The sequence below is a fragment of the Melitaea cinxia genome, chromosome 3 (assembly GCF_905220565.1).
Source record: "Melitaea cinxia chromosome 3, ilMelCinx1.1, whole genome shotgun sequence".
NCBI classification, from domain to species: domain Eukaryota; kingdom Metazoa; phylum Arthropoda; class Insecta; order Lepidoptera; family Nymphalidae; genus Melitaea; species Melitaea cinxia.
Window position 1 is genome coordinate 19,021,086 of NC_059396.1, and position 141,401 is coordinate 19,162,486.

Sequence of the window (141,401 nt, forward strand, 5' to 3'; positions counted from 1 at the left end):
GTAAGTATTTAAAAGACTAATATGATCGATAATTTTCTGATGATTTTTCGACGATAAAACGGATGAACGTACATTTTCTTAATAGCACCATACATTAGAACGATTTCACGTTTATAGCTTTACCGTACTCACTGTGAATTGGTTTCTCGTTGGTGATATGTCTAATGGACTCTCGAGACTGCACCGACCCCATCTCTGACGAGTATACGAATATATCGTTCCGCGAGATATGTTCGATGTTTAAAGGCTACGTTCGTTGCTCTTAAATGTGAATCAATTTCGTTCGTTAGTTAATTCGCTTCGAAGCCTTTTTAAATATATACTATATACAATGACGTTGATGGAATTGTAAAAATCCTATTTTAATATAAATAATTAAGGCAGTAAAACGTTTTAATTTTTTTTTTAAAGAATCAAAAATGTAATCTGCGATAAATAATTAAGACACACCTTTACAAATCCACGAATCCTAGAGACTAGTTTGTTTCGATCCCTTGTTTATCTTACGCTCTTCGAGTGTTTTACTTGCGCAACTTTCAAAGACAAGATATAAAGAGTTTGTATGGAAGTATTCTTTAGTCTTTGCGTGGGAGTGTGCTGGTTAGGATAGGTGGAGCCACTGGCGAAGTAAGCTCGCGTAAAATGCAGGGCTTGGTAATGATACCAGTAACCTTACCTCTGACGTCACTAAATAAAAACGTTTTTACCGACACCTCTTAGACGTTGCCGCTCCGTGCAAAAATTATTCAACTCGACGCGCGGGAATCCCCGCACCGCTTCAAGGCACGGATTTATTCGAGCGGCGTTATAATTTAAGAGCCATTTCACAAAAATCGGTAACAATCCGCGAAATTGTAATATTTTGACGTCGTTAATCTCAGTGTTGGATGAAATAATGTAATTTATATTCTTGAAATATAATAGAGCAACCTTTGTTGTAGTCCATAGTCAGATCAGAATTTTGATTTATATTATGTGTATAAAATTATTAACCTTTTCATCAGCCTCCTCCCTGGGTAAACGGTCGCAATGTATACTTTGAAGTCCTACTTTTCAATAACCTCTACGTTGAAACCATTTTAAAAAAATATCATAATATGTGGAATATAATTTTGTTGTCCACTATCATAGATTTTTATTCCATTTGTATCTCTATTAAACGATAAAAAAAATTTAAAGTTACGAATATTTTCCAAATAAGTACAATTTTAAAAGCGATATTTCTCTTAGAAAACTAAGAAATTTTAACGAACTATCTTCATCAAAGTAAACTTACATCATTAAGGAATACAAAAAAAAATAATTAAAAGATGTAATTATTTTTAATACATTTTATATTAAATAATAAAAAGATAGTATATATTGCCACGCATCAAGCCCGGTAAATCAGTCGAGCGCTAGCGCTCTTAGAGGTAAGGTCCACGCCAAATTCTGCGCAGCCGTCTCTTTCGCTCACACGCGCCAAGCGCCTGTTGTTATAGCGGATAAAACGCATTTGATACTTTCATAATAAAATATAAATAAAATAAACATATTACGAAAATGACTGTAAAATAATATAATGATAATTTCTGTAAACAAATGTATAATTTAATTTTCTTTTCTCACACTATCAATACAAATAGGCATTTCAATCTGTTTGTCTTGTTATTTGTTAATTAATATGTTTGTCGGTGTCGATGTCATTAAATGCTTTTTTATTCATATCGTAAATATTAGATTCATTCGTAAACTGCAAAAACTAAATCAATTTAAAAAAATTGTTTCATAAAATTGATTTTTTTAATTTTATTTTAAATTTATTGACTGTTGTTATATAACATACTTGAAATTTTTAACAAATTAATTATGTAAAAAACATTTTATACCATAGTTATAATTTTTATTATACATCAGAAAATGATCACGATGGTCTTTTGGTTGTCACACTATACGTACTAGCACAAAGATCGCGCGGCTCGTACGACTCGCGCGATGCGACCAAATTTACCTAAACTTGCAGAGCGTAAAATTGTGAAATGGCTCTTAATGTCACGCCCTAACGTCTACGATGTGTCGGTAATTGTCGGTTGTTTAGTGACGCCAGAGGTAACGTTATCGCTATCGTTACCAAGTCCTGGTGAAATGTATAAATTTTAAATATTGATAATTCTAGTGCCGTTAGATATTATCTGTTCCCATTTTTTGAACATACATTCTCTTGTAATTATAATGCATCGTCTGTATTTCATTGTTGCAATCATTTGTAAATAAAATACTTTATATCGACTTAGCTTTTTACTCCTATGTCCTAAATATACTAATTAATATTACTCAATATATAATGGCTCAATACATATATACTCATTGGGATAGGGGTATTATTTTTCTTTTGGCGACTTCGTATACTTATTTAGTGATTAATTTTACGAAATAATACGTAATATAAAAGTTTCAATTTATTTATTTTTATTTTTTTGAATGATATACAAATTGAAAATTGTAACATTTTCTTGTTTTTCTTTTTAATTCAAAAAGAGAGAAAATCTTTTCATCAAATGCAATACTAGATGCAATACAAGCGAGTTGCAATCAGGAATTTAATTATTAATTATATTCATTACATAATTCTAAAACATTATTATTTTTTTAAACAAATTTTAGCGCATCAAACACAATCGTCAATTTTTGCTAAATTACTTATTGTTGTTACTTAAATTTTCATCGACCGACACACTTATAGCTGCATCATTAATTGGTGTCATTAAAATTGCAGATGGTTTTTTCTCATAGCAATAACTACAGACCTTTAAAAATCTATAGAGAAGTAACTTACAGCAGTACAGAATGAAAATAAAACAAATAATAGAAGAAAACATAATATATTTCATTACAGGTGACAGATAATTCAACATCGATTGGCGGGCGTCGCTCGCCCTCATAAATAAATTAAACATCACGATATTAACACATAAATAAATCTAATTTCATATATCTCGCGTGCCTCTTTGGTGTCTACTAGCTAAATTACAATTAATTTTATTTACAATTCAACGTACTTGACGCGGTATTTCCACAGATAAAAACACACAATTACCATCAAAATACAAGTCTAAAATATATCGCATTTTTATATGCGGTTACAATTTCGTTTCCAAAGCGAGGTGCCACTAAGACTAGATTTACAAAAAAAAATACATAAAAAAAATCAGTTTTATTTCATAACCATAGAGTCGATTGCTTATAAAAATAAAGAATTAAATATTTATATAATAAAATCCAGATTTCACGATACCGCATCATCTAAATATCAACCTTATTAAGGCCACATTCTATAATAAAACCTCTTTGGTTTGCCACAACACCCTGTCCGGTCCTATTTACACTTCAAACAATATTGGTCCTTATTTACACTGCACAAGAGTCTTTTTCTCGTCCGCGGCTTGCGGGTCAGGTACCGCTTCAGGCCGGTGAGCTGAAGCGCTAGTCAGATATAAAGGTAGTCGTTTTTCGTCTCCCTGCAGTAGCTTATACTGGGAAACTTGTAAACCGGACTGTACCTTTTATCGCCCTCTGATTCGAGGGATAGGGCTGACAGGGCTCTCGAGGGTTCGTCGTCGTCGTCTTGGGTGGACTCGGAGGAGGAGGGCGAGGGGGGAGGCAAGGTGCGTGGGGGGAGTGGGGGTGCTCGGGGGTTGCGACGGACGCGGAAATGGCAGTCACTGTCTTGAGGCCACGCGCGTTGCACCATCAACGGTAAATCGTCCGGATGTAGCTTGCGTTCGTACTCCTGAGACGGACAGACCTGGAAACAGAAAATGGAAGTGTAAGCAAATGTATTTCAAACTTATACTATTGCCTCAAATGAGCTAATAGATTGTTAAATATAGCCTTTTATACAACATTATGTTGGGTAGACATAGATAAACGTATTATTAATTTCAAAAGAAACCACTTAGACGGAGATTATCATTGCTGCGAGCCCTTCCAAGCACGGCACTTACTAACTACCCAGTAACAGGCAAACTACCCAGAATTATCCAATTTGTACTTCACAAGAATGTCGTAAGCGTTTTCACACCTACAACATTTTACAATCATATTTTTTAACCTATGAAGCTAAACGTACGACAGTGATATACTAAAGCCAGGTTACTATATTTAAAAAAAAAACGAATGTGCTTTAGACCACACGACTGAAGTGAAACTTACAAAGCGTAACTCTCTCTCTTTCTATCTTCACTAACTTATATCTCCCTCTCAACTTTCGTTCGCCTCGCCCGATCACACTTTTCGTAACGCTCTCGTTACGCCATTCTGGTGCTTACTCGACTCTCACTCGGCACTCGAGCATCAAATTCATTTCTGAGCGGCAACCTACCTCATACAGAGAGAATCTTTCAACGCCCTCGGTAGAATCGTAGCAGTGCAGGAGTATCGCCAGCAGCTCGTCAGCCGTGGTCCTCTCGCTCGTCAGCAGGCACTTGTACTTCGAGGACGACATGAGTGCCGAGTCGTAGATCTTGACCAGTCCACCTGGACGCATCTGTAGCGAAAATCTGGAAAGAATAAAAAACAACTATCAGTACATAAAGTAATTGATTGATTTTTATATAAAACGCACCGATTTTAATCAAATTAATAAAAAATCGGAATTAAATATTTATTTAAGAGAAGCTTGACATTTATACTATACAAAGTGTACAAATAATATAATTATGTATAATAACTACATAATTAATTAACTGTTGTTATTGAAATGATATACGACCCATACTTTATACCAAACATTTTTAATTTTATAAGTCTTCTGACTAACGACTCTAACATCTATACATATAATAAAATGGTAGCAAAGTCAAAACTGTACATTGAATATTTTTTTAAAAGAATACTTGGGGTGTGATATACATTCGATACCGAAGCCAAAAATATAGTTTTTAGAATTTTTGTCTGTTTGTCTGTATGTATGTCCGGGATAAACTCAAAAAGTACCGCATGGATTTACTTCAAATTTAGCACGAATATTATTAAGAAGTCGGGTCAACATATAGGCTACATATTATCATGCTATCGCCTACCGGGAACGAGCAGTGAAACTTTATTTCCTCAACGCATTCTGTAACAACGTGTAATCTAACGACGCATATTTGAATGTTGTTGTTATTATGTTAATAACCATGCTATATAAGCTAGCTTCACACTATAAAAATCACGCAATATAAGTAACTAATCTGATAAACATAATTAAATGAATATAAGTAGACAAGACAATTTTAATGCAGCGCCATCTATGAGATTTTTCTGTAGATATGAAATGTAAAGAAGAAACGGGTAAATGAATGTTATTTTAAAAGGTATAATCGTAGGTATTTTTGGTGCTGTATAGCATTCACGCAGACGACGTCGCGGGCAGCAGCTAGTATTCTATAAAAATCTGAAACTATATAGAAACTAAATGACAAAAAGATTACAATATAAAAGAAAAAAATCTTTGGCTGTTCGTCATAAACAATTTTCCACAATTCTTGAAATTTAATTATGGAAAATTACGCAAAATTTACGACAAAAGCGTAAGGAAATTACTATTATTATGATAATTAATCTTGAACGACAGTCAACGCTGCAACAGAATGTTTGTTTGTCAGTCGGGGTCAGTAGGAATCATCGTAAACCACTCGACTGCGTTCCTGTGATTATTTACGGACAACGATGTTATTTATAACGTGAAAAAATTATTATTGTTATCGGTTTCTCAGAATCGGACTTTTGAAGAGTTTGAAATTTACTTTTATTGAGGACTGATGAACTTGTTATTTACCTGCGATTACGATAATGTTTACTGTTTGTTTTGTATTTGTATGCGTCATAGCGCTACGATTTACCGTACAATACAAAATACTCCTATAAACTAAAAATAAATTAAGCTAGATCATATTCAGTATAAAAACGAATCAGAATATTAAAACTAGCATTTTAGTTATAACCTTGAGCTTATGAATATCTAATAAATAAATACAAATAATAGTAACGGGATATACAAATAACTCTAACGAGTTTTAAATCCGCTGTCGTAGGTTCTGTCGGTTCATTATAAGTTGCAGAATTCTCAACACAACCAGTTCAATTGTGAGTAGTATCCTAATTAAATGTTAATGATATACAAAAATACATTACACATTAATCCTGTTAAGTTTTTATACTAATTAATGCGTTGTAATTGAAACGAAATACCTAATGCATGATCCAGGAAACCGACTATAAAAAGCCCGTTTGCCTTGCATATATTACGAGCAAAAAGTAAGATGATTTCATTTTAAATACCTCGCAGTCGCAATATCAAGCACATTGCTAACAACGAGTTCACTACGTTGTATTATTATTAATTATAATTATATTTAAATAACGTGAGAAGTTTTATTTATATTAGTGATGGAGGTGAGTACATCGATTTGTTTTTATCGACAACTACATACTGTTAATATTTTTATTGTTAATTGAACACTAAAATAAGTCCTGAAATATATTTTAACATGTTTATATAAAAAAAAGAAAAATCAATTATATCGAAAGAAAGACATCGATATAAAACAATGACTCGTCGAAAAAAATCAAACAATTTTATCTTCGCTCGATGAAAGTTTTACTTCGACTTACTCATATTTCGAAACATCGATAATGTCACGTCATAATATTATTACAACACTAAAAACATTACAGAACCTAGCACGTAACACGATACATTTGGTCGATAAAGTGTTCAGGAGTTTTTAAAACTTTTTATTGCGTCTATGTTTACGAGACGGGAATAAACGCCGGAAGGGAAGAGGTACAAGAGAGATTCTTTTTTGAGAACGCTGGCCGGTGTCGGTGGTCCGGCTACGGTGACGGAGTTTCGTGTTTGTTTGTGTAATTCTTTAACATTTATTGTCATTATAATACCAAGATCATACAGTCGCAGTAAGATGGAAATTATAGATACCCGCAGTAAAATCTTTATAATAAACGTTATGTACTTCTTTCACAAATCAATTCAAAAAAATATATTAGAAAATATCTACCTATAAATACTCTTAAATGAATTATACGAGTATATGAACTATTTACAAATTCCTTATTTTATAACTCATAACAAATTCACATGTTATTTTGATTTGAGACCTACTCTTACAAATAATTATTTAAGCGACTATACATATTTACTTATATACTGTATTTATGTCATACGCTTCAGCCTGTAATATCCCACTGCTGAGCATAGGGCTCTTTCCACATGTAGGAGAAGGATCAGAGCTTAATCTACCACTCTGCTCCAATGCGGGTTGGCGGATATATTTCATACTATGAGTAACGATCGCTATAAGGTGTACATAATAAAAACCGGGACCGACGGCGTAACGTGCTCTTCGAGACTGCACAATCACCCAAATTACGGCAAACATCTATATGGCCAATACAAATGTTTGTCATATGCGGGGATCGAACCGGAAACCGCCAGCGCAACAGCCACAAACCAGTGCTGTGACCATTGCGTCAACGCGTCGTAAATATGAGGTCATATAATACATCAATTTACTCATTTTTATACAAAGAGTTATATACTTTTTGATGATTCACAACTGTGTCAAATCTGTATAAACTTATTTACTGTTCAAAGTAAATAAGACACGCAATCATGCAAGTCTCGACCTCACACAATTATCAATCATTATTTTAATTACTGAGACATAATTAATTCCTTGCGATTATAACACAAACCGTCTGACCGGAATCTAGATAAAATAATTAATTGTATTGTAAATGCCCTGACTTTGTTTCTGTGTATTAAAATTTGAGCAATCTCTTATCTAAACAATTATGTTAAACGAAAACGAATCTACATGAAATTTGTGGTCATCTAGAGTCTGTATTAAATTAAATTGATCCTGTCCCTATATTCAAAACGAATCGTTTTGTCCACGAACCGTTTTTGATTGATTTGTCGTTTTACACAACAATAAAAAAGTTCACGAACAAACGAGTTTTGGATTTTTTTTTATATTTATAAATAAGATATTAAAAATACATAAAATTACTTCTCATTCTTTTAGTAACACAATAAAAGTACCAGGATAACATAAATAACAAAGAACTCACTTTGAATAGCCCTTGGGATGGCAAGCCTGCAACGCCGCTGGTCTCGCGTCGTCATCCAACACCAAAGTCGTCCTCAGTCCAGCAGCCCGGACGCGTACTTCCATGCTCAAGTAGAACAGCCTCGGGTCCCGATGACGCATCCTGAACTTGCTGAGAAGCGTCGCCACGACCTCCTTGGCGCGGGTCCCCCAGGTGACAGACAGGGTCTTGTATTCAATATCGGGTCTGAGACACCGTGCGTACACTTTTATTGTCGTCTGTAATATAAAACAAAGCTTGATATAAACATTTCAATCAAAATATTTCTTTTTCTCGTATAATTAAAAAGATAAATATTACTTTCGGATAATTTCTTACGAGTATATTTAAAATTTCAAAAGTTCACGTTTACATTCCACTATGGGTTTACTATGTGATGGTACCACATGCCATGACCGAGTCACCGACCACCGTGACCATCAATAACCGCAGAGTAACCAACACTACCTGTTCTGTCTGACTTGATGGATAAAAAGTTTTGTTTTACACGTCGTTTATAGGTATGTAGTGATTTCTTTACTACATTACTATTGAAAGGTCTATCATCTTTAGTAGGTATTTAAGAAAATAATAAAAATAAGCGCTTCACCCTCGACGGCGGCCAGTATGGTTTTTTCCTGTGGGGGATCGGAAACACACAATACACAGACGCCCAGACCACGACAAATATATGACCATAAAAATGTATGTCGTAAGCGGTGATAGAACCGCTGCGCCAAGGCACCGTCAAGGAAATGAAGCCTTATTTACTGTTAAGTTTAACTATATCATAAACTGATCAACAAAATAATATGAAACATACATACGTCCTAGAATTTTAGCATTATAAAGATATATGTAATACGTATTCAGTCTAATTACGTCAATTAGTCCCACGTCATAATTTTCTGTAAGCAGTATACAAATGTAGGTACAACATTTTATCACGATCATTTTAGAAGTATTTTGACAATTTTTCCGCTATGAATATTAGAAGGAAAATTGTTCAAATCACACCGCTTTTTCAATGTTAATTTTACAGCACACGTGGTAAAAATTTGTATAGAAAAAGAAACAAAATAACTTACAATCCACATAAATATTGATGAATAATTCTCAGTAATAAGAAAGTTTTAAAAAAGTCTTTGAAAGGAAACGGGAGGCTGCGAAAACGGAAAGGCGACAGCTGTGAGGTGTGTGAAGGGAATCTCGGTATGTCCTCATTCGAAGCTTAATTGGGAGAATAATAACAATTTAACCGAACGGTACTTTCATGAGGAACACTAATGGCATATAAGAAATAATCAATAGCAGTGTACATGACACCAATTACATGTACCACTGATCCGATACCGATCCTTACATTCTCATTAACCTAGGTACCAACTATATCTGATTTTATTTTTATTTTATACTTTAAATTACACCACAAATATATTACAATTAAGCATAAAGATAGTTACAGACAGTGAAATACAGTGAACGGACTTATGGCTAATTAGCCAAATTATATTAATCCTTTTAGTGCCTGTATATAAATAATAACTTTCTATTTTTAACCGACTTCCAAAAAAGGAGGAGGTTCTCAATTCGACTGTATTTTTTTTTTTTTTTTTTTTTTTTTTTTTTTTTTTTTTTTTTTTTTTTTTATGTATGTTACATCAGAACTTTTGACCGGGTGGACCGATTTCGACAAATTTTGTTTTAATCGAAAGGTGGTGTGTGCCAATTGGTCCCATTTAAATTTATTTGAGATCTAACAACTACTTTTCGAGCTATATCTAATAATGCGTTTTTACTTGACGCTTTTTTCGTCGACCTACGTTGTATTATACCGCATAACTTTCTACTGGATGTACCGATTCTGATAATTCTTTTTTTGTTAGAAAGGGGATATCTTTAGTTTGGTACCGTGATAAGGAAACCAGGATCTGATGATGGGATCCCAGAGAAATTGAGGGAAACTCTGGAAAATCCGTAATAACTTTTTACTGGGTGTACCGATTTTGATAATTTTTAATTTTATCGAAAGCTGATGTTTATCATGTGGTCACATATACATTTTATCGAGATCTGATAACTACTTTTTGAGTAATCTTTGATAACGCGTAGTTGCTTGACTATGTTTTCGTCGATCTACGTTGTATTACTCGTCGATGTAATTGAAGTCGGTTTTTTTTTCGTTTGCGAGCAAACACAATTATTTCGCTAAAGCTTTAGATTTTTCTTATTTTCGTTTTTCCTTATCAATAATGAATAAAAAGGATTGAAGTGGATAAAATATTTATTAAGTTCAGTCAGAGGCCTTTGTCCGACAATTGCACATTTATAAGTAATGTTTATAACATTATGTCAAAAACAAGCTATAATCAATCTCTTTAAGACAACCTAAGATAGTCAAACTTTTTTGACTTTTACAGCATGTACTAAAATACACTAATTGATCAATGCATTATAACTTGAACTACTTTTGACATCCCTATTATTTATTGACTGCATATTAAATTGCGGATAATATCACTAATATAAACATAATGTTATTAAACTAATATCAATTAACCTACATAGAGATATAATTGAAAATACATAATTAAGTGTATTTCGGTAACATCGGTTAAATGGCGAATACATGGCATATTAAATGTTAGTCAAGTATCCGCTATGGTTTCCTGTGGAGCAATGGGGCGACAAACCGCAAGGCGATGGCATTAAACCCAAGAGCCTTCAGAATACAGACATTACTACATACCTACATACATATTAAACAATTAAATATTAGTAAATCTGCGATTTAATAAAGGATTTAATGTAGAGATTATGTAGTAGTATTCCTTATTAATCACTCTAACTATGCAATGATGTTTTACGGCCTCATCAAATAGGCTTTCAGACGAAAAAATATCACACCAATATGATGACACATTTAGCTATTTAAAACATGGATTTTACGACTTCATTTCATTTATTTTTTAAATTTTTAATGTTATATAGAGTCTCTATGTAGAGATCCTTACACAGGGTTTAAAACATTACAAGATGCGCAAAGGTGTTAGCGCTTAACAACTTAACATAATTTGTAACTTTTAGATAAAATTTCATAATAATTTGCTATCCTCATTACGCTACGAAAAAAGTACTTATAACATCAAAGTCAAATAAAAATTAAGTACACTATATAACTTTTAATTTAAAAACCATAAAATAAAGTGGTAACAAAATATTCATGACGCGGTGTCCGGCTATTTATTAAATTATTACTCAACTAATATAAGAATGCAAAGACTGCAGAATATCAGGTTCCCACGCGCCTGCGAACTTGAAACTGCATACTTTGTAGACGTTGATAAATTAACACAATATAAACTAATAACAAAAATTAACATTTCGAATCCAGACATAATACAATCAAGCTCAACTTACGTGTATATTATGGGGGTGAAAAGCTAATCGCATTCGCGGTGCCGGCACTGGTGCTAGCGCCGCCATGACGCGTGCGCACGTGGTACTGCGCGATCGAAACTGAACTACTCGAGCTACGGAACTACGCTCTGGGCGCGGAAGTGAGCACCGTCCAGAGGGGTAAATCGATACACCTGTCGCACAATGACAGGATATCTGTGTACCTACTGATTGGGAATCGATGGCGAAATATCGAATTATATTATTTCACATGGGAACATTTGGAGATATCCTGAAGTATGTATTAATCCGACAATGATTTTTTCCAAGTATCTGGAAAATAGAAGAACGCGTTTGGCATCGCTATTATGTGTTCTTGTAGAACACATAAAGCTATGTAATGTTTAGGTCTTGGTTAAGTGCTTAAAGCGAAGCGAAAGACATATTTTCTTTAAAGGCTGGCAACGCACCGCAACTCGTCTGATGTTGCAAATGTCCATGGACGACGACACTGAACCGAATATTTTAGCTCTAGCAACTAACTGTTAAACATTTTATTGCTTGAACCTTGAACTAATTCTTTTTCACACGGTAATCTGTTCCTATGGTAAGCAACTTAATGATTATAATTATAAGTAACAGTCGACTGACATAACAAATTATTTGGACCAAACCAATTCTTATTATATTGATATACAGAAAAATAATCTATAAATCTATCTTTTGAGACATCATTCTCCTATAACAACTCTGCACCAAGATCGATGCGAGATCAATAATTTCAAAATTTTAAGTTTTGATAGATTTGATACATTATGAATGATTCAACGAAATGTATGTGTAACTTTAGGTCGAAGACGGGCAGCAGCGTCTTCGGTGCGATAAAGCCAGCCCTGCGGTCACCAACCCACGTGCTCAGCGTTGTGACTATGGGCAACACACATGAGTTCACGCCATTTTTGACGCGAACTGGCCTATGTCCAGCAGTGGACTGCGATAGGCTGAAATGATGATGATGATGATGTGTAACTTAACTTGAATACTTAGAATTTATAACGAACTTGCGTAACAAACTATATATGTACCACTGAAACACGATTGAACAACTGAATCAGCAAAATCGTATTCCAGGACATATTTCAATAAAATTAAGTACAACCTTTAAAAACAATCGACTTTCTTTCATCCGTCTTCCGTACAGGAGTACTCTCGTCGCAGCTAGTGGTGCATAAAATCGATAAAAGAAAGTGTAGGTAAAAGTAGCCATCGTTGCGTCCGCGACTCGTCTTGAGGGAAACAGAAAAAGTGTCAACGGATGGTCTCGGAATGCATCTCGAACAATTTTATTCAGTTTAAAAACGTTTTGGAATTAGTTTAGTAAACAAACAGTTTGTATATGAGATAGTAACAATTATTATGTGTATTATTTATGTATGAAATATTCAATTATATGCGGTACTACGTCAGCAAAAAATTAATTAATCTAGGGTATTATAATAACCAAAAAACATTAAGTAAAACTGTGTGACCTTTAGTCCTTAATATACCTTGCCATAATGGCATCAGTCTCATATAAAATTACTAAAGTATGATTCTATTACTAGCCTAGTTGTGGTTTCGATTCCCACCCCGAGTTTGGGTGTAATTTATATATTTATTTCTATATTTATATGTGTATTATTTATAAGTATGTATATCGAAAAAGAAAAATGTATGTAGCTATACCAGTCGGCTGTTACCTATAACACAAGCATTACATTACTTTAGGAACAAAAGACCGTGTGTGTATTGTGTAGATATTAATTTATTTAGTTATTGAATCTATTACAACTAAACTTGTCTTAAACTAAACCTTTCTCACATATTTATTACATACCTTACTATTACTCTATGAAATATATAGTATAACATTCTTACTATTTCCTGACAAATTTCTCATTAGTAACAAAAAACCATTAATCATGGTATTATATAACAATTTTTAAGCTTAATTAAAACTTAATATAATTCGACGAGAGCGCACTCTAATGACGCTACGGCCTACGCGGTGTACCGTAACCAACTTATTTTATGCACGTGCGCGCTTCTGACATTGTTAACATAGTACAGTACTTGCTTGGTAGATGGCGTTACGGGTAGTACTCGTAAATTCCTACTAATATTATAAATGTGAATTTAGCTTTGTTTGTTACACTTTCATGCTAAAACTACTTAACCGATTATTATGAAACCTTGTACACACATTCTGGGAAGTATTAGAAGTAACATAGGATACTTTTTATTAAAAAAAATCAATGCGAGCGAAGGCGCGGGTAAAAGTTAGTGCTGTATATTTTATAACAAAAATATTTATTACTTTTTAACTATTAAAAAGACTAACTCGTCTATGGTTCCTATAAAAGCAGCCTTCACCTACTTATTCCTCTCACGTAAGGCAAGAATTTCCTTTGACAAAGTGCTCTAATGAAGAATCTTTTAATGCGATAAGTAAATTAATAATATTATTTAGCATTTAACGTTACATATAATTTGTACAAAATTATAAGGACAAACGTCCATATATTGCAAAGATAATAAGTGTTATACAGACTTTTTTTTTAAATTACAGCAACGCAACGCTTTACAAAACAAATAATTAAGTGTAGATTCAATATTAATCAATAGATGCAATTCGTTTATTCGACGAATTGCATCTATTGATTAATATTTCGATGTTGATATTTAGGGTCAAACGTCTCGGGTCAAAACAGAGCATATTATATCGATTATCATTGTAATCACAACTGCGCTTATGCCCCGGCGCATTACGACAGCTGTGGATGCGGTAAGGCGGCCTTATTACTAGGCAATAAGGCTCAGAATAATAGTTAATTGAATTGGACACGAGGTTAAATGTTAGATGACACGCTCTGTTACATTTAAGAACTGTGCCGTTATTAGATAACTACATTTTTCTAAGAAGTTTTAGATGGAAAGAGGATTTATTTTATTATTTTAGTTGCTAAGAAAATATTAAATTATTTTTTTGTAGTAAAATTCGAGAAGACATAAATTATAGTAATGAATGGAAAAAATACAATTCTTTTTTCGTATTTTTTTATTTACTTTTTGGGTAATTAATCTATAACTAGCATTATATATTTAATTAAATTACTATTTATTGCTCATTTTAATTAATTGAGTAATTAGCCTTTATCATATCTTTAACTTATGAATCATTTAATTATAATCTGGAAAATACTAATTTAATTTATAAAACATAAAATATAGCAGCTCAACTTATTACTAAAAAATGAAATAAATTATTTCGATATTCGTATGTATTTAATAATTTTAAAAGGGTTATTTTTAAAATAAAATCCCATACAAAACAACAGGACGCCCTAAATTGGGTGAATGAGGTGTGACGACGTAGTACGGAAATTAGGAAACATTAAAATTTAACGGGAAATTGAACTTTACGGTTTTAATAATAGAGGTGACAGTTTCAACATTAAAATATATACCAGAAAGAGTTGGTTTAATTTGTGCATCCGGCAGGATTCCGATCTGCGACCGATCATTCGTGATTAGTGAGGAAACAGCGAGGCGCTCGTGTTACTATCGTTTCATCTCGACTTGAAAGGAGTTGCTCGTGTTATAAAATCGATGTTACCCCAGGAAGCTGTGATGAGTTGCGTATTCCACGGTGTAGTGTAACGGTCAGATCAAACTGTATACTTTACGATTGTGCGTTCAGAACTTCAGATGTAAAAATGTTCAAAACAACGTAAAAAGCGATTTCGATCGTCATTTATAATACTTCGATGATTGATTGAAATAATGTGTTACAAAGAGATATCAAAACTATAGCAAAAGTACTTTTTAATTGAAAAAAAATAAAAAAAAAAGTTTTAATGTGCCTACTACATTTTTACAACACTAATTCTTACTAACTCGTTATTAAAATAAAGTTGAACTTTAGACCTTTATTGGAATCGAGGTGAAAACTATGTTCATGGTCATAAGACTAGTCTACATACCAATAGTAGTGTGTTGTTACATGTAATAATTAACAGAAAATTGAAATTCATAAAAGTAGAATAGATATACAAATGTAACAAAACAGACAGACAACGCAAATAAAACCGGTCATGTCACAAAGTCCAAGACCGGTCAACGTAGGTGAACACACCGTAGATGTTCGGCTAGAAGAAATATTTTTCTCAACAATTTTGTTTAAAGAACGAGGCTACATCTCACATTCTCGTAATTACTGCTAATATTGATTAAAACTCTAATGTTATGCGGCAACAGAGCTTAGGTACTATTTTTTTTTTATGTCATTAGGTCGGCAAACAAGCGTACGGCTCACCTGATGGTAAGAGATTACCGTAGCTTATAGACACCTGCAACACCAGAAGCATCGCAAGCGCGTTGCCGACCCAATCCCCAATCTCCCCAGGGGCTCTGATCACCTTAATCACCAACAGGAACACAATACTGCTTGAAAACAGTATTATTTTGCTGTGATCTTCTGTAAGGTCGAGGTACTACCCCAGTCGGGCTGCTCCATATTTTGAGCAGGAAATTCCTGCTGTGCCCTACCTCAGTTAATTTACTAGAAAAATGTAATACTTTTAATCCATTATATTTTACGTCAACCCGACATGGCCATAATCAATAAGTAACGTAGATTGGTTCATTATAGAATCTGGTAAGATTTCGCGGGAGATACTCCGTCTCAGTTAGTTTTGGAATTTGGCAAGACTAAATTATCTAACCTCTGCCCGCAAAATTGACACCATTATTACGCACAATATTTAAACATGTTTACAGGAAAAAAGAAAATTCAATTATTGTTGTACAAAAATAAGTGAAAACACGTAAAATTAACGAAATGACCGCAAACGAGGACGTTATTAAGGTTATTTAAATTAAATATAATTGCGGGAAATGGTCCCGGAAACACGCATTGTGATCAATTAGTATTATTCACTTATTAACGCACTTTCCATATTTAGTTACATATACGAAAACATGTTTTATCATTATTCATTATAACCTTCTGTACGGATGCCGATATTTTTAAGCAGATTTATCGGAGGACACAATCAGTATTTTGACAAGGCTAAAGAAACCTGGAGCAAAAGAAAAAGAGAGCGCTGTGCCAGTAGTATCCACAGACCCTAAAGATGGCGTTCGGAAATTAATACGCTATCTTTTTCTAAATAAAGACAATCAATGACAATATATAAATGAAACACCTACAATCAAACTGAAACGTATTTGACTTATTGTTCTTTACATGTATTTTTTTCTTATTATTTATTATCTAAACAAAAAAGTAAATTGTGTATAGGTATCCATTACTATTCACATATTATTCCAGTAGTCAAGTTTTGTTCACTAAAGATTTTATTTACCTATTATGTATACATCTTACAAAAGAGTTCTTACTTTGATATAAAAAGTACTAGTTATAAGAACTCTACGCATTAAAACCTCCTTAATTTATTTCTTCTACACATTTTTGAGCTTAAAAACAACAGAGTCGTTTGTTCTTTTAAACGCGATACGTTTTTACGATTGTCTTCCAAAAAGCCCACCGCGCTGGAATAACCTTAGTTTTAATTGTCCCACCAGTTGTACCCACTTGTCTGGTCATTAAACATTTAAAAATAGATCTTTCGAGAATTTTTAAGACGTATCACTTGAACGTCACTACAGATTATTTAATTTGTTTAATTTTTAACCGACTTCAAAAAAGCAGGAGGTTACCAAATTCGACCATATATATCGGTGTATACCTATGTATATTCGGTGATAACTTCGTCGTTTATGAACCGATTTTGATAATTCTTTTTTTGTTGGAAAGAAGATATCCCAGTTGTAGTACCATGATAAGTAAACCAAGATCTGATGATGGAATCCCAGAGAAATCGAGGGCAACCCTCGATAATCGTAGTGACGACTTTTTTTTCGTTTACTTGTTGTTAGACACGGGCTGTTTTCCGCAACTCGACGTCTTTATGCGCCTATTTTGCGTTTTTCATCTACTTACGTTGTATGTATTACTTGTCGATAGAATAATTGAAGTCGGTTTTTTCGTTTGTGAGCAAACACAATTATTATTTAAGTATTTTTTATTTTCGGTTTAAATAAGAAATATAACACGCCTAAGTATTAAGCGTATAAGATGTTATAGCTACGATCTTTATATACGAATTAAGTGCAATTTTCTTTTTTCTCTTATAATTTATTTATAATAAAATAAACGAAAATTTTAAAAACAAAACGTGATACGTAGTCCATATATTATTTCTGCTTCAAACCTGTGAGTCTTGCTAACATTTTATAGGTTATTGAATAACCATGCTTTTAGACAAACAAACAAAAATGCCTTAGTGTAGTATGGATGTTTTTATTATTCTGTAAATTTCTTTAAAAGAACTTTTCAAAATTCAAAAGCACTTCGTAACAGCTGTTAGTAATTCGCATGTGAATGATGTAAAAAATTAATGGTTAAGTCTCGATTTGAATGAACGATAGAATGTAAATAAAACAAGAGATCCATTCATCACCGTCTCACCCGGTGAAGGCGTTACGTCTCAATCAGACAGATGTCGACAACTTGACGTTATTACCATAAAATATTCGTTTAAAAATACAAATTATTTGAAATATAAAATGAATTGTGAATTACTTTTGATTAACTTATTTAATATAATAAATTTATATTGCAGCAATTAGATGGCTCAGTAATCGCATTACTATTACGGTGGTCGCGGGTATAATTCCTGCTCGGTAAAATAATTTGTACAGGTAATAAAAAAATGTTTTTTTGGAGATTTGTGTTTCCGAACATATATCACATTATTTTAACCTTACTGACCGTTAAGAAAAAAGCATTTATTAATTACATATATTGCATTTAGAAAAGCATTATTCATAGAAGTAAATTATAAGCTATTTAGTATAGTTAGCAAATAAGTGTAAATATAATAAAAATAATAACTATATAAATAAAAAAAGCAATATACAGGGTGTGGCGTAAATAGTGGTCCACCGTTAAGGATTCGATAAACCAGATAATTTACTATAACGTATTACAATTTTATCCATTTTTACCCAAAGGTTCCGGAATTATTTTTATTTTTTATATTTTTACGATATTTGTACCCCTTGCTACAAATTTGGTTGTAGTTTTAACAAATACCATTATTTTTTCATTTTGATTACTGGTAATTACTGCTGAATACTAGAGCTATCGTTAAATAACATGTTTTATTGTAAATTTAAAGCCTTTGAAGAAAAAAATTGGTTTTACTCTACTTTTAACCCAAAATTTTAACATATCATGCTAATTCAAGAGCGATTTTTGTAAAAAAAATGTACGAAGCTGTCAGTGCCCATTCATTTAAAAATATGCCTACTAAATACCAATTTCAAAATGGTATCACAATAGCAGATCCTTTTGTTTAACAGAAAGATATCCAATTTTAATTGAAGAAAGGAAGATTTTTATTAAAATAACTTTTAAAATTTAGTTGCGTTAATACTTATGATTTTTGTAAAAAAAGTAACTACACTGTCAGTGCCTATTCATTTTAAAATATTCCTACTAAACACAGATTTTAAAACGATTTGCCATCCCATTAATAAAAAATTATTGCAATTTTAATTGAAAAAGACTTAAAATAAATAAAAAATTACTACTGTTACAGAGTGATCTTGGCCTATCTTGTAAATTAGAACAAGGCATTAAAAAAAAAAACAAGTCATACTGTCATCGTTTATTATTACTCTTTGAAATGATTACAAACACTGTAAAAATTACACCAAATGCTCGAAATGGCCCCCATTCGCAGCTATACATGCTCTGTAACACAGCGTATCCAAATAGGTAGATAGGGCGCTTAGGTCCAATAATGTGGCCACCGCGCGCGGCCAGACCTAAGTCCCCTGGACTTTTTTTATTGGGGTTGCCTAAAAGAAAATGTCTACAAGGAACAAATTACCTCTATTGACCACTTCAGGGCTAGAATCCAGACAGTGGCTAGGAAAATCAGCGAGAGCGAGTTTGCTCGACGACTTAAACGGTCGTTTATTCGACGTTGCAGAGCATGTATAGCTGCGAATGGGGGCCATTTCGAGCATTTGGTGTAATTTTTACAGTGTTTGTAATCATTTCAAAGAGTAATAATAAACGATGACAGTATGACTTGTTTTTTTTTTTTAATGCCTTGTTCTAATTTACAAGATAGGCCAATATCACTCTGTAACAGTAGTAATTTTTTATTTAAGTCTTTTTCAATTAAAATTGCAATAATTTTTTATTAATGGGATGGCAAAACGTTTTAAAATCTGTGTTTAGTAGGAATATTTTAAAATGAATATGCACTGACAGTGTAGTTACTTTTTTTACAAAAATCATAAGTATTAACGCAACTAAATTTTAAAAGTTATTTTAATAAAAATCTTCCTTTCTTCAATTAAAATTGGATATCTTTCTGTTAAACAAAAGAATCTGCTATTGTGATACCATTTTGAAATTGGTATTTAGTAGGCATATTTTTAAATGAATGGGCACTGACAGCTTCGTACATTTTTTTTACAAAAATCGCTCTTGAATTAGCATGATATGTTAAAATTTTGGGTTAAAAGTAGAGTAAAACCAATTTTTTTCTTCAAAGGCTTTAAATTTACAATAAAACATGTTATTTAACGATAGCTCTAGTATTCAGCAGTAATTACCAGTAATCAAAATGAAAAAATAATGGTATTTGTTAAAACTACAACCAAATTTGTAGCAAGGGGTACAAATATCGTAAAAATATAAAAAATAAAAATAATTCCGGAACCTTTGGGTAAAAATGGATAAAATTGTAATACGTTATAGTAAATTATCTGGTTTATCGAATCCTTAACGGTGGACCACTATTTACGCCACATCCTGTATAGAATAGTCTTGATCAGTGGACTCGCGTCGACTTTTAGAAATTTTAAGACTAGTTATTAAGGTTTCTAGGATTCTAAAGTTGCAGTGAAGTACCGATGCATGTTTAAACAAAAAAAAAAAAATGCAATAACAGAAGCACGGGCATAATAAGCCTGTGGATATATCACTTAAATAAAAAAAAGCTATTTAGTATGACTTATAAGAAAGAAACAATTACCATAATCACACAAAAAACCGCAGAAGGACTTTTTGTAATAGGTATTACGAGTATATACGAGCTATGAATATTTATATCTTGATATAAAAAAGATTTAAAAAAAAAAACATTATCCTGCCAGCAACACATGTTCGTAAAAATAGAGTTGAAGTGAAGAGTTGCACAAAAAACGTAAAACAAAACAAGGGTAGCGCACGTGCTGTGCTACCAGGTGTACAGGATGCTCATCTCGAGCGACCCTAAATATGGGCTTTGAGATAATTATATATCTAAGTGTTCAGTACCTGTTTTTACACGTCCATATGATTCTATCATTGAGTCCTATTATTGAGTCCTCTACATCACCTGCTGTGATAGTAATGGCACGATTTTTAATTTACTGTATATTACTTGTGTAGATTACCGGACACATAAAGGTATCCAATAGATAAAGTTCTTTGATAAGTTTTTTCTGTTTACCCATTAATCTCTATCAGTCAGATACTAATGTTAGCAACTTGTAAAGCTAAAAATTTTACTACGTTACTTGAAATGAAACAACCGAGTACCTACACTTATTTAGCCTTAAGTCGATAATAATATATGTATACTAGCTGACTCGGCAAACGTTGTCTTGCCGCTAAACGCTATTTAAAAATAGAAGTTGGTGGTAGAAGGGTAAAAATTTAGGATTGTATGTATTTTTTAACGCCAAATCATAATAAAATAAAGAATAAATAATTTATCTAAAAATTAAAGAAAAAAAATAGGGGTGGACTACCCTTAACATTTAGGGGGATGAAAAATAGATGTTGTTCGATTCTCAGACCTACCCAATATGCACACAAAATTTCATGGGAATCGGTCAAGCCGTTTCGGAGGAGTTTAACTACAAACACCGCGACACGAGAATTTTATATATTAGATTACATACATACATAGCCTATCTATGTGTCAGTTAAATATTATCACATATCGGTAAAATTTAAGGGTGAATTTTTGCACTTCGTACTTCTAATCTTTACTATTAATATTATCTTTTGTAGTTACAGTAATAGTCGAACTATGGCGTCAGGATAGGTTGTTAATATCATCGGGGAAATGATATTTCAGTGGCCGAGTTCCTCGAGTGCCACCGTTCGTTATTTATTGACTTTTAACTGGATTTATAGCGCAGTCGATTTGTAGCGATTACGAAACGAGAGGCACTGATAAAAATATACAATTCAATATATTGTTCTTGTACAAAATATGAATCAAACCTCTTTGAACAGAAGTAACCGTTACAGGGTAGTGGTACGAATTTCCTTAACAGTCACGAAAGTGGTTCGATATCCGCTTAGGACACATTTGTATTTATACAAAATGTTTGTTTTTATAAACGTACACCCAAAATAGTCGTTGCAGGTCTTCTCATGATACCTCGCAGAGCGCGTTGAGCCTTCGATAGCTACTTATGTCATTGACATCTGATATCGTTACTCATGGTAGGGAATATCTCCAACCAACCCGCAGTGGAGTAGCCTATGTTCTATATGTATGTATCTAATAGGCACATCTCCATAGACAGAACGATAGGATGACATCACATGATCCCATTAAATAGTACAAAACTCTAAAAAAATATATTCTCTAAATTATTTCAAACACGCCAAAGAAGCAGTCAAATAAATAAATACAACACGCTACGTATATAACAGGTTGGTTAAGCAAATAGTCTTACAGCTAAACTAACTCGTGTAAAAGTTAGGTGGTAGTCGATAATTAAGCACGCGGCAGTTGGAGGTCTAATCGGTAAAGCTCATGTAAGCTCGGACGGGTCTTTACGGCCTGACCATGGGAGCTAATTGAATAAGCTCGGACGGGTCTCTATCAGAGCTTTGAATGTCACATTTCAATTTTAAAAATATTTACAGATTTAAACCTAATACGTTACAGTATATGAATGTTTTATAGAATTGAAAACTATCCATTTGATCATGTCATTATCTTCAGCAAAGTGTTGTGCATGAGCCCACAAAGGTTTCTGAGTTGGTACGACCAAAAAAAAAAGCGTAGCAAGGCCTGCAGGATACAGCTAGTTAATAATTAAAATATAACATTATTAGTTTATATTATTATTAGTTTATATTATTATTAGTTTATATTATTAGTACTTATTTAGTAATATTTTCTTTTTAATTATTTCGAGTTCACAATTAGAAATAAACAATTGAGTTGTATGTGCAATAAATGCAGTTACCTAATTAAGTGCTAGTATATGACATGTTTATTCTATATCATATTGACTATACAAAACAAAAACTGTAAGAAAACCATAAACAATGTCCATCTTTATGAGATAAAGGAAAAATGTTAAGTACTTGTAAATTAACACCACTTTTAAACTTTGGATATAAAGACGCCTTTGTATTCTTTATTTCTTCCGCACTTAAGATGATGAGAGGCGGCAAACTCAAGGTAAGATAGAGCCGATTGCATTCAAGTACATGAATCTTGGTAAAACACGATTTGAACCAACATTCGAATTACTGTACAATAGTACAGTAATTATTATTTATTAATAAGTTTGTTTTTTGTTAATAAATAGGTCGGCAAACAAGCGTACGGCTCACCTGATGGTAAGCGATTACCGTAGCTTATGACGTCTGCAGCACCAGAATTATCGCAAGCATGTTGCCGATCCAATCCCCAATCTCCCCCTCCCCCCAGGAGCTCTGGTCACCTTACTCACCAACAGAAACACGGTCAAACAAGGTCGAGGTACTACCCCAGTCGGGCTGCTCCATAATGATGAAGAATGATGAGCAGGAAATTTCCTACTGTGCCCTACCTCAGCGTAGGTAACTTTCCACTGCTCGACATAAATAGGTTAATAGTTACACTTATAAAAACTAATATAACTAAACAATAAACCCAGACTTGATATAGAAATCAAATTCATAACCATGGGGTAGTAAGCAGGGTCACTAGCTGCCACATACGCCGACTGGCCTGTCAATTAAATAATTATGTTTGCGAGGGCAAACGAATAAAAAAACCGACATCAATTTACATCGACAAGTAATACAACAAACGTAGTCGAAAAGAAATTCAATTAAATACGCGTTATTTGGAATAACTCAAGAAGTCATCGTCAGATCTTGCTCATTTAAAAATACAGTCGAATTGAGAACCTCCTCCTTTTTTTAAGTCGATTAAAAATAGTACAATATGGTTATGACGTCGTTATTGAATTTCATTAAGTACTATTACTGTCCTGTAATAATAAGTAACTCTATCTCACGGATTCTATCACCGATTTATGCTCTTTTAAGTAATTTTTATTCGGTATGTGCGTGGGAGCGTCACGACTCTGACGTACTGTATAGGTGAAACATAAAAGAGATTTGAATGAGTGAACTCGATTAAGAGTTAGCCATTGATTAGTAAAGGAGTTTGCAATACTCCCAGTGGCGGCTTTACTGCCATAGTGCAGTGGATAAGGTGCATCCGGGCGTGGGGAGTTAGGGAACGCCAAGAGTCTTGCACAGTCATAAATTATCGACATATAAATGTTTTCATTTCAAGTTGCTGGTTTGCGGCTGGTTGCGGCCATAGGATCCGGTAGCCGCTTACGATTTGGACAAATAAACATATTTGCCATAGTAAAGGTATAAAAAAGAACTAAACAAATAACGCCGAATGAGAATACTAGTGATTAATAAAATGTCTAAATTCTTAAAATTTTGATTTTTATCCCGTTTTTCGTGAATGTTATCAACGGATGTTCGATATCAAAGACCTCAGTGTCGGTTATTAAGCGCTCATACGGGCCTACCGGGAAATTCGGTGGCTATCGATGACATCGATAACAACGGGTGACATTGAGATTCGTACAAAGCTTGTTGTTTGTTTTTTAGTGCTGCTTTATATTCCTGAGGTGATATCGTTAGAGTACAAAAATACTTTTGCGAATATTTTAATGCTGTTTTAAAATTTTATAATATTTTTTTCTCATAAAATATTTTAAAAAATTCTTATTATTTTTTAAAGGTAAATTTTTGTAATTTAATATTAACAAATGAAAACGTACAAAAATATAATACATGAAAAAAAATTATAAATCTAAAAGGTAACATTAAAATGATTTACAATAAACAACCATTAAGCAAAGATTTTTTTCTAAGTCTAAAACGAAAAAGGCGCAAAATAAAACATCTTGGTTAAGATAAAGTCAATTAAGTCAAGGCGGCTTCCAAAAGGAATTTCTGCAATCTGACACCACGGACGATGTTTTTTTATACAACTCATGCATCAAAGGTTGGAGTTGAGAAATCCAAATTGGGATTAGCGATATTTTTTTAACTGCCAATTTATGGTTGGAACATATCACTTAAATAAGGACCGACTCGAGAATTTCAGCATCTTTAAGTTATATATTAACTACAATTATTAATTGATTGATTGGTATATAGGCTTTTATTTGCGCCAGTGAGAACACACGAAGGAGATCAGACGGTTGAGATAACAGTCTTAATATAATTTTGAAAATAGGCAAAATAGTCAAACTTTCATTGTTACATATTAACCTAAAACAACAAACTAAAATTATACAAAATATTGAACTGACTAAATGGCATGTAGATGTATGATTACATCCGTACATTTTTGTACGTACACGATTGGATTATTTTTCGTTCTATTCAAAAATGTATTATTCATAAAACAATAAATGAAATATAAAACAAGGCTGTAACAACAATAAGTATTTTCTACGATATAAATCAAATAAAGAACAATTATAAAACTTACGTAACGCATTTTGACACTCGTGTGTCAAAAATCTGAAAATCCTATAGAAATACAAAGACACCGATCTTAACCATAAATACAGAGGATGAGACAAACCAACTGACCTTTTTACATTCTCAGAAACCATTAAAACTTTTTTTGCGGACTTAATTTGGTCACCCGAGACGGAATTCAGGATAATGCGGGCTTAGTTTGTACTCAATATTAACAAATTTTCAAGCATTTTATTTATATATATTAATTAATCTTTATTTTTAATTTATTACTACATAATTTTTTTCGTTAGTTGTTGTGAATCAAAATGTGTGAATTTGAGAAGTTTATCAAACTACGTACTTCAAATCAATTTCAGTTAAAGACATGGCGTTTGTCCATCAGTTGAACAATACTTTCTGACTTGATACTTAGAATTACGAGTATACTGTAAGTTCAGATCATCACTTTAGCCTATAGCAGTCCATTGCTGGACATAAGCCTCCCCAAGTTCGCGCCAGACATCCCGGTTTTCCGCAATCCTCATCCAGCCTACACCGGCAATCTTACGTAGATCGTCGGTCCAACGGGCCGGAGGACGTCCCACACTGCGTTTGCCAAGACACGTTCTCCACTCCAGGACCCGTCTACTCCAACGGCCATCGGTCCTGCGACACGATGACCAGCCCACTGTCACTTCAACTTGCTAATTCTGTATGTTATTTTTAATAATTATCCTCAAGACTTCCTTAGAAGAATTTCAATACGTTTATTTATAAAATACATTTTATATTTATTTACTTTATATTTAATAACGAAGTTTAACGCTTAAAGTACGTTAACTAAGAGCACGTTCACGAAGTTAAGATAATAATCTGCGCATCGTCAGATGTAATAATGATGAACAAATGTGCATGTGTACATAATAATGTGATTAGGGACTGAAACTATTACTGAATAATATGGTTAAAAGAATTGTATTGTAAGCATATACAGGAAAATTTATAGTTTTATGCTTAACAGAACACATGATTAATGATAATTATTTTGAAGTCATGTTTGACTACAGATAAAAAAATGTACGATGTACTGGACTGCTATAACGTGTGCAAATAAACATTATTAAAAATCATTAACGAACAAAATAATAGCATCATTATCGAGCAAAGAAGACAAAATTGTGTGTGAAAATAATCTTTCCATTAGTAGTTATAAATAAGTAGTTATAAATAGTCTAAGATACCTAGTGATGATTAGTTTTTCATGTCATAAAATTAAAAAAAAAAAACTGTTCTGAATAATATGCTTATTACCCATATACAACGAAATATAAAAACTCGTCTCAAAAGATAGGAAGCTTATTGTTACTCGAAGGTATTTCTGCGGTCGACCGAGCAGGCGCCTCGGCGTTCCAGACGACTCGCCAGCCGTGACAAGCCTTGAAATCGAACCCGAATTACTTATTAGGTGAGATTCCCATCTGGCTTTAGTTTATAAACATTGTAAGCTTCTTTGTTGTTTAACAAAACTTCTAACTTCTATATCGCGTTTAAAAAACGCCTACTAAATGTGCTTACCGACCTCACCCGTTCATATCCCGTTTTGGGATAATTAGCTCAATAATAGTTTTTTTGCAGTGAAACTTATTTGAAACTCGATGAAACAAAAATTCGTCACAGAATCAGTCAGAGAATGAGCAACACGTTTTTCATGGCGCTTACGACCTATATCCCGAGACCGTGATCACCGTCGATCGAAATCGCAACGCCTACCTTACTATGACTTTTCATAAGTTTCACTTCAGCCTTGCGTGAATTGAACATACAAACTTTTTTTATCTTTTACGATTAAAATTAATGTACTTATGGATTTCAAAAGCGTTAACAAAAACATCATATACATTATTTAAAATAAAATGATTGAAAACATGCTTCACATTTATGAAATGATAGCTAACAAAACAAATGTAATGTACTGACAATTAGATGGTACCAAGTCGATAGTCACAGTAGGTTGATATCGTTACGAGATCAACGCAAGCGTCGATGCGTCGTGCATTCCGGGTGACCGGCCTACTGTGACCGTTTGATACTCCTGAGGAACATTCAAGAATCTCTTTCATATTTTCGTCATCTAAGCTCTTCAATTATTTCTATTGATGTAAATATACTTAATGTCTAATGTATTTCATAACATTCTTGTCTCGTTTTGAACTAGTTTTTGACGAAGCGCTGACGAGATGATTACTTGTTCTTATTTACTTATCACTACATAGTATAAAATAAAGTCGCTTCCCGCTGTCTCTATGCTTAGATCTTTAAAACTACGCTACGATTTTGTTGCGCTTATCTTAAGTAAATAGAGTAATTCCAGAGGAAGGTTTATATGTATAATAAATGCATAATATAGTAGAGGAACACTAATAGTTTTTGCACCCGTGCGAAAACGGCGGGTCGCTAGTATTACATAAATACATGTGATCATGAGACAATCAAAATACCAAATTATCAAAACAAATAACTATTGAGGTAGAAAACCTCATATATCATAATAATTATAATTGCCAAACACGATGATTGATGACGTGACTGACATTTCTGGGTAATAGAACATTTTAATGTAAAATGTCAGTTCCTTTGTAATTGAACGAAGTTTGTAATCTCGACCGCGCCGATCAATCCCTATCGTGTATTCTCAAACCCATGTGGCATTGGTTAAGTTATCTGTGCTCTTTTGGTGCCATTGGATTAAATAGAATGAATGAACGGATGAAAATGTCTCAGTCACGATTATATTGGCGATGTGTCAGTGACTTCGTTTTGAAATAAAAGTCTGCACTATATTTCCTTGATCGGAAATTAATTCGATATTGACTTCGATTTTTTTTTATTTGGACATTATTGATTTATTTTTGTTTTTTATATAGTATATATTCTAGAAGGTAATATGGTATTCTTTTTTTTTATCTTCTAAGACTGCTGTCTGGATTTGATTAGAAAACGTATGTATAACATATGTATCAAAAATCACTTTTTTTTTATTTTCTATTTTATGTGTAGTATGTTACGGTACGAGAAATAAACGATTTACTTATTTATTTAAAAAGTATTCATTTTTATGTGTGCAGGTGTTATGCTAATTAAGTGTATTTTTAGTATGTCAATTGAAAGCAGAAGTACATACTCCTGTATTTTTCTGGGAAATTCACAACGTAATGTTACATCAATACACGGAAATCCATTCATGTCACCTTAGTCATGGTAACGATTTTTCAACCGACGTAACTATAACTGAGCGAGGCTTCCGATTTCAAAAACTATTGATTATCTCCATATTACATTGGCTTTTTATTTTAAAAAAAGCGTGTGTATACTTATATACGCACGTAAGAAGTTACACTTCATTGGCTAGCTAACTTCATGTTGCTAACTTCTTCTTCGTTGACTAGCTAACTTCAGGGTGTCGGTTTTTTTTTTTCGTGACGGTGTGCGCGCATATCATTTTTCCCTAAAGAACCCAAAAGAAGTATAACTTCAAAAAAATAACAGTTACTCTTTATAACTTACTTCAAAAAAAAAGGAGTTAAGTTATCAATTCTATTGTATCTTTACGTGTGTTACCTCATAACTTTTTATTGGGTGTAGCGATTTTGATGATTTTTCTTTTATTAGAAACCTGGTGCTTTTCATTCCATTAAAATGTAATCGAGATCTGACAAATAATTATCGAGTTATCCCTAATAATTACTACGTAACTACGTTGTATTACCTGTTAATCAATATAAAGTTTTTTTTTTCGTTTACAAGTAATCACGTTTTTATGCATCGATTTAAGAATGCATCACCTCCTAGTATTTGCTCTATTACCGCATCTTTTTTTAATGACAAATCGTCCGGGAATTTAACCTCGATATGACATTTATACTGCTTGAATTTTTTAAATTGTCGTTTACGTTTTACTGCAAAGGTTTTAGCAGCTCACATAAAACGTAATAATGAATCATATTTGTCAAATTATGTGACTTAAGAGAATTATACAGAATAAACAATACACATTTTTTTTTAAACTAAATGCGGTTTTATTTAAGTAGAATTAATGCTTTTTAATATTAAAATATCTCTCACTCGATGAGCTCCAGTGCCAAGATCATGACAATACGGCCAATACAAATATCTACAATGGCCTAAAAACGCCCGCAAAACCAGGACAAAACTCAGCTGTATATACAGCATGCTTCCAGGAGCGTGCTATGTTTCTGTGATGAGTAAGGTGTAGCCAGCTACACCTTACTCATCTCAGAAACATGGCACTATTACTTGAAAGCAATATTATTTAGCAGTGATCTTCTGTAAGGTTAAGGTACTTCCCCGTTTCGGGCTATATCAAATTTTGAGCATGATGTTTCTTACTGTGACCTACCTTCGTTACAAAATACCTATACGTCACTAAGTGTATTTTTTTACGTTTTTCGTTTTCCGTTCGAGGAATCAATAATTTGGACTTGTATACTCTTATCCTTTCTAAGAATATGAATTCATATTGACAATTTATTCTAAATGGCTTAACATAACTTACGTTTAGCAATTTCAAACAAATCTGTATAAATAGATAAATTATTGTTTGTCTGTATGTTCTTTATAGAATCCTATAAACTATGTATTTGATCATGTCATGATCTTCAGCAAAGTGTTGTGCATGAGCCTACAAAGGTTTCTGAGTTGGTACGACCAAAAAAATAATAATAATAAAAGCGTAGCAAGGCGAGCAGGGTGTTATTTAATATTTTTAACATTCCTATTTTCCGAAAATGTAACATATTAATAAATTACATAGTATTTCAAATATAATTCATAAAAATGTCGTCATTGTACTCATCTTGATAAACAAGTAACAACTGACAAACACACCAATTATCTTTTAAAATTAGCTTATTTCCTTAAAGAGTACCTTATATACGTAAACGGCTACAAAAATATTCATACCCATACAAACGTCATTCTTATATACATAGATTATATAATACCTTATCGCTGTAAGCAACCGAAACAGTAGTTCAATTTCATAACATACTTTGTAATAAATTTAATGTGACAAAGTTGCAAACATCGCAGTTCATGTAACCATGTCGCAGTTATTTAATCAGGCAAATCTTTGAATCATGGTGGAATTTAATTAGATCGGTAGTATGACATGGTATCAGGTTTTACTCCGAATGAAAGCAAATAAAGGCGAAAGCAAGGTCGGCGACTGTAGTGAGATAAACATTGTTGGTGACAGAAATAACAATGTTTCTTTAAATGTTCTAACCGTTTGTCAATATACTCGTATACTTGGCTTAAATACCATTAATATTATTCGTTTTGATTTCAAGTTTTTCTTAAAACAGCCAGTAATAAAAAAATAACTTCTATTAAACATTGACTGACACGAGTAATAATGAGAATTTATTTTTATTTTATCCCAATTTCTTCGAAGTTACCAACTCTCGTAGATTTTTTTTTATTATTATTCTAAGCCCGGATTACATTGCAACACATTATTTATTACACATTTTCCGCTTAAAATTACACGTTACAATATAAATGTAAAAACGCACCCATTTTTAAATGTCAAAAGTTTTTTCCATTTAGTTACTTATTACTCATAAGTAATTCCTAGTATTACTTTTACTATAATCTCGTCGATATTCTGTGTCGCAGGTAAACCCTGGTTGTGCAATGTGACCGGTACTGGGCATTTCCTAGAACGGCGAGGTCACGAGCTGACGCGTGCCGGTTCACTGTGGCGTTTCGTGAATAGTAAAAATTTGTGACTTTTGTCTGTGCCAAACACGTAGCCTTACAATCAAATAAGCAAGATCATTGTTATTTAATTATGGTATTTTGCGCAATAATGAAATAACTATATATTTTTTTAATTCTCCTCAATGACAACTACAGAATTGCCCAGTCCAAACTTCGATATCTTGGAATGTGATGGTTGGACTCCAGTAGCACAGGGGCAGCGGTGTTGCGTTGGGTATCGGATACTTAAGGCATGTAGATAAGGATATTTGATCTCTCATAACACAACTGAAAAGTACCCAATCGTATGCGTAATCTATACTAAAATTATAAAGCTGTAGAGTTTGTATGTTTTTTTTTTTTTTGTTTGTTTATTTGAACGCGCTAATCTCAGGAACTACTGGTCCGATTTGAAAATTTCTTTTATAGGCTAAATATCATCACGCTAAGACTAATAGGAACGGAGCACCAATGAAGAATGTTTTAAAATCGAGGTTTTTTCCCTTTGAGAGCTTCCCCAGATAGCCCAAAGAAACTGTTCCACGCGGACGAAGTCGCGGGCCGAAGCTAGTACACAATATTAGGTATAAACTGTGTTTTGTATACACTTGATTAGTTAAAAAATTTCTAATGATGATAAATATCACCATACAGATTCTGGATATCCGGACACGGGTCCACAATGACAATGGGACATCCGGCGTAACCCGTGCTCTCGCCTCTCACAAATTGACCGCGAATTAAGGGCCCGCCACCCTACAGCTCTCATCCGGGTTAGTGATGGGAATTTAATTTGAAACTATCGGTAAAAGGGCTTAAAAAATCGGTATTCTTGACTTAGTACAATAAACTTTTAATGTTATCGATAAAAAATCAATTTAATCCTTACTTATAGTAATTGATATTTCTGTAACTAAAAATTTAGAATTGTGTATTTATGTTCTAAAGGTCTCTTCTACCTCGAGCAACTTAAGTAATTATAAAATTATTTATATATCAGCCATGTTTTATACTAACCATTTAAAACATTCGACATTCTAACTACATACTCCTTCAAACATTTAAAATAACTTGGATAAATCGTAAAACGTTTGTAATATCTTAAAGTATATAATAAAAATCGTCAACGTTATAAAATTTATCGTTCGATCGTTAAGACAAAATCAAAATGTGTGAACATTTCCTTATATCAGAGAAAGTATAACAAAGTGAAATGTAACAAAATCCTTATCCGCAAGCTTTAACGGGATTTGTCGAACATATTTCAAAACTGACAGGAAGTACCACAGCTTATATAACAGGAAATGTATTATATAGATACTAATAAAATTGTGATTACTATTCTTTGAGCACTTTCTTTATTAGAAGTACTTTCACTAGTGTGTCACAGTGACTTTTAGAAACAAAATTTAAGGTAACTTATTTTAGGCAACCTAATGCATGTCTCATTTATACCGTATTTTTTTTTTTAAGTAAATTTACGACATAATCGGGATGAAAATTGAACCTAAAACTTTGAAGCGGTAAATTAAGGTATTTAAATTATTATGATCCAAGTAATCTAGTTTACAAGCTAGAGCCTGAATGCTAAACTACATAAACAAAATTTAAAATGGAATTACTTATTAATTTCATCGTTTTTAAAAAAAGAATAATATCTTTGACGTCTAAATCTCTCTCTCTTTCCCTCCCTTAACTCGTCGCGATAAAAAACGCGATAAAAACCTGGTGCTTTTCGTCCCATTAAAATGTAATCGAGATCTGACAAATAATTTTCTAGTTATCCCCATTACTAGGTTTTCGTTTTTTTTTTCGTATACCAGCAATCACATTTTTATGTATCGATTTAAGAATGCAGTACCTCCTAGTATTTATTTGCTAAATCAGCGCCATTTTTTTAATGACAAATCGTCCAGGAATTTAACCTCGATATGACATTTATACCGCTTGAATTTTTTTAATTGTCGTTTACGTTTTACTGCAAAGGTTTTAGTAGCTCACATAACACGGAATAAGGAATCATATTTGTCAAATTATGTGCCATAAGAGAATTATACAGAATAAACAATATATATATTTTTTTAATTTATAAACTAAATGAGGTTTTATATAAGTAGAATTAATGCTTTTTAATATTCAAACATCTCTCACTCGACGAGCTCTAGTGCCAAGATCATGACAAACAATACGGCCAATACTACTCTACCGTGACCTTAAAACGCCTGCAAACCAAGACAAAACTCAGCTGTATATACAGCGTGCTTTCAGGAGCTCTGGCTACCTTACTCATCACAGAAACAAGCAATAGAGAGCAATATTATTTACCTGTGATCTTCTGTACGGTCGAGGTACTTCCCCGTTTCGGGCTATTTCAAATTTTGGGCATGATGTTTCCTGCTGTGACCTACCTTCGTTACAAAATACTTATACGTCACTAAGGGTATTTTTTTACGTTTTTCGTTTACCGTTCGAGGAATCAATAATTTGAATTTGTATACTCTTATCCTTTCTAAGAATATGAATTCAAATTGACAATTTATTCTAAATGGCTTAACATAACTTACGTTTAGCAATTTCAAAAAAATCTGTATATATAAATAAATTAATGTTTTCTTGTATGTTCTTTATATAATCGTATAAACTATGTATTTGATCATGTCATGATCTTCAGAAAACTGTTGTGCATGAGCCCACAAAGGTTTCTGAGTTGGTACGACCAAAATAATAATAATAATAAAAATGTAGCAAGGCGCGCAGGGTAGGATTTAATATATTTAAAATTCCTATTTTCCGAGAATGTAACATATTAATAAATTACATAGTATTTCAACTATAATTCATAAAAAAAAAACACCATCATTGTACTCAGCGTAATATACAAGTAACAACTGACAAACACATCAATTATCTTTTAACATTAGCTTATTTTCTTAAAGAGTGCCTTTTGTCAACGGCTACAAAAATGTTCATACCCATACAAAAGTCATTCTTATATAGATTATATAATACCTTATCGCTGTAAGCAACCGATACAGTAGTTCAATTTCATAACATACTTTGTAATAAATTTAATGTGACAAAGTTGCAAACATCGCAGTTCATGTAACCATGTCGCAGTTATTTAATCAGGCAAATCTTTGAATCATGGTGGAATTTAATTAGATCGGTAGTATGACATGGTATCAGGTTTTACTCCGAATGAAAGCAAATGAAGGCGAAAGCAAGGTCGTCGACTGTAGTGAGATAAACATGTTGGTGACAGAAATAACAATGTTTCTTTAAATGTTCTAACCGTTTGTCAATGTAATCTATACATAGCTTAAATACCATCAATATTATTCGTTTTTATTTCAAGTTTTTCTTAAAACAGCCAGTAATAAAAAAACAACTTCTATTAAACATTGACTGCCACGAGTAATAATGAGAATTTTTTTTTTATTTTATTCCAATTTCTTTGAAGTTACCAACTCTCGTAGATTTTTTTATTATTATTCTAAGCCCGGATTACATTGCAACACATTATTTATTACACATTTTCCGCTTAAAATTACATGTTACAATATAAATGTAAAAGAGCACCTATTTATAAATGTCAAAAGTTTTGTTCCATTTATTTACTTATTACTCATAAGTAATTCCTAGTATTACTTTTACTATAATCTCGTCGATATTCTGTGTCGCAGGTAAACCCTGGTTGTGCAATGTGACCGGTACTGGGCATTTCCTAGAACGGCGAGGTCGCGAGCTGACGCGTGCCGGTTCACTGTGGCGTTTCGTGAATAGTAAAAATTTGTGACTTTTGTCTGTGCCAAACACGTAGCCTTACAATCAAATAAGCAAGATCATTGTTATTTAATTATGGTATTTTGCGCAATAATGAAATAACTATATATTTTTTTAATTCTCCTCAATGACAACTACAGAATTGCCCAGTCCAAACTTCAATATCTTGGAAGGTGATGGTTGGACTCCAGTAGCACAGGGGCAGCGGTGTTGCGTTGGGTATCGGATGGTTAAGGCATGTAGATAAGGATGTTTGATCTCTCATAACAACTGAAAAGTACCCAATCGTATGCGTAATCTATACTAATATTATAAAGCTGAAGAGTTTGTTTGTTTGTTTTTTTGTTTGTTTGTTTGAACGCGCTAATCTCAGGAACTACTGGTCCGATTTGAAAATTTCTTTTATAGGCTATATATCATCACGCTAAGACTACTAGGAACGGAGCACCAATGAAGAATGTTTTAAAATCGAGGTTTTTTTCCCTTTGAGAGCTTCCCCAGAGAGCCCAAAGAAACTGTTCCACGTGGACGAAGTCGCAGGCCGAAGCTAGTACACAATATTAGGTATAAACTGTGTTTTGTATGCACTCGATTAGTTTAAAATTTCCTAATGATGATAAATATCACCATACAGATTCTGGATATCCGGACACGGGTCCACAATGACAATGGGACATCCGGCGTAACCCGTGCTCTCGCCTCTCACAAATTGACCGCGAATTAAGGGCCCGCCACCCTACAGCTCTCATCCGGGTTAGTGATGGGAATTTAATTTGAAACTATCGGTAAAAGGGCTTAAAAAATCGGTATCCTTGATCTTAATGTTATCGATAAAAAATCAATTAAGTCCTTACTTATAGTTATTGATATTTCTGTAACTAAAAATTTAGAATTATGTTTTTATGTCCTTAAAGTCTCTTCTACCTCGAGCAACTTAAGTAATTATAACATTATTATATATCAGCCATATGTATTATACAAACCATTTAAAACATTCGACATTCTAACAACTACATACTCCTTCAAACATTTAAAATAACTTGGATACATCGTAAAACGTTTATAATATCTTAAAGTATATAATAAAAATCGTCAACGTTAAAAATTTATCGCTCGATCGTTAAGACAAAATCAAAATGTGTGAACATTTCCTTATATCAGAGAAAGTATAACAAAGTGAAATGTAACAAAATCCTTATCCGCAAGCTTTAACGGGATTTGTCGAACATATTTCAAAACTGACAGGAAGTACCGCTTATATAACAGGAAATGTATTATATAGATACTAATAAAGTTGTGATTATTATTCTTTGAGCACTTTCTTTATTAGAAGTACTTTCACTAGTGTGTCACAGTGACTTTTTAGAAGAAAAAATTTTTAAGTTAACTTATTTTAGGCAACCTAATGCATGTTTCATTTATACCGTATTTTTTTTTTTTTAAGTAAATTTACGACATAATCGGGATGAAAATTGAACCTAAAACTTTGAAGCGGTAAATTAAGGTATTTAAATTATTATGATCCAAGTAATCTAGTTTACAAGCTAGAGCCTGAATGCTAAACTACATAAACAAAATTTAAAATGGAATTACTTATTAATTTCATCGTTTTTAAAAAAAGAAAAATCTTTCACGACCAATTCTTTCTCTCTCTCTCCTCGTCGCGATAAAAAATTATCGATCGAAAATATCGACGTAACATGACTATCTGCATTGAAGTTAATAGAACTGCAGTACAAAGGACTTCCGGTAGTTGCCGCAAACGCGCGCATGCGCTGCCAGAGGTTATCTCGACTGGACGACAACGGCGACCGTGAAACGTAATTACGCTCATTGTATAATTAATGTATAATTACGTTCATTTGACGACGCATTAGCGCTATGGTCACAGCGCTGTATTGTATCTGTTGCGCTAGCGATTGCGGGTTCGATCCCGCACACGGCAGACATTTGTATTGACCTCACAGATGTTTGCCGTGGTCTGTGCGTTTGTGCTTGTATATTGTGCGTGTTTCCGAAACCCCGGAACAACAAACACAGGAGTTAATCCTAGTGTAATAATAATTAGTAATTATAATTATTATTTGGCGAGTTAATTAATTATATGTCTGTATGGTTTGTCATAAATTCGTAAAATTAAAATTATAAAAGTCGTTTTAAAATGAACAAAGTTTAATTTCTGTGTTTGTTTTATTAAAGGTGTTACTTATTACCTTTCGGATTGAGTATTGAAGTTTTAATAAAGGTTTACAAACGTTATGAGTTATTTTTTTCAGTTTTAAGTTGAGTTTGTTTTGGAAGTGAAACTTGTTAAGGCGCATGAGGGTAAAATTTTGAAGGATGAAACGGCAACGATTTGATGAAACGGCAACGTTTTGATGAAACGGCAACGTTTTTGTCGATGGCGCTGGAACGGAAATCTAAAGCTTTAGATTTGTATTAACATAAACGAAACTTAAAAATTAGTTTGCCAAATTTCACTTCTGACGTGTGTACTTTGTACGGACGCACTTTTTTAAATTCTATTTTGTACTTTCTGCTTTTTATATTTCTTTTTATTTATCTTTTAAAATATAAATAAAATTAATAACACGAGACACATTTTTAAAATATTTATTACACAATAAATTAATAACAATAGTTGTATTATAATAAACTATAGTTAGATCCGGACGCGGCGTATATTTCTAAGAACAAGTACACATGCGCGTGATAACATATCTCATTCTCAGCCCTGTTACGAAATGCATATTAATACATTTATTGTTTCTATACCAGAAGTAATAAAAAAACAAACAAATCAATACTAAAATATTTTCTGTTTAACATTTACAACAAATTACAGGGATCGAAGTAAACAGTACCAAAAAAAAGTAACTGAGGTAGGGCACAGCAGGAATTTCCTGCTTAAAATATGCAGCCCGACTGGGGTAGTACCTCGACCTTACAGAAGACCACAGCTAAATAATACTGTTTTCAAGCAGTATTGCGTTCCTGTTGGTGAGTAAGGTGACCAGAGCTCCTGGGGGGGATTGGGGATTGGATCGGCAACGCGCTTTCGATGCTTCTGGTATTGTAGACGTCTATAAGCTACGGTAATCTCTTACCATCAGGTGAGCCGTACGCTTGTTTGCCGACCTATTGATATAAAAAAAATATACAGTTCAACAAAAAGAGCAATTTTATATGTCCTAACTTAAATACAATAATTTAGAAAATTCTAACCATATGCCAGTTATTAGGCAATGCACACACAACTTAATAATGACAGAAAATTGCATATTTTGCAAAGAAATCTTGAATTATAAACCCTATACTTCCTAAAATAAATCAACTTTAGCTCGGAGTTCACAAAAGGACTTGGTCACAATTTATTAATGAATATTACTTTAATTAACTTATTACTTGCTTATCAATTATAATAATAGTTGTTTAATACAATAAATAAACGATAAAGTGGGCCGCCATACGCACATGACATCACGTATCACACGTGACGCAACTCTGACGCATTACAGTTACTTATTTTTAACACTATTGTTACGGCCTATTGTTATTAATGGCTTCTACGAATGCCAATATTTTATTAAAAATATATCTTCAGTTCGATCACCTGTAACTGTGTATTTTATCTTTACAGATTTTAGACTTGAATAACGTTTAAAGTTACCTGCAAAGAACCTTAGGATGAGAAAACCCCCTTTTGCATAAATGGCAGCATATCTGTAGAACGCATTTACAACACAATCTGCTACGATATTTTGCGTTTAATACCTATTTGTAGTGTATAATAAAATAGATATTTGATAATATTTGTATGCACTTAGTGTCAAATTTTCATTTCTCGTAGCCAAAAGCACAGATAGACAACATGGCTAATTTCATTTTTCAGGGTTATATCAGAAATGTCTGGAGTTTTAGAATGGCGATTGCGATAAGCGGTATACGTAAACTTGGTAATGGCGATCGTGCAAGTTTAAACATCACTTAATTAATAGTATCTGTGTTTTATATTTAAACTCTTTTACTAGCAATCCGCAACCCGAAGTGGAGCAGCGTGGTGGGTTAAGCTTTATTCCTTCTCCTACTACTTTCTCCATGAAAGAGGTCTAAGCCCAGCACGGAATGTTACAGGCTAAATTACCACAAAACCAAAATTAAAAAAAAAAGCTGTACAAAGTCACCCATTGCGTCTGCGGCGTCGTCGAAATATCCCGATATTTCGGGATATTTTGGCCACTTCGAGAGTTTCAAAATGAAAATCGTGGTAAGTCCGAGAATCACACTTTTGATTACAAAACAAGTACAAAAATTTATCCGATTCTGCTTCTAACAATTAACGTTTTAAATCTTCACCATACATTTAACATTTCATACGTTATGGTTAACGAAAGTAACCGACATAACCCACAGACTTAGCAAGTTGCAGTGGCAGTGGGCTGGTCATCTGTGTCGTAGGACCGATGGCCGTTGGAGCAGACGGGTCAGGACGGATGAGGATTGCGGAAAACCGGGATGTCTGGCGTGAACTTGGGGAGGCCTATGTCCAGCAGTGGACTGCAATAGGCTGAACTGACTGACTGACTGACGCTATGGTTATGTTCTTCGAGTTTATGTGCGTATTGGGAAATCGAATTGGCAATTTAATTTTAATTAAAATTCTATCATAAAACTAGTGAGTGTCCAGTGTCCAGTGAACTAAATTTATGTTAATCAATTAACTAAAAACAAGTTTCATCGGTCGTATATAATGTTTATCTTCCATGTAAGCTCCAGATAGCATTTGCCAGTAAAGCATAAAACAAGATCTTTTCGATTTCAACTACTAAACTGCAAAGCTTTATATACCCGGGTTACGAATAGTATATCTGACAGGGGAAAAGGAATTTAATGAGGAAAAAGATAAAAACTCACAAAATGTTATCTATTGGATACAATTTGTCATTATATAATATACGTCACAATAACTTTTTCAGCAAGCGATTAAACGGCTTCAACACTTACGTATCCGTAATTTAAATCATTCATAAAATCAAAACTGGCAAACATCAATTTATCACCCACATATATTAGGAACAGTCCTAATTTTACTTTAATTGGAAAGTTCCAATTGTTTATCTCTTTTTTACAGCGTATTGATATAAAACTAATTGTAGTAAATATTATTTTAAAATACAGCACATTTCAATAACATCTTTGAACACAAAATAATTTCACCTCAGCTAAAACAAATCTTTACAATGCTCAATAGACCCCATAGCCGTCACAGGTATTACATATTCAATGGTGTATCGATGTTTAATAAGGCAATAAGGCAGCTGCCACATCCGTGAGCTGATGTATTCCGCGCATGTACACGGTAAGCCTTTGAAGGATGTTCGAAAGCAGTGTGAAGGACTTCTAATATACTTGTTTTAAATATCGAATGTATATTGAAAATTTTAACAAATATTGAATTTTTCTGTTTAAATTGGTTTATAAGTGATCGATAGGTTTTGTTGCGCAAATTGTACAGGCCCTGCTTTCTGCTCCGCGGGTCGCGAGATCGATTCCCGCCTGAGTCTGGGTTTTAATATTTGAATTTATATATCTATAAGTGTATTATTTCTATGCACATTTATCAAAAATAGGTTTTGTTGCGCAAATTGTACAGGCCCTGCTTTTTGCTCCGCGGGTCGCAAGATCGATTCCCGCCTGAGTCTGGGTTTTAATATTTGAATTTATATATCTATAAGTGTATTATTTCTATGCACATTTATCAAAATAATATTTAACTATAACAGTGAGCTGTTACCTATAACACAAGCATTAAGTTGCTTACTTTAGGAACAGACGACTGTGTGTGTCGATACTTTTGCTTTGTAATGATAATTTAACCATCATTATTAATGAATCGCCGACCGATGGTGGGATAACCATCCAGCTGCTGGCTTTAAAATACACAGGCCGAAGACAGGCAGCAGCGTCTTCGGTGCGACAAAGCCAGCCCTGCGGTCACCAACCCGCCCAGCGTGGTGACTATGAGCAAAACACATGAGTTCACGCCATTTTTGGCTTGAACTTGTAGAGGCCTATGTCCAACAGTGGAGTGTTATAGACTGAAATGATGATGATGAAATGATAATGATAATTAATAAATCGGTAGAACAGCGTAGCTCTTAATTAAAACTTTACCTAAAAATCTAATAAATTTACAAATATTTTGGATCAGTTTAGTTCGATAAACTCAAAAGATAAACTAAAATTAACAACTACATTTAGTAGAAGTTATTAAGATGACAATTACAAAAGAACAACTGTCACGACTCGCATAACTAAATCACTGAACGGACCTTCCTTCTAATTTGTCTTTAACTCATTTATTTATTTTATTTATTTATGTATTTATTTATTCATTTATTTTCTTACATCTAATATCTCATAAAAGATACGAGTGACACTTTTATATACTGTTTTTAAAGTTATCTAAAGAACGATAAATCAACGTTAAAAATTTCTACTTTTTACAGCGACTTCCCTTGTGAGTACGAGGGAAGTCGCTGTAAAAAGTATGTAACGCCTCTCCATTTGATTAAACACACACGCGAACACAATTGTATCATTAAACATGTCCTATGTAATTTCTCTGGTACGTCACGTGTGAGAGCGGAAGGTACGTCACTTCCGTACGTTACTGAAGAACGTTTCACACGAACCATGCAAAGAAATTGCTACCTTATATCTTTATATGATAAGATATAGAATAGTATATCAGTTGTTAGCATTCATAAAGAAATGTGCGTGAAGTTATGATGATCTATTATGAGGCTGGTATTGTCGATTTTTTTCATGCCGTTACGTAAAAACATGTAGTATAATATGAATTTGGATGTAAAAGATACATTTACTATCTTGAATTAATTTGAAACTCTTAAGGAGATTTAAACAATCTGTCACGCTGCGGTAAGTTAATAGACAATTCTAGTGCAGTTAAAAAAAAATTATACAAACAAATAATTTCTTGACTACACAGAGGTCACAAGATATACCAAGGCAAATTTAGGAGATTGAAAAAACTAAATGTTTTTTATTTATAATCATCCAAAGTTTCTAACCAAAAAAAAAAACAATTTAAACTTAACAGATTAATCTTTAAATTACCGCGACTAACTTTACAACGGTTAAGATTAACACACAGCTATATATAACACACTTAAATACATAAACAACAAAAACTCAAAGACAATTCAACACAGCAAAAGACGCTTCGCTTCAGCCTATAATATCCCACTGCTGGGCATAGATCTCTTTCCCCGTGTAGGAGAAAGATCAGAGCTTAATCCACCACGTTGCTCCAATGCGGGTTGGCGGATATATTCCCTACTATGAGTAAAGATCGCTATCAGGCGTACATGATAACAATTGGGACCGACGGCTTAACGTGCTCTCCGAGACTGCACAAACACCCAGACCACGGCAAACACCTGTATGGCCAATACAAATGTTTGTCGTGTGCGAGGATTGAACCCGCACCTGCCAGCGCAAAAGGTACAATCCATGGCTGTGACCGTCGCGCCAACGCGGCGTCAAAAAGACACCAAATAAAATTCACAACAACACTATTTAACCGACTTCCAAAAAAGGAGGAGGTTCTCAATTCGACTGTATTTTTTTTTATGTATGTTACATCAGAACTTTTGATCGGGTAGACCGATTTCGACAAATTTTGTTTTAATCGAAAGGTGGTGTGTGCCAATTGGTCCCATTTAAATTTATTTGAGATCTAACAACTACTTTTCGAGCTATATCTAATAATGTGTTTTTACTTGACGCTTTTTTCGTCGACCTACGTTGTATTATACCACATAACTTTCTACTGGATGTACCGATTTGGATAATTCTTTTTTTGTTGGAAAGGGGATATCCCTAGTTTGGTACCGTGATAAGGAAACCAGGATCTAATGATGGGATCCCAGAGAAATCGAGGGAAACTCTCGAAAATCCGTAATAACTTTTTACTGGGTGTACCGATTTTGATAATTTTTAATTTAATCGAAAGCTGATGTTTATCATGTGGTCACATATATATAAATTTTATCGAGATCTGATAACTACTTTTTGAGTAATCTTTGATAACGCGTAATTGCTTGACTATTTTTACGTCGATCTACGTTATATTACTTGTCGATGTAATTGAAGTCGGTTTTTTTTTCGTTTGCGAGCAAACACAATTATTTGCAGACGCAAACACTTCTAAGAAAGATCCCAGACAATCAAGAATGGCACTAAAACTTTTGAAGCTATTGGGTATAGGATTCAAAATGCTTCGACATGAAGATGTTAGTGTAAAACGAGAGTCATTAAAGTAATGAGTAAGAACAATGCATTATCTCAGTGATCTCTCGGGTGCAGATGTCACAGTGGCCGTGGGAACTCAATGCGAGGTGACCAAAGATCGGATGATTATATTGAAAAAAATCCAATGAAACTACTTTGATATATTACGAAATTTTCAAAAAATCTTTTATGTTTTACTACTATGTAACATAGTAGTAAATATATATATATATATATATATATATATATATATATTTGGGAATCTGATACTTATTTAAACATGTCCAGTACATTAACGAATGTATAATCATAAAAAAACGAGTGTGCTTTAGAATACACGACTGAACTACAAATCGTAACTGGCTATGAGAGGAAGAGAGAAAGGAATTGTGTGCTCGCACCTCTCTCTCTTACTCCGTTCGTCACGCCCGATCACACTTTTCGTAACGCTCTCATCACGCATTCACCAGCTTACTCCCCAATTCATGCGAGCGTAAGGAAGTTTTACATCAAAAACTCATAATATTGTAGATTGGAATGTCATCGAATAAATATATGATTAATAACTAAGGCTTTTGTATAATTATAATATATAGGCACTTGTACGTTCCTTCTCCCTTTTTTTAGCCGACTTCCCAAAAAGGAGGAAATTCTCAATTCGACTGTACTTTACTGAATACTCTACTTAATTGACTGTTTTTTTTTATATATGTATATCAGAACTTTTTACTGGGTGGATAGATTTTGATAACGCGTATTTATTTGCCAATTTTTTCGTCTATCTACGTTGTATTACTTGTCGATGTAATTGAGTCGGTTTTTTTTTTTGTTTGCGAGCAAATACATTTATATTTAATTCTTTCATCTTCACTTTAATACTTACCATTACTATTAATCCTTTCGTTGACAAAGTTTATTGCCTAGAGTCTAGCTAAGAGACCTAGGGTCTAGCCATTAAACTAAGAACAGCTTTAAAACAGGTGGTTCGACTGAAAGCAGTAGCTATAAACAAGGATTAACTGCGCTTATTACTTGTGACAGTATAAAAACTAATATCCCATCTTAATATTTAAATTGTTGTCAATCTACACCACATATGCTTTATAGACGATTTTATTAATCCTCGTAATGTAATAATTAATATGCAATAAAGTACTTATATGATTAAAAATAAATAACTTAACAGTAGCTATAAACAAGGATTAACTGCGCTTATTACTTGTGACAGTATAAAAACTAATATCCCATCTTAATATTTAAATTGTTGTCAATCTACACCACATATGCTTTATAGACGATTTTATTAATCCTCGTAATGTAATAATTAATATGCAATAAAGTACTTATATGATTAAAAATAAATAACTTATAATTTATTATGATTTTAACACTATTAATGAAAAGCGTCTTATTAACATCGTCTTATATACCTACTGGCGTAGAAATGAGTGCAAGCTGAGGTATGGCACAGCAGGAAAGATCCTGCTCAAAATCTGGATCAGCTCGACTGGGAAGTATCTCGACTTTACAGAAGATAGCAGCTAAATAATACTGCTTTCAAGCAGTATTGTATTCCTATGGTAAGTAAAGTGACCAGAGCTCCTGGGGTATTGGGGATAGGATCGGCAACACGTTTGCTATGCTTTTGGTGTTGCAAGCGTCTATAAGCTACGTAATCGCTTACTATCAGGTGTGCCATACGCTTGTTTGCCGAGTTATATAAAAAATAAGTGTTAGTTTAGCTATGGTAGAGACTGGTAACACATAATATCATCCAAAACAAATTTATAATAATTGACGATACTTTTAAATATCATTAATACTAATGGGGAAATTTCCAGAAACCAGGCTTACTAATTTAGAAATAAACACTACTGAGATTAGCTTGAATGAAATAAATGTAAATACTGATTAAAAATGAGAATAATATTACTACTTCACATTATGATATAATAATTGTTAACATTTATAATTATATATTGTATACGAAAATCAAGAACAAACACAAGCAATTTATACATAATAATAATGAGTATAAAAATTAGATTAAACAAACAACTTATCAACTAAACAAATTTCCTCCTTAAGTATAAATATTAATGACAATACCCAACAGTCTATACTTATTTCGTTTTGTCTAAACTGATTTCGTTCATTTAATTTGATGATTATTGTTTTTGGTTGTGTAATAACGGAATATATTCTTATTGTTTCTTAAAAGTGCACGCTCGCGTCTTTGTCTGCGTTTTGTTTATGATGTTAGTTTTGACTTTGAGGGTCATCGAACTCCTTCTTTAATCTCTCTTGAAAATCAATTATTAACAATAAATAACTGTTTTAATCGAACTAAAACTGTAAACTGTATAATGCGTGTTTTATAAAATTATTTCATTGTTTGCTGATTACGATTTTAAAGATTTAGCGTCGAAATAGGCAAATGACAGATAGCGGTTCTTATTTATAGAATTATATAAACCCCTTTAGGTCAGAATCTTAATGCACTAACAAAAAAGCAAATCTTGTTTTTACTGATCAAAACGCGTTTATAGGAACCACTTAGCAAGTATGTATTTACTGATTTTTTGTACATATGGTACTATACCAATCGACCTAGCCATATACAGACTAATACCCTACAAGACACTCTTCAACAATAAAATTTTCACATGAAGAAAATCGCGAAAATTAACTGTCACAGAAATCGCAATTTTTTTTTTTTTTTGAAATATACAATACCCTATAACTGTCAGCCTATAAAACTGTCAGACAGTAATCTCAAAACGCCGTTATTTTACATCTTCGATAGCATTTCATAATGAAGCCTTGGGAGCTTCTTTGTTAAGAATAATGTGAACTTAACTGTTTATTGAAAGTTAATTAAAATTGTTAGCAGCTTCAATGCGTTAAAAAGCTCTATAAAGCGTTAACTTTTATTTTGTGTCTATACTCGTATACATATAATTTCGTGTGAGAATTTTAACCATCAGTAAAAGAACGTATGATTTATATGGTATATATAAAGGTTAATAAATAATAATTAGGTACACAATATAGTAGGTAATTAAATTTATATAGTTTGGGAAAAGATGCTGGCGAATCATCGTCAGAAAGATCGCCGGTCTTATCGCTGAAAAACGATCTCTACCAAACAACCTTCGGGCTGAGGAAGTTGTCTTGTATTGTCTTTATATGTAAGATTAATTTTGTTAACGTCAAGCCGTTAATTATGAGGTTTTAAGCAAAAAGGTTTTATGTAGTAATCGTCCACGTTTAAAAATACAGCATAAAAAGTTACTTCAAATTTTTTTTTTTTTTTTGTTACACTAAATAGAACATGTTCAAATATGGAACCTTTTTCTCTGTATTCATGACGTCGTTAGGAACAACGGTAGTATTTATGAGAAAAAAAAACGTCATTACGACATATTCTTAATTATGATGCTCTAGCGACGTTTCCGCTGTTGGTCCTGAGATCATATTTGCAGTCTTAGAATATTTTACTGCGTAGCTTGTGGTCAGTATGGGTAAATATACTGAATACTAGTAATTACGTGGTAAGCCGCGTGTTAGAACACGGGTTTAAATCTTCAGAAATTCCTGTAATTTTTAAATGCATTCACGACATACATCATACTATCGAAATAAAAACGACTAGGTATAATTTATATTTAACATATCACTTTGACTAATTACATAAATAAAAAGTATTTATTTCTAGATTCGAAAAATATAAAAATTAAAATTATAATACTTGAACAAATATTATAATAATGACAACTGTTTTTTTTTTTTTTTTTTAATTAACTCGACATTACATTCCTTGAAGCAATGAGAACTGACGACAATGAGACGATTTCGGCATTGTTCGACGCCATATTACCCAAAGTGCCATATTAATTAAAGATGGCCGACTGAGATAACGGATGATTTCTCGATTGTTCTCCAGCTGGGAACCGTACCGGCTGGGATCATATTGTTTTTATGAAAGTCACTTTATTATAATTAAATTCATTGTATTTCTGAGTGCTCGCTCGCGTTAAATCTCTGTTTATAAAACTTTTATTATCGAAAAATTCTAAGTAGAACTATTTTAAGAATTTGTCCCTGAAGAGAACTAAACTTAGAAACTAAAGCTGTCTTACTACACTCTGTTACAAGTCTGTATATTTTAAAGTGTTTTAGGAAAATCGGCAAAAAAAATCAAATTTTTATACATTACTATGACCGTTATAACTACAAAAAAAACTAGTAGTTATATCCGAACGTTATCTAAAAGCTTCAATAAATATATGTAAAAAAAAAATGCAAAGTCAATTCAACGTCAAGGAGACCTGTTTGTGCAAATATTTTAACCTACATAGACCACGTTGTTAGACAAAATTGCAACCCATTACTGAAGTGATAAACATCAAAATCGGTTGCGGTATCGAGATTCAGTAATTCGGAACCCTATACTTTAATATCATTGATAAGAAAAATACACATATATACGTAAATAAGGGGTGATCAATTGCTTTAAATGCGATGAAAAAAATCAAATATTTTTATTAGTATTAAGCTTTAAAAGAACTTGAATCGTAATTATAAAGTTACAAGTAATTGAAGCTGCTTCTGGATACGTACCGTAAGTTCTGCTGAGAAGAACAATTAAAAATCTTATTTCTCCTACTTTCCACTCTCTGTTTTCTTTTCTTTTATTCGCATTTCAATCTCTACCACTAACAAATGTTTGTATCATAAAGATATTTGCTGTGGTAGGAATGTTTGTATTTGTTTTGTTTTTTTTTATATCAGAACTTTCAAATTTGAACTTTTTCCACGTATTTAAAGTTTTTATTAAAAAAAAATAATAGATAAAGCGTATTATTCGGTGCAGTATTACATAGTTGATAAAGATGTGTGGACTTAGTAACGCTGTATTTCATGCAAGATATTACTAATTTTGTACTAAAACTCAGTTTATGTATTTTCAAAAGAGTAACTGCGGAGTTTCTTGCCGATTCTTCTCTGAAGAATCTATATTCCGAATCGGCTTTACTTTTAAAAACTAATTAATCACTTTCAAATTTAATTTTTGTAAATTGCGTTTCGAAAGTGCTCTTGGGACCTATTTAAATAAAGTTGTTTTTGATTTTGATTTTGATTTTTACTTCATTCTACGGTTTATAGTGATGAAGTATGGTGCTTATTATATTTTTAAAAATGCCGTCGCCTGTCACTTGTACTGCTACTGATATTATATTTAGTCAAGTTCACTCTTTCTACAAATATGGAACCGTATCAGTACCGTTCTATCATTTCCTGACGCTGTGCCTTTATGTTCTCACGATGGTTCAAACATGGTAAAAACATAATAGCAAAGAATAAAGGAAATGCAGTCATTAGTAACAAGAAAGTGAAGTTAGTTTATAAAACTTTCGCTCTTAGCGAGAGGTAATTATGACTATATTTGATTGACATGTCTGGACTATTGTAATTTAAGATCTAAGTTGCGAGAAGCGATTACGATGATACTCTAACAAATAATTATACAATAGAAATTATTACTACGAGTTAGCGTTGCGGTCACAGCACTGGTTTGTTGCGGTTGCGGGTTCGAACCCCGCACATGGTGTGCATTTGTATTGCACAGATGCTTGTGGTTGTGTATTATGTGTGTTTTCGGAACCCCGATATAAGAGTGAATCCTAGTAGCCGTTGAATGTGAGGCGTTATAAATTTTTTATTTAATTATATAACATTTAATACCTCTACGTATCTTATTTGTCTCCTGAATATGAATAGTTAATTTATTTATAACACACGACATACTGAACTATGTACAATATAACAAACATACAAAAATAATAAATAAATTCTAAAGCCTTGTAGAGGCGGAGGAGTTAACAACGGTTTATCTACAAATTTCAAATCGACAACGCAGATAAAACCGCACCGGACATCTAGTATTCAGATAAGCTAAGTTATATAACTAAAGTAAACATACACATTATAAATAATCATTGCGAAGCGGAAATAATGATAAAAGGGACTCTTCGTATAACGGAAGCCGACGTAATAACGTCGCGCGTCACTTCTATACACGATCTAATATTTAAAAAAATAATTCTAACTATTTCTACCACATATTTTCATTTCCTATTTCTAATAACATCTGTATTATAAAGATACACGCAGTTTTGTTAGGGTCGACGTTAACACATGAGCAACAATACAAGCACAATGATAACACAAGCACAAACGAAGAGAAAAATTGTCGCCGTATACGATTATAGTTTTATTGTTAGTCTACTGGATTGAGAATCCTGTTGTATGGTGTTTATAAAGACACGCGACGCAAACAAACATTCAAATTGTGAAAAACGTCCGTATGGGACATATTTGACAATATTTGTCACGTGCGGGGATCGAAACCGCGACCACAAGTGCATCCGCCAATTGCTATGACCATTGTTCGTGTTTTGGACTAACGCCGAGTTGCACGAAACAAAATTAAAATTGAAGTAGAGATTAAACTAATTTAATCACGAGAATTTCATACAATTCTTGCGATTAAATTAGTTTAATCACTACTTAAATTTTAATTTCTTTTCGTGCAACTCGGCGTAAAACATTTAATAATATTTATGTAATTGTTCAATATTTTAATTTAATTTTTTTGACGTCTTGTAAAAATTTCATAATAACTTCATCCTTTAAAATTTGACCCTTTGACCCCAACAATAGCACATTAAAATTAAGAATAATACGAGAAACAAATGCAATGACTGTAAAATTAATAATGTACTTTCAAAAACTAAAACAGCTGTAATTTCGACCGCGGCCTCTGTATTTACCCGTCCATTATGAGTAAACGGGTCCTTACTTCAAATGCGTTCTTGCACCGCTTGCCAAACCCATTGTGTTACAAATACGCCATTGTGCTGTATTTCGGTTTATTAAATAATGATATCTGTGTAAATCGCCAGTTCACTTGAATTACATGAGAAACGAAAACGAATTTTAATTGCCGCTTATTTTGTCGACATCTAATAATAATGATTGGTCTTCTTTGAAATATATAGAAATAAAGATCTTCATACAATCTGCTCTAAGCTCTTTTTTTTATTATTATTGATTATATGTAAAATATATGTCATTAATAAATATATAGTATAATAGTCAGACTACACAGTTCACGTATCAAGTTTATATTTTCATCGACCAAATTGTCAATGTTGCTGCGTCTTTTCCTTATCAAAAAGATCATCAATGCCCGGTAAAAAGAGTTTTAAACTATAATAATAATAATAAAAGCCTTTATTTAGATATTAGATTTATAATTGTGTATAGATATATAAACATAGGAAAAATTATTCACGCATATCGTGTTTCTTAACTTTCTGTAAGTCAGTTTGCCAAATGACAAAGTCATTCTCCAAGCTATTCCATTCTAATCTCTCTCTGGCCACCCTACTCCATGTTATGCGTGCAACCTGTCTGATATAATAGTTTTAAACGAATCAATTGATTACTTTAGAAGATTATAGGCTCACCGTGCGATGAGAGAGATCGGTGACAGAGTCGTGCCTGTTCTCAAGGCTGCCGAGGCTGCAGCACGAGGCTGAGGACGAGAGGCTGACAGAATCGGCGCGCGCGCGGTGAGGCGACACAGCCACGTGCTTCAACATGCCTGGATACCTGGTGGAGAATACAGAGAACATTATTTCAATGGTGCTAAGATATCACGAATTATAAAACCAGTGTTATTTAGAAGAAGACGAGACGGAAGGTCGGTGTGGATGAGAAAACATTCTTTATAAAACATTGAAGTCCGTAGAAATAATAAGTGCTAGTAATATTCTAATAATAATCTACACACTGCGTTAGTTTAGTGACTGCTATATTTGTATTCTGTCGCTTACGGACAGTACAATTGTGTCAGCAGTAAATCTAGGTTTGTCATAGAGGTGTCAGGATATAATTTATCATATTAAAGCGATTTTTTTTTTCATTATCATACATTAAATATTGAGTGTATTATAAAATATATTAAATAACATCCCACATTCAAATGTACTCGTTAACGCTTATTATTCCATTTTTGTATATAAATAATATTAGTTAAATTAAAGAAAAAGAATTCAACAAAAAGTACTTGAAACTAAAATTCATTTTATAGCCTCAATTAAAATAACTTTTAACGATATCCCCAGAAGGTCTCAACTTCTCGAGACAATGCAAAGATGATAGAATACTGCGACAGCACGTGAGCTTCGCACATGTTAAGTGAAGATCTTCTCGTCCTTCTGAGAACGCACTACCTGCACTTCGGAGTCATAAAATCGAACATATCCTAACACGTTTCGTACCCTCCGTACTGTCACCAACCCGCCTGCTCAGCGTGGTGACTATGGGCAAAACACGTGAGTTCACGCCATTTATTGCGCGAACTTGTGAGCCTATGTCCAGCAGTGGACTGCGATAGGCTGGTGTATGTGTGTGTGTGTGTGTGTGTGTGTGAGCCGGTTTACTGCGTTTGTTCGGTTATACTGCGAAAACTACTGAACCGATCGGAATAATACTTATACCATACGAGTAAGATGCAGCGCATTTCGGAGAAGGTAGTATATGATATATTGGTGATTACTTATCGTAAAAATGTAGACGGACAGGGGTCACTAGTGTATTAATGTTTGGTGATGTGACTTAGACATTGTATTTTTATATATCCCATTCTGTTTTGTATATCTACCGTATGAATGACTAAACAATTAAACAACTACATCATTATTTAATTATCAATTTTTATTCTTAATTTTCTAATAAATAACTTCTTATTTAAATGCCATATTGTTCACACACACACAAATACTTCAAACGTACGAACGTGACGTACCTAAAATATATAATTACAACAATCGTAATAATATTTCATAGTAAAGGCTGTGACGCATTTTCAAAGAACATCTGCCGGCTGCCGTGACCTTTGAGTCAGCGTCCAAAACAAATTGAGATGAGCTACCGGAATAACTGAGACGTTTGATTTTACGAGGATTTTTATTGAAATACATATATGGACAGGTGACTCATATAAATATGTTACTATTTACCTTAAATAGTAATAGTAAATCTTATTGTATTTTAGTAAATGTATGATCATAACGAAAAAATGATTTTAATTTTTTAGTATACTTGTATATTTTGTATCCTGAATTTTAATTAAATCGTTTATCTTTGTCAACTTTAACTGAGGTAGGTCACAGTAGGGCACATCCAGCTCAAAATCTGGAAGTATCTCCACCTTACAGTGTATTTACTACCTACTACTACTACAATTACTTTTGCTTTCAAGCAGTGTTGTGTTCCTGTAGTAAGGTGGCTAGAGCTTCTGGAGCTTTTGAAAACGGTCGGTAACGCGCATGCGATGCTTCTAAATCTAATCTGATGCTACAGAATCGCTTACTTTCAAGTGAGCCGTACGCTAAGTTATTTGCCGACCTAGTTGTATCCAAAAATACATTTGTTACTTTTACTCACTCTCGATAATTCAATGCTCTATAGTCTATACAAATATTGTCACTAGCTATGCCCCACGGATTCACACGCATTAATTTGAGGGAAAAATAGCCTTCCTAGTTAAAGGGGTTACCAAAGAAAAAAAAGAATTTTCAGTTCGAACCAGTAGGGCAACACTGGCGCGTTTATTTTTCAGCTTTATATAAATAATAATAAATAAATATCTACACAATACACACACGGTCGTCTGTTCCTAAAGTAAGCAACTTAATGCTTGTGTTATAGGTAACAGCCGACTGGTATATAGCTACATATTTTTTTTTCGATAAACATACTTATAAATAATACATATATAAATAAATATTTATATTACACCCAGACTCGGGGTGGGAATCGAACCCACAACCCTCGGAACAGAAAGCAGGGTCACTACAAACTGCGCCAACGGGCTAGTCAAAGTCAAGTTATATTAGTATAGATGTGCGAACAGCCTGCATCTTTTATATTTTAAATTAAATGATGATGGTCCAAAACATTTTACACGTTGTTTTCCTCTACTAAACATGAAACGAATATTAAACACGTATTTCTATGACAAATACTTTGTAAATACAATTTTCTATAATGACATCGGTAATTACATGCAAAAACTTGTCCAAATCGTGTGAATGTTTTAACGATGACAATTGTATTACAAGAATAAAAAGAATTTTGCGAAATCATGATGAACGAGATGATCATCTCTACAGATTACTGCAGACTAATAGAGCAACAGCAAAATTATGCCGTAATCAACTTAAGTTACAAAATATTAAATCAATGTAATTTATTTTGCACGCATGTTTATATTTAACACAGTATTAATCAAATAAAAATCACATAGTACGAGTTTTATACGTACAAAATTTTTTCACACAGTAATGAGAATCATAAAATACAAAAAAGGTCAACGCGTTAATGACAAGACAAAGACTAACGTTCATACTTCTTGATTGACCCGTTGGTGCGGTAAGGAGTGATTCTGCTTTTCGTTTTGGAGTTGTGGTCTTGATTACGCACCCCTTATAGACTATTTATTCTATACTAGATAACCTAACAGACGTTATATTGGATATTTTTTTGGATATCTTCCGATTTTCTGCGCACATTCTACAATTTAATATCAGAAAGTATAAGAAACTTTGAAAAAATTTGGCTAGAATTGGTCCAGCCGTTCACCAGTTTAGCGCTTAGCAACCCATTTTTATTTATGCAAATATTATCATTATAAAGTATAATTAAATAGTAAAAACACAATTTTGACAATGTCTAATCCTAATTTTTAAAAAAATCAGTGGTGAATTAAGCTTCAATCCTTCTCCTACATGAAGAAAGAGGCATGTGCCCAGCAGTGGGATATTACAGGCTAAATCTTGATTATATAACTAAGAAATAAGCGTATCTATCGATTTAGGATTCTCAGATTTAAAAAAACCTAATTTAAGTAGTTGTTGTTTAACAGTCACAACACAGGCTCTCGAGCTCTGCATTGCCTTGTTATTAGTTACCTTTAGATAAAAGTCTTAATCGGACTAGATAGTTTTTTTATATATATTTTGCAATTAAAACTAAAAAATACCAGCCAGCACTAATGATATAAACACATATTATTTATGATTGTAATATAAAACCTTATTTAAAGCACACTATAAAAAACTAAATCAATTACAGAAAAAAATTTAAATTACTTCCCGTAATCCTATCGCTCATGACATAAACATAACATTGACTACACGTGGGCAGTCGAAGTCCGAACATGGTCTGGGCCGAATATGGACCGCACAGCTGGGCCAGGCCCATTGATTTGTTTATTTAATTATGCATTCAATACGTTTTATTTTCGGCGGTCCGTGTGCTACAACTATGTCGAGATTGATTACTAAGGAATTGTTTTCATCATTAATACCTCTGTCCTAAAAATTCTATTAAGGTTACAACCTCGACCACACCAATTAAATTTCTTCGTGTATCCTCGATTCAAAGTGATATTGGCGAATTGATCTGTACTCTTTTTAGCACCATTGAAAGCCATTAAACAAAAAGAAAATTAAAAAGTTGAATTAATATTTATAATTATATTTACATGTAAAACCTCATTCTTGTAGTACTTAAATTAAAATCAAGATGGATTTTTTTTCTTAAAAAAATAATAATTAACAGTCTGTTCCTAACGCAAAAAAAAATATCAATTTATGACCTTCCATTTTTTAAATCAAAATCAAAAATTATTTTTTCAAACAAGCTTCAAAAGCATCTTCGAATCGTCATTTTAAAAATTAAATTTTAATTATGGTTAAAAGTAAAACTACCACCCATTTGGAATGTAGATTATGCAAATCGGCAAGAAACTCTGCAGCTACTATTTAAAAAAAACTGTATTTTAATATAAAATTGGTAATGTCTTGCATAAAATTCGGTTAAACATTTTAAATTAAAACAAACATTTCCCTACTTCGGTTTGTTTTGAAAGCAACATGATTCCATTTCCATAAAACGCGCCATGTTTTCGAATGAAACAAAGGAGCATTATTTCATACGCGGGCTAAAATCAGCAGAACCACGCAACTGTTTCATTCAAATATCGGATGTCGACATCGAGAATGTATATTTACTGAAAAAAACAATTATTAATAATAATAAAAAAATAATTATTTATTTCAAACAATAAAATTCAAGTTCATAATATTATAGCGATATTTTAGAAAACCTTTGGACTTGGCAACAAATAAACATTTAAAATTTATTAATGTAATGTATTATAACAAACATAAAGGCTTTAAAGAAACTTATAAAGTACATAAGCACATAAACGTAACACATGCACAAAAAATATCACCAAAGCAACAAGAATGTTGTTTATCAATCGAATTCATATCTAATTCCGTTCCACGCAATTGAAAACTCAAACCTGGAACACAATATTACTATATAATATGCACATATAATTCAATCCAATAGGAAGAACAACATACACCCGGATTTCCTCTCTCATCGAGTAAGTCGACACGCGATGCACGCATCACTATTTCCCTGGGAAGCGATGTTACGCACAGACCGACAGAGCGTTGCTTTAGTTATAGTTCATAGCCTTTTTTTATTTGTATCTATATTTTCTGCAACTTCAAAGGCTTATATCATTGCTGACTTATGCCGTGGCCACACTATCCTATTTGATTACAGAAGTGTCAAGTGTACATTATGGCATTGATTGAGACGTACCATGTGGCTTCAATCTATGGTGATAATTATACTATCGATGGAAACTTGGGCATTTGAAGGTTGAAAAAATAGTGTGTATGAAAAATTAACTTGATATTTAATAATGTATTTTTGGATTTTTTTTTAGATCTTTTTAGACTTCCAAAAAGGAGGAGGTTAACAATGCAGTTGTATTTTTTTATGTGTGATACCTTAAAACTTTTGACTGGGTAGATCGATTTTTTTAACCAAAATTTGGTGCGTGTCATGTAATCCCATTTAAATTTAATTGACATCACACAAGTACTTTTTGAGTTATATCTAATAATGCGTATTTACTTGACTATTTATTCATATACTAACGTTTTATTATTTGTCGATGTAATTAAATCGTTTTTTTTTTTTCATTAGCGAGCGAATAAAATTATTGAATCAATTTAAATAATTAAAAGAAACATGAAAATTAAAACATTATCTGATGAATTTTCGATACGAATTAAAAAAAAATAGAAAGTAAATACATGTTACATAAAGCACAATTGTAAAAAAAATATTTTTTTTTTTTTTTTATTAATAGGAGTAGAAAATAAAACTAGCCACAAATACTATGACGAATCAAAAGCAATAGTATGCAACATGCCAGTCGAGCGTACAGAACGGAAGCATAAACGGGAAAACAGATTGTTTTTTTTTTTAATCGACCGCAGACGAAATTTTGCGGTCGCGTTTATTAATATTATAAAAAAAACTGATAACACGTCCTGTTTGCCATAGATACTTTTTGCTATAAATACCTCTTTGCTGATATTTATAAAATTTAAGTAATAAATTATGTATAATGTGATAATATATATGACTTGATTGTACATTTTCCCAGTTACTAAGACCCCGCTGTAAGAACGGTACGGTGCAGCTAAACTTATTAAGTAATAGGTTTTACTATGAGCTGTATAATATGTCTGAAGACCACAGCTAAATAATACTGCTTTCAGTTTATTATTATGTGCCTTTGGTGAGTAAGGTGGCCAGAGCTACTGGAGATGGTCTGGAAGAGCATCAGATACGCGCTTTCGATGCTTCTGATGTTGCAGACGTCTATAAGCTACGGTAATCGCCAACCATCAGGAGAACTGTATTGCTTATTAGCCGTTGTTATTCGTTTTAGAAGACCTTTCTTATCAATTTTTCTTGACTTCCCCATAAACTTATTATTAAATAATTTAAACTTAATCCTTGAAGCGGGTTTTACGAGGACACAAAACATTTTAATTTCCTATAAATAATCGAAACACGTAGCTAATTAATGGAGAATTTGTGGCGGGAGCCGTAAACGGAGACAGGATGTGGTGTATGTTTACGAAATTATAAATATTCCAATTGAGTTTCATAAGCTTCGTCCGATCAAGGAGTCCATTAGCTGATATACGATTGAATATAAATTTATTTACTTAAAAAGCCATTGAACTACTGAATACTAGTTCCGCATCACTTGTTATTTATCTACTCATTATTTTACTTACAGAAAAGTTAGCGTAGCTTCTTTTATCATTTTGTTTTACAAACCAAATTCGTGTTCTGTTATCGGTTTTTCAGATTTACAAATGTAATGTATTGTGCATTACAAAAATGTTTCTAGAGCCTATATTTGAGTTAGAAATCAAACAGATATCACATAAAAGCGCTGAAAAATAGATGAAATATATTTATAGCTAATTCAGTTATAATAATTTTAATTTAAACGTGTTTATTCCGAAAAATACAGAACAGATTTTAGAAAATATTTCTGTTTCACTAAGCCCATTTATCGAAGAGAGTACGCACGATTTAATCGTAACATCACGTTACGACCCATAAAAAAGTACCATAAATTAAATCAAAATAATTCTTATTACTAGACAAACATAATTAAATAACAAGCTTACTTTTAAGCAAAAATGTACTTGTATTAGCAGTCGCGCTTCCTACCTCCAACCGTATATACATATTAAAAGTTATATATATACTATATTAAAAGTTTAAAAAAAATTAAATTACATACCTATATATTGCCAGATTTATGCTTAATTTAAGTCTTTATTTAGACAGAACGAAATTTTGTTAAATTTTCTTTTCAGCTGTAACGGTAAAATCAAATAAAATTGTTCATATAGATTATATAATAATACATTGCATCGGTACCTCATAGTAATATACAGTGTAATCAATGTCTTACAAGTGCCTTGTTCCTCTGATTAAGACATCCAGGTCACCTGCTACTTGGAGTTACGGACTGGAATTACCCGCTGAATCTATTACGCATGTACTGTGTGAGCTCGCTGTGCAATTTGAAGCAAACATTTACAATAAAGCAGGACAATCTATGTGATTATCTAAAGTAAATACAATTGTATTGTGTAATTATGTTAGTTTTTTTGTAAAGAGTAACTGCGGAGTTTTTTTTTCGATTATTAATCTCTACATAATCTACATTAAGAATCGGTGGTAGCTTCTTTTTTAATAATTAATTAATCAATCAATTTATTTAATTAGGATGACCCATAATTGTTAACGCGTATTACACAATAACGTAAATTTAATCTTAATAAATACTATACAGCTAAGTGTTACAATGTTTTATTAAAAGAAATATAATTTTTATTTGTATAATGACGATTCAAAAGTGCTATTGATGATTACATGATGACATAATTATTTATTTAATTTGTCTGTAAGTAATCGAATGCGATCATCTGGTATAGTAAAGAGTATGTAGGATAAAGTATCAAAAATATATGTACCTATATAGATCTATAATCTACAGTATGAGAAACTCAAAATACCAGCTGCTTCAGCTTATTATCCAGGGCAAGATCCAAGGCAAGAACAGTGTGGGTTGTAGAAAAACATTTTGGTTAAAAAAATCTACGCTAATTGTTTAGGAAAAGCACCCGTTCGTTATTCAGAGCCGCGGTATCAAGGGTACAAGTTGCCAAAATGATCGCCGAACTTCGTGAGAAGATGGCACAGAAGAAGAAGAAGATATATCTATAAAGCCGAAACATTCTTAATAGGTTTCATCCACTTAAATTTCTCTACTGTCTAAAGATAATAATAAAAAAAACCTGTAAAAATACTCATAAAGATGCATTAACATGGAAAAAGGTTTTTCATAATATTGTGACATCCGATACGATCCCAGAGATATCAACTCAATCACTACAATGTCATATCATCTATATCTACATATTGTAATTCGATAATGCGTTATTTCTGACTGAGTAGAGATTTCTCCCGGTCATCGCTCTCTTAGGGCGCGTCCACACGTAATGCGTGACAGCGTGACGACCAGTGAACCAAAATAATTGTGTTTGCGAGCAAACGAAAAAACCGACTTCAATTTACAGCTTACTTGTTTGATCTCGATTAAATTTAAAAATTAGGTCCCAGCACATGTTAAGCACCAACTTAAATACTTATGACCTTCTCCTTTTTGAAGTCGGTTAAAAATTAAGTCAGAATTTTCATGACGGTGATATGACGGATCTTTTAACAAAAAATCTGATTTTATTTTATTTTAGTGTTTTTTTTAAAGCTCTCATAAATCTTTTATGTACAATATTGTATTTAATGTGAAGCTAAAATCGATTAGAAAAGATTCCACTGAATAATACAAAAAATTTCATATTTTCTATTTTTTTTTTAATCTTTTAAATGTCACGTCCTTCGTGAAGGTCAGCTTTAGTAAATCCTGTGTGGTATTGGTTATTTTTTTATCACTGGAATTGGGACTTTGTATTGAGGATAGAAATTATTTCATATAGATAAAAATAATACACAATTAGTTTAGAAATAAATTTATAAATTACATAATAATAACAATAAAGTAATTTATATCATCATCATCATGATCATTCCAGCCTATTGCAGTTCACTGCTAGACATAGGCCTCCACAAGTTCGCGCCAAAAATGCGTTAACTCATGTGTGTTGCCCATAGTCATCACGCTGGGCAGGCGGATTGGTGAACGCAGGGCTGGCTTTGTCGCACCGAAGACGCTGCTGCCCGTCTTCGGCCTGTGTGTTTCAAAGCCAGCGGTTAGATGAATAGAGAAATTTATAAATTAGATAATAATTTTAAAAAACAAGCGTGCTTTAGACCACACGACTGAAGTAAAACTTCTGCACAATAGGATTAATCTTAGATATACGAAATACTTTTCATAACGCTCTCGTCACCCATTCACCAGCTCAATCCCCAATGCAAGCGTGCGTAGAGAAGTTTTACTTCAAAATAAATAAAACAATTAAAAAAGAGTATAGTCAACAATGTAGCATAAATATGCACGTTGCTTTAGACGCTTAGCTAATGATAATTCATGCGGCGGCGAGCGGAAACGCCTTCTGTCCGAATGTGTTTGCAAAAAACTCCGAAACCAACGCGGATCATACAAATCGTGGAATGAGCCTTGAATATGTAATTACATTTATATTAAACTATTACATACATATCTTAACCTAGAATATAGCTGGTGACAAATTTTGTTACCTGTGATATCAATAAAAAAAGGTGTTATTATAGTTTTATTAATTACTAGCTACCCGGACAGACTTCGTTCTGTCAATAGTTAATAGTAAATTTTTTTTTGTTTTAAAACTTCCGTGGGTCCTTAAGGAACATACAAAATAAATTGCTGAATCAGTCGAGCCATTCTCGAGTTATGCCCTTAGCAACATTCATTTTTATTTTTATAGATTTCAAACGTTATATCATAAACTAAATACTAAATAGATCTAGTTTCATTATTGTAAAAATGTTATAAAAAAGTTATCTGTAAGCTGGACGACGAATTCATGAATATGTTCAGTAAGATTATAAATACTATTTTATTACATAGGATGAATGACAATTACCCTTTTCAATATGTCTTTATTAGAAAACAAAAATATTTAAAAAAATAGAAATGTCACTTTTTCGCGCTCATTAATAGTATGTACACTCAAAAATTATAAATCAATTCGAGAATGCCATAAAAAAATTACATTATATAATTATATCCCAATTGAAAGGTTCATTAAAAATTTTTTGTCACAAAAACCTGGCAAACTAGATATTTTTATAATTACGTCATATAAAGTTGTAATTTCAATTTATTTTTCTTGTTTTAAAAGGAAATGAATTTTTAGTTGATTTATAGTTGAGCTAATAAATAATTATTACAATTTATAATATAAATTTAAATAGATAATAACATTCGAAAAGAAAGGTGATTAAACTGGCTGGAATAATATGTTTTACAACTAAAAAATAAAAATAATTTTAACGTTATTAAATCTTTAAAGAGAAAATGGTACAAGTAGTAACCTAATTAAAAAAAAATTGCTAAACAATTTTAAAAATCGTAAACATCCAATAAAATATAACTTACAAAACAATTACAAGCAAACAACGCAATATGAGATAATTAATTTCAGTACACTTGCTAACAAGACAGTACAATGAACAAACATTCATTACTCATTCGACACGAGACCGCTCGACAATTACACTCCGTCGCCCTCACGACGTGATGATCGTACTAAATACCGCCTATTTTAGAATATGAGGTTATAAGAATATACCAAATTATTAACGTATAATTTACCATAACTTTTTATATATCGCTATTGTGGCAGACTAGCGAACGACCTGTCAGATGGTAGGCGGTTACTGTGGCCTATAGACTCCTGCAACATCTGAACCATATGAACACTCCTGCAATACCACGTGAACACAAGACTCACACAGGCACCCCGTAAGATTGAGGTACTTACCAATCGAACTGCTACGGATTGTGAGCAAGGTATTTCCTGCTGTGCCACTCTAAATTAAGCTGCAACATTAGCCATTAATCAAAATAAGAAAAAAGAAAGCTTAAAAACCGATAACTGAATTTAATAATTTAGAAAAAAGATTTTTAATCTATAAATAATTTCCTAATCTTCAAAGAAGGTTTTTATATTTCAAAAACAAAGTTATACTTCATTTTTTATTCTATTCAAGCTCTCTTATTTGTATTTAATACTTTTCTTTTATTCATTCATCAATTCAATGTCAACGTCTCGTCGGTTTTGTATTCGCATCTCGTGCGAATCTTCAGTACTCTGATGAGTATTACTCACGGGAATTTTTATCCTTTAATCCTTTGTATTAAGGTCATTATCGTGTGTAATTTTTATTTCTCACTGTGCACGAAGGGCGAGATCTATTGTCCGTGACGTCTGGATTAAATGGATATTGTGTATTAATATATTCTTTGCAGAATTTCTTTGCTGTTCAAGTGCGTTTGTTTCTGAGAACATCTCATTCTGGATTCGGGAGAAGTAATGACTTCTCATCGTTTTTATTATTATTATAATTTAAGTATAAACATACTTCATATTAATTATAAAATGGGCAAATTGATCAAGGACAAAAATAATGAAAAAAGAATTTAATGAACTTAGAAAAACGCTCTATAAAATATGTTTATATCTGTCGATCTGATCTACACAGCATACTAATAAATAAATAAACAAATAAAAACCTATTATCTACCTTACCCCATAAATCTTTAATCACAAAAATTAAAAACATATTACACCAAGTATTAAGTTTATAATACACTATAATAACAATTGCTTTCCCCGTCACGCATTAACGGTAAATTTCTCCGCAATTGTGTCAAAGATAATCAACTAATTAAACCCCTCCCTACCCCCCCTCACCACACAATGCGAAATGTCGCAAACAGTACTCTCCCACGGCACAACTCGAATGCCATATAAAAATAAAAAACCAGATTTTTCTTACAAACGAACACGATCTATATATGGATATATGGACGGATGAAATATGACGATGCGTTATAAAACTTATTTCTCGTTGTTATATCATTACAGATTGTTTTTACATAAATCTTAACGAGAAGTTTACAATTGTCTTATGATACACGATTTTAGCTGCACTTTGAATTGTGTTCCCCGAATTAAAACTACGCTATCAAAATTATTAGTAACTCCTTATACAACACTAGCGACCTCTGTACGTCCATATTTTTTATACGAAAAGTAATCACCACACAATACAATACACAAACAAGCGGGCTCTGCGGTCACCAACCCGCCTGCCCAGCGTGGTGACTATGAACAAAACACATGAGTTCACGTTATTTTTGGCGTAAACTTGTGGAGGCCATGTCCAGCAGTATACTGTGTAGGCTATGATGATGATGATGAAGTAATCACCAACATATCATATACTAAAACCTTCTCCGAAACACGCTGCATCTTATGTTGTAAGTATTATTCCGATAGATACAGTAGTTTCCGCAGTATAACCGAACAACAAAACTGACTCCATTTATTAGTATAGATCGATATTACTTGCGATTTCACCCTCATCGACGTTTACAGCTCCACAACAATGAGTCACTGTGTGATCATTTATCGTCTGTTACTTTTGGACAATACCTTTCTAGTAATATAGTACAGAATTATCAATTAGCAGATTTTATTGTTTCCAAAAAACAAATGAATCGTATGTATATTATGCTACTCTTTGAATACGTATAATAATTATTATCATAAACAATTTCCAAATAAGCTGTGACAATAAAGGAAACCGTAATTATCGATGACGTTTCTTCATTTACTCTTTCTTTTTTAAATTAATTAAAACCCTTCACTTTCATCTTACGGCCATTTTCAATAATATATCTATATTTTGCCTACTAATACTATCTCTACTAAGCAAATTCAGAGATAGATAGAGTATAGAAAGCATTAGAATTTTACCAACCAACATCTATTAATTTTAGTTCAATAATCGAGATTTAGTTCAATAAATTGGCTAAGGCGACAAAGTGCACTGCGAATGAAAGAGAGGCAAGCATAAAAGACATACATAGGTACGTAACATAACCATAATCTGTAAGAAATATTATTAAATTCTTTAATAAAGGATCAAATATGATTCAATTCCGTCATCGGAACATTCAACTAGTGTGGTATTCACAGCAACATTCCTTGTAGGGCTAGGTCGTCATCTCGTACTGGCAAACCTTGCTCAGGCAATTAAGTACTGATTAACTGCACTTAACGGAATGCTCAATCATTTATAATCACTTTTATTTTTTTCAACCAACACTCTCCATTAATGAAGGCTACGTTCGAAATTATTTCAAGTGTGAACAGCCGTGAAATTACTTGTAAACTTATTTTTCTTTTCAATTTTTTTTCTAGTATTAAAATACAAGAATAAGAATTGAGAATTAATAAACGCTTCACACTCGACAGATCCCCCATTACGATTTTCTCCTGTGTTGGGGGTCCGGAAACACACACAATACACAAACATAACACCCAGACTACGACTGACATCTATATGGTCGATACATATGTTCGTTGTGAGCGGGTATCGAACCCGCGACCGTCAGCGCAACAGCCAGTGCTGTTACCGCTGCGCTAACGCGTCGTCAAAAAATACTTGACAAAGGAAAAAGATATTCGTTTGATTTTATTTAAATAGAATTTTAAAAAAATATTTTTAATATCATTATGTTGCTAATTAAAAAAAAAAGAAACTGTCAAAAAGAAGACTTTTTTCATGACTGTATAGAATTTGTTTTAATTTGTCATGATATTGACAAAAACGATCACAGAAAAAATTACCCAATTCGTTGCACTCGTTCAAAACTTATGCGTGTACATACGTACATTGCTTATAGCGATTCATTTTTATTAACATAAATAGTAAATACCATTAGAAAAAAAAGACATAAAACAGATCTAATTGCTTAAAGAAATTATGTTTCCACAATTAACTTTCTTCAAATCCATTGTTTTTCAAGTTTTTTATTGTTCAGCAAAACACTTTGATGTCACGCAAGTAACAAAGCTTTTGTATAATTGATTTAAACGCGTTTCCATAAAATTATTTAAATAATCAGATAATGTCTGCACATTAGAAACTTTACATGCAAAATTTTTATGATGTTGAAAACTATAATTCAAACTAAAACGGTCTTAAACACACGATAAAAAAATTATATCGAAAGTTTTAACTTCTTGTTGTGTTGATGTTTTTTTCTTCAAATTAAGTTAGGGCAATTCGAAAACTAACCCATCCCAAACAAACAAAAAAAGGAACATTTCATATCAGTTCACAAACGACGAAGTCGCAAGGAAACAAAGTAAAAAATACAACCTAATTTAAAACATCTTCCTTTTACGAAGTTGATAAAAATCTATCCTCATTCAAATCACCGCTCTAATAATCTTCAACAGTTATCATAAGACCGTTTTTGCTATATTTCTTGTGTCAAAATAGCTCGACATTACCGTTAACAAAAAGATTCAGAATATACGAATATGAAATACAAAAACTGCTAAGTATCAATCTTGTAATGGCCCCGAAGCCTTACCGTTACGCTGTATAATAAAAATAATCGTAGGCCGACTATAAATACAAAAGCAATTATTGTACATCAAAATATAAAGAAGAATGTTACATGTTAACAGCTTTGTCGATTACTGTCAAACTTAATACAATGCTTTTAATAATAAGACGTTCTAATTTACATGTGATTTAAACCGAATTGTGCTCGACTCCTATAAGAGACACGATTATATTTCATAGCCATGCTCTACCTCAAAAACTCAAACATGTTTCTCGAGAATCATTTTTAGTTTGGCTTCTAAAGATAACCATTTTTTATATAACTTTAAAATCCAATGATGGAGTATCTTATTACAAAATAAAATGCAGCTATGTGATATAATGCCATACGTAGTCAATTCCTACGCAGTCTTGAGATAGTTCATCACCGACTATACATTACTAGCTGTGCCCGCGGCTTCGCCCGCGTTGAAATTAGTGTGTCACAAAGTTTTGTCGGCAAACTTCCAGTGAAACTCTCATCAAAATCGGCTTAGCCGTTTCGTAAACCTTCCTCTTGCCAATGGTGGAGCCCTCTACAATGGTGAAACCGCATGAAAATCCGTTCAGTAAATTTTAAGCGAATCGATCACATACACTTTTGGGGACTTTGTTTATAATACACTAACTGTTGCCCGCGACTACGTCCCCGTGGTTATGAACGTTGTTTATCTGAATGTTTAACGCAAATTATTTTTTTATTTCAGTCACTTGAATTGCTTATCAAACTGAGTAACTTTTTAAAAGGCACAATTTAGTATAATTTAATAGTTATTTTTATAAAACCTCTCTATACACCACATTTTTGGTTTTATTTCCAGGCTGTATATGTTTCATACAAACTATCAACCCCAATTAAACCCCCTTAGCGATGGAATATCGTAAAATCCGTTCTTAGCGGACGTCTGCTAACTATAATCTACATCCCTGTCAAACTTTATCTTTGTCCAACCTGGATGGATAGACCATCCAGCCGTTTTTGAGTTCTCGTGATGAGTGAGTCAGTGACCTTTCTCTTTTATATATATATAGATTACGATGCATTATTTGGACACCTCCTCACCATCTATAGAGCATATATTTTAAATTTCAAGTCTCTTACTTCAAAAACTACTTTCATACAAACTTCCGACCCCCGTTTTATTCCCTTAGGAGTCGGTTTTCGTAAAATCAGTTCTTAGCGGATGTTTACGCCCCATAAGGAACCTACCTGCCAAATTTCAAGTTTGTAGCTGTTATAGTTTCGGAGTTTTCGTGATGAGTGTGTCAACCTACCATTCCCCGTTTTAACTCCAAAAGAGAGCTGATTTCTAAAGATACATTATTCGGTTACCTTTCTACCATCTATAGAGCATACATTTTAAATTTCAAGTCTCTTACTTCAAAAACATAGGACTTTCATACAAACTTCCAACCCCCTTTTTATCCCTTTAAGGGTCGAGTTTCATAAAATCAGCTCTTAGCGGATGTTTACGCTCTACAAGGAACCTACCTGACAAATTTCAAGTTTTTAGCTGTTATAGTTTCGGAGATTTCGTAATGAGGGAGTCCACCTACCATTCCCCGTTTTAACCCCAAAAAGGAGTTGACTTCTAAAGATACATTATTTGGACACCTTCTCGCTATCAAAAGAGCGTACATTTTTAATTTCAAGTCTCTTACTTCAAAAACATAGGAGTTTCATACAAACTTCCAACCCCCTTTTTACCCCTTTAGGGGTCGAATTTCGTAAAACCCATTCTTAGCGAATGTTTACTCCCTAAAAGGAGCCTATTGGCCAAATTTCAAGTTTGTAGGTGATATAGTTTCGGAGATTTCGTGATGAGTGAGTAAACCTACCATCCCCCGTTTGAACCCCAAAAGGGAGTTGATTTCTAAAGACACATTATTTGGACACCTTCTCATCATCTATAAGGCATACATTTTAAATTTCAAGTCTCTTACTTCAAAAACATGGGACTTTCACACAAACTTTCAACCCCCGTTTAACCCCTTTAAGGGTCGAATTTTGTAAAATCCGTTCTTAGCGGATATCTACGCCCTATAAGGAGCCTTCCTGCCAAGTTTCAAATTTGTAGCTATTATAGTTTCGGAGATTTCGCTATGAGTGAGTCAACCTACCATCCCCCGTTTTAACCCCAAAAGGAAGTTAATTTCTAAAAATACATTATTTGGATACCTTTTCACCATCTATAGAGCTTACATTTTAAATTTCAAGTCTCTTACTTGAAAAACATAGGACTTTCATACAAACTTCCAACCCCCGTTTTACCCCCTTAGGGGTCGAGTTTCGTAAAATCCGTTCTTAGCGGATGCCTACGTCTTATAAGGAGCCTACCTGCCAAATTTCAAGTTTGTAAGTGTTATAGTTTCGGAGATTTCGTGATGAGTGAGTGACCTTTCGCTTTTATATATATTATTATTATTATAGATTATTATAGATTATAGATTATAGATGAACCTTTCCAAAGGATAAAGAGGCGTTATTTATAGAAGCTTTTTTCTATTCTTATTTTGATAACAGTTGTGGAAATAGTAATTTCAACCAATAACAACCATCAACGTGATATGTAAACATTGCTTTATTCTATATCAGAATTAATCCTTATTAATTTCTAACTTGGCTGCCATCTTTATTTATAAACCCTTTCGGGCCTACGGTTAAAATATCAGTTACATTCATCTTTATGTTACGATGGTAAACATTACCGTAAAAACTTATGAGTTTTCTTTGTTTACGATTGTAATATTTTGTTTTTTAAAATAACACGTACTGGCGATACAATAATGATTGTATAATCCAGATTTAGATTTTCTAAATAATTTTCTAAAAATAAAAATTAAATATATTTAATGCATTCTTTTTTTAATTTACATTACGCACTAGGAATTTAAAATATCAACGTTATTAGCAAGATTTAAAAAAAAAAGTATTCTCACTAATCACTATTAATATGAGGCTAATAATAATGAGAAAACAATATATCAAAATAATAGTATGATAGGGAAATGTCACTAAATATAAAATTCCGTAACAGAGAATTCAAACACCGTTTAAGCTGATCCATACAGCAATAAAACACACACACACCCAAAAGTCGTATCCGATTTTTAATTCAATATCAACAAGGCTATCTTCTATACAAACGAGTGGATTCTATTCAATTAGAGACCAATTAAACATCCAGCTTCCCACTGGCTATTTGTTACGAATTAGATCTAAACTGTAAATTGATGTAATTCGGCCTTGCGACAATATTGCGTGGGCCTTTTTACCTTATGTCGTCGTTGCTGTCATGTTATGTAACGTAAGGTTTGACAACTTTCAGATGATTTATGAAATATTTAGTCTTGATATTTGTGTATAAATAAAAAAATATATTAAAGTAATGTAATGAAAGTATTAAATTCTAGAAAATATTATTTGTCGCAAAACTAGTTTTTGCTTTTTCGAAAGTAAATATAAAATTACATTAAATAATGAATAATTTAGTATGTATTTTCGAAATGAAAGTAAAAATAATAAATTTATCTATTACTGTAATCAACTTTATTTTTATTTTTTATTTTTTAAGTCGTTTTAATATCGGCTCTTAATACTGCCCTTTTGTAACAGTACTAAGATGTATATAGAGGAAAACCTATTACTGGCCTTATTATTGTTAGTATTGTGTTAAATGTCATATATATACGAATTGTAACGCTGTTGGTTTTCGAATAAATAAATAAATAAATAAATAAACTTCCTTAAGAGCCATTTCACAAAAATCGGTAACAATCCGCGAAATTGTAATATTTTGACGTCGTTAATCTCAGTGTTGGATGCAATAATGTAATTTATATTCTTGAAATATAATAGAGCAACCTTTGTTGTAGTCCATAGTCAGATCAGAATTTTGATTTATATTATGTGTATAAAATTATTAACCTTTTCATCAGCCTCCTCCCTGGGTAAACGGTCGCAATGTATACTTTGAAGTCCTACTTTTCAATAACCTCTACGTTGAAACCATTTTAAAAAAATATCATAATATGTGGAATATAATTTTGTTGTCCACTATCATAGATTTTTATTCGATTTGTATCTCTATTAAACGATAAAAAAAATTTAAAGCTACGAATATTTTCCAAATAAGTACAATTTTAAAAGCGATATTTCTCTTAGAAAACTAAGAAATTTTAACGAACTATCTTCATCAAAGTAAACTTACTTAACTTTAAGGAATACAAAAAAAATAATTAAAATATGTAATTATTTTTAATACATTTTATATTAAATAATAAAAAGATAGTATATATTGCCACGCATCAAGCCCGGTAAATCAGTCGAGCGCTAGCGCTCTTAGAGGTAAGGTCCACGCCAAATTCTGCGCAGCCGTCTCTTTCGCTCACACGCGCCAAGCGCCTGTTGTTATAGCGGATAAAACGCATTTGATACTTTCATAATAAAATATAAATAAACATATTACGAAAATGACTGTAAAATAATATAATGATAATTTCTGTAAACAAATGTATAATTTAATTTTCTTTTCTCACACTATCAATACAAATAGGCATTTCAATCTGTTTGTCTTGTTATTTGTTAATTAATATGTTTGTCGGTGTCGATGTCATAAAATGCTATTTTATTCATATCGTAAATATTAGATTCATTCGTAAACTGAAAAAACTAAATCAATTTAAAAAAAATTGTTTCATAAAATTGATTTTTTATTCTTATTTTAAATTTATTGACTGTTGTTATATAACAGACTTGAAATTTTTAACAAATTAATTATTTAAAAAACATTTTATACCATAGTTATTAATTTTTATTATACATTAGAAAATGATCAAGATGGTCTTTTGGTTGTCACACTATACTTACTAGCACAAAGATCGCGCGGCTCGTACGACTCGCGCGATGCGACCAAATTTACCTAAACTTGCAGAGCGTAAAATTGTGAAATGGCTCTTAAAGACAGATTGACACTTAGATTAAATAAATGTACAGATAACAAACGCAACAACCGAACCTCAATTTTATGTAACTATGAAAAAATGGGAGGTGTGAAATTCTCTCAAGTTGCTGTAGAGTTGGCAATCTTTTCTGAAAACATCTGTTGTAAAAAGGCGTCACATTTTTTGAGCCTTAAAAAGTTATCAAATCTTCAGTTGCTCACAAAAATTTATAAAAAAATCTTTCTAAAAAGTGACATAAATTACTACTTATTGAAAAAGGTTTTAGTGCGAAAAAATTATCAGTATGCCTTTTAAGAATAGATCAGTTACAAAAAGTTATAATGCCAACAGTTAAAAAAAAGTTACACTTTGGATTTTGCTATTTTTATCTGCCTCATCGGTTGCTATTAAAGTTATCTGATGTATAACGACATCCAAAAGATTAAAGTTAATGATAGGTATATTTTTGACCAAGGTTCCACAACCACCTTGGAACTTAAGAAGCCGACCGATGGCGGGATAACCATCTAACTGCTGGCTTTGAAATACACAGGCCGAAGACGGGCAGCAGCGTCTTCGGTGCGACAAAGCCAGTACTGCGGTCACCAACCCGCCTGCCCAGCGTGGTGACTATGGGCAAAACACATGAGTTCACGTTATTTTTTTTCGTGAACTTGTGGAGGCCTATGTCCAGCAGTGGACTGTATAGGCTGTAATGATGATATTTTTTCACTATCAAACTATACCTCATCTGTCAGATAGTTTTATTTGCAACCTCTAAATTCAAAAGTTGGTTCGTTGTCTGTTATACATCCTGCTGATTAATCATATCAGTAATATATTCACGAAATAAATTTATCATTTACATATATATATATATGGAAAAGTCTAAAATATAAAACATGTATGGTGTTAGTTTCATATGTTTTATATATCTTAATGAAAACTGAATCAAGAACACAAAACCGATCAGTATTACGTTACAGCGGCATCAATGTTCACGTTCACGTGTTCCGCTCCAGATCGAGGAATGAAGATGATTTCGAAGATACCCTCTTTAGTGTGGCCATTGTTTTTGTACACCGGTCCTTGTAATTAAAACCAGATAAGATAACACAGAGGTCAATGACTGGACTCAAAGATTTACCATAGTGTTGCTAATTAGTTGAAAGTTTTCGTTAAATTGAAAATAAATCAACTTGATTAATTTGCATAGATTATTTGTTTTTGTATCTAATCTTTTTAAAATGTATTTTCTTTTTTTGTGTGTGCAATAAAGTTTAATAAATAAATAAATAAATAAATAAATAAATAAATAAATAAATAAAAAAGATTAAAATAATAAATCAACTTAATTTAACTTCGAAAACCATTGTCAAAACCAGCAATGTTTTTTTTTTCTACTTGAGCTTTGTAACACTTACTTTAATAAAGGACACGTGACTTAATTATTACTATTAAATAACGCATTTTGATCATTTTTGAAGAAGAACTGTTGAGTTTCTTAACGATTATTCTCTAATACAGATAACAGAACCTATGTTCGGTATCCTTCAGCAGCATAATATTGACTATGTTATTGTACAATAACTAACATCCACTCTCAATTTTGGCTCGTACATAGAGGCAAAAGCTCAAACAGCTGCCAAAAAACTGGGCGTCCTCTCGAAGGTGAGACGATACTTCACTCCGGAACAGCTTCTGAATTTATATCAAGCACAAGTTCGATCATGCATGGAGTACTGCTCTCATCTTTGGGATGGCTCAGCCAAGTACCAGCTGGAGCTTCTTAAGTCAATTGAGAAACGAGCCAGGAGGCTCATCGGTGACGATGCACTGGTCGCCACAAAGCTGCAAAGCTTACATCATCGGCGTAGGGTAGCCGGCCTGTCGGTTTTTTATCGGATACACTTCGGAGAGTGTGCGCAAGAACTCCATGACCTGATTCCCCTCTCCCCCTTCCATCATCGTACAACCAGACGCTCTGCGTTACGTCACCCTTATATGGTTGACATTCCCCCTATACGCACTAAGCGATTCGCTAGTACATTCTTGATCCGTACGGCCAAAGAATGGAACTCTCTACCAGCGTCTGTGTTTCCTGAAAGCTATGACCTGGGGATCTTTAAGTCGCGAGTGAATAGGTTACTTCTAGGTAAGCGTGCTCCATCTTAGACCGCATTTTCACTTATCATCAGGTGAAATAGCGGTCAAACGCCAGCCTATCTATGTATAAAAAAAAAATTAAAAGCGCTTTCAACGCTAATTTGTACAGAGCAAATTTTTATTTCACTTATTATGTATCTTGCTAAAGTATAAACTAACTAATTTTACAAGTAACATATTATTCTACTAGTTAAAATATTATACAATTGACATTAAACTTAGTGTCATTATTTAACTATTGAAATTGTCAAGTTCTATAAATTAGAAATGTTAAAAAGGGTCCAAACTATGCACACGAGTGCATCGATAAAACTATTTATTTGTTTCGAAGCTGATAAGTTAAAGATATGGAGACGTTGTTTTTTTCCATAACTTTTCTAACACATTCGTTTACGAAATCGTAATAAAAAATTAGGGTTGTCTGTATTTTAAATTGTAACTAAAATAATTTAAATTTTAAGTTAAAATTTAAAAGCCTTGTGTATCTGTTTGACATCCCTTACGATACACGCGTGGAGTTTGTTTTAAAGGCTATAGATAACAAATAATGAACTAGAAAATAAAGTAATAGCTTTTAAGAGTGACATTTATTGCTTTTTTATCATTTTTTAATATATTTTTTTTTTATTATTATTGTTGTTTATTGATTTTTCATAGTTAAAATTATGACGTGTAACCCTGAGTAAGTTTGGGTGTAATATATGTATTATTTTTATGCATGTTTATGAAAAAGCAAGTCAGTGGTGACAACCACATCATTATAACAGAGGCATTACATATATGAACAAACGACCGTGAGTGTATGTTATTAAAAATGTTTATAATTCTTTTATAAAACCAGTCGCTTCTCTAAGAATGAAATATGAGCAATTATATTTGTATAACAAGAAGATATATTTAAAATTATCTCAAATCCATCAATATAAATAGTCACTTAGGGAATCTTGAAAATCTTCCAATTAAGAAAATTCCGACGAGATAGATGGAGAAGATTAGTAAATTTCAAATACTTTTATATTTTTTTAATATTTTAATTATTTTTATTGGAAAATACTATATCAATACTACGTTAGACAACAATATAAAACTCAAAGCAAAAAAATTTGAAGTGGAATATAAATAAATAAATTTGTATAATCTGCCTGTTCACCAGCCTACATTCTGGGACCAATCAGTGTAATTTGATTTCTTTTAGCAATTAAATACAGTTTGTAATAGAAAAATGCATGCACTAGGAAATAACAGACTGTGACTCACTACGTGACGCCATGCAAGATAAGGACTAACCATAAAAGCGAATAAACGCTAGTAATAAGGTTTCTATATATATATACTAGCTGACCCCGCAAACGTTGTTTTGCCATATATTTTATTAACCACCTCAATCCCCTCCCCTCCCCTTATAACTTAGGGGAATGAAAAATAGATGTTGGCCGATTCTCAGACCTACCCGATATGCACACAAAATTTCATAATAGTTTATTATGCCTCTTAACCCCCCCCCCCCCCTTAAAACTTAGGGGTATGAAAAATAGATGTTGTTCGATTCTCAGCCCTACCCGATATGCACACAAAATTTCATGAGAATCGGTCAAGTCGTTTCGGAGGAGTTTAAATACAAACACCGCGACACAAGAATTTTATATATTAGATATATATATTACACATAGATTCGGGTTGGAAATCGCACTCACAAACCAAACAAAGTAAGATTACTATCTACAATTAACCTACGCCAACGGGCTACTTAGTCAAATGTAATGATAGAAGCAAAGAGCGCGCTAGAGGATTCTCTCAACAACAATTCAAAGATTCTAATGGGTTAACATATTTACGATTCAAGCACAATTCTAAACAAACACTCGACAGGATGAGTAATCTCCGGGAGCAGCTGCCGGCAATTGAATCTAATGAACTCGGCGCCATGCCGCACGGCGTGACCACCGCACCGGACTAATAAGACAAAGACGTAAGACGCATAATCTGTCACTTAGAATACGAGTAATTTACTTATTAATGAAAATATATACGGCTTCATAATTATACTGGTTGAGCAATGATCGCGATGTTTTTTGGCCTAAATTTTGTGGTGTCAAGGAAAAACTAGATAAGTCAAAAAATATGTAAATGAGATTTTTGCACCTATTGATTAATAATATTAGTATGTCTCGTGGTAAAAAGTGGAGTGAAGTCACTAATATATTCAAGAATAAGTAAATTACAATTTTCTAACAAATCACATGAGTTGCTTTTTTGTTATTTGCCCGTTGTGAAAAGTTCAAATATATGTACTTATCTCCTTTTTCCTTAACACCACAGAATTATTACTGTGTGTTGGCTATGATAAGGCTAACGATAAGCCTCTTCAAAATGTTTCTATGTATCAATAAATTTGTGTTAGGCTATTAGCATTAATAATATTGTTTTAATCAAAAATTGTATGCGATTTATCAAATCTGATACAACGTAAATTTAAACAAACTTTATGCTAAAATTAAAAAAAATCTAAATTGAATTCGACACTTCCTATTTAATATTATTATATCTATAAAACATTAATATTACTAATAAATTATCAACCTCTTGCATAATCCTTATCAACTAACTCGATAACGAACAAAACAAACATTGAAATAATCTACTAAACAACGTATTAACATAGCAGTTATGGCGACAAACACCGCAATCAAATATTATTTCCCCAAAGGATTAACCCACTTTCGATATGAACATTCATGGTATGGATTTTGATAAGGCCTTAAATCCAGTGTAAGGCGCACATAGCACAGATAGCTGTGCTATTGTTTTACACATTTTACAGATAAATATTTTTAACACTGAACAAAAAATGTAGCATAGTGTATTAATATTGTTTGATTCTTAATCAAATTAAACTGCATCTAATAGTTGACTGTTGGTGTTTTTTTTTTTTATATTTGGCTCATCTGATAGTAAGCGTAGCCGTAGCCGTAGCTTATAGGCGCCTGCACCACCAGGAAGCATTGCAAGCGCGTTGCCGACCCTACCCCCAATTCCCCCCAGAAACATTAATTTAAGGGCTTAATCTACAACTCAGCATAACTGCCAATTTAAGGATGTATCTATCAAAGTCCTGGAAATACGAACGCAATTTCAATTTTTTCATTATTCTTCTATCATGCCGAGAATTGAAATAAATCTACAACTTTGGCGATGCTTAATAGTTTAACTCAAATCTGAAGTACTAAGAATATTTTTATTTTTTATGAAACCAACAAACAGCATTGTATAGCATAGCATAGCTTAACATTATTACAGGACCTCGTGCTTTTAATAACGATTCTTATCTGTCCGTTCGTAGAGCCTTGACGGCAAACGGATGCTGGCAAACGATAGCTAAGCAAATATGCACGTTTTAAATAATACACCAAGGGCGATATTAAAGAACCTTTAGTATAAAAATATCATTGTTGATGTTAACATTTTTATTTCAACAACATCTTTAAGCTGAATGGGTTCTTTAAACTGAGTAGTATGATGAAAGAATTGTAATATTATATTATTTAAATATTATAATAGTCAGAAATTGCAGATACTTGTCCAAGATAGCATTAACGCGATTTTCCCTTTCCTGGCTGTCGATAATTTGATTGATTTTAATGAAAAATAAACAGTCGCCTCGACTTAATTTCTATAAGAGCCATAAACAATAGTACAGTTGTAACAGCAAGATTAATTTAAAATTGTTAACGATTATAAAAAATATTTTAATTTTATTTTCCTAAAATCCTTTATTTTACGACTTTTACTTTAGCACTTTAGTCACCGAAACTTCAAAAAAAAATTAGCTGCTAACTGAACTATTTTAACACAAGCTGAGTCTCCAAGGGCAACGTCCAGATGGAATGCGAGAGCCCGAACAATGGAGCACATCTCCCTCTTCGAGAAAAACGCCAACTCATTGATCGTAACATAAACTTTCAAATGTCTCAACATAAACGTCGGAATGTACTACAATGTTTCTATTAGGCTGTAAAATTACGCAGCTAATTTATGAGCCGAATGATTTATACTGCAGATTCCATATTTTACACGTTGTCATAACTTACAAATTGAATTTATGGTAGATTATAAAAGGAAATATTTTATTCATAATCTGTAACAGTCTTAGTGGGAAAATTATATCAACCTTGTAAAAGATTACAGATAAATAATACTGTATTCAAAAAGAGCTGAAAATTTGCTACATCAGGGGCTCCCAAACTTATTTTGTCTACTGCCCACTAAGAGAATATATTATTTTATAGTGTCCCTTTGAGCAATATTTTAATTAATATTAGTTGATGTTCACAAGTTGTAGTCGAGAGTCCTTATAGATTAAATGACAAATCGCCTCCTAAGCCTCTACACAACGGTACCAGTTTTTTTCTGTCTCTTGCCGCCCTTTATTACTGCAGCGCCCAAGAAGGGGCGCTATCGCCCACTTTGGGAAACACTGTGCTACATCGACAGTAGGGTTAATCCGCTGAGTTGCAGGCGTTTATAGTCGTCTTAAGGTCGCTTCCCATCAGGTAAACGGAAAAAAAATAAAACTGTTACTTTTACAGACAGACTGGGTATATTGCCGGGTAGATATAACTCCTCTGTCAGCTGAGTCATTTCAGCTTAAAAAATTTATAAACCTCTAATGGTGCTTAATCGACGCGGAATTCTAATGTGTCACCATTCAAAGTATCGTGAGACGATTCAAGATGTCACCTAATCGTAAGGGTAATTAATCATGAGGTACGGAGCAGCAGGACGTATCCTGATTAAAATCCAGAGCAGCCCGACTGGGGAAGTATATCAACGTTACAGAAGATCACAGCTAAATAATAATGCTTTCAAGCAGTTTTGTGTTCCTGTGGTGAGTAAGATGACCAGAGCTGAGGGAAATGGGGATAGAATCGGCAACGCTTTTGAGATGCTTTGCAGGCATCTATAGGCTACGGTAATCGCTTACCATCGGGTGAGCCGTACGCTTGTTTGCTTGTTGCTGATTATGCATAGATTGTGGCACATATCCAATCCACGTGAAATAAAGGCAAGTGTTGACATCATTTCTCCGTTCAACGGAATTCCACGTACAAAAAATACTACTTCAAGGTCCTCCAATCAACTGTCCATCTACTTAAAATAACGGAACTTTCTCGTAAACAAGCATTACATAATCAAATCATTACACGTCAAATAAAGACAAATATGGCAAATAATATACCTTCATGACTTACAAGACTTGACAAATGCTAAACATAAACAAAGGAATGCAACATTGAAGAGCACGCCACATCGCGTGAAGCGCGCCTAATGCACGCGGTTCTGACAATCTGCTTTCGCCGACAAATAACATTAAAAATGTTTAAATTTGACTTTACTTTGTTTTCACGGTTTCGTTTACGCGTGACTTCGCTTTATAACATCGATTTGATAAATTATGATGATTTGAACCGTGATTTTGTTTTCTCAGATAAAAATATAATTTTAAGTTTTAATGTGCATCTGTAACATAAATTTGTCACAACAAGTTCAACGTATTTTGATGTCGTATTATTTAAAGGTAGTACATGAAATAGTATTAAGGAAATGCGAATTACATATTGACACACAACCTAGAAAGTAGAGCTATAATTAAACAAAAAAAAATAGGAATTAAATAAAATGAACTGTAACAGTAATAGAGAATATTCATCATACAATTAAAAAATAAAATTGGAGTGTCTGTTTGTAATATTAAAGTAACCGCTTTTTACTAAATGCATATGGATGTATAATTTTTATAAGTTTTTTGTTAAAATCCACACAGACAAAGTCGCGGGCACAGCTATTTATAATATATAATTCTTTGTATTACACACTAAAATGTCAATCTTATTTGTTAAAAAAGTAAGAAATTTATAAACATCTATCAATACATTGCGAAGATGCTATTATAGGTGACAATTTGAAATAAACAATTTTCATAGCACATCGAGAAAAATGATTCACGAGTGATTGTGATTCATCAGTGATGATCATCATTGGTTCGAGGAATTATCGTAATTCAATTATGCTAATAACAGACTAGACGACTCGTTGGCGCAACGGTCACAGCACTGGTTTGTGGCTGTTACGCCGGTGGTTGTGGGTTCAATTCCCGCACATGACAGACATTTGTATGGGCTATATAGATGTTTGCCGTTGTTTGGGCGTATGTGCAGTTCTTGTGGGTCTCCCCACCGTGCCTCGGAGAGCATGTTAAGTCGTCGGTCCCGGTTGTTATCATGTACACCTGATAGCGATCGTTACTCATAGTAGGGAATATATCCGCCAACCCGCATTGGAGCTGCGTGGTGGATTAAGCTCTGATCCTTCTCCTACATGGAGAAAGATGTAATGCCCAGCAGTTGGATATTACAGGCTGAAACAAATAACAGACTAAGGGCCTGTTTCACCAGTCTTAGATAAAGTTTATCCTGCAGATAAGTCACGAGTAGACTTTAACAGTAGGAGATAGAACAGGGCATTAGGACCTGTTTAACCTCAATTAATAAACTACCAGTTTTAGAATCGTATTTGTGAATAGAAATATCTCATCATCATCATTACAGCCTATACAGTCTACTGCTGGACATAGGCCTCCACAAGTTTACGCCAAAAATAACGTGAACTCATGTGCTTTGCCCATAGTCACCACGCTGGGCAGGCGGGTTGGTGACCGCAGGGCTGGCTTTGTTGCACCGAAGACGCTGCTGCCCGTCTTCGGCCTGTGTATTTCAAAGCCAGCAGTTGGATGGTTATCCCGCCACCGGTCGGCTTTTTTAGTTCCAAGGTGGTAGTGGAACTGTGTTATCCCTTAGTCTCCTCTTACGACACCCACGGGAAGAGAGGGGGTGGCTAAATTCTTTAGTACCGTAGCCACACAGAAATATCTCATAATTACAGTGAAATACGATGGTGAAAATTACATTAAAAAGCTTTATCTGTTTGATATCGTCGTGCGTCAATCCACAACTGGTGAAGCAGACCCTAACACTTGATTATAAAACACTAGAGGATTATTATTATAGATATTTATATAGAGTAAATTATTTAATCGTACAAATATTATACGTTAGCGCAACGGTCAGAGGACTGGCTGTTGCGCTAGTGGTTCGAACCTCGCACATGGCAAACATTGCAGCATTTACATTGGCCATACAGATGTTTATCTTGGTCTGGGCTTTTGTGCTCATGTATTGTGTTTCCAGAGACTCGACCCAGGAGGTAACCCTAGTGGGGGCCTCATTATCCTATAATTTCAAATTGACTACACGCTTACGACTTTATAAATCAAAATACGGTAATTTTATACGGATATAATATTATGGTTAAATATCATCTCACTTGTCATACGCCACAGTATAACAATACAGACACGCCGTCATGCGGTTTGAAATAAAAAATAAAGTCAAATATAACCAGCTTAGACTATTTTTCTTGTGACCCTTTTTAACGCTCCACTTGTTGAGATTGCTACGAATTTAGTAAATGGATGATAGAGACAAAATTACGAACGACAAAAAATTAATATAAAAAGTTTATTCAATAATATTGATGGCAAAAAATTACTAGAAAAAGAGAATAAGTTAGTTTAAGCGGTAATTGGTTTTACGATACGATTGCCGCCAACGCGTCCGCCATATTGGATATTTGGTGACGTCATAAAATAGTTGCTAATTGGACTATTAATCTTATTGACTATTTTATTTTCTTAATAAGGTGTTTCTTCTATTATTCGCCGCTTTATTTTATTCTGTCTCAGCTCCTTACTGTCCCACTGTTGGCTAAGGTAATCTCATAACTAGAAAAAGGGTTAGGCTACAATAGATTCAGCCTGATCCACTGAATTTGAATGTGATATATCAGAATATATGCTGAAGGAAACAAACTAATTTCAATGATAAATATAACACATGGATGGACATCGGCACTAGTTTATACTTGAACCTATAACCATCTGGTATAGAATTATCGGTTCTTTCCCTTTAACCATATCCATCTATATCTATCAAAATCCAGATACCTGGTAAGAGAAAGTAAACATGTGGTGATGTCAAAAGGCACAAACATTGTCGTTATTATGTTTATCTTTATCGGACATTATATTTTTCCAAATATGAATTATATAAATAAATAATATTTCTAACAAATATTTTAGAATGTTCATTCTTTTGACATTCGTCAGTATTTTTGCAATTTAATTTTTTTTTAATATTTGCCAGAATCTTTTTTTTTCCTTATTGTGAAAAAATTAATTCATATAATGTAGTAAGTAAGGACGCTGACATGATGTCAACAAGTAGCGAAGTGGTGCAAGAACGAGCACGAGAGCGTGAGAGCCTCCAGAGGCCATTGTGAGGCTGTTCCCACACAAAAATGTGCAAACCTGTAATAGTGGAGCAGAATGCAGAAATCGCGAGAATCGCTTGCTCAAGAACAAACATAATTGTATCTCTCATAAAAAAATGAACTAATATAAAACCTTCTTGGATTTACCGTTTTTTATTTTTTTATTTCACGTTCTGAGACTGTTGCATAACAAAGAGAAAAATGCAGATGAATTGAGAAAGACAGCGAATTCAATATGCATAGGAAATAATTCGTTCTTAATCTACATACTATAATAAAATGATTGTAACAGTCTTGATACGGTCAAGAGCACTGCTGTAAATTTAATGTTTTTTTGTTGTTATATACTAAAACCAAAAGATTGCTAAAACTCAAAAAGTACAAGATCGATTTTCAAAATTTCATACTCCTAAAACAATTCACAACTTAAGTTACGAAAAGTCACGGTACGAAAGCATTAATTTCGAAGCAGACAAAACCGTGTATCGGTTAGTTTTAAACAAAAACGAAATCTCGGAACTCGAACTGGAATTCCGTAATGAGACGAGATAATATTGACCCTGCACTGAACAAGCAGCTAACTCACTACCACACATCTACCGCACGAATAAAAACAGTCGGTAACCATCCCAAACAAACATTACGTCCAACCGAAAACCACAAACAACCCCGATATTAAAGATAAAAATATCTTGTTATACCTTATCTGGAATTTGGAGCTTTCGTCTATAAAAAAAAAAAAAGTAAAAAATTAATAGTATAAAATTATTATAGCTGTCAGGATCAATGTTGGCAATTAGGAAGTGTGTTTTATTAGTTGATTAGAGATTTTATGAAAGAACGAGTGCAAGTGAAACTTTAGTGAATAAAAACAATTAATACACAGATCAAAACACACAAATACCATGGAACACTTGCGACATGCGACATGCGATAGGTGAACGAAAAAATTTGGGTCGATAGAATTTCACTTTAAAATTGTTATCTAAACAAAGTATGACCTGTAATACCAAATATTATAAAAAAGATTATTTGAAGCAGTCACAATAAGTTTATAGCCATTTTTAAGGTACTTAAAAGAGGCAAACAGACTTAACTAAGACTCCAGTATCCATCCATCCGACAAACAACGAATATGAAACAGAATTAAAAAAAAAAGAATGCTTTAGACCACACGACTGAAGTAAAACTGCACTGTCTTCGATATACGAAACATAACTGGCTATGAAAGAAAGAAAGAAAGAAAATATGCGCTCGCACCACTCTCTCTTGCTCCGTTCGCCTCGCCCGATCACACTTTTCGTAGCGCTCTAGTTACGCATTCACCAGCTTACTCCTCAAATCAAGATCTATGTAAAGGAATCTTACTTCAAAAATTAGAATGAAAACAATATATTATCTTTTCTGATATCAAGGAAATGTAACGAAAAATATTTTACGTTTTTATAACAACCTTCGTGCCTCAGACTCCCTTGGCCGAATTTTATAACTTCGAAAAATTTATTCATTTTCAAGTGAACAGTTTATTTGTGGATTTATACAATACGGTACGCGTAACAATACGTAATAAATTTATTCTTAGTGAAATCATTACCATTTTTTAGTCTCTACAGTTGGGTATGTACCATTTACATATATTGAATTAATAGCTGATTACAGCTACGATCCCACGCCTTATAAATGAAGCATTTGCTATTTCTTATCGTCTTGTTTTCTTCGTCAGCTCGTAGAAATCAGAACACTGCACCGTTTTACAATCATTGTATTAGATGATGATAAAATTGTTAAGACTTTAAAAATAATATAATTTTAAATTTACCAAGCTTTATAATCATTTCATATACAAGCATAAAATTACTTATACTACTACATATCTCAGCCTCGCGATAAATCTCAATCCTAACAATGTGTCGGCATAAAAAATAGCAAATGTTTTAATAAGGGTCTTCAACGATCTACGTCTAAGTTTCATAGCAATTTGTTCTGTACATTTTGCGTGAAAGACTAGCAAACATCCATCCTAACTGAATTACTTGAAATAAATTTGAATATAATTTGTTTTATTATGTCTATAATACAAAGTAATAAAAAAATTAAAAAAATTAAAAGTAATAAGCTACGCTTGAAAACAACGTGACAATAACTGATGCTTTTCCAAACCCAGACCATTCTGGTTGTCCGTGCGATGGTTCTTAGCCTATGTTTTATACTCGTAAAAGTCCATCAAGCACACGAGTATCACGTCTTTTTTAAAACACTGCAAGCCATTTTCAACATAAAATGGAATTATAGAAAGGATTTTTTTTTTAATTTTTAATGTAAAAGTTATTATAACAATATTTTATTACCAATAAAATAACCTCTATACATAAGGCTATTTTCAATTAACGCTTTGGTATTCTTCCGTCTTCTATGGGTATTTATCACGTGCGTTTTCACGCCTTAACCCGTAGTTAATCGTTGATTAATTGCAGCCATAAAGCGATTAATAAATTTACATAAACAAATACAAAAATAATTTTAAAGTGTAAACCTGTCACAGTTACCTCAAAATTGTTGGTTAATAGTACAGTGTGTCATTGTCATTGATTTCTGTGTACACATTTTATAATCATTTTTAGTACTTTTGATGTCTCGAAGAATGGGAATAAAATTGTCAGATGAATTTCAACTTATTAGGGTCATTCTTTTTTTCATAATTTTTTACTTAGTTACGGTTTCAATTCTAATTGTTAACTTTTTACAATGTTATGACTTTTTACAAGAATACTGTATATTATAAAATTGCAAAGCACGCAGCAAGGGTTTTATCAACCACGTATTATTGAGTTCTTGAAAATAAAAAACAAATTTTATTTTCCTTAAAATTTTTAGGTAAACTAGATTAAAAATCATTGCGCAAATTATGTTTATTTCCATTAACTACTTTTAAAGCTAAAAAAATATCACCGACACAGTTAACCTTTTTTCAAATAACATTTTATTTAATATATTGTTAAAAGGCTCCAGTATAAAGCCTGGTCAATGTTCAAATAACATTTTATTTAATATATAATAATAAGTTAAAAGGCTCCGGGATATAGCCTGGTCAATGCTAATTCGGCCCTGTCTGTTATCAATTTTAAAGTAACAACGCAAGACATTGGTTTCTCAACAATTACGAGTCCGACAAACGTACGATAACCGCTGGGATGCGTTTATATTGTTTCCAAGAACATCGCACTGTTTGATGTGCGTGATAGTAATTTTAATCACAATATTTCAAATAAAATTATTTATAATGGTCCATAAGCTTTCTATCATTTCATTTCCGCAGACTTATTACCCACTGTCGTACATCCTGACGGATTTATCAAAAGATATAATATTTCAGGGGCGTTTTATACATTTAAACTGATTTCAACAAAACTGTTCGATTACGGTCAGACGATATTAATTTAATCTAGTGAGTTGTACTAATAGTTAGAGTCGATTTCAATAAATTAAAAATATTCACTTGTAGAGTCACTTCAACCTATCGCAGTCCACTACTGGACATAGGCCTCCACAAGTTCGCGCCAAAAATGGCGGGAATTTATATATGAGTGAGTTACTTGTAAAAAACTCTCACTCTAGTCTAAAGTACTCTATACTTTATAAGTACAATAAGGAAAGTCTTATCGACTGCTAAAACGTAAAATCCAAGTAGAGCCGTGGGTATTATGTAGATTTATCATACAATGTTTATAAATAGTATCTAAATAATTTTTCGGTAATCCTAGAGCTTATTTCGGCTGAAGTTAAGATCTATGGTTAGACTCTATCAGTCATGCTCTAGATTATACTTATTAAATTAGCAATGGACCCAAAACAAAGCCGTTTAAAACACAAAATAAATTTTAAAAGTAACCAGAATAATTTAAGTATTAATTTTATAATTACTATAAAATTTATTAACTTATTTTTAATAACTTAATTTTATATATTTGTTGTAGTAGAGTCCCTCAGAATAAGGTAGCTTTATAACATGATTATTTTACATAATTTTACACTTTTAAAATTTTGGAGGGACTTGTGCAAGTTTTATGGTAATAAGAATTGAAAGTTCACCGTGAGTCACATTGAAAACACCTTGTCACACCGCGGAAAATATTTAAAGATGAATCATTGCGACGTGTGCTAAATATCCGTACTTGATCAACTAAGACAAATTGTAACTAAATCAAGTGCTGCACACTACAACTGACCTAACTTGTCTAACTATCAAAGTATACACAAGCCAAGTATTGCATTCGCTTCAAAAAGTACTAAAAAAAGGACGAGATTAAACAAATACTCAGTAATTTATAAATAGATGCGAGTTAAGAGATAAAGGATCTTCTTTAAGCATTCTGTGTATATGAAGGTCAAGAACAAGTTTAATGTAAACACTTAAAGTAATTAAATTTAGAATATCACTCGAAGTATGAGATGATGTTGAGTAAGACGAGTAGCATCTGTGTGTGGGCTCGTAATTAACCGAAGTACACCACAATGCACCATGAAGCAGTTAACGTTTTATTTGTTTTCTTAAACACAAATAATATTATGTAAATAACTCACCGATTAGAGTAATTCCAGTTACAGAAAATAAGCACAAAATTCAGCCCTTCAGGGCTACCACTTGTAAACAAATTCCATAGCACATTTCACACAAATATGTCAATGGGAACACAGCATGGGGATACATCGAAAGCGCGCACGGTACTGCAAGCGACGCGACACGAGCGTCGCGCGCGGAGGTTCGGCGCGAAATGACTTGAATCACTAAAGGCACGCCGCCCCCGCCTGCCTGCGTGTACGCCGCTCTCTGAACGAATGCATAACTTTAAAAATTTAAACAATTGATTAACATTTATGTATGCGATGTGTTGATTATTAGATTCTTATAATCAGATAGTTATCACCAGACGGAAGTCAAGTGACAATGCCTTCATGTGTGGTCTAAAGTTCATTGATCCCGTACTTACGCGGGATAAATGTAAAGAAGTAGCGATAAAGCGCTATTCGCAAAAAAGTACCTCTGAATATGTATGACTAACGTAAAACTGCAAAAAATGTACCAAACTTTACCAAATTCTTGATATAAATTTTCATAATAATTAACTTGAAAAATATTAAGTATAACTTAAGCAGGAACTTAGTTGATACAAGAGTGAATAATTAAGCCGTATCGATAGCATATCAAGAACATTATAATTAACTGTTAAAGTGGAAACAGATATGTTATTTTTGTATGAAAGTTCAAAAAAGAAGTACTTCTAACAGTTCCGCTGTCACATTCTTTCATAAAAACATTTCTTTTTCCGCGTAAAATGAAATTCTCAATGACATTTTTATTACAAAATTGCAGTTGTACGAAACCGGAACTGCTCACATATAATAATACGCTAAGGTTAAGGATGTTTGCCTCCCTTTTTAGAAAAACCCTCACAGTTAATCCATTTAAATTATATATCTCTACCTCTCTACCGGCATCAACAACTAAAATTTTAATATGGCGGCTTTAATTTTGAAACAACGGCAATTATTTTTTACTTATTTAGTGCGATTTATTCGCATCTGTATTGCTAGTTTCAATAAATTCATTACTGGTTCTATTTTTCTTAATAAGTAGATTGTATATAGATTAAGTAACATTATTTATTGAATTTTAATTGTAGAGTTTAGTTAGTATTTTTTTTTTTTACTTTTGATGTTATTTTTTCGAACGTTATAACGTTTACTATTTTACATATTTTTTTTTAAATCTACTAAAATAACTAGCTATTAATTTACCAAAATAAATAAAGGTAAATTCCTAATTCACTGAATCCATAAACCGTACACTATTACAATTTTTTATAAAGAAGTTTTTTGCTCACATCATAATTTTTTTTCTTTGCAAAATAATTTTAGTCTTTATTTCGTGATGCATTATAATGAGGCAGTACAAAAAGTGGGGCTTTAAGTAGCTATCTGTTCGAAGTTTAATGTTCTGTCACGAATACTTTGATAAATCTTAGACAATAATGCGCCACGTTTTATAACATAACTGTAAATACATCAGAAGTAAACATTAAGATTTGAAGAATAATAGATACAGTTAATAATAATAATATAGTCATATTATAAGTTAGTTATAGTAGACAGTTATGACTGTTATGTGGTTTTAAGTGACTCTACCAAGGGTTCAGAATTCTCTACCTGTTACAAAGAGTCTCCAGAAGATACAATGTAGAGGTGTATGTACAATTGTACATGTAAACAATTATGTGTTCCTTTCGATCCTTTTCCTATACGGAGAAAGAGGCCTGTGCCCGGCAGTGGGATTTTACAGACTGTATCGTAAGTACTTATTGGACTATAATACACATACGAACGTCTCCTAAAGTAACCAACTTAACTTATATATATATATATATATTTTTTTTTTGATAAATAAAATAGAAATAATACATAAATGAATATATAAACACAAATATTACACCCAGACTCAGGCGAGAATCGAACTAGGGCAACTACAAACTGCGCCAACGAGCTAATCAATATAAGTACATAAAACCTTTAATTTATTATAGTTCATATTTCTCTTTCAAATATTTTACGACTGATATGTAAGTACATACTTGTAAAGTTATCGGCTTCGGTAAATACGTTCTCGCTAACGTTATAAATACAAATAATTATGTTTGCACGGTACACACCATAATCTTTTATATTATCTACAAATACGATTTTGAAAATTCTTTCTTTTTACTTTATAAATAATATTTTAGGCTGTGTAACACGATGCTACACCCATAAGAATTAATAAAAAAAATTAAGTCTACTTACGTCAAACTTAATGTAGGTCCGAATATCTGGACTATAATTGCTCTGATTTCAATCACCAATGTTTTGACTGACAGACACGTCATTTTGTCGATAGTTAACTGTGGAAATGCATGTTATTATATGACTAACGAAGCTAAATTTACTAAGTATGTTCGATTATAGAAGAACAAAAAAAAAAAGTGTTCTGAACTGAATTCCTTACGATTGATTGTCTATTAACAATCGGATTGATGGCAAAGCAGTGATTTATTTTTGACCGTTTTTTAGTACGATGTGTTCTACATTTAAATATGTAACGTGTTTTATATTTAGTGGACATAAAATCGCACAGTCATCAGACGTTAGCAGAGGCCCTGTAAAATTTTAATGCTATTTAAAATATTGTGGCCTATATTTTGTCAGTGATGTTAAAATAGCAATAAGCTTAGAATTATAAAATATCTCGATTGTGATATACGAAGCGAGTATTAAGTAATTATTTAATTCAAAACAATGTCTCAAATATTTTACAGACAATAAATATTACTCAAAGACGACGGTCAAACTATGTTAATACCAAATTAGTAAATTACCAGAATAGAAAAGAAGCGAAAAAAGTGTGTGTACTTTTGCACGCACGTAAGAACTTCACGTTGCTAACTTCTTCTACGTTGACTAACTTCACGGTGTCGGTTTTTTTCGTGACGGTGTGCGCGCGCATCCTAAAAATTCACTCTAAAATTTTTTACCCTAACACGCCAAAAGATCCAACATTTCACCGCCCGTAAAACATTAGCCGTTCATAAAGGAATATAAAATAAGCATCGTCACAGTGGTTAGTCAAGCGATCACGCGCTATAGGTGCGCCGGCGCGTGCGGCCTGCAGCTCGGATATAAAGATCGACGCCATTGTGTTGTAACCATGCGAGATATGTGGCATTAGCTCTTGCACGTGACTTCATTTACATGGGAATTGATATCATTGAAAGCTTATATTTGGGAGATGAAAAATTTTTCAGTATTGTTTAAGAGTATTAAATCCCACATCTGTGTCCGTTCAAATTCATTTTTGTTACATCTATACTAATATTATAAAGAGGAAATATACTAATTATAATATATAATATATAATTATATATTAAATACTAGCTGACCCCGCAAACGTTGTTTTGCCATATATCTGATTAACCCCTAAATCCCCCCCCTCTTATAACTGGGGGATAAAAAATAGATGTTGTTCGATTCTCAGACCTACCCAATATGCACACAAAATTACATAAAAATCGGTCCAGCCGTTCCGGAGGACTTTAACTACAAACACCGCGACACGAGAATTTAATAAAGTAACAATGACTTTATTTATACAAAATATTATACATATTTACAATTCACAACTTAAGAACTAAATATTTACAGATAGTTTTGGTATAAATCATGTCCGCGTGGAATTGTGCCAAGAATGCTGGCAGCATTTCCCCGTTGAATCGCTATGCCGATTCTCTGGGCAAAAAATGCACCCGCCCTCTTGTCACCAGTGGAGGCAATAAGGCGAGGTGTTATCTCATTTAAAAAATTTTTAGCACTGCTACTCCAAGGTCCAAGTGTTTCGACTGCAAACGGCACAAAGATGTAATTTGGAATTAGTGACGAATATTTGTGCCGTTTAGTCGTTTCAGCTTTCTCCGCTGCGGCTCCCGCTTTTAAGGCTGTTTCCCTGACATGAGACGGAGCAAGTGTGTCAACGCAGGTTGCGTCCCACAAAAGCGCCCGTCCCCTTTCCCAGGGAACCAACGTCAATCCATCAGGTCTCTTGCCATCATTGCGACTAATTCCAGTTGGCTCGATAAGAGCAGGAACGTCGATGGTGGCAAGAGCTCTTTTTATGGTATCGTTTAGGGAACCGTGGCGGGAAAACCTACCTGAACTCTTGTTACAGGAAAGGCCGTGTAGTCCGAAAGAATCGACCTCTTTTCCGCACGGACATCTGTGTTCAAAGCACAGTGGAGCTCCCAACCGGAGACCGAGAGCAATTCTAAAACTTTCATTGTCTAAAAGTGTCCCAAGATTTTTTGACGGCATTGCGTGTATCCAGTGACCTGACTCTTTATTTGACACAGCTAAAAGCCTGGCACGGTTTTTGTCACTTGTAAGATTTTGCGTCACACTTATATGAGTATTGTGAACTATTGGTATATCCCAAAGTTTTTGTTTTGTAACGTCCTTCGGGATATCACCATTAGGACACATTAACTTCCAGTTTTCTATTGCGTCTGTAGCATCTGTAATTTGGACTGAATTAGATTTTAAGATGTCAGAACATAAACCCTTGATACTATGCACAGCAGCAAGAAACGCAGGAAGAGCGACACTCGAAATTTTTCTCACGCCGATGCCACCATCTCTAATTGGTAAAGTAGCTTGGGTCCATGAATTTTCATCAAAATTTTATATATTAGATTTGACGGATGACGATATCCAACAGATAATTTTTTTGATGTATGTATTATTAATTTTCATCGTCGAATTTCACTGTATTTACGAGATATTTCTACTCGGAAATATGAACCTAAAACTTTTAATTTATTAATTGAGGTTAAACAGGTCCTAATGCCTTGTTCGGCGGTTGTGGGTTCGATCCCCGCAAATGACAAACATTTGTATTGGCCATACAGATGTTTTCCGCGGTCTGGGTATTTGTGCACTCCTTGTGGGTCTCCCCACCGTGCCTCGGAAAGCATGTTAAGTCGTCGGTCCCGGTTGTTATCATGTACAATGATAGCGATCGTTACTCATAGTAGGAATATATCCGCTAACCCGCATTGGATCAGCGTGGTGGATTAAGCTCTGAACCTTCTCCTACATGGGGAAAGAGGCCTATGCCCAGCTGTGGGATATTACAGGCTGAAGCGATAATACCTTTTTCTACCTCCTGCTGTTAAAGTCTAATCGTAACTTATTTGCAGGATAAACTTGGTGTGGCCCTTAGAAAATTAAATGTTTAATAATTGCTTTGAAAGTCGATCCTGTTTCAATGAATATAACTACGGTATTGTTCGATATGAATCGTGTTCACGGCCCGTGGCGAGGGGATACGGATCAGTACGTCTGTCCCGGGAGCGCGTCCCGGTATTTTGTCCCGGAAAACGCTTGTACTGTACGCTGGAATTGTTTTTATTGTTTCTGTATGTTGCGTTGAATTGTTTATGACTAATAAGCGCCAACTATTTTTCTTTATACAGTTGAGACCTTTGCCCAGCGGTGTGATGATTGAAGTCTGTTCAATGTTATTCAGATAGACCTCGATATACGACTTTGGATTTTTAAGACTAGAGATATACTCTAGTCTTAAAATCCAAATAATTAAGTTGAAAATATATTAAGTGCGTTATATTGTACCATCTGTACGTATCATAAAGGTTGTAGAAGCCTTACGTCAGTACTCACGTGAAGGTCAAAGGCGAGTTACAAGAATTATCATACAAAACGAGTGCGCTTTAGATCACACGACTGAAGTAAAACTTACGTAACGTAACTCTCTCTCTCTCTCTCTCTTTCTATCTTCACTAACTTTCGTTCGTCTCGCCAGATCAGACTTTTCGTAACGGTCTCGTCACGCATTTACCACCTCACTTCCCAAGTCAAGCGTGAGTAAAAAGTTTTATTTCAAAAATCAATATTTGCTATTATAAATTATAAAAGTACGATACTTTTCCTATCTGTACGTAAGTACACCGTAAGGAACGAATTCGATTCTGAGTAGTTAAGATATAAATAATTTTGTTCGCAGGCAAATGAAGAAAAACCGACTTCAATTATACTGACAAGTAATACAACGTAGGTAGACGAAAAAGATAGTCACGTAAATACGCATTATCAAAGATTACTCCAAAAGTTGCAATCAGATCTCGATGCAATTTAAGTGTGACCACACGATAAACATCGGCTTTCAATTAAATTAAAAATCATTAAAATCCCTCCCAAGTAAAAAGTTATACGGATTTTTGAGAGTTTACCTCGATTTCGAAAGAATTATCAAAATCGGTTCATAAACGACGGAGTTATCCCCGAATATACATAAATATATATATATATATATATATATATATATATATATATATATATATATATATATATATATATACGGCCGAATTGAGTAACCTCCTCCTTTTTTTGAAGTCGGTTAAAAATGGTCAATGATGTTCATGTACCAGCTACTAAATTAAACTTCATTAGTTAATCTTCGTTCTTTAGTTTAGATTTTTTCTTTTTCTATACAAAGTACATGCAGGAATTCTAGCTTAATACATTTCAGACTAAACAGAATTAAACCAGGGTTTTGGGTTGAAACAAGCGTCAACGTTTAATACTTAGCAATAAATTTAGAGATTCATTTTATACAGATACTATATATTTAGATTTTAAGCTTAAAAATGACAAATATTTGTTATCAATTACATATTAGTAATCTAGATATTATCTTTGTGTAGTCGCTGTTCAGAGGCTGTAGCGATGAACATCAACCGGAACGTGCGGTGTGTCGGTTCGCGGAAAATATACAATATAATATTGATATTAACTCTTTCAGTCTTGGTGGTTTGTGTCACTAACCACCTCTTTCGGCATTTTTAAATTAAAATCAATGCTATCTAGCGACAATCTGTTGAACTATTATAAAAGTTTGAACCACGATTGACAAGATGTGACCGATTGACAATATATTGAATTAATGACAGTTCATTTGTGTTAAAATGAATATTGCGTCAGCCTACTTTTGTTCGCGTGTATAATAAAAATAACTGTAAAAAAGGTAAGTAAGCTTTTTTCTTTAATGTTTTTTATTCAATGTATTCGCATGTATTTATTTTATACGTGTTATCATTAAAGTACTATTACTTTTGTGATTTCGTTGTGTTTTCACAACGAAAATTCAGTGGTTAGTAAACTAACCACCGTGACTGTTGATGATTTATGGTCATAATCTACACGAAACTTATGCATGTGTTTTTTTCGAATTTATTACAGTATGCCGCGTCAGCTAAACGATAGAGAAATCGCAGAATACTTGTTGGAAGACATTCCTTCAGGTAGCGAAAGTATTTGCAGCGACGAGGATGACGAAGAAGATACAGAAGGTCAGCCAAATCCACTGGTGTTAGGCGATTTGATTGAAGAAGTTCGAGTAACCGATTATGACGACTTCGATTGCGATGATGATCTCCTTTTGTCTAGCTTAGCACGCCGGAATCCTGATTCTACAGAGCCTAACACCGTAGATTCAAACAGACCGACTACAAAAGCTCCAAAATGGAAGAAGAATTATAGGATGGACATACCCGGTGAGTTTTCTGAAAGTGTAGGAATAGCCGATCATATTCTTAGCATGGAGAATGTTACACCTCTCTGGCTGTTTCGCCTTTTTTGGACAGAGCATTTACAAGATGTTTTATGTTTTCAAACTAACCTTTACGCTACTCAATCCGGAAAACCTTATACATCCACCACAACAGAATAACTTGATGTTTTCATTGCTTTGAATTTGGTGATGGGTATAAAAAAATCGCCGAGCTACCGAGATTACTGGTCTTCAGCACCTGATTTGCATGACAGCTATGTTTCGAAGTTTATGAGCTTCAATAGATTCAGTTGGCTTTTGAATTACTTGCACGTAAATGACAATAGTGTAATGCCCAACAGAAATTTTCCAGATTTTGACAAACTTTATAAAATTAGACCTCTACTCAATATTCTACTATCTAATTTTCAAAAAAACTACAAGCCATCAGAAAGAATTGCGATTGATGAAAGTATGATCAAATTCAAAGGCAGAAACTATTTGAGACAATACATGCCAAAAAAACCGACTAAACGAGGGTACAAGGTTTGGATGATGTGTGCACAGTCAGGTTATTGCCTAGATTTTGATATTTACACAGGCAAGCATGGTACTAACGTTGAAACTGACTTAGGTGGTAAAGTTGTCAGAAATTTTTGCAAAAATTTAAAAGACAAAAATTATAAAGTCTATTTTGACAATTATTTCAACAGTTACCCTTTACAAGTAAAATTACAACAGGACAAAATTTTTGCCTGTGGAACGGTGAATTCAAACAGAAAGTTTTTGCCAACCCTAAAAGAAGACAAGCATTTACGTAGAGGGGAACATGATTACCGGAGCAGTGATACAAAAGTAAGTTTAGTGAAATGGAAACACAAGAGATCCGTATTTATTTTGTCAAACTATCATGATCCCAAAAATGTCGGAAAAGTTAACCGCAGAGAGCGCGATGGTACCATTGTTGAAGTCTCTTGTCCTGAAGCCGTGAAAGACAACGCGAATATGAATTTTGTCGACAAATTCGATCAACTAAAAAGTAGTTATGCTATTGACAGAAAATCTCATAAGTGGTGGCATAGGATTTTTTTTCATTTCCTCGATTGCTGTGTTGTCAATGCCTTTTTAATTTATAAAGAACTGCAGTCTTCTTCACGTCCGGACCTAAGCACATTGACTTTGAAAGAGTTTAGACGAAGCGTATACCAGGGTCTATTAGCGCCAGCATATGTCAAAGACAAACGAAAGCCCGACTCAGTAAACAGCAACCGTTCTTCTGCGGCCTCTTCGCCAGGACCTGCATTTATAAAACGTCACAAGCCTACAGTTCCTGAGGAAATTCGTCTAGAATGCAGTCGTCATCAACCTGAGAGAAGCACTTCGAGAAGATGTTGCAAATGTAGCACTAAAATATCTCCAGTGCGTACTATATGGCAGTGCAATACATGTAAAGAGCCCCTTTGCCTACGCAAAGGAAAAACATGTTTTTCAGATTTTCATAATAAATAATATTTTGGTTAGTTTTGCCGGTGGGAAAGTTCATTATAACTTGTAATATCAATAAATAATATACATAATTTATCATTATTTTATTTGTATCAATAGTCATGGTGGTTAGTGTCACTAACCACCTCATTCCTCGAAAGCCTTAATACCTAAATTTTTTTTTCCTACTTTCTGTGAAATTTTAGTGATAAATGATGCTAAAATTAAAATATAAATGAACAAACTAATGTCAATGTAAAAGCGTGACTGAAAGAGTTAAATAACCTATTTATGTAATCGTGTCGCATTTCGTTATGTAAACATTTAAATGAAACATTACGTAATCGTAGCGGAATAATTAAAATATTAATATCACCGGGGTTTACTGTTACTGTATATAGATTTGTATGAGCGTAATATTGTCTACAGTTCAAGATTGTTTTATCGGCTATAATCATGGACTATAAAACCTCCTTTCCAGTTCCTGTTCCTGTTCTTCCTTCCTTCCTGTACCACGTGGCAGAGGAACTACTTTGATAAAAAAAAATCTTTATTATAATAACATCTTTACTATTAAGCATATTTTATGCATTTTACAAATTAATTCTTATGTCTAGCTGTCGTAGGACCGTAGGATTTACTCAGCGTATGGTTAAGTGCTGACGATAAACTCAACAGTTCTTCTTTTAAAAAGTGTCAATACATCGCTTAGTACTTATTAATTTGTGTTACATAAAGCCAACGTAATTTTACTAGGCCACCTTATATCCTTATAGGCTTTATAAAATCATGACAAACAAAAATATCAGAAAAAGAGAATATCAAAGAAAACGAGGATTTACCATCAGCTACATCGGCTCACCTGATGGTAAATAATTACCGTAGCTTTAAAGACGCCTGCAACACCAGAAGCATTGCAAATGCATTGCCGACCCTACCCCCAATCCTCCCGGGAGTTCTGGTCACATTAGTGACCACAAGAAACACAAAACTGTTTAAAAGAAGTATTATTTAGCTGTGATCTTCTGTAAGGTCGAGGTACTTCCCCAGTCGAGCTAATACAGATTTTGAGCAGCATATTTCCTGCTGTGCCCACCCTCAAATTAATAAATAAAAAAATAGCTACCTTCCGTATTTCTAATTTATGTAATTGCTAATAATTAACCAGCGCAAATTAGACAAACTGTCAGTCTCAATTGCGACTATTAGGCACGAAATGGGTGATTATTCTCGGTCCCGAGCGGCGCGTGCGCGTGTCACACTCAGACGCGTTGAGTCAGCTTCACGCTTGGCTTCGGGTACTAAGTTCGATGGCCTTGTGATTTACTAAACGAACCTCTTAAACGTCTCCTTTTAGTAATTTAAAACTGCAAAAAAGGATTACAGAATTAGTGAGTTTTTTTTGTTTGTTGGAGTGATAATGATCAGAGCTAATTCTGCACCAGAAACACTGACTTTGTTTCTTTTATTGTCGTGCTTTTTTATTATTCAAGGAATTGCAGAATTTGTCGAATTGTAATTTTTATATTTATTTTAAAATGAGGTATTTACCATGTTCAGTGTTGGTCATTTTGAATTACCGAAATTTCAGGACGGACAGCTAAAGCACGGACAGATGCACTTGTCTAAGAAAGATGACAGTTCGAAAACTGATACCCAAATTAAACATTTTTAAAATGTTTCATTTATTAAGGTCTTCTGAAGTTCCATTAATATATAGCTTAAGATGAAAACTTGTATCCAAACCAAAATACACGTAAGCAGCCATAAGCAGGATAACTTGAACAACCTGCCAGGTCTAAACAGGTCAGTAAATCCAACCCACAAACATGGACTTAGCTAGGAGAGGGTCACAAAACAAAATCTCCATCCACAGTTTCTTGTACCAGTTTATAACCATATTAAAAAAAAACCTAGATGAATCTATTAGGTTGAAAAAAGAAAAACAGCACAATAAGAAGAACGGAGGAACTGGATAATAATTATAAAAACGCCTCAGTTTCAACAGTGTATTACTGGATAAAATTTTCTTTCAGAGATAATAAATACAATATGTGTATTGTTACAAATTAACGTCAAACGCGCAAGTAAATAACCGTAACGTAAACACGTGATTCATAAAAAACAATACAGAAGGCAATTGAATACATAAAAGTATAAAAATACCCATCATATTATGTAACAAATGAGTATATAAACAAACTGCAGCTTTATTTTAATAACTAGCTGTCCCTGCGATTTCTCACACGTTAATTTAAGAAATATATAGCCTATAGCGGGGGTGTGAAACCCGCGGCCCGCGGGCCGCAAGCGGCCCAAATAGAGATTTTGTGCGGCCCGCCAGAGGTTTTTAAATTTTAAAAACTGTCAATTTTATTATAATAAGTCACACCAAAATTCAATACTTGTACCATCAAGTCTTATTATTTTGCATCAGTCTCTGCTTTTGGCCCGAATATATTCTCTAGTAAAAATGGTAGCTCACTCCTGGCCTATAGCCTTATAGATAAATGGGCTATCTTACACCAAAAGAATGTGCTTTAGAACACACGACTGAACTAAAACTTCTTTAGCTCCATCTATCGCGCGCCCGCGCGTTTTAGTACACGTGACGTAAGTTATATAACATTGTTGTACATATCAATAACATGTTATTGTACATGTCTTATAACATTTAGTGTCCACATTATCTGAAACATGTTATATAGCAATGTTCTATAACATGTTATGTTATATAGTCTGTGCGAGCCTTTATATCTCCCTCTCAACTTATTGTCGCCTCGCCCGATGACACTTTTCGTACATCAACCGTGCGTAAAGAAGCTTTACTTCGAAAAGAAATTTTCAATTCGAACTCTTGAGTTTAGTCCATTTAAACAAACAATCAAACAAACAAACTTTTTAGCTTTATAATATTTGTATAGATAAACGTAGGCTTTATTATGTAATCTAGGTCACTTTTGTGTACTAAATGTTACGGTATATACAGTATGTGAAACAAAAGGCGTCTCAGAATTACACAGTTGTATCAATAAACACAATCACATGTGCTATAAACGGCGAAATAGTAGTGCCACAATATCGAATATAGATTAAGTATATGTTTAAAATGTTGTTTAATTTCTTGTTAATTTCAATTTACATAAATATTACATAACACATTTAGATAATTTTTATTAAATCTAATTAATTAAATTTATTTTACACACACAAGAAACCTGAGAAACATGTCGCTCCTTGAATACAAAAGGGCCACAAATAAGAAAATATTTAAAATCGTTTTATTGCATAAAATGATAACTAAATCTACTATATTTCATGGTAAAAAAACTCCCATAATTTTTGTTTATAATTTATGGCACCACTGACTTACCACCTTTTTGCACTGGAGCACTTTGGACAGGTAACGTCAGTTCAAAACCGCCATATTGTCAGTTGCGACCCGAGATTCAACGTGAACGCATGTCGGTTTCGTGAAAAAGTGCCACAATCCAAAATACGTCTGTGTTGCATTCAAACTTCAGGTAAGTGCGATTATATTTTGTAATACAAAAGTGCCATATTTTGTAAAACGTCCGTTTTGCATTATAAAATCAGCATTTGTGATCATAATACATAATACAAAAGTGCCGTATTTAAAATGCGTCTGTTTTGTATTCCAGTATTATTTAAGTGTAATCATATTTTGTAATACATAATCGGAAATGCGTAGTGTTAATACTTATAAAATAATGAGTAGATATTCCTAAATTATGTTGAATATGAAGTGATTAAGACAGTGACACTCGTTGTATGTATATAAATAAACTTGTTTCATTTATGGTGTTATTACTGGAAAATTAGTATTTGAAATGCCAAATTAGGGATTGTTTTGTTTTTTTTTTGTGTATGATAATTGTATTTTTTTAGTTAAAAACTTTAAAGGGTTTTTTTTACAGATTATTACGTCATGATGAATAGAGCACGAAAAATTTTGAATATGGCAACCTCCATTCAGAAATTGGAACAAGGTCAACCATTACCTGGCCACGAAATTATTGTGGATAATAAGATATACTCAAATGCTCGAGATTCTTCAGATACAAATTCCATTCCAGACAGTCAACCTGACTTAGACCTCTCAATATTAGAGGAAGAAAACAGTGAAGTAAGCTGTGTAAGAAATACGAAAGATACAAACAGGCCAAAAATACTTGTTGAATAGAGTGACTCAATTAGCAGTTCGAGCAACTCTGATAGTGACTCTGACAACAAATCTAGTCGTTCATCAACATCCAGTAGTTCATCAGATGCTGATTTTTCTTCAGACGACAGTGTTAAAGATACCAATTTTCTACCTTATCATGAAAGATCTTCTGATTCCGAAGAAGACGTACAGTCAAAAGTAATTAATTACCAAACCATTTTGTATTTCACCCCAACCGGGCCCTTCTCGTATATAACCTAATTTACTCGTCAATGATAACCTACCGGTCGATCTAGATACTCAGTCCCCTAATATAGATACAAAGTCATCCATCAGTCATAACCAGTATCCCAGCGTTAATATTCAGTCACCGAGCATCGGCAGTGAACCAGCTAGCGTGGACCCTAAACCTCTTAGTCGGAAAAGAAAAGCTAATCCAGAATCATGGAAAAGAAATAAAACCAAGACTCTAATAAATAGTGGGAAGGCACACATAACTATGTCTAAATCGAAAAGAAATATTGCTGCCAAAAAAATGGGACCTGCTTGTTCAGATAACTGTAAATTTAAATGTCAAAACGAATTTTCATTTGAGCAACGATTTGCCATATTTAGTGCCTATTGGGATACTGGCGATTTGAACGTTCAAATTATATACAACCACATGACAAACATTGAACCTAAGTATCGGTACACACGTGTTGGTAGTACCCGCTAAAACTTAAACCACGCATATCATTTCACACTTAACGATAAACGCATTCGAGTATGCAAGTTATTCTTTATGAATACCCTTGCTATATCTGATAAAACCATACGGACTGTTGTGAAGAAAAATTCTGGATCAATTACTGGAATTCAAATGAAAGATAACCGAGGAAAACATGGCAATCAATTTAAGTTGGATGCTGCTTTGAAGGATGGGGCAAAGGAACATATTAACTCCATCCCCAGGATTGAGAGCCACTACTGTCGCGCTCGCTCTAAGCGTGAGTACATTGAAGAAAGCCTATCTATTGCTGCACTGCATCGTGATTATGTCAATAAGTGTAAAGCTGAAGGTAAAGATTATCTTTCTTATAAATTGTACTATAATGTATTCGTCAATGACTTCAATATTTTTTTTGGAAACCTAAAAAAGATCAATGTGAAGACTGTACAGCTTTCGCAAATGTTGAAGATAAAACGCTTTTGCAAGTAAAATACGACCTGCATTTGAAAGAAAAAGACTTAGCGAGAGCTGAAAAGGAAAATGATAAAAAAAATATAAGCGAGAATTTTGTGGTATGTGTGTATGTGATATGTATATAATATTATTGTAATATTTTGTTATATTATTAAATTGAATTCTGTGCCTTTAGAACTGGTCTCGTATTTTGTATTAGTTATTTTAGTTGTAGTAAGAGCTCGCGTAACACTAATAAGTAATACAAAATACGAGAAAATAAATAGAGAGATGAGTGTCGGCGTTTTATTTTTTAGAGGATTTATTGATTTTATGTTTTTGATGAATATTTTGATATGATAATTAAACTTTTATCTCTTGTTTTTTAACCGACTTCCAAAAAAGGAGGAGGTTCTCAATTCGACTGTATTTTTTTTTAATGTATGTTACATCAGAAGTTTTGACCGGGTAGACCGATTTCGACAAATTTTGTTTTAATCGAGAGGTGGTGTGTGCTAATTGGTCCCATTTAAATTTATTTGAGATCTAACAACTACTTTTCGAGTTATATCTAATAATGCGTTTTTACTTGACGCTTTTTTCGTCGACCTACGTTGTATTATACCGCATAACTTTCTACTGGATATACCGATTTGGATAATTCTTTTTTTGTTGGAAAGGAGATATCTCTAGTTTAGTACCGTGATAAGAAAACCAGGATCTGATGATGGGATCTCAGAGAAATCGAGGAAAACTCTCGAAAATCCGCAATAATTTTTTACTGGGTGTACCGATTTTGATAATTTTTAATTTAATCGAAAGCTGATGTTTATCATGTGGTCACATATAAATTTTATCGAGATCTGATGATTACTTTTTGAGTAATCTTTGATAACGCGTAGTTGCTTGACTATTTTTTCGACGATCTACGTTATATTACTTGTCGATGTAATTGAAGACGGTTTTTTTTTTCGTTTGCGAGCAAACACAATTATTTATAGTTCTAAAAATTTATAATGTAAATGTTTTAGAGAGATGTTTAATTTGACTGAATAATAGTCGCGTACAAAGTTGATCTTAGTTCTATTAATAATAAGTTAAGATTTTATTAGTTTGGAATTTTTAATTCAGTATGTTTTTGGTGTTCATTCACTTCAGTTATTACCTAGTAATAAGATTAAACTTTTTGATTCATTTTTTTTACCAATAAGGTACAATAAATTATTTTTATTTGTAAAATTGTGTTTACTTTTAGACATAATTTTTAAGATATTGATTAAAATTTTGAATGCAAAAGGGACTTTTGTGTTATTTTATCTTATTAGGTAACAGCTATTACAAAGTTCATATTATACCTAGATACAGCTAAAAAATACGCATCTATTGATATATCAACATCTTATATTTAATTAATAAATATATGAAATATTTAAAAAAAACAGTTTAAAAAATTTGTTGTAGCCGTCCTGTAAAATTTATGAATTACGATTTGTGTCCGTTTTGTATTCAAGGAGCGATGTGTACTCTGCACAAACACAATGGACAAGGTGATGAATCCGTAAAATATACTAATTAAGACATGGAAAAAATACTATACAAAAATAAATGTTGAGCTAAATACTTAATATTTCAAAAACATGTAATAAATTTTATTTATGACTAGCTGAGCCCGCGACTTTGTCTGCGTGGAATTTAACAAAAAAGTTATTGTTTAGTTCGCAGAGTTACAAAATAAATAAATTTCTATAATAAAACTATCCTAAGTTACTCCTTATTACATCAGCTATCTGCCAGTGTAAGTCCCGTCAAACGAATCTAAGCTATTCGGGTTTATTAATAATAACACCCAGATTTTTATGGCCTATGTTAATGTTAGATAGTATAGCGTTCAAACATAGACCGAATATTATATTCTCTAGTTGAAGTAAACTTCTTAACCAAGCTTGACTTGAGGAGTAAGCTGGTGAGAGCGTTACCAAGTGTGGTGTGAGCAAACATTTTCTTCCTCTCTTTCTCTTATAACCAGAGCTTCATTCGCTCATTCTTCATTCACTCTTCATCGCTTCATTTATCTAAGACACAGTGTAGGCCTATTGTACAGGCCTATTAGTAAAAAAGTTTTACTTCGGTTGGGTTGTGTAAAGCACACTCGTTTTTTTTTCGTAACATTTATATCTAGATATAATTAGGACATAATTAGGCGTTATATAAACTTTACATCTCTTACGTGCTGTGTGGCTACGGCACTAAAGAATTTAGCCACCCTCTCTCTTCCCGTGGGTGTCGTAAGAGGCGACTAAGGGATAACAAGGTTCCACAACCACCTTGGAACTTAAGAAGCCGACCGATGGCGGGATAACCATCCAACTGCTGGCTTTGAAATACACAGGCCGAAGACAAGCAGCAGCGTCTTCGGTGCGACAAAGCCCGTACTGCGGTCACCAACCCGCCTGCCCAGCGTGGTGACTATGGGCAAAACACATGAGTTCACGTTATTTTTGGCGTGAACTTGTGGAGGCCTATGTCCAGCAGTGGACTGTATAGGCTGTAATGATGATGATGATGATGACATCTCTTACTCTTTCAATAATTCCACGAACAGCATCCAAATGTCTGTAATTTTTCTCTAAATAATTTAGTTCATAATTATAATTTCCGAAATATATCAAAAGCTTGGTGTTCCTCTGCAGATTATTTGATGTATAAGAAGCACGCAATCGATAAAAATGAGGTCAGAACACTTCATAAACTGTAGCAGATGTCTATTTATATTTTATACGTCTATTGCGTCTGTCTTAAACTATATTTAGCTCGATTATTTCCTTAACTAATAACTACTATAGTAGGCTAAATTCAACTTATTAAATATATGTATTTATTTTACGATACACGATTGATTGATTTAATTAGCCTATATCATCCCACTGCTGGGCATAGGGCATTTTTCTCCATGTTGGACAGGGGAGAATGTTCATCATCATCATCATCACAGCAGCCTTTCGCAGTCCACTACTGGACATAGGCCTCCACAAGTTCACGCCGAAAAAGGCGTGAGCTCATGTGTTTTTCCCATAGTCACCACGCTGGGCAGGCGGGTTGGTGACTGGCTTTGTCGCACCGAAGACTCTGCTGCCCATCTTCGGCCTGTGTATTTCAAAGTAAGCAGTTGGATGGTTATCCCGCCATCGGTCGGCTATTTAAGTTCCAAGGTGATAGTGGAACTGTGTTATCCCTTAGTCGCCTCTTACGACACCCACGGAAAGAGAGGGAGTGGCTATATTCTTGAGGTTGAGGGGAGGAGGTTGGTCAGTATATATTATAGATTGGTCCCTACTATGAGTAACGACCGCTATCAGGTATTTAACTAGTAACTTAACACACTTAGACTCACAAAGAAACGGTAAAAAATATTTATACAAATACAAGTATCCATCCCGAGCTGGAATCAAACCCGCATCTACCGGTGTTTAGCCACTTAGGTACATGGCATACGCACCATTATGCTAGACCGGTGTTCAAATAGTGGTGTCACAATATATATTTATACAATATATTTGTATAATATATTGTTTATCTACACATTAAGATTATATTTAACATAGTTAATTAATATCAGTTAAAAGTGAAGCTACCACCGATTCTGAATGTAGATTCTGCAGAGAAGAATCTGCAAGAAACTCCGCAGTAAGTTAATCTTATAAAAGACGTGTTATTTTATTAATTAAATGGTAGTAGATCAAAACTCCCGATTGTAAAATCAATTTGACCACTACATACTCGCGAGAGCGTTGAATTACTATTTCCTTAGAGCGAAAAGACTAAGAGACTTGGCCTCTGCCTGAAGCGGCATATTTTTCATTACTTTTTGCCATTAAATCACAGCACGATAACATGTTAAATGAACAACATCAAATATGTTCACCTTCACGCTCCGTTCCTTCGACGCAGAAACGCAAGAATAAATTCGTATAATAGCGCATAATAACTTACGTAAGTCGGCAACTTATACTTACAATATGTCACTCATGTTTAAAAAATATATGTTTATTTCATGATGATACAACGTGAAAAATAAGTGAAGATTTTTGACGCCACTCGTTTCAAATTATACTCGCTTATAACCAAGGAGTCAAGGACAGTTTTTGTCACAATATCACAACAATTTTTAAAACGTATGTAAATGTGACATGATCTAACGATAAGTTTGGCAACGCGACGCGATGAGACGAAAACGTTCGCGACAAAAGACGATCGATATTTGAATAGATGTGATGTCGATGAGATGAATTGTGAATTAAGGCATCAATAATTCAAAACGCAATGCAAACGTTTTATTACATCTTGTACCTTACGATCGAGGTCTTAACGAAAATTACAACGAACCACATTTTAAAACTACTATTTTTACGCTATGAACAAAACTTAATTAAAAGATACGCAGTAGTCTAAATCCAAGATAGGTTTACAGCTGAACTTGACCTACTAATTCTATTTTGGTTGATTTTATTTATAAATTTAACTAAAAATGGCATGTAATATATGTAGTGTAATTGAATGCTTGCTAGTATACGTTTTGTAGAGTACATATTTAAAAGCAGAAAAAACAATAGGGATCTGGATAATAGATGCAGCTTTGTTTCGAATACGTTCAATGTAAAAATAAAATCTTTTGTGTCGTTAAATTCTTTGAACCAGAAAAATAAATTACGTATGCCGTCTGACAGACATTATTTTAAAGTTAAATTAATTGCAAATCATTTTAGTAAAAGATTTTTTTTAAATTATAATACTATTTTAGGAAGAGCGTACTGTTTAAAATGTACATTGATTTGGTTGTACTGTTTATAACATTCTTTGCATTTTTTTTTCTGAAAATAAATAAAGTATAAAGAGCCATGTTTATTCTCAACTGTGGGTTCCGCAAATACTTCAAAGCCTAGATACAAGCCTCTACAAGATGCCTTTAAAGAAAAGATTGAAGGATAATAAGAAGCCCGAATCATTTCGGAAATAAGATGATTTAAAGTACACAATAAATTAATAATTTCTGATAATTCTCTTCATACCTCATATGATATTCGTCGTGTCGTCGTATGTGTCGCAGGACCGATAGCCGTTGAAGTAGACGGATCCTGGAGTGGAGACCGCGACTTGGCAAACGCAGTGTGGGACGTCCTCCGGCCCGTTGGACCGACGATCTACGTAAGATTGCCGGTGTAGGCTGGATGAGGGTTACGGAAAACCGGGATGTCCGGCGCGAACTTGGGGAGGCCTATGTCCAGCAGTGGACTGCAATAGGCTGGACTGACAGACTGACTACACATACCTAGAACATGAATCTTTTTTTTTATGTCACTAGGTCGGCAAACAAGCGTACGGCTCATCTGATGTTAATAGACGCCTGCAACATGCAAAAACAAAATATTTTCTTCTCTTAAAAATGTAACAATCTAGCTGTACAAGTTTCATATTTTAATTTTTTTTATTTTGTATGGAAATTCAGGGAACTATAGGTTTAAAATTATTATCATATATGTATTTTATTACATTGTATACAACTGTTTGTTCCTAAATAAAAGAAAAAAAAAACATCAGAAGCATCGCAAGCGCCAAATCCCCAATTCTGTACCCCCCTTACTCACCAACAGGAACACAATACTGCTTGAAAACAGTATTATTTAGCTGTGATCTTCTGTAAGGTCGAGGTACTACCCCAGTCGGGCTGCTCCATATTTTGAGCAGGAAATTCCTGCTGTGCCCTACCTCAGTTAAACCTACCCGATACGCACACAAAATTTCATAAAAATCGGTCCAGATGTTTCGGAGGAGTATGTTAACTAACATTGTGACTCGAGAATTTTATATATAAGACTTATCTCGTGCTTATATATACCGTACTTAGTTATTTTACTGGTTTTTATTTTATAATTTTGATTAATATTATTAGCTTTTTTTATTAGTAGATTGTTATAGAACACAACTATGATTACCATTTACTTACAATCACTTTTTTAATATGTAATTAACTTCGAAATTAACGAACAGATCAAATCGCACCCTTAATAAAACAAAGATGTAACTCAAAAATCGCAAATTGTGGGAATTGGCGTTTGAAGTTTAGCACTTTTTCCGCATTGTGTTTGATTAAAAATTACCAATTATTTGTAATGCTCTTAATGACTTTTACTATTGATATCAGTAGTTTAAAGTACAGAGATTAATAGAATAATAGAAAAACAACTGTGTTACAGTCTATAATAGCTGTAAAATGGAGATGAAAAAAAAGTTCCGACTTAATGCCAAAAATTACTTAATATTTTAGGTAGTATTTCAAAAAAATTCTCTTTAGTATTAAAACATAACAAAAAGTTTTAAAAGTAAATCACAATGTTTCGTTTTATGATTATTTAATTGTAATTATGACGTTGTATGTATTAATGCATCATTTTTTTATAAAACGAAAACTGAAATTTATCACCTTTTTTTTGAATTAAACAAATTTTTATTAATCATCTCATATTTATATATCTCTTTATGGCTACAAATATTGTTTTTTAAACAAAACAAAAACTATACACTATTATAAGAATTAGGTACAATTAGTCTCTAGTAAATATCTCCTAAAATCACAAATACTTAATTACTAACCACAAATAATCTAATATATAAAATTCTCGTGTCGCGGTGTTTGTAGTTAAACTCATCCGAAACAGCTAGACCGATTCACACGAAATTTTGTGTGCATATCGGGTAGGTCTGAGAATCGAACAACATCTATTTTTCATACCCCTAAGTTAAAAGGGGGGGGGGATTAAGGGGTTTAATAACATATATGGCAAAACAAAGTTTTGCGGGGTCAGCTAGTAAATAGTATAAAAATCAGCAGTCTCTTCTTTCTTATAATGTCTATCATCTTGTTTTTGCTCATTGTTTGAATTATCATATGATACACATAGATCACACTGACCTGTTTTTGGTTGGTGAAACCCTAAGTTAAATACCGTCGGAATCAATATTTTCTGCACATTTAATTCCAACCACCAGAGCAGGTTGGGTTTGGAAATGGCTACAACACCGTAGACCACATCCATACTGTTCGACAGATTATTCAAAAGACAGAGACATATAATCAGCCGCTGTGTATGGAATTTGTGGAGTGCGAAAAAGCCTTCAACTGTGTCGAGACCTGGGCTGTCCTGGACTCTCTGCAGAGATGTCATATCGACTGGCGATATATCGTGGTACTGAGATGTATGTACGACGCAACGACGATGACCGTTCATGTCCAGGACCAGAGAACAATATCTATTTCCCTGCGGCGTGGGGTAAGACAGCAAGATGTAATATCACCGAAACTGTTTACCACTGCGCTGGAGGATATCTTTAAGATCTTGAACAAGGCATCAATGTCAACGGTGAATACATCTCTCACCTTCGTTTCGCCGACGATATCGTCATCTTTGCGGACACGTTAGATGAGTTAGGCCAAATGCTAGCCGGTCTAAACGAGTCCTCCCGACGTGTCGTTCTCTGTATGAACTTGGACAAAACGAAAGTTATGTCTAACAACCAAGTCATACCGAGACAGGTATCGGTCGATGGTACTCTTCTCTAAGTTGTTCAGGATTATATTTACTTAGGCCATACTATCCAACTAGGCCGCAACAACTTTGAGAAGGAGGCCGATAGGAGGATTCGGTGGGGCTGGGCGGCATTTGGCAGGCTTCGTCGAGTCTTCACTTCGAAGATTCCGCAATGCTTGAAGACAAAAGTCTTCGAGCAATACGTCCTGCCTGTGTTTACATACGGAGCCGAGACGTGGACACTGACGAAGGGACCGGTCCACAAGTTTAAAGTCGCTCAACGTGCAATGGAACGGGCTATGCTTGGGGTCTCTCTCAAAGATAGGATTAGAAATGAGACTATCCGCGAGAGAACGAAAGTAACCGACATAGCCCACAGAATTAGCAAGTTGAAGTGGCAGTGGGCTGGTCATCTGTGTCACAGGACCGATGGCCGTTGGAGTAGACCTAGAGTGGAGACCGCGTCTTGGCAAACGCAGTGTGGGACGTCCTCCGGCCCGTTGGACCGACGATCTACGTAAGATTGCCGGTATAGGCTGGATGAGGATTGCGGAGGACCGGGATGTGTGGCGCGAACTTGGGGAGGCCTATGTCCAGCAGTGCATTGCAATAGGCTGAACTGACTGACAAATATTTGGTTTATTATTGCAGTCAGAGTCAGAAGAACTTTGATTTTCAAACATAAAATTTCTTCTGTTGACAGGCTTATTAAACAACGTATTAAAATCTACAGTGCATCGTCGTCACTCCGGTCGACGTCACTTAGATCTGTGTATTATACTGGAGAAATATTGTAACTGGCCACACTATTGTAATTTCGTCGCTCTCTCAGCTGAATTTGCTCATATTTTGCTCAGTATTTTGTGGTGAATTGGTGTAAGACGTCTTTTCTTCACAATCCGTTGTAACGTTTTGTGGGGCAGGGTTTTGGGTAGGCATTGAATTATTGGAGCTTGAAAAACTGGATGAAGATGAGCTAGAAGAGCTTGACGATGATGAGCTAGATGAATCGGAACTAGATGAAGATGATCTTGAAGACGAACTAGAGGACTGTAAATGGCTAGTATTATTTAGGTGTCATTTTTCTCGTCAACTCATAAGTGACAGTAAAATATTGAGTCGGTGTCATCATTTTCGTCAGCTCTGCAGTTACATTTTTGGGCTCTGGAGATATATGTACTTTGTTGATTTTCCTCTTCAACCTGCATAACTTCTTTAGTCTAAAATAACAATAATTCATAACACAGTAGTATATTTTAAGGATGAATAATAATCATAATTATTTAACGTCAAAATAGCAGCATTGTTGAATGACAATGATCTATTCAGTCGTTTTGCCATAAAAGAGTAACAATCATCCATCCATACGTCATCCTCATAAACTTTCACATTTATTACAGTAATCAGATGAAAAAAAATTTATAACTTATTACACTATTATTATATTACTTAAAAAGCCGACCGGTGGCGGGATAACCATCCAATTGCTGGCTTTGAAATACACAGGCCGAAGACGGGCAGCAGCGTCTTCGGAGTGACAAAGCCAGCCCTGCGGTCACCAACCCGCCTGCCCAGGGTGGTGACTATGGGCAAAACACATAAGTTCATGCTATTTTTGGCGAAAGCTTGTGGAGGCCTATGTCCAGCAGTGGACTGTATAGGTTGTAATGATACACTATTATGTTTATCTTATAACTTTTACGCTCGATACGCTGTAACTCTTCATTGTGGTGTTCAGTTTCTGAATGTGGTATTAAACTTAAAAAAAATTGTGAGCTCTAAGACCATTTTCAAAACCTATACAAATAAGCACAACAGTTACAAGTTATTCTAAACTTTTACACGAAAAGGGAATTAATGTTGAAAGTTTTTACTTATCTTTCGTCATTCTAAATAATAAAAAGAAGTAAACAAAAGTGACTTTTATAAATAGCCTTATTTATTACAATAAAGTGATACTTAACCAATTACTCCAACAACTAAGGCATATATTTCAATATAAAACTGAAGTGTTAGGCGTTAACTTTGTAAAATTTGTCAATTTTTAAAACAAAACCGAAGTAAATCCAAATGTTACACATCATTATCAAATGCGTTTTCTGAGAGAATGAAGTATAACAAAAATTATCTTTTTATTTTAAATCCCTTTTAATCTAATATCGAATTATTTGATGTTACTCAAAACGGCAGCACTTCAATCTCCGCTCACTGCCGGTGCATCTCTGAATCACGCCACTTTATAAGAACTGACTTGTCAGTTCCAGTTGATAGAAAAGAGAGCAACAGTCGCGTATCTCTCTGTATCTTATAGTTAAAACGCCGGAGTCGAAGTCTAACTATTCTTTACGCGACGAAGACGGGTTTTATTGTAAAATCTCCAAATCCACAAATTTTGAGTTACATCTTTGTTTTATTAAAGGTGCGAAATATAAGACAGTTTGTAGTGATTTTACTTATACGTGGTTTGTTGTACACGGATCTAAAAGATTCCACAGCTCTGATAAATTATTAAAAAATTCTTTAAATACTATTCAACGAAAATATTCTGATTGCTATCAAATTTATACGGATGGGTCTAAGGATAATAATGGAATTGGGTCTTCATTTTACGATTCACAAGCTAATATAACTGCAAAATTTAAGCTAAATAGCAACATTTCAATTTTAGAAGCGGAATTAGTTGCAATATCTGAATGTTTATCCTACATTCATTCGTGCGAAGGTAATAAATTTGTTATACTTAGTGATTCTAAAAGTGCCCTACAACATATAGCTCGGTGCACCTCAGGTAAACGAGGACTGCCTGTAGCTTATTGTATATTGGAAACATTTTTGAATTTAAAAGATTATGGTAAGGATGTTAAATTTCAGTGGATCCCATCTCATATAAATTTGATTGGCAATGATGCGGCAGATATGGGTGCAAAAATGGGGATTGTGGACGGTATATCTGTGAACCATGTACCTTTTTTTACCAATTTTTTGAGAGAAATTAAAATTAAGTGTTTCGACAACTGGAAAGAGTATTTTAACAAAAGATCGGTTGAAAAGGGTATATGGTATAAAACAATCCAAAACGAGCCGCCCAAGATACCCTGGTTTTATAATGCAAAATTAAGTCGACAAATGTTGGTTACTAGTTTAAGACTTCGATCCGGGCACGTCCCATTAAATGCATTCGGGTTCATGATGAAAATTGTTCAGTCTCCTAACTGCACAGTATGTAACACGCGAGAAGATGTATACCACGCTTTAGTGGAGTGTGCTCGGGTCGGAGCCGAACGCAGAGGAATATTGGAAAAGGAAATTGGTATTGACTTTAGATGTGTGGGAATTTGTAATGCTATCCTTTCTGATCCTACGTCGGCACTGGCGATTAAGGTGTATTGGATGTTTTTAAGATTGGTTAGTTTAAGAGTATAGTGATTTTGTTATGATCAATGGGGCTGACATAGTCGCTAAGCGACCAAAGCCTCTTACATTATACAAATAAAGATTTAAAAAAAAAAAAAAATTGTTTGCTTCCTCAGAAATCATCGCAATGTCGCCCTTGAACTTCGTACAGTACATCAGAATTGCGTTGTTATTTTTGTTCATAGATTATCACATATTCTTGATATAAAAACATTTACTATGATTCTCAAACTTACTCTTTTCTCGATTGAAATGAAACTATACGTTATTTAATATACGTAATAATGAAACTATGATACGACGCTACGTCATACTCTTTGGTTCATCGTGAATGTGTAGTCAAAAGTATGTATCAAAAACGTATAAGAAAAAAAATAAAGTTGTGTTTGCTCATAAATGAAAAAAATCGACATCGATTACATCGACAAGTAAATACAACGTAAGTAGATGAAAAAAATTAACAAACGCACTAGTCGTCACAACGATTTTCGAGGGTTCACTCCGATTTCTCTGGGCTTCCATCATCAGATCCTGGTTTCTTTATCATACCACCACCCTTGGGATATCTCCTTTTCAACAAAAAAATAACTATCGAAATCGATTCATAAACGACGAAGTTATCCCCGAACATACATAAAAAATATTTTTATATGGTCGAATTGAATAACCTCCTCCTTTTTTGAAGTCCGTTAAAAATTTAATGAAGAACAAAGAAGTAACAAAAGAGGTGTGCAGTCAGTCTCATAGACAACAAGTATATATGCCGCTACACACGACATAGAAAACGCGTTTAGGAAGTACAGAAATAATTGTTATGCAAATAAGAATTGTCAGCACTGTATGAGCGCAATAAGACCCAAATAATACTGATATTATACCGCAAAGTATAAAATTAAATTAAATATCTGTAAGGCCGTATGCTGCCGCATTAAAAAACAATTTCCTTTACATTTTAGACAAGATATTACACTGTTATGTTTAACATTGAACTTTAGAAATAATACGAATTTAGAAAAATAACTTTATTATTTCATTTAGAATTCAATTTCGAATATTGTTAAAATATTTGGTCCTGATTATTATTTATATATTATATCTATTTTAAATAACCTTGTCTCCAAGTATTTGAAACTATGTATTTATATATTATGTATTTTTTCCATATTTACTTTAACATAACATATATCGGATATCGTAGCTTATAAATGCCTGCAACACCAGAAGCATTTTAGCGCGTAGCCGACGTAAACCTCGACTCTCCCCAGGAGCTCTGGCTACCTTACTTACCATAGGAACATAACACTATGGGTTGTCTGGAAGAAATGGCTAATTAACCGCCCATCAGTCATTATTCCGCCCATTGTACTTCACTGTCTGTAACTATCTTTATGTTTTGTTAGTAATATATTTGTGGTGTACAATAAAGAATAAAATAAAATAAATAAATAATAAACACTACATGTAGCTGTGATCTTCTGTAAGTTTAAGGCAAATAAAATTGTCATAAGTAAGTAGTAAAGGTATTTGAAGCCAGATTTAGAGATGGAATAATGTATAATTTGAAATCATAATCATAATAAGAACTATCATTACAGTGTGCGTCGAGCATAACGAGGATCGGCTTGCCCTCTGCGCAACGAACTGTAACGTATATGTCATCGTCCTGTACTGTCTTATAAATAAAGACGTCTGATGGTCCATAATCATTCTTCTTCCTAGCCCTACCTTTATTGCTAGTACGAACAGACTGACAGTTGATTTTGTTGAGTCATCTCTGCAGTGGCGTAGCAAGCTTAACTCGCGCTCGGGTACAATACCTTTTTAGCAAATTCGAAAACCATATAATATGTCATTTTTTTTTTATGTCACTGGGTCGGCAAACAAGCGTACGACTCACCTGATGGTAAGCGATTACCGTAGCTTATAGACGCCTGCAACACCAGAAGCATCGCAAGCGCGTTACCGACCCAATCCCCAATCCCCCCAGGAGCTCTGGTCACCTTACTCACCAACAGAAACACAATACTGCTTGAAAACAGTATTATTTTGCTGTGATCTTCTGTAAGGTCGAGGTACTACCCCAGTCGGGCTGCTCCATATTTTGAGCAGGAAATTCCTGCTGTGCCCTACCTCAGTTAAATTCAATTTTTGTTTTAAGGATCATTTGACGCCCCTTTGTGAGTAGCGCCCGAGGCATGATGCCCCCCCCCCCTCCCTTTCCCCATAGTCCTCCCCTGCTACGCTTCTGTATCTCTGCTCAGTCATATTAAGTTCATTGATAATCTTTTAAGATTTCATTTTGAGTGAATACTATGAACTAAATATACTACGTACTTATTCCTATCAGATACGATAGAGAAAGGGAACAAAATTCAAAACGGATACCTCCTTAAAAAAGTTGTAGATAAACCATGTTAGTTGCCGAGCCGACTAATATGAATTCACGTTTACTAATCACTGTTTCTCTCTCATAATGATTAATAATAAATGTACATGCATATCTTAATATACATATATAAATCTCGTGTCACAATGTTTGTCCGAGATGAACTCTTAAACTACTTAACAGATTTTAATCAAATTTGCACACCGTCTGCAGTTTGATCCAACTTGAAAGATAGGGTATATTTTGTTTTGATATATGTAATTATTATATTTAAGAAAAAAAATAAGGCGATACGAAGTTTGCCAGGTCAGCTAGTATATATTAAAAATCTCATGCCATGATGTTTGTCCGGGCTACTCTCGGAAACTACTGGCCCTATTTAAATGTGCACAGATAACTTTGTCCATCTTAAAATATAGGCTATATTTTTTTTCGATATCCACTGGTGACAAGAGGGCTGGTGCATTTTTTGCCCAGAGAATCGGCATAGCGATTCAACGGGGAAATGCTGCCAGCATTCTTGGCACAATTCCACGCGGACATGATTTATACCAAAACTATCTGTAAATATTTAGTTCTTAAGTTGTGAATTGTAAATATGTATAATGTTTAATAAACTATTGTTCCCATCTATATTAAAGAAAGAAAAAAAGAAAAAAAAATCGATAAATGACCGCGACATTTTTTATTGCAAAGTTTAAAAAATATGACGGTACGACGTCCCCCAGGTCAGCTAGTTGTTAACATAAATATTTTAAAAGCTATCGCTTGTTTTCTATAACAGGACGCGTGTTAACGATCGCGGTGCGCTCGCGTTGAAAATTAAACAATTTAATATCGCTATAAAAGTCGCGTCGTCGACTCCGATAGATTTATGAAGAGAAATTATTGATAAATGCGCTACAGACCATTAACTTATGAGTATTTCAGCTACAATACATTGAACACGCTAAATCTTTGAGAAAATTTTCCGTAGTTTTCACGTTTTCTAATCCACTGTTACAAAAAATATGTTTATCTTGAATATAAAATCTAGATATTTTTCTAGATGTTCATTTCTGTATTTGTACAACTTTAGCTTGACGACGCGTTGGCGCAGCGGTCACAGTAAACAGACTTGCGCTGGCGGTCGCGGGTTCGATCCCCTCTTACGACAGATATTTGTATTGGCCATATAGATGTTGGTCGTGGTCTGGGCGTTGTGCTTGTGTATTGTGTGTGTTTCCGGACCCCCAACACAGGAGAAAATCCTACTGCGGGCCGTTGAGTGTGAAGCGCTTATTTATTTATTTACTTGACAAAATTTCTGTATTCGGAGAGGGCACAAGATAGAAAGCTGACTTTGGGTTGGGACTTCGTGTTGATATAGCAATGTATAGAATAAAAATACCCTTGAAACTTTTAACATACCTCATAATGGAATTATCGTATAGAATTTAATGTGATTTCGCCGGAAATTAGACCATCACCTTCGGCTACTGAATCCTAAACAAAATAAATTGTCCAGCGCTATCAAAGAGGTAATCTGTTAAGAACCAGTAGCAACTAGCACTAGTTAGCAGTAGTTACCAGTAGCAACTAGCACTCTACATATAGCTAGATTCTCAATTCGACTGCATTTCGACAGGGCTGTTAGATAGTTATCCCGCCATCGGTTGGCTTTTTAAGTTCCAAGGCGGTAGTCGAACTGTGTTATCGCTTAGTCAACTGTTACAACACCCACGGGAAGAGAGGGGGTTGCTATATTCTTAATGCCGTAAGCACACAGCATTTGTGTGTGTTATGTGATTTTTTTTTTCATGTGATTCCATTGAAATTTAATCGAGACCTAACTAGTACTTTTCGAGCTATACCTAACAATGCGTATTTACTTAACTATTTTTACGCAACACGATTTTATGATAATTTCATCTTGAATGGACGCCGTGCAGACACTTGTCCACAGACTCCCAGAAAATAGCATTTAAAAAAAAAGAATAAAATATTGATATAGAAAATAATAAATTATCGGTTACATAACCGATCATTTTAATATAAATTTTGATGTAAGCGATACGTATTAAATTAATTTGTTCCGCTCAAACTTAAATAACAATAACCACATGTGCGAACAGAAGTTACACAGACAATATCTGAGAATATTAAATTCACTCTGTTTATGAAAGTTCATGTAACTTACTAAGAAACGACTGCTTGCTTTAACACTAGATGCACCGCACGGTTCCATACGCAAAACTGGACCCGACCCCGATATATTGTGACGTAACTTTTGCTTAGCTTATAGTTAAAGGATTATTTTTTTTACTTAAAGCCTCAATGGATTGTGGCAAGTGTAACAGATACATTAATGATAAGGAAATGTTGAAATGCGCAACATGCAACATATGTTTGCACTACCAATGCGCAGATTTCTCCGAGATCGAATTTAAAAAAATATTACCCATGAACAAAATGAAATGGAAATGCCAAAACTGTAAGTCCAAAAAACATGGTACGTCATCCGTAACTCACTCTCCTAAGATACAACCGACGTCACTAAATAATTTAAATGTCGACCCGCAATCGCAGGCACTAATGCAATACTTTGATGCCAAATTCGAAACATTAAGGCAACAATGGCGTGCTGACCTTCAGGTTGCGATTCAGGAAGTATCTTCGTCGATCAAGCAGGACATCGAAAGCCTAGCATCGCGTTTGGCTGCATCAGAAACACGAATAATTGAATTAGAACATACAATAACATCTATGTCGTCTTCACAATCAAATTTCAATGATGTGATGCAGGAGAACAGTCAATTGCGCACGGACCTGGAATGTTTACAGGCTAAGTTTGATGACCTAGACCAGGTTTCTCGTAGCTGTAATGTGGAAATACAAAATATTCCCGAGAAAAAGGCTGAAAATCTCGTTCATTTATCTATCCAAATAGGAAAGTTAATTGGTATTGACATTAAAGAAAGCGACATTCGGTCCGTCCATCGGGTAGCCCCCGGCAAACCTAGCAACCGTCCAAAAAATATTGTACTTCAACTTAGTACACGCCGGCTGCGCGATGATGTGATTGCCGCTGCGCGCGCGCGCCGCTCTCTCACTGTGGCTTCGCTTCTCGGCCCGCCCAAGTCTGCCGCCGCCACTGCTACGAATCAGGATGCCCGCTTTTATATAAACGAACATTTAACGCTCAAAAATAAATTGTTATTTAGCACCGCTAGGCAGCACGCAAAGGCTAAAAATTATAAGTACATTTGGGTGAAAAATCATTGCATTCTATTAAGGAAAAGTGACGAAGCGCGAGTGGTACATATCCGATGTAGTAGTGATTTAAAGAAAATATTGTGACTCTGGGCGATGCTGCTTTGTGCGTATACACATAAAATTTATCATAATATTGTTCTGAGCTTTACACATTTTTTTGATATTCATTTCTGTCTCTGTTGTACTTGTCGTTGTATAGTGTTGATGTCAGGGAGCACGAAAACGTTACACAAAACTTACTTACATACAATAGCTTATATAATATATTACTCTTCTTTTAATAATGCATTTAGATAATCTATTAATATTCTATCAAAACTGTGGTGGCTTGAAAACTAAAATTACTCAATTGAAATTAAATTTACTTACCTGTGAGTACGATGTAATTATCCTAGTCGAAACTTGGCTTTCTTCTGCTGTTTTTGACTCTGAAATAAAGACCGATAGCTACTTAATGTTCCGTCGAGACAGAAATCTTAATCTCACGGATAAAAAAGGAGGTGGAGGCCTGTTGATTTTAGTTAAAAAAAACATTAATGTACTAAGAAGGTTTGACCTTGAGGCTAATAATATAGAGGAAATTTACTTACATTTCCCTTGCTACTCTGACTTACTTTTGTGCGCATGCTACATACCACCAGCATCCAAAAGCACTATGTTTGATAGGTTTTTCTGTAAACTGCATGATGTTCATTTGAATGGACATTTTTCAAATTTGATGATAAAAGGAGACTTTAATCTACCTTACCTTAAATGGCTGTCTGATTGTCCGTCACCACACCCAGTTGTGTCCGATACTGACATATCCAAATTATTAACTTACACTATGGCCTTATTAAACTTGCATCAATTTAATACTATTCTAAATGAGAATAGCAGAACACTAGATCTCGTTTTTAGTACCAGCAGACACATAACTGTTAACACTGCAGAAGATCCGCTACTCAACCTTGTTCCTCACCACCCTCCACTCGAAATATTACATTCAGCGTGCAATAGGGAACCTCATATGTCAACCTTCAACGACCACAAAATTAAGAGAAACTTCTTTAAGGCTGACTACGAACTCATTAACAAGGATCTTTGTAATATAAACTGGACATCGGAACTCGCCACTCTGTCTCCCGAATTAGCTGTTGACAAATTTTACAATCTCTTAAATGACATAATTGAGAAACATGTGCCCCAGACAAAATCAAAACCCCCTCGCTATCCGAACTGGTTTTCTAAAAGTTTAATTTCTACACTTAGGCGAAAAACTAAGGTATGGATGCGTTGGAAAACTTACGGTTCATTAAGAGATTATCAAGAATTTGATTTACTGCGGAAGCGAGTCAAACTACTAATTAGGAACTGCTACAATCTATATATTGAAAATATAGAAAAGTCTCTTAAAGACAATATAAAGTTGTTTTGGAAATACACCTCTGATTTAAAAGAAACTAACTCAGGATATCCAAAAACCATGAAACTTAACAATTGTACATCCAGTAATCCAAGCATAATTTGTAGTATGTTTTCTCAATATTTTCAATCGGTTTTTGAGCCGGTAAATCTAGAAGCTTACAAAATTTCTGACACACTAGATACTAATGAGACCCTCATATGTTTGAATCAACTTTATCTACCTCAACTTGACATTTATAAAGCACTAAAATATATAGATCCTAGCAAAGGGCCTGGTCCCGATAACATAGCACCTATATTCTTAAAAAGAGTTAGTAAAAATATCTCTTTTCCTCTTGAAATGATTTTTAATAACTGCCTCAGAAAAGGTGTATTTCCAAGCCAATGGAAAAGGGTTTTTATAACGCCTATATTTAAATCGGGTTCGAAAAATGAAATACCAAATTATCGGCCAATATCCATCCTATCAACTATTCCGAAGGTGTTTGAGAAACTAGTTCACAATTTCATATCATCGAAGCTTAAGCATACTATTATCGAGGAGCAGCACGGATTCGTTAGGGGGCGATCTACCTTGTCAAATCTATTAGTTTTCACAAATTACATATTTAAAAATTTAGACAAAAAGGGCCAAGTTGAAGCTATATACACTGATTTTAAAAAAGCGTTTGACAAGGTGGATCATCTTTTGCTCTTAAGAAAGTTATCGTACAATGGCATTAAAGGTAATCTCCTTCGGTGGCTCTCTTCGTACTTAGAAAATCGTACCCAGGTTGTTGTCATGAATGGATACGCATCTTCTCCTGCACTTGTGACATCCGGTATCCCACAGGGATCGATATTGGGTCCATTACTATTCACTTTATTTATTAATGACATCTCGCCTTGCTTTAAACATTCAAAGTTTCTTTTATACGCAGACGATTTAAAAATATACTCCACCGTAACAAACAATAATGATATCTGTTTGATGCAGGAAGACTTGGATAGACTAAATGAATACTGTAGAGCCAATAAACTATTTTTAGCCTATAGCAAGTGCAAACATATTCGATTTTCAAGAAATAAAAACATAATACCATCCACCTTTTCGCTGGGAAATCATATGCTCGATACTGAACCGTCGATTCGTGACTTAGGTGTTTATCTGGATAGAAAGCTTACGCTTGATACACACATTGATCATATAATAAAAAAATCTTACCGCATGTTAGGTTTTATCTGCCGCATCACGAAATCTTTTAAGCGAGAAGAAACATTTATGTGTCTTTACAAAAGTTTAGTGCGCTCACAACTTGAGTATTTATCCCCCATTTGGAACCCATACTACGATACATACAAAAATCGCCTAGAACTTGTACAAAAAAAGTTTTTACGTACCCTCAACTACCGTATTCATTCCCCAAGGTGCTCTTATGATGAATTATTAGATAGATACAGCATGATTTCTCTTAGCGATAGACGTTCGATGGCTGATGCACTTACCCTCAGACATATTTGCATGGGTGAAATAAACGCACCACAACTTCTTGCAGAACTGTATTTTCGAGCTCCAGCTAAACCAACTCGGTCTAAAAACCTTTTCCATATAGAATTAACTAGAACAAATATAGGTCAACGCGCGCCACTTTACAGAATGTGTGTCCTACACAATAGTTTATTTAATGATATAGATATGTTCTCGTGCTCCCGGCATCTTTTTAAAACTAAAGTTAGGAAGCTATTTAGTTAGATTAATTAGTTGCCTTGGTGTTTTCATTAGCTCTAGACTATTAATAGTAATAACTAATCATCATTACTGTCCTTGCTGTAAATCTTATCCCTATGTTCTTAGTGAGACATAGAGGGGACAATTTGTATCTATTTTTTTTTTCTGTTTTATGCTACGCTGTTATTCTGTAATTGTTTCTGTACCGTTCTCCAAATAAATAAATAAATAAATAAAATCTAAATTTGCAAAAAAAGCAAAAAAAAAACAATACTTTAACAGATAATTATAAATAATTGTGTTTGCTCGCAAACGAAAAAAAAAACCGACTTCAATTACATCGACAAGTAATACAACGTAGATCGACGAAAAAATAGTCAAGTAACTACGCGTTATCAAAGATTACTCAAAAAGTAGTTATCAGATCTCAATAAAATTTATATGTGACCACATGACAAACATCAGCTTTCGATTAAATTAAAAATTATTAAAATCGTTACACCCAGTAAAAAGTTATTACGGATTTTCAAGAATTTCCCTCGATTTCTCTGGGATCCCATCATCAGATCCTGGTTTCCTTATCATGGTACTAAACTAGAAATATCTTCTTTCCAACAAAAAAAGAATTATCAAAATCGGTACACCCAGTAAAAAGTTATTGCGGATTTTCAAGAGTTTCCCTCGATTTCTCTGGGATTCCATCATCAGATCCTGGTTTCCTTATCATAGTACTAAACTAGGGATATCTTCTTTCCAACAAAAAAAGAATTATCAAAATAAAAAAAAATACAGTCGAATTGAGAACCTCCTCCTTTTTTGGAAGTCGGTTAAAAATATAAAGTAATGAAAAACGTATCTAACTACTTTGTGTGACGTTTAATAATTATGCCCATATAATGGATGCTGAAAATGGAGCTGCAGACGTAAGTATGAAGCTATTACCAGATTCGGAATCTAAATTCTGTTAAAAAGAACCGAAAATGAACTTGACGATAACTTTAAAAAAATTGATCATCATATACACAAAATCAAATTTATGTAACAAAATTCTTAAGACATCGGGAATAAGCGACGTAAAATACCTTTTTAGTAGTAACAAAAGCGATTTCGCAAGCGCACGCGCACCTGAAACGAAATCAAAGGAAATCGTTTCAAATGAGGAAGTTTTGTTCCACTGAGTGTTTTAAGCTTAATCCATATTTCGATTGTTTTGCTGCCACTTCCCGACAAGTGTTTTGACTTCGAGGGCTTTGATCCCACGTATTGTACGTACTGTCAGTAACAAAAGTGGTGCTTGTGGGTTTGCATTGTTTTTAGGATATTTCAATTCGCCTTAGTTCGTTAGTGGTGTGAGTGGTCAAGTACTAGTTGGGTTCGTTAAAATAAATAATCCGTACTAAATTAAAATGTTTATTATGTACTGAGGTAGAGCTTGTTGTTTTGTACTATGTGGCTACGGTACTAAAGAATATGGCCACCCCCTCTCTTCCCGTGGGTGTCGTAAGAGGCGACTGAGGGATAACACGGTTCCGCTACCACCTTGGAACTTAAAAAGCCGACCGATGGCGGGATAACCATCCAACTGCTGGCTTTGAAATACATAGGCCGAAGACGGGCAGCAGCGTCTTCGGTGCGACAAAGCCAGCCTTGCGGTCACCAAAACGCCTACCCAGCGTGGTGACTATGGGCAAAACACATGAGTACACGTTATTTTTGGCGTAAACTTGTGGAGGCCTATGTCCAGCAGTGGACTGTATAGGCTGTTATGATGATGATGATAATGATAAGGTAGAGCACCTCCTCAAAATCTGGAACAACCCGACTGGGCAAATGCCTCGACCTTACAGAAGGTCACAGCTAAATAATACTGCTTTGTTGTGTTGTGTTCCTGTGCTTAATAAGGTGACCAGAGCTCTTGCCCCCGCAAGAGCTCTGGTCGTCGGGGGGGATTCGAATATGGGGTTGGCAACGCGCTTGCGACACTTATGGTGTTACAGGCATCTATAAGCTACGACAATCGCTTGCCATCAGGTAAGATTCACGCTGAATACTGGATTTTTATACGGTCCGCCTGATATTCACCGTTTATTCTAAGGATGCTTTCAACATCTAGACAAGTCGTAAAATAGTCGTAGATTATCACAAACGCGTTATCGACCCTACATTGTAATACATTGTCTTATCTAATATTTATGTTTATAATGAGTTATCTCAAATGTAAACAAACACATCACACTGATTATTGTTAAAAAAGCATAAATAAACGAGGTATGCAGACGTCACAGATTTATGCAACCTGCAATATTGTCAATAATTCAATAAGTTAAAAATATAATATCGCGGCGTGTTGTGTCGTGGTGTCGAATATGCATTGATTCGGGTTAGGTCGCTGTACGTTCGTGATCATTCGTATTTTTTTTTTTTTTCGAAGTAAAACTTTCTTACACTCGCTTCGGGAGTAAGCTGGTGAAGTTGAGAGTTTTACTTCAGTGGTGTGGTCTAAAGTACATTCGTTTTTCATTTTATTTTTTGTTACAATTTCTTATCCTATGAAAAAAATGAAAATTTTGACATGTTTGTTTTGTTGTCAACATCAAAAACGCTTTATCCGTCAAATACAAATTACTATACAAAAGTTTGTGATTAAAGAGTTTATGATTAAAATACAATTTTAATCACAAACTCTAACACCAATTGTTTTTATTTTATCTTGCCCATAACTTAATTATAAGTTTCATAAGCAGCTACAGCTTTTGAATTCACATGGTTGGCCTTTCACAACATATTTGACGGATAAATTGGAATTTGACGGTGAAAACAAAAATATTTCATACACCTTTATAAGTTGAATACCGTTGCAAGTCAGATAACTCTCTGATCTCTGATCTGACGTTAATCTCATACACATTGCATTGCGCAGTAACTCTAAAACATATCAGGTAGGCGGAAACACGCCATCTTTTATCAGTGCGTAGGTAGTTACCCCATTCCACAATTCACCATATCGTCTTCAAAAGTGGTGTAATATGTTTACATATTATTATGTGGGTGTTACATAAAACAATGTCACAGAAATTATTAGAATAATCTAATACTACTAACTATTGAACTAATTTTGAAAATTTCTGTTTTTATGTTTTTGTGTTTGTACATAAATTTTGAAGTTATTAGTATTTTTTTTTTCTTTTTCATTAAATAAATACTTCTTGCACTGTTTGTCTCACTATATGAACCTATACTAACTAGGCATATTATAGTTTGTCAGTAATAGAACGCTGGTTTGTCTACTTTTGTATTAGAAAAAAAAAATTAAAATTCTTTTTTTTTTCACGATTTTCATTGTCGTTTTTCTTTCTTTAATTGAACTTAAAAACAATTTCGGAAAAAATGGTAATGCCCTGCGAAGTAAACACGAGTCAATAAACTGATACTAAAACTCTAATATAAACAATTTTTGTTAGTATTTGATAACTGCAAATTACTGTAAAGATTTTTTTTAAAACTTGGTCAGAGAGCAAGCGTGCGGCTCACCTGATGGCAAGCGATTACCGTAGCTTATAGACATCTGCAACACCAGAAGCATCACAAGCGCGTTGCCGATCGTATCCCCAATTTCCCCAAGAACTCTGGTCACCTTACTCACCAACAGGAATACAACACTGCTTGAAAGCAGTATTATTTAGCTGTGATCTTCTGTAAGGTCGAGGTACTACACTAGTCGGGCTGCTACATATGCTGAACGGGAAAGGAGAATGATGCGATTCCATACATTCTTGGGCCAAAATGTAATGAAATGAAACTGGTATAAATTAATGCATTTAGGCTTATTGATCCCTCGCTGAAAATTATCTATATTTTGGCTATCTGAGAGTGGAGTTATTAGACTTTTTGTAAAAGTGAGGTTATGTTACAATGTCTATAAAAAACCCGATCACTAAGTTCTTGTAGCATTAATGTTTGTTATATTTAGTAAAGACTGTTTGAAAACTCATTACAAACATTGATATACACTTGAAACCATAAATAAATATCAGGAATGGACTCAGAATGCATCGGAAAACAGTAAACACTAAACGAGTGACGGGCACAGTATTACTGTTAGTAAGCTGTCAAAGCTGTCATTAAAAATATGATTTATTTTAAATCGATACGAAATCGATAATCATTTTGGTTTATCAAATATTAATTGATATTTTCGATATTAATGTAACTTTATTTAAATACACGTTATTGTTTACAGCTTTAATTACGCATCTAAATATCTTGAGTTAATTAACTAGTGCAAACATTTTCTTTTTGAATTCTGTAATCGATTATAGTTGAATCGATACCCAAATAATTTGATGAAAATTATCTTTCTCAATTTTCTCCGCTTCTAGATTCAGAATTGAGGTGATATTTTATATTTTAAAATAAAAAAATATGACCAATTTTTTAAACAATATCTCTACTCATTACATTTTGGCCCAAAAGTCGCATTCTCCTTTCCCTACCTCAGGTAAAACTATGATTATACAAAATTATTATAAATTTTGAATCTAAAGAAATTCTCTTTTCAATTAGCCATGCAAACATTCCTTCATCTACGGTTACATTGACATAAATAAAACACATTAAAAACATAAAATACATAAATAAGTCACACGAATCGACGCGAACGACGTCAAAATCGATATTTGAACTGCGATGCGCAGGGGCCTTTGAAACAAGATGCGCGGGAACGTTTTTCTAATTGCGCTTAAAATAGGAAGCGCGTGCGTCGCGGAAACTTAACGCCACCTGGACTACGGTGACAAGGATGTAGTACAAATATAGGATTTCAAACATTTAATTTATTTATGTAAACAAATTTAAATTATGAGTCATTTTTTTTTTATTACCAGTTTAAATACAAATATGTAATATGACATATATAGATTTTTTATTGATTTTAATTGTCGTTTAGTTTGACTTTATTTAATATTCTATCATTTAGTTTATATAGGTTCTATCATCTGGTTTATAAAGATATAGGGTTTTCTTTCCAAATAGAATTCTATTCTAGCTATATTTGTAGTAATTTACATATAAATGATACCGTGTGTTAGTAATAAACTCTTTAACAATTATCATAAATCACTTAACTCGCGGTGAATAAGTCCTGATCCGATTAAGTCCTAACTCATCTTCTATGTCGAAAAGCAGCCATTTTTTATGTTTAATAAACTGATAATACTAGCTGGACATAAAATAAAGAAATTTTTTGGTGATTTTCTGCATAAAATACTTAAATTTTAGTCGATTTAAAGGTGTGAACATGGTCACCATAGCCCGCAGGAAACAATAATCACATTACAGCACCCTATACTCTTCAGTCACGTTTCAGAGCTGTATAACTACTCTGGTAGTCACTAATAATGGATGTCTGCCTCTATATGATATATTTAACGATAATTGTCGCTCAAACATGAAATATTGGAACTTATTATGTCTATAAATCAAAATTGGATATGCTGTTAAAACTATAATGTTCTATCGTTGCTTTACCTGCGTATAGATTAAATAAATAGATACCAACATAAAATTTAAAAATGTTTGTTATTACTCTGGTTTATAATTATAATAAATAACATTGTAGAAATAGTTTGAAAAGTATGTCAATCTGTTATTGAACAGTATGCAAAAATTAGTAGTTAATACCTACTTCCTAAATAAAAATTGTAGAACTAGTCCCCTACACCTCTGAGAGTACGTGTATAAATTAATCGAATCGTACACACACACAAAACTCTAAAACAATAACAATTACATGTACGTACACAACTAATTAGTAAATTATTCATTAATTAAACCCAATTAATATATTAACCGCTGTAAATAATTAACAACAAAAAAAACATGATAAAAAAGCATAAACCGCTGTAAATAATTAACTATAAAAAAACATGATAAAAAAAGCATAAATAACTGAAACCAGTTCAAACCATATATGTATGTAAAACTAAGATAAAAACTTGTGCACTAAATGTTAAAATGCAATTAGTGTAATTGTAGGGCTTAATAAAAACTGGGAACAAAGTTAATATGTTAACCCGTGGGAGCGCTTACCACCGCTAACCGCAGACTTAACTCGCCTGGGCCATTCTTTCCCGCGACTGCTTTATTCCAATTACGACCTGAAATAAAAAATTTATATACCAAAATATATATAAATATATTCGATGAATTTGGATAGGTGTAGTATTAAATAATTTATTGTTAAACATAGGTACATAGAAAAATGTTTGAAGACAAACTATATTTCTTTTAAGTAATTATTTTATAGAAGAAAATAATATAAGAATTTAAAATAATTGAAACTAAGTATGTGCTACTATAATTTACTTATAATTTACTATAATTTTAAGAAGTATCTAATCAATCAATATATTATATATATTAAATAACAAAAGTTATAATTGCCTACCTTCCGAACAGAGGCCGTGTGCGTATGTCATACATATAAAAAATATATTGTAGATTGTCTGGTTGTAATAGGAACGTATCGATTCTCACGGACGACAGGGCGGGGAATGTGGACAGAGACACCTGTGGGAGGCTTCGAAGGAAACCTATACGAAGCAATGGGGCTGTGACCACGTGCGCGTGGGACCCACGGGGATTTTACGTGTCAGTGGTCAGCCAGTCAAGCCATTTTTATTTTTTACCCTAATCATCGATGAATATATATTTAAATATACTTTATATTGATATTGATTCTTACCTACATTTAAAAATTAATTATCTACCTGAAGTTTAAATATGTTATGAAAATCCATAAAATAATGAGAAAACAATAAACTCATAATCAATAAAATCTACAATTTCAGAGTACGACGCGAATTCATTCACTCTATAGTTTGATGTCCTCCTTCACAGGACTCATTAATATTTTTTAATTGTCAACATTGCTTAACTTTAGAAAAAACCATCCCATGTCCATTGAAGTAAGAAATTAGTCAAAAAAATTTCAAGAAATATTTTGGTTGATGATGACACTGCCTCTCTGTCTAAGCCGATGGTTCTAGAAGCACAAAAAATCCTTTTTCAATGCACGTTTAACAATAATTCATGAAGCTAAAATTTATACGGTTTGACGCACTACTCTAAGGATAGATACAGTAACTTACTAAGCGAAGCAGTTGTGTTATTTATAACTGTATAAATTTTATAATGTAGATGTTGCGACTAAATAACGAATCACTCAATTTCTATTGCTATTTTAGTGGAATTTCGTTATCAATATTATACATAATCAAGGTTTTTTTAATTAATATTACATTATTTAATACTCTAGCAAGTGCAAGAGTCATGACCTCCTCCTGGGCTGGGTCCAGAACCTAGGTGGACAACTCATTAAAATTTTTAAACATAATATTTTTATATATTTTTGTCACAATATAGATATTTTTAAGTATGTTACTTACATACCTTAATGAAATACCTAATTTTTACGTGAACCTATTATTATCAAAATTAAATTATAACTTCTTACAACTTGACCATGACTATGTGAACCCTTTCCCTGGCGCCAAAGATAGATCCTCTCTTGTACTTAAGATGTAAACATACCTATTTTTTCAGATTTAAATTTTTTATCAGCACTTTTGTAATAAGCTGGCATTGATTCATTTTAACGTCTATTGTTTTCGATTTGTCTTAGCCATTTACCCAATAATCTGGTATCTAATTAGTCTTGCTCATTGTTCTAACGGATCTGTTCGACCGTGAGTTGCATTTCACAGAGTTAAGAGCTTGCCACAGCTTAGAATAAAAATCAGCTAAATTACTCACACATGACAAAAAAATCGGTTATTTTTTTAATATTATTTCTATAGGATATTTTATTATTATCGGTTTTATAGCTTAATATTTTTTGACATTCTAACATGATATTAAGAGTTTAAGAAAAAAAATAGAGTTCCCTGTCTTGAGACTTATCATAACACCAAAAGAAACTGGCCGGACAGTTTTTTTTAATCTAAAGAAGTGGAAGATATTTTTCTGGTTTTTTTTTTTTTTTTTTTTTTTAATTGGGATACGAAAATCATGACATCAATGATAAAGATAATGTCTGTGAGTTGCAATTTACCAAGCAATAAATATTACGTATTTCTTGGTCTTATGAACAATACCTACTATGTACCGTTTCCATCGATGTTGCCAGTACTAATGTTATCAACAAGTAAGTTTGCTAAACATTTTATATCTGGACGACGTCATGTACGGATATAAGGTAGTAATACGCTGAAAAAAAATATATACATCTAAATTGTTGGTTGTTACCAAGTAACTAATAAAAAAAGACGTATGTGCTTTAGACCACACGAATTAAGTAAAATTTCTTTAGCTTTAAAAAGTAAAGTCCAAAACTAAGGGTTTCAACAAAAAAGTGGTTTTATTTCACTAATTGTGATATTTCTGTTTATTAGCTGTGGACCGCGGATTAATTCCACACTATTACAGTAGCGTAGATAATGACCTTGCATTAACAGCTCATTACCGCCGAATCTATTGTTTCTGTGTACAGAGGAACGCGTGCGTTATGGGAATAGATGAGCTGATATGTAACATTTTTAATTTTTTTTTTTTTTTTGGTTTTTGGTAAATTAGTGACAATGCTCATTATTATTAAAGCAATAATATTATATTTTTTATCAACCCAAACTGTGTAATTAACCTTCCTTTCTGATAGAAAATCATTCTGGTTTATAAGTGCGAGAACTCCTCATAACACTTCTGATCACGCATGTGGTTCCTGTTTATGGCAAATATATTGCATTTGAATAAGTATTTGTTTCTGGCCTATTTGTATTTCCGTGTAGGTCTTCCCATAATGCCGCGGAGAACACGTAAATACTTCGATCACGGTTGTTACAACAGGCACCTAATCTTAACTCATGGTGGATGAATTTACCACCAACCTTCAGTTCAGCAGTTTCGCTAAAGCAGTAAGCATAATACTGACTCTAGTAATTCAAACATCTTTATGTATCATGATAATTAAACCAAGAACCAAGCTCTCACATCCATGAATAAGCACTCAATTTATATTTAAAAAAATCTCTAAACTAACGTATAATTTCTTAATGTTATTAAGAAATCGATTAACGCGTGAGAAAATAGAAAGCAAGAGACGAAATCCTTGATGTCCTCAAAGGAAACTGCAATCTTTCGTCAGCTCCAAATATACTCTCAATGCTGCGCCCTTCCGCTACTGTTTTGGAGCAAATATTCTGGGAATTAATGTTGAAACTGTCCATTATAAATACTTATTTGTAGAATAAAGTATAAAATATTGAGGAGTTAAGAAAACCACGCTTATATCTTAAAAGGTTCAAATAAATCGTGACGAAATGTGGCAATATGGATAGGATATTATAAAATATTTAGAAATATTAAATGCCTAATATAAATATAATCGTACTACACAATATGTTTTGGAATCTTAGCAAAAGATGCTGTCTACGTGCTATTATCATGTTGTTTCAATTGTATTCAGCTAAGAAGTTATACTAATACGCTCAACAACATCACCATGTAACACAACAATTTAAAATATACGTCATCGTACATTCATCATTACAGCCTATACAGTCCACTGCTGGACGTAGGCCTCCACAAGTTTACGCCAAAAATAACGTGAACTCATGTGTTTTGCCCATAGTCACCACGCTGGGCAGGCGGGTTGGTGACCGTAGTACTTACTGGCTTTGTCGCACCGACGAAGCTGCTGCCCGTCTTCGGCCTGTGTATTTCAAAGCCAGTAGTTGGATGGTTATCCCGTACATTACGGTTAACAAAATACAATGCGCAATACATAATTGCTAGGTATATGTGTATATTGTTAAAATTTTCACAACTTACGCGATATTTTAATCAATACCTTTTGCAACTATTTACCGCGTATTGGTAAATGTCAGTAAAGTGAACCTGTGTGAAGGTCGTATGATGTCACCTTTACTTGGTCATCAATGAAAAGCTATTTATTTTTAAGATCAAGGACTTCGAGATTACAGTTTAATTATATAACGGTTGAATTTCAAAAGGTTTTATACTTTACACCAATATAATAATTATATAGAATTATTTGTATACCTTTTTTCAATTGAATAGTTTAAGTATCTAATAATCAATGACTAAAGAGAAATAATAGATATTCGCTTTAATTTTGACAGATAATGTCAGAATTTTTTTTTTTTAAATAAAAGGCTACTTAAACGGACAAAGTTTCTACTCAAATTAAACTTAATTTTTATATATATATATATAATTTTCTATATGAAAAATTAAGTTTAATTTGAGTAGAAACTTTTATATATATATATATATATTTATCGAAAATATACACCATTTTTATCAGGTTTATTTATTTATTTTTATTTATTAAGCTTTATTGCATACACAAAAAAGAAGATACATTTTAGAACGATTAGATACAAAAACAAATAATGTATGCAAAGGCGGCCTTATTGCTTATAGCGATCTCTTCCAGGCAACCAAGAAGATATCAATTTAACGAACTAAAACAAATTCTCTTCGCAGCAGAGACACATAGACCCTCAAAACCAAAAATCTATAATCGAAACGAAATCATTAACATAACATAACTATACCTAACTAACATTTTAACACAACGCAACTCGAAAAACACATTTTATTTCACCAACATAAACTTAACTAATATTAAAGTTCGATCAAGTTTTTAAGAGTAACTGGTTCGCCGGAAATCCACTGGTTAACCAATTAATTCGCAGACGACGTAGATCAGACGTATAAATGTTGACGTTCTCGTAAATTCCCAATTCTGATGGTGTAATTTACATATTTCCCACGAAGACTCGGTTCGTGACACACAAACGAGATCGTTCTCATCGCTGTGCTCTTGACCGTCTTGAAGGTCGTGTTTTCATATTAAATAAAAAAAATAACGTGCTTTCTTTTATTTTAAAGAATCTGTAATACCAATAATAGAACCTTTATCAGCTACAACAATATGTACATTTATTATAAGAATGAATAATAGTGAAGAAGAAGGCATATGCATATAACTTCAATAATAATTTTAAAAACATTACAGTTATTTCTAATATAACACAAAAATCAAGTCAAGGAAATTTATTTTAAATAAAATGCGTCGATATTTTTAAAAGTTTCAGTCTTCGATCTACCTACTCAAAGAAAAGAAAGCGTCAAATGCACCGTAATCAATGGGCCTCCCTCCCTTATTTCTTCTAAATCAACACCTGACAATCGCTATTGCTAAAGCATATACATATTTATTTGGAATAAAAACAAACGAAAATTACTGACTGTTATAATAACAGAATCTCTAGTATCTCGAGAAAGTTAAGAGATGTCCTAAAGTAAGTCCCAGCGGATCTTATTAACATAACTATAACATACTACACATACATACATACATATACTATAACATATTTTAAAGCTAATAGGATATTAGCAGTTGAAAAACAGTTTGCAAATGAAACTGATTTATGTTGCGTACGAATGTTGAAAATCAATTAAAAAGTTGTTATCTTGTTTTTGTTTACTATTCACGCTTCACGGTGTTATGTTTATATATTGTGTACAGAAATATGTAAATATGCTAATACATGACTATTAACTCCGATTATAAAACTTTATTACAGTTTTAATAAATTAACTTTATGTGTTTCAATTAGGACTGTAAAGTTTATAAAAGTCTGTAAATATTGATTTACTTTGTTCGCTTAAGCCATGACAAAGCTGTTTATTGTATTGCTAGGGACCTCTGTCAGTCAATATTTTTTTACACGTTAATAATCACCAACATATTATATACTAAAACCTTCTTTGAAACACGCTGCATCTTATGATATAAGTATTATTCCGTTTGGTTCAGTTGTTTTCGCAGTATAAACGAAAAAAAATCGGCTCTCCATTTATTAGTAAAGAAGAATAGAATATAAGGGTTGACAACTTGAAAGTAAGAATATCAGATGAATACAAACTTATAATTTTAAAATTACTACAGATATTTAAACTTTCAATTAAAAATAAATTAATACAAAATGAATTAATTTATGAAAAATTACTCACAAAAAAATAGTAATACACAAATACAAAGACCTAAGTTTCAAGCCCAATCAATTACATAATTTTAAAGGCTAGACTTAGCTGTAGAAATGCTAAGGAAACCTAATAAAGGCCAGTACCGCTACGTCTAGGGAATGCTTGTAAAAGAACGCGCAAAAAGCGGTACAATCGGCTCTATTTGGCCCCGGATGTACGGCCTTGCGAGGTCGACGGAGATCGCGTTCACACCGCACTCGACTTATGCTGAGTTGCACGAAACAAAATTAAAATTTAAGTAGAGATTAAACTAATTTAATCACAAGAATTTCATACAATTCTTGCGATTAAATTAGTTTAATCACGACTTAAATTTTAATTTCTTTTCGTGCAACTCGGCATTAATGCCATAATATTAGGTAATTGTATTATTTTTTTTATTTTAATAAAATATTGATGATTTAATTGATTGATATGGCAGATTAATTGCTAAAATTCACGTTTTTTTTTTATATTGAAAAGGAAAAGTTGTTTTATTATATTTTACATGTCATTAATACATTGGAGACCTCCAAATAATTTTACACAAAATGAACGAATTTTAAATCTGCTTTTAAAGTTTGTCGACCGATAAAAACCTGAAACAAAGTATTCCACTATTCCGATTGTTACCAGGAATTTCGTACCACGATTCGTTAGTCGTCTTCCATATATACACCGATTGAAGAACATAAAGGACTGCAGCCCACAATTACTACAAAGTAATCATATAATCTTCGAATTATTATTCGAAGATTCCGCAATGCTTGAAGACAAAAGTTTTCGAGCAATGCGTCCTGCCTGTGTTAACATACGGAGCCGAGACGTGGACACTGACCAAGGGACTGGTCCACAAGTTTAAAGTCGCTCAACGTGCAATGGAACGGGCTATGCTTGGGGTCTCTCTCAAAGACAGGATTAGAAATGAGACTATCCGCGAGAGAACGAAGGTAACCGACATAGCCCACAGAATTAGCAAGTTGAAGTGGCAATGGGCTGGTCATCTGTGTCGCAGGACCGATGGCCGTTGGAGTAGACGGGTCCTAGAGTGGAGACCGCGTCTTGGCAAATGCAGTGTGGGACGTCCTCCGGCCCGTTGGACCGACGATCTACGTAAGATTGCCGGTGTAGGCTGGATGAGAATTGCGGAAGACCGGGATGTGTGGCGCGAACTTGGGGAGGCCTATGTCCAGCAATGGACTGCGATAGGCTGAAGTGATGAATCATATAATCAAAACAACCTATAAAAGTCCCGCTATTGCTAAAAAGTTCCACTGTTGGACAACACCCATTAAAATCAGAAGAAAGCCTAGAGCTTAATATGCCGAGTTACTTCAACGCGAGTAAGCAGACATTTTTGGCAAAACGATTTGATTGCCATCAGTATCATGTGTCTAAGATAATAACATCGACAAATAACTCGCTCTCTGGACTGCTGAGCTGTGCTCTCCAAATCACAACATGGAAACTTGCAAGGAGAATTATCCAGACCAGAACCAAATAGTTATAAACATAAAATTTTTGCTTTAAACGGGAATCGTAGCCACCACTATGTCCGTATAACATATTTCGGACCGCTAATCGGAATGATTGAATGTAATATTTAAACTTAATTATTTAAAAATTTTTGAATATCGTATCAAAAATTGACCGCTCCAGCGGGGTTCGAACCCGCGTCTCCGACTGACCGTGTCGGCGCTCTAGCCAATTAAGCTATGGAACGATGTACCCGCTAGATCGAAATTTTTGATATGATAATTTTTATATTCGGTTTAAGCGAACCGTGGCGCCGTCTATAGTGAGTTCTTTACAGAAACTCATATTACAATGAAAATCTTTGACAGGAGACGACACCATGTCAATCATCATAAATTCTATTGATATGATATTCAAAAATGTTTAGAATTCCTAATGTGTGGGTAACACAAAAAATAAAATCGTACATATTAATTATTTAACAATTACAGATTGAACACGGCACCGGTGTGAGAGGCGACCGGGCACACTTCCTCAGAAGACCGGTTCATTCATAACTGTCGCTCGTTTAGCATCTCATGCCTCTTACGCAATATTCTATTTCATTAGTACTGAGTACTGAGACGGGCGCGGACGCTCAAATTACGACATTGGGAGCGGCTTGCGGGCTGTAATGCACATACGATGTTTAACTAAAACTAATATTATAAATGATAGATAAGATTAGTTAATAATTTTTATAATTTAAAGGGAAGGTCCATATAACAATTTGCTTAATAGTCTGACATTCATGTCAATTTAGGTGAAACCGCAATTGATTCTGATATAAGTTCGAAGTCTCTGGTTGTGGCTATGCTACTTCTAAACAGATCGATTTCATAGCGGTATCTTTTTGTTTTTATAATGAAACAAGTGTAAAACAAAGTAAAAGTACTTATTTAAAATTTAATTTTTAGATATTTCATTTATTTGTAAACAATTGTTTAGAACATCATTGTTAAATACCATATTATTAACAAGTTGACATAAAGTAATTGTCAACAAAACAATATAACGTTGAAATTGAATTGAAGCTTGACAACACAAAAAAAAATTGTCAACAGCCAGTTCTTAATAATATATTAATATATTTTTAAAGATTGTGAAAAATTATATTTTATCAACATCTAATTTTCAATCATTTTTTTCGTCATCGGTTAGGGATTAAAAAAAAAGTATTCTGTCAATAGCCACTTATAATAAAAAAATTCCATCATCTCCCAGAGATTTTAATCGTGACCACTGTAACCAGTTACATTATAGCGTCGTTCAACGTTCGCGTATTTTATCGTCGGATATATCTCAATTTCAAATAAATCGGTATCGGAAACAATTAAAACGTAAAAAAACGAACTCTTAAAATTTATAACGGTACTATTTTTTATTAAAAAAAAATTAACAGTAAATATTTGACATTTAATAATGTGTTTGACTGTTGTGAGGAACTGTTTATGGCATTAAAAAGCCTCTATTATTTTATGTAGTCATTTTACCAGCGTAAATTAAATTTAACAGTTTTACTACTTATGACGCGTTAGGGAAAATGTTGAGAGTATTTACATTGCGCGCACACCGTCACAAAAAACCGACATCCCGAAGTTAGCTAGTCAACAAAGAAGAAGTGAAGTTAGCTAACCAATGAAGTATAACTTCTAACGTACGTACATAAGTACAAACACTTTATTTTATGACACATATGTTACATGTTGAATGATCAATTTTTTCTTCACGATATCATATTACCACCGGTCCCGGTTGTTATCATGTACACCTGATAGCGATCGTTACTCATAGTAGGGAACATATTCCTCAACCCGCATTGGAGCAGCGCGGTGGATTAAGCTCTGATCCTTCTCCTAAATGGGGAAAGAGGCCTATGCCCAGCAGTGGGATATTACAGGCTGAAGCGCGATATCATATTAAAGCTAAATAATTGAAGTTTAGCAGTTAGAGTTCCTTTAATATGTTTCATCAATGAAACATTGAACCAGAATTGATCTGGCTTTGGATGAGCCTATCTTCCGTCGTCTGATGGCGACCGGGACCATATCTCAAGGCTCACGACCAATGTGAGGCTAGCTGTACCCAGGATCAACTAATGCCCTAGCTACAATATTTGCATAGAGTTGCAATTTTTACAATCACAAACAATTAGAGAACACGAAAAAGCCCAATCTAACAGTATTAGCGAACTACAGCAGATAAGATGAAATGTTATCATACTAACACAACACAACTATCATACAATGGCTTAATTCCAAAAACCCGTCGGTGACACGGGTACGAAATAGCTCTCCTATTTCGTACCGTATTATACTTAAATCGTATTATACTTAATAGGGAAGAGGGGGTGATTAAAACATCTACTTGACTGAAAACAAAACAATTGATAACGTAACAAAAAATAGGACGCCGAATGTTATAGGTGGGCGGTTAATTGTGCCGGTGAGTGTTTGTGTAGTTAGTAGGTATATAAGTACATAACTCTTATGTAAATGTGAAATAAATAAATAATATATATCGGGTATCAAGTCAGATGATAGTGTAACGTCCGGTCTGTTTTGGAACGGTCTCGATAGGTAAGTGTGAACGTAATCTCGATACGGATTGCACATCATTTTCTTGAACATCATTACTCAATTATTATGTCAAAAGTTACGTATACCTACATGATTGAGTTATAGTCCTCAAGATCCGGAGCCCTACTTACATCTTATACAACTATATACTAGTAGTCGCGCACGGTGTCACCTGCACAAATAACTCCTTTATATACATATGATACTTACAATGTAAACAAATATGTATGTTAGGTACATAAACGATCTTTACTTATTTTCATAATTATTTTTTTATGTTTTAAAAATACATCATTTCATTATTAAGAATGAAAATATGAATGACGATAATTTCGAGGAGCTCGAAGATGAGATGCCAAGATTTGATTGTGATGCTTGAGGTCGAGATGAAGTTTCGTGAGAATATATATGCGAATGTTTGCTCATTGTTGTCAAAAACTTAAAACTTTGATAACACGAAATAACAATATTTTATTTTACAAATAAATTTACAAGTACGCTTTTGTTAGTTATGCAGTAGCACAGCTTTCTAAGCTGTTACCAAAGTTGGTATTACAACTGAAATTCCTCTGATACCATACTAGAAGGAGTACCATAGACTACGGGTGTATTACGATCATCGCATTATTTACTAATACTCATTATATCAAATATATCTAATACTAGCTTTAACCAGCGGCTACGCTCGCATCGAATTTTTTAAATAAAAAGTATCCTATGTTACTTGTAATATCTCCAAGAATATGTGTACAAAGTTTCATGACGATCGGTTAAGTAGTTTTCGCGTGAAAGCGTAACAAACAAGCTTACATTCACATTTATAATATTAGTAGAGATCGATATTATTTAGATCAAAACTTGATATAATGGGTTAACAAACTCTTAATAAGTACAAGCTTTTAACTGAGGTAGGGAACAGCAGCTTGACTGGAAAAGCACCTCGACCTTACAGAAGATAACAGCTAAATAGCAATGCTTTCAAGCAGTGTTGCGATCATGTTGTGAGTAAGGTTACCAGAGCTCCTGTGAAGAATTGAGGGTAGGATCGGCAACGCGCTTGCGATGTTTCTGGTGTTGCAGGTTCTATAATTTACAGTAAGTGAATGTATTTATGTATGTATATATTTATGTATATGTTTAATTATTTGAATTTTTATTATAAATTTGTTGTAACTTGTACACCTACGCTAACGCTAGACCATTTCCTTTGCCCTAAAGTTGCCTGGAAGAGATCGCTTTTTAGCGATAAGGCCGCCCTTTGTACCTAATGAATTTATTTTTAATATTTTTCTTTCTTTGCTATGTGCTATTTCTGTTTTTGGTGTACAATAAAGTGTATTATTATTATTATTATTATTAATAATAATAATCACTTACCATCAGTTATCAGTTGAGCCTTGCTTTTATTAAACAAACTTTTTATAAAACAAACAAGACTTACATTGACATTTGAAAATTTTAAAAAATACTCGCAATACACACACACGTGCAACAAGACAACACATGCAACAACCAGTCACAACATCAACCGCTAATCACATAAACAAAGTTCACATTACCTTATCTGGTAACGCGTGGGAGAGTATTAGGTTCGACTACCGTCCGTTATGATTGAGATAAATCTCGCAATAACAATAATGTAACCGAATAGTGGACGAGATAAACCTTAATCTCAACGAACGTGATGGGTTGCCGACACTTGACACTGCAGCCGTGTTTAGAAATAAACAGCAATGTTAACTAGAATTGATTGATTGGTGCTGACGTGTTATATTACGGCATGGTTTTTTTTTTCATAACGGATTTGAGGTTTTATCCAGCAAAATAACCATAACATACCATACCATATACCATGTACTTTTTTAGACTGACCACTATCCAAATACCACGTCTTTTAGCATTCACTATTTAATTTTTGTCTCAAAGAAAATTTCAGAATTCAACTATTTAGTTCTAGTCTCAAAGATGATAATAACATCAATTTATTAACATAGCAATCGAACGCGATCAATGTTCAAATGATAATATATGTACATATTAGCCGATCCGTGCCCACTTTGTTGGGTGTTAATTATTTTTGTGATGCAAATATATAGGTATAGTTAAAGTTTTAATCTCTTTTTTTATTTTATTTACATATACTATTAATTTTCATTGATTTTTTTTTTTGGTCAATAAAATATAGCCTATATAGCTTTCTGTAGTGTAGTGTAGCTTCTGTTAGTGAAAGAATTTTCATGATCGGATCAGTATTTCCGAAGATTACCTCCTACAAACAAACAAAGTTAAACTTACCTCTTTATAATATTCGTATAGAAATGATGGTACCAAGCCTGATAGATATTGCTCTGCTCGAAGTAAAATTTAGCAGCTTAAATCGGATTTTAAGCGCTATTACATAACCACATAAGGAACTTAAAAAAATATTGAGAACAGTTTTTTATTTAATAATTTTATAGCTTAAAATATTTATTTTAAACACCATAAAAAACATCTTAAGCGTTACAACTTTTCGTAATAACGTTTCGTCAACGCGGGCAGTTTTTGCTCAAAAGCCGTTTCAGTTTTAACTATATTTACGCGTTCTTTATAAAGAAATTATTGAACGTAAAAATACTCATAAAAGATTTATTAACTAGCAACAAGCTCATAATTAACGTGTACATGTAATAACAATTTTAGGGCGCAATAACTTGTCAACATGCCCATATTGGGAGCTTCTTGTCTCGCGCACCCGTGCTCGTTCAACTGACCTTCAGACCCTGTTGTGCAACTGTTTATTTTATACCGAATTATTGTCCTTTGATAGCGGTCACAGTTTCCAACGACGTTGATTATCGACAATTTTACGACAAGATAAATGTAATACAAGTTGCAGCTATAATTTATACGGACGTGTTTTAATCTGATGTCGCCATGATGTCGCTAATCGTTTCCTCGCGATTATTTTTGACAATTTTTAGACAAGTTACAACTTCGTAATATATATCTTTGCCCGTAAACAGTAGGTCAAATTTAAAACGTTTTTTTCCTATTTTAAATATGATTATTAAATTCCGAAAAGCGCAATCAACAATTACATAAAAGAAGTGTCTTTATGGTTTTCATATTCAATTTTTATAAAATTTGAATATACTATTTCTTTAAATACCTTATACAAATAGCCCTTAGTAAGATCATGTCGCGTATACATAAATGCATGCAACGAAATGCGCTTAAACTACAAGAAACATATGAGAGGTTTATCATTGATGGCGATCAAAACCGTGACAGCCAGCGAAACAGTCAATTGCTATGACTACTACGCCAACGTGTAAATACCACTAAGTAAAATATTAATACACAAATTTTATAATTACCGCATAGACAATCCACTCGACATTCTTGTGACTTAGAATAAGACTTATAACAGTATAATGTACTTTTTATATTCTTCAAATATCTTGTATCTGTAAAATCATAAACAACAAATGTAAATAAATAATATATAATGTTCAAAAATTAAATCAAACTGGTAATGCAAATAGTAAGATAATTTACAAATTTTAAGAATAAAATTATAGTTATCGATGTGTCAAAAATGTACAATAACATATATTTCTAAATCAGTCAACGTAAATTAGTTTACCCTTGCAACAGCCACTTGACCTAAAACCTTCTATTCAAGTAACACCACATTTCAATAATAATCGTAGGCGCCGCCCACCATCCCCGAACATAGAAAAATATCCATATACCGACTGTGAACATCTGTACTGCCTTCAACCTTCCGTGGGCTCATGATAATAAACTGTTACTAAATAAGCGATTAATGTTTTAGGAAATACAATAATATAAGCAACTACCTACGTTTTTCGATATGAAATTGTAATGAGTTATATAATAAATTTATATATTAATAAAATGTTAAATATTCAATACGTTTTCTTGAGAGAAACATAACAAAAGGAATTATTTCTTATAGCTTTACAATCGCATTGTTTATTTACAGATTACGTACATTATATAAATTTGAAATGAGTTTGAGAGGTCTTGAGCATGTAAGGAATAACATATTTACAACATTAGAAATTTAGAAGGTTATCCTATGTGTCTTATTATCAGGTGTAATACTAGGCCGTGGATTAGAAGTTATACAAATCTAGTCAGTAGTTCTTGATAACAGTAACAATGTAAAATTCCGGTTATTCGCCACATGCTCTTTTTATATAACTAAGTCGGCAAACAAGCGTACGGCTCGCCTGATGGTAAGCGATTACCGTAGCTTATAGACGTTTAGAACACCAGAATCATCGCAAGGGCGTTGCCGATCCTACCCTCAATTCTCCCTAGGAACTCTGGTAACCTTACTCTCCAACAGGAATATAACACTATTTGAAAGCAGTATTATTTAGCTGTGATATTCGTAAAGTCGAGGTACTACCCCAGTCGGGTTACTCCAGATTTTGAACAGAAAATTTCCTACTGTGCCCTACCTCAGTTGAGAAGTTTTGGTACAAATGATCAACATACTCGTATGTACATCTTAAAAATCGCATTTACAATTTTAAATGGAATTAACAGTTAATATCGAAATTGAACTCAATCAGTCAATTATAAACGAATATTAAACATGGGATCGCCCACACGGCAGTGGGTAGTGATTTCGAAAACACCTTTTGCGGCCTCAGCAAGGGCCAAACCTGGTATTATCTTGATTACTATTAACAACCACCCACGAGCCCTACACTACTAAGGTTGAAAGAAAGCTATATCTGATTTGCCCCAAATAAATGTGAATTAATTATAAAACCCACATAATTATCCAAATTAATCTATATAATAAAATGGTAAGAAAGTCAAAACTGTACATTGAATATTTTTTTAAAAGAATACTTGGGGTGTAATCTACAATCGATACCGAAGCCAAACATATAGTTTTTAGAATTTTTGCCTGTTTGTCTGTATGTAAGTCCGGAATAAACTCGAAAAGTACCGCACGGATTTACTTCAAATTTGGCACGAATATTATTAAGAAGTCGGGTCAACATATAAGCTACATAATATCACACTATCACTTACGGGGAACGAGCAGTGAACCTTTATTTCTTCAACGCATTCTATAACAACGTGTAATCTAATGACGCATATTTGAATGTGGTTTCAACCATGCTATAAACTAGCTTCACACTATAAAAATCACGTAATATAAGTAACTTAGGCCGATAAACATAATTAAATGAATATAAGTAGTATCAAGAAAATTTTAAAGCAGCGCCATCTATGAGATTTCAAAAACTTCATCACCAAACCCTTTTTGGATATAAATAATTTAAATTTCATCATTTTGGCGAGGTTAATAGTTGTTTTTAAAAGTCATAGATCGAGTTGTGCATTTTCTTCTTAAAAATTGTATCTTTAATTCCTTTCAGAGATGATGAGCAAGACAAATTAAAAAAAAATGTGTTTATATAAATTTTAAGCTGCTTCATCTATGTCTTAT

General features: G+C 33.4%; 2 protein-coding genes and 1 long non-coding RNA gene across 3 annotated transcripts; 2 read left to right on the plus strand and 1 right to left on the minus strand.

The window, feature by feature from the left end:
• Window positions 1-2,845: 2,845 nt before the first annotated feature.
• LOC123669649 lies at window positions 2,846-85,749 on the minus strand. Its single transcript, XM_045603245.1, has 5 exons — window positions 85,562-85,749; window positions 50,854-50,998; window positions 8,116-8,390; window positions 4,361-4,538; window positions 2,846-3,784 (listed from the first exon to the last, which is right to left on the minus strand). Exons 2-5 carry the CDS (start codon window positions 50,986-50,988, stop codon window positions 3,467-3,469), a joined length of 906 nt encoding a protein of 301 aa, XP_045459201.1. The 5' UTR covers window positions 50,989-50,998; window positions 85,562-85,749; the 3' UTR covers window positions 2,846-3,466.
• Window positions 85,750-92,526: 6,777 nt separating this feature from the next.
• On the plus strand, window positions 92,527-93,100 carry LOC123669252. Its single transcript, XR_006745721.1, has 2 exons — window positions 92,527-92,600; window positions 92,816-93,100. It is a non-coding gene; the product is annotated as an uncharacterized LOC123669252 (long non-coding RNA).
• Window positions 93,101-115,660: 22,560 nt separating this feature from the next.
• Window positions 115,661-116,683, plus strand: LOC123668400. Its single transcript, XM_045602135.1, has one exon. The coding sequence runs from the start codon at window positions 115,661-115,663 to the stop codon at window positions 116,681-116,683; it is 1,023 nt and encodes a 340-aa protein (XP_045458091.1).
• Window positions 116,684-141,401: the final 24,718 nt, after the last annotated feature.

Excerpts from the sequence above, each read along its gene's own strand:
- LOC123668400 (XM_045602135.1), top strand. The coding sequence starts at position 115,661 with ATGGATTGTGGCAAGTGTAACAGATACATTAATGATAAGGAAATGTTG.
- LOC123669649 (XM_045603245.1), bottom strand. The coding sequence starts at position 50,988 with ATGTTGAAGCACGTGGCTGTGTCGCCTCACCGCGCGCGCGCCGATTCT. Across the intron at positions 4,539-8,115 it reads CATCCCAAGGGCTATTCAAA|ATTTTCGCTACAGATGCGTC; the intron begins GTGAGTTCTTTG and ends TATTCTTTCCAG. Across the intron at positions 3,785-4,360 it reads AAAGATTCTCTCTGTATGAG|GTCTGTCCGTCTCAGGAGTA; the intron begins GTAGGTTGCCGC and ends TTCTGTTTCCAG.